Source organism: Polypterus senegalus, chromosome 16, assembly GCF_016835505.1.
Source record: "Polypterus senegalus isolate Bchr_013 chromosome 16, ASM1683550v1, whole genome shotgun sequence".
NCBI classification, from domain to species: domain Eukaryota; kingdom Metazoa; phylum Chordata; class Cladistia; order Polypteriformes; family Polypteridae; genus Polypterus; species Polypterus senegalus.
In genome coordinates this window covers 76,886,641-77,005,881 of record NC_053169.1, presented here as the reverse complement: position 1 = coordinate 77,005,881, position 119,241 = coordinate 76,886,641, and the positions used below count along the sequence as shown (strand labels likewise).

Genomic DNA, 119,241 nt, shown 5'->3' with positions numbered 1-119,241 from the left:
TCCATGTTTCCTATTTTGGGTTATGACTCAAGAACATCTACATACATACATACATACATACATACATACATACATACATACATACATACATACATACATACATACATACATACATCCCAATGTGTATTTATTTTATGCATTATTTTAATGTTGCAGAGCCTTGCTATAATAAATCGAGTACAAAACGGAAGCCTATAGTGAGGAATAGGCACACGCCTTTTTTTTCCAAGAGTGTTGTGTGCCTGAGCGCTGCTGTTTGACATAAACTGAAAGGTCTGGTCTACACCAGGGGCTCTCAAGTTTAGTCCTGGTGTGCTGCTGTGGCGACAGGATTTAATTCCATCCTGTTTCACAAATCAGTGGGTTACTGTAACTGCGTTTTTTTTTCTTTTCTTTTCTTTTCTTATTCCGCATTCAGAAAAGTGCTTAAGTATGATATTTGCATTTAGAAGAAATTCAGAAATGTGTTTTCTTTGTCATAGTTTCAAAAACTTGACTTTCTTTTGCCATTTTTATTTAAATTCACCTTATTTCTGTGCTTTTTAAATTGCATACAAATACTGGCAACTAGTAATGAGCAGTGCCGACACAGGTGCAAATAATACCGAATGTTAACACTGAGTGTCTGCTTCAATGTTACATTCAATAGTGTGCTAATCCTAATCTTAATAAAATGACAAGCACCTGTGTATCTATATGTCTGTCAAGTTGCTATGTCTCTTCTATAATCCATTTGGTATGGAATTTGTGAAAGCAGTGCTAATATTTGTGATGCAATATGACAAATGCTGTGCATTTAATTACTGCAAATATTGTATTTGTGATGTCCCATTGGTTGAAATGATAAAAGCAATGCATTTTATTACTACCAATGGTTTGTCCTCTGCGGTGGGTTGGCACCCTGCCCAGTATTAGTTCCTGCCTTGTGCCCTGCGTTGGCTGGGATTGGCTCCAGCAGACCCCCGTGACCCTGTGTTCGGATTCAGCGGGTTGGAAAATGGATGGATGGATGGTTTGTCCTGCTCCATCTGTTGGAATGACAAATGCAATGTATTTTATTACTACCAATGTTTGTCCTGCTCCATCTGTTGGAATGACAAATGCAATGTATTTTATTACTACCAATGCTTGTGATTAGCCACATTGTATGTGTAGCATTTTATTGCTCCAAATGTTTTCTGATGCTCTATCATTTGGAATGACATATGCAATGTATTTTATCGCTACAAATGTTTGTGATACCCCATTTGTTGCAATGACAAAAGCAATGCATTTTATAACTAACAATATTTATAATGTGTGATCTGTTGGAGTGACAGATGCAATGTATTTTGTTACTGCCAATGTTGTGACACGTCATCTTTTAGAATGACAAATGTTATGCATACTATTATTACAAATGTCTATGATGTGTAATCTGTTGGAATGACAAATGCAATGCATTTTAGCACTACCAATGTTTGTGATGCACCATATGTTTAAATGACAGATGCAGTGCATTTTATTGCTTATAATGTCTGTGATGCTTCATGTGTTGGAATGACTACAAATGTTAGCAATGTGCCATCTGTTGGAATGGCAAATATGATGTGTTTTATTACTACATGCATTACAAAATACATTCCAATAGATGGTGCACTGCAAATATTAATGTTAAAATCTATGTTGATTACTTAGGTTTCAGCCCATCTTAGATGGTAGCACAGCTAGTTGGTAATATAAGGCTTAACAAAGTGGTCCATGAGTTCAGTCTTGCAGATTACAGTACTTTAAATGTAATCACCTTCTGCTTTTAACTGAACTTCTGTCTTTATTAAACAAGCTGCTGTTTACTACTTTCTACCTTGTTTTATGTCAATCCAGAAATTACAAAATGGGTTTGCTAATTTTTAGGGGACTGTAACAAGCATTTGTGCATTTAATATTAATTAATGTTCTTTTTATTGCTTTTTAAGATTGCTCTCTTCTTTATGTTTTGCCCATTTAAGCCCCTTTTTTTTACTAATTAGCTAATAAGTGAATTTTATACTGAAATAGCAGCTTCCCTTTTGTATTCAATGTCATTTGCACCAATTCTGCCGTGGCTGATCCCGAGCCCAGCTGAGAAAGTAGGAGGGTTAGGCGAGTGGCCAGCAACCCCAAAAAAAATATACTGCTACAGAAATGCCAAGAACTACAAATACTATAGTCATGAAAGATGATGGACCTCCAGGTGGAAGGTGCATGATGCCAGAAGGTGAAAGCCAGAGTCATCTGGAAGCTGTCAGGCTGACGACCATCACCTCCAGCAAGACCAAGAACAATGTACTAAACCAGCAAAGCAGCACAAGTGGCTGCAGAGATAAGAAGATCTGGCCTCACCATCCTCAGAATCAGAGATGAACTAGTTCTAGACAGAGACAGCTTACTTCCAGAGAACTGCTGCTGTTTTCATGACACAAGCAGGAGAACGTGCCACACACTCATGGTGTGGCCTTGATGCTGTCCAAGACAGCACAGGGAGCACTCATTAGGTGAAAGACACATGGCCCACGGATCACGATAGCCTCCATCCAAACAAATGGAGAAAAGAAGATGAGGATTAATTTGGAAGTGATTCAGTGCTACACCCCAACAAGCGACAGTGGCGAGGAAGAGATAGATGATTTCTACAACAGACTGCTGACTATCGTCCAAGATTGACCCAATCATCGCTATGGGTGACTTTAATGCCAAGATTAGCATCAACAACAGGGGTTATAAGGAGATCAAGGGACAGCAAGGTTTAGTTGAGATGAATGACAATAGGGAGAGTTTCGCCAACCTATGCACTACGAGCAACCTCATCATCAGAGGGACCTTTTTCCATCACGGAAGAATACACAAGGTGACTTGGGTGTCACCAGATCTGTTGACGGAGAACCAGATCGACCATGTGTGCAACGGTTGGATGTTCCAGAGATATCTTCAGGATGTACACGTCAAGAGAGGAGCAAATGTTACTTCAGACCATTGTCTCCTTGTAGCGTGGTTAAAGCTTAAGTTAAACAAAAACTGGTCTGGAGGTCCCAGCCAATGCCAGCAATACAATACCACCCTGCTGAAGGACAACAACAAGCGAGAAGAATTCAGTATCACCCTCTCCAACAAGTTCCAAGTCCTGCACAAGCTGCTGGAAGAAGAGACGGTTAATGAAAAGTGGCAGAGAATGAAAGGAGCAGTGATATCAACATGCCAAGAAGTGGTTGGCCCAAAACACATAACCACAAGTAGTGGATGTTAACAGAGACACTGAAGAAAATAGAAGAGATGAAAACAAAGAAGGCAGCAGTGAATAATAGTAGAATGAAAGCTACAAAAGCCAAGGCCCAAGAGGAATTTACAGAGGCAAACAGGAAGGTCAAACTCAGTATCAGGTTCGACAAACAAAGCTACATAGAGATGTTGTAAAAATAGGCTGAAGAAGCAGTTCACCATGGCAAAACGCAGGACCTGTAAAACAATATTAAGAAGCGCTAAGGAAAATATACAAAGACAGAGAGAAAGGCAGTGATGGTACAGCAATACCAGATGAGGAGAGGCAGAAGAACAGGTGGGTAGAGCACTTTGAGGAGCTGCTAAACAGACCAGCACCCTCTCCCCCCCAACACACCAGTCACTCTTCCACCAGCTGCTGATCTGCCAGTAGACTGCAGTGCACCCACGAAGGAGGAGATCCGCAGTGTCATCAAGCAGCTAAGTGATTGCAAGGCTGCAGGACCCAACATGTTCTCAGCAAAGGTGCTGAAGGCTGAAATGGAAACCTGTGTGGAGCAAGACATGGGAAGAGGAGAAAGTGCCAACAGAATGGCAATCTCAGTTCTTGCTCAAACTACAGAGGGATAACACTACTGTCCATCCCAGGAAAACTGTTTAACCACATCCTGCCAAACAAGATGAAAGATGCAATAAACCTGCAACTCCAAGATCAGCAGGCTGGTTTTGGCAAGGACAGGTCCTGCATTGACCAGACTAAGCATAATTTTAGAACAGTCATTGGAGTGAAACTCATCTCTCTACATCAGCTTCATTGACTATGACATGGTATTTGACAGCATGGATAGGCAGACCCTCTGAAAGCTACTGAGACACTATGACACTTTGCGGATGACTTAGTCCTTTTTCACATTCCCAACAACAGATGCAGGAAAAGACCAGCATCGTAGCAGACACCTCAGAAAATCTGGGCCTCAGCATCAACAGAGATAAGAGTAAGGTGGTAAAGGTCAAAACAGTCAGTGCAATGCACATCCTGCTGGAAGGAGAGGCACTAGAAGAGGTAGACAACTTTACCTACCTTCACAACATCATCGACAGACAGGGTGGGACAGATGCTAATGTTAGAACCCAAATCAGCAAGGCAAGGGCAGCTTTCCTTCAGCTGAAGAATGTATGGAGATCCTTTGAAATCAACGCCAACATCAAGGTCAGAGTCTTTGACACTATTGTGAAGCCTGTCATACTTTATGGAGCCAAAACCTGGAGAACCACTGTCACCACCACAACGGGAAGTTTTCATCAACACCTGCCTCAAAAGGAACCTCAAGATGCGCTGGCCAGACAAGATCAGCAACAAAGACCTGTGGCAATGAACTAAACGGCAGCCCGCTGAAGAAAACATCCTTCAAAGATGCTAGAGGTGGATTAGACACACCCTCTGCAGGCCTGCAACCAGCATGACAAGAGTAGCCCTCACCTGCAACCCACAAGGGAAGAGGAAGAGGTATTGTCCAAAAAATACTTGTCACCGTGACCTGGAGGCAGACATGAGGAGGACTGGCCACACATGGGGACAGCTGGAGAAACTGGCTCAGGACTGAAAAGGCTGGAGGGAGCTGATTGGCGGCCCATGCAGCACACAGGACCACAGGCAGAAATGAGATGATGAGATGTTATTTGCACCTTTGTCTGCACTACTCATCACTAAATGTTAGTATGTGGATACAGTTATGGGAGTAAACACTGCCAGAAAAGGTGAATTAAAAATATTAACCTTCTTTTACGATATTGTTTAAGAAATGGCAAAAATGCAAATTTCTGAATTTGTTTATATGTGATATACTAACACATATTTCTGAATATAAAATAAGAGAAGAAAAAGACTAACTAAACACTTAATTCATTTGGAAGTAAGACTGAACCATTTATTTAAGAAACTTGATAGAATTGAAATCTGTAGTCACAGTGTTACCCCAGATCTGAACTTGGAATCCCCTGGGTTGGACTATTTAATATAAAAGAATGCATTATAATTAGAACACATCTTACTAGTTCCAGTTGCAAACACAACCATTTCATTGTTCCCTAAATCTAAATGAAGTGCTCATATATGAAGTGTGTTGGCAATGTGTGATGATAAATTTTGCTAATTCTTGACAATAGACACAAATTGTGATTAGAAATGAAAAAAAAAATCTGTAGGCTAAAATGTAACATTAGTTTAACCTTGCTGAAGTTAGACCTCAATGCTATCCCCCTATATGGTTTGAGCATGTGGCGCTGTCACACTCTCAGCCATATCAGCTGTGGCACATTACAATAAATCAACTGCTCTAAAAAAGAATTTATGCAACCCAGGCTGTTAGAAGTGGTGTTAAGTGTGGTAGTGACCCCATTCCTACACTGTAACAGGCTGGCACGTCAAACACAGGGTGTAGGCATGAATGAGCAGGAAAAAAATGGTCTGCTCAAGGCCTGTCTGCATAAAAGCTGCTGCAACAAAACAAACACATTTATATGAGGTGTGGTGCTCCTTTAACAAGAGCAAGGCCAAAGTCACAGAGCAGGCAGACAGACACAGGCTAGTGAATAGAAAGCAGCAGGCTGGCATTAAGAGAATACATCGGTATACAAGTGAAGGAGGCCAGAAATGTGCATACACACAAAAAAATCTAGATGCATAAGTCTGTGCGTTCACCAGCTTCCACGTTCTTCCACTCCATAAATCCCAGAGTGAAAAGTAATGTACATGCGCACATCTGCTGCCCCACCCAAACTCCTCCCAGAATTACGTCTCTTTGAATATGCAAATCAATATAAATACTGTAGCCCTTAAACTCAGCATTCTGTGAAAAGGCAATGGCAAATGCACAGGGGAAAATAAAAGAATTTCAGTGAATACCAAGTGGATGCAAGGAAAAACGTACTATTTGTTGGTTTAAACAGTGGTATAAACAACAAAAGGAAGTTGATCGAGTAACATAGAGTGCCAGAGAAACTCAAAAACTCAAGTTCACAAAGTCGCACAATGCCCGAAATAAAAACGTCGCCGTGAAAAGGCGTGTCGTAGCCCACCGTCAGAGTGTCATATGAAGGCTTATTAAGGTACAGAGAAAAGAAAAAAATAGGGACACAGTGGGAAAAAAGCTTGAAATGTCAACTTTAATCTCGAAATTTGCACTTTAATCGCGTAGTTTATTTTGTCATTAAAGTAGAACATCATAAACTTAATCTTTAAATCGTTTAATTTACTAGTTCCCCAAATCCCATCGTGACTAAAGTAGCACATTAAATGCTTTGTTTTGTATATGATCTTCTATGTGATCTACAGTATGTGTGTGAATCACTACATGCTTCTTAAATGGGCTTTCTCTTCCTCCGACAGGACACAGAATCCATTACATTCGTGATATTACAGCTCTCTGAATAACTAAAATACTGAGATGCATACTTGATATCATTTTCATGATGACAGGAGTTAAAGCATGTTATTAAATGGGAACACGGTGGCGCAGCGATACTGACGAGCTTGCGCCCTGACCATAAATTGTTCATGCCTCCCACAAGATGCTTGTTGCACCGCGCACGACCTTCGATGAAATAATTTATTGCAGCAGTACTGTCTCTTTCAAACGTACTAACTCCCAATTCTTGTCCTTTTTCTTTCTTTAAGTACCCAATCGCCACACAGCCAGCTCTGTAATAGATGTTAAGCCATCTGTGAGCCTAGAACGCAGATTCTGCAAAAGTTTTAAGGAACATTGAAATATCTTCGTAGTACATGTTTAATTATTTTATCCATCTATCCTTCCAGTGTCGCGCCAGCCCCAGCAAGAATACATCGCGAGACAGCAACAATCCCTGAACTAGCTATTGCTGCGTCACTGTGTCCTCACATGTTTAATTATTAACAAGATTATTTAAATGATAAACATATTTTGCTGCATTTCATCTTAAAAATGATATCGTCATCATATGTAAATATAAGCTTTATAAAGTGGCCCAGGTTGTGCAATATTATACCTGTATCGCAAGTTTACAGTGAGGTGATTGTACTAATAAGTACAAACAGTTCTACAAGGAGCACTTGATGGACTGATTGAGGGCGTTTATAGTTTTTGGGATGAAACTGTTTCTGAACCGCGAGGTCCGTACAGGAAAGGCTCTGAAGCGTTTGCCATGAGAGCAGTTCAATAGACAGCATGGCTGAGGCAGCTTGTGCTTGATGCTGTACAGTATACGGATAGTTCTCTTTCCGATCAGCTGCTCAGAGTGGTGCAGTGAGAGTAATATGGAAAAAGATGGTCCGCTGTGGTAACCCCTAACGGGAGCAGCTGAAAGAAGAAGAAGGTGCAGTGAGAGTAACAACGCTAAAGTAGCTATGGTATTTGGAATAGTTTAGTCATTTCGTGGACCATTATATTGTTACAGGTTAATTAATATCAGATGCCTTAAACTAATGAACAATATGCGGTTCATTTCAGTGTATATGATAAAGCCGTGGCAGGGATGTGGATCTAAAAAAGAAAGGGAAACCACACTGGAAGAAAAGCACTGCTGGCCAAAAGCGGCGAACTTGCGTAAGCCAGGGTTTGAGTTATATGTGCATGGCTTTACACCAAATTTAGGTTTTATACATCGCGATTTGAGCGTGGAAACGGGAGTACGCAACATTTTTGTGCGCACGCACCATTTATACATGAGGCCCCAGGAGTGGTAGGAAAATTAATTAACCTGCATATTACCTCACATGTTGTAAATGCATTAAACGTTTTGTGCAAAAATTCAAGAAGTGGTTTGTTGTAATGTCCTTAAATCAACAATATTGCAAAGCTGCCTTTTCCCAGTAGCCATAAAAATGTAACATTACCAACAATTTCATTTTGTCTGACAGCTAGTGATCATGTGACATACAAAAATTACTATGAATATTATTCCTTCTTTGTCAAATCAATATCTTTTTACAAGTTCATTGATGTCTAGCATTTCCAAAACATTCCACCTTTCCCAGAATATGCCTGCTGATCTCTGCCTGAGTGCCATCTTCTTCCAGCCCCTAGCAAGTTAGGGCTGCTCACAAACTCTTCTAAATCCTGGTGTAGTTAGGGGTAGTTGCCTAAAATAGGAAAACTGATAAAATACTGTTACTACTGAGAGCATAGAGCAAATTTACATCACTCTGAGATATTTGAGACGGTTTTGACCGTTATCCTACTCTGAGATGCTTGATAAATATGAGCACTGCTTCTGGTTTTGGAACTTGACTGAGAAGTGACCTGTCCATGTAATTTAAAGTCACCTCAGGCCCAAAAAATTAGGAAATTGTAATCTGGGGAAAAGTTAGTCAGAAGGTTCTCTAGCAGGAGAAGCAGGCCAGGGTTATGAGAGAGATGGGAGGTGAGGTAGGAGAATGTAGTGATCATCTTCATCGGGAGAGGAATTAGATAAGTTGATACTTGATGATACTTGGATTAAGACCTGTACAGGAATTCCCCCTCCTTCTGACTTCAACTCCCCAACTGAGGTGTGGCAGCTTCTTTTATGTTTGACCCGGGAGTACTTTCAGTGCCCCAGCTTTGCACAGCAGAAGAAATAATGGGTCATGTGGAAGCTCCATAAAATAGGTAGGTTTTCTCTTAGCAGCACCCTTTGGTGGTACCCTAGTAGTCCAGCAGGGTTACCCACCTGAAGTACAAGTCCCATGCAACCATGCAGGTGTCCAAACTGGAACCAAGCCAGAGAAACACTTCTACCTGTTATACTTAGGGGTGAACTGTTCCTGATATTCAGCTTCATCCAGTCCATCTATTTTTCTTTCTCCCTGTCTAGGAAAAGGAATGGGAGCCATCCCGGCTGGGCTGTGCCTCCATTCACGCCATCCATCTGTTATGGTCACCGCGCCAGGTAAGGAAATCCTCTCCATCCCTATTCTGAATGCCATTCCATTCACTAGGTTAATTCACATTTCCTGATTGTAATGCAAGACACAGAAAAGTGACTATAGAGAAATAAGAAGCTGTATAAGAAGCTGAAGATTAAGAGGTGACATGATTGAAGTGTTTAAAATTATGAAGGGAATTAGTACAGTGGATCGAGACTTGTATTTTAAAATGATTTCATCAAGAACACAAGAACACAGTTGGAAACTTGTGAACAACAACAACAACAACATTTATTTATATAGCACATTTTCATACAAAAAAATGTAGCTCAAAGTGCTTTACAAAATGAAGAATAGAAAAATAGAAGACACAATAAAAAATAAAAATAAGTCAACATTAATTAACATGTAATAAGTAAGGTCCGATGGCCAGGGTGGACAGAAAAAACAAAAAAAAAAACTCCAGACGGCTGGAGAAAAAAATTTAAATCTGTAGGGATTCCAGACCAAGAGACCGCCCAGTCCCCTCTGGGCAATCTACCTAACATAAATGAAAGTGAAGGGTAAATTTCGCACAAACAGTAGGAAGTTTTTCTTTTCACAAAGAACGATAGACACTTGCAATAAGCTACCAAGTAGTGTGGTAGTCAGTAAGACGTTAGGGACTTTCAAAACTCAGCTTGATGTTTTCTTAGAGGAAATAAGTGGATAGGAATGGCGAGCTTTGTTGGGCTGAATGGCCTGTTCTCGTCTATAGAGTGTTCTAATGTTCTAATATACAGAAGGCTAGCAGGGAATGCCCTCCATCAGATTGTGAATAAACACATTTTTTGCACTATACACCGTAAATCAAATGAAGCAGTTTTTGGAAAGGGTGTTAAGTCAGGAGAGCATATTGTCCCCAACACTTTTCAATGTGTGTGCCAAAGCAATGGTGAAAGAAGCCTGAAGAAGAAGAAGATCTTGATTGGAAGTTGACAACAGCATTCACTAGGACAATGAATTAACAACAAATTGAAGTTAATAGGCTAAATTAAGAATCAAAAGATTTTGGAATAATAGTAAATATACAAAAAGACTAAAGTGATGAAGCTACCTAACAGAGAAGGCAGAAATAACTGTTGAAAGTGAAACATTACAAGAGGTGGAGGAGTTCCACTACTTAGGTAGCTTTATCACATCAGATGGCACTTGTTGTAAAGATTTCAGAACTAGAATTGGAATGGCTAAAGGAGCATTTAGAAGGGACATTGTGTAAAAGAGGCATAAAGAGACGTGAGGCTTTTGAAATTTGGATTTGGTGAAAAGTGATGGAAAGAAAAACAAATGAAGAGGAAAGTCAAGTAGGAGAAGAGCATGAACTCATACTAGCAGTCATGAAGAGGAAAGAGTTATAAGGAAGACAAAGAGGAAGGTAAAAGATGACAATGTTCATAAACAAAGGACATATGGGCAGAAATAAGAAAGCAGCTAAAAAGAGCAAAGTGGAAGAGAAAATTAGCCTCAAACCTGTCTAATAATATCACCTTAATAACACCTTCCATTAATTCACCTGTGAAGTATGTTAAGCTTACTGGCCTATAGCTGCTTGTCTCTGTTCAATCACCCCTTTTATATAATTGGATAATACTCATTGTTTTCCAGTCCTTAGAAATTTCCCCAGTGACTTTCAAAAAACATCCATTTTTACTCCTACTATCCTTGTAACAGATGGCCAGATAGGTTTTAAGAGTATGTCCTCTTTATGTTCATTCTATAAAAAAGATGAAACTATCCATTTATTTTATGGCTGTTCCATATCAAAATAATTTGGTTAGAGGTTGCTGCTCTGTTATTTTTATGTTTCAAAATCTCTAACAGATTTCTGAAATTATGATTTTTGTTTCATATATTGAAACAAATGATGCTTATTTGATAAAAAAAAAAAACTTCACAAAGCCAGAATCCTAAACTGAAAGTCTAATTTCAGACTGTTCCCTCGTGATGTAGAGTCCAACCTTAGGTTTATAACTGTTAAGTATGTGCAATTCTAATCACTTTACACATAAATATGTGCACATTGTTTATTTCTCATTTTTGTTATATTTGTATTTGTGCCTTGTTAGCATCTTAACATTATTATAATTCTTGATGCATGTATATTTGTCTTTTTTATGTCTGTTCCTGTAACACTGCAACTCCCTTTATGATTAATAACATTTTTATCTATCTACCTTAAAAAGGTCAAAGCCAATAAGTAGCAAAGCTGACAAAACTTATTCATTACTTAAATAAGTTACAAAGAAGGCATTTATCAGACTTTTTATATTGTTACTTTTTGCTGGTTATATACGTGTATGTATTTATAATTAATTGCTATTTTATAACTGCTGTTATTGCCATTGGGGATTTGCCTTTGTCACCACAGCTTATCATCAGACTCGTATTTAGAAACTTAAAAAATGAAGTCTACTGTATATTTAAGTACAATACTTTTATTAATTATATATCTATCTTATGTAATTATTCATTATTTGTGTTTTATTTATTCATTATTGTTCTTATCTATTTTAATTGTTTTCTTGGCTCATTACCATTTCTTTGACATCTTGTAAAGTATTTTAACCTTTAATCTTTTAAAAACACAAATAATTTGTTGGTTTATACATGTGGATAAACCACGATAAATCTATTTTCTTAAGTAGAGTACACTGTTTCACTCTTGTTCATTCTCTAGAGCATATGTGTCAAACTCAAGGCCCGCGGGCCACATCCGGCCCGGTGTGTAATTATATCTGGCCCGCGAGATCATTTTATATATTATTGTTATTAATGGCCCGGGGATATGAAGCGCTGGTAACACAATAAACTACAGATCCCATAATGCAGCGCTTCAGCTGCCTTGCCGAACACTTACCGCATTAATCAAGACTAGCTTATGATGCTGCAAGTTATTGCGAAGCTAGCCCACACGATGACAAAGAGAAAAGTTGATTCTGAAAATAGAGCCTTTAAAAACCGATGGGAGGCTGAGTATATGTTTACTGACATTGCCGGTAAACCCGTGTGTCTCATTTGTGGAGCTAATGTGGCTGTAATTACAGAATTTAATCTAAGACGGCACTATGAGACAAAACATCAGGATAACCTGAAAGACCTGAATGCAATGCAGAAGATACAGAAAGCAGAAGAGTTAAAGAAGAATCTGACACTTCAGCAGACGTTTTACCGTGCAAAATCACAAAGTGATTTCAAGTGAAGCTCCTTTTATGGGAGACACAAATGCACCAGTGCAACTTGCCCCACTTTCCCTGTTGCCAAGTAATGTTGAACCAAGTCGGCACAACGGTGTTCCCAAATATGCACTTTGCTGATAAACTGAGCGCACTGCGCACTGAGTTTGCACGGCGCTTTGGTGACTTTGAAGAACAAAAAAAGAATTTTGAGTTGTTTCGCAACCCATTTGCCATCGATGTGGAAACTGCACCTGTGCAGATTCAGATGGAGGTGATTGAGCTGCAGTGTAATGGCACACTGAAGGCAAAGTACGATACTGCACGGCCCGCACAGTTTATTCACTCCATTCACGCAGAAATGCTCCAGCTCCGTCTACATGCGGCTCGAACCTTGTGCATGTTTGGTAGCACATATCTGTGTGAGAAGCTCTTCTCAGTCATGAAGACTAACAAAACAGCACACAGGAGTCGCCTCACTGATGAGCACCTGCAGTCCATCCTGAGAATCTCCACAACACAGAACCTCACAGCAAACAGAAACGAACCTGTGGCCAAAAAAAGATGCCAGGCGTCCAGCTCTAAAATGACATATGAGCAAAGACAACTGAATGATTTGATTTGTTATTGCTGAAAAGAACACATTTTATTTATATTTCCAGGTTTTCTTATGCAGCATGTTCATATTTGAATTTGTATAATTTTGACAGGATATATTTTTATGGAGAGCAAAATCTTTTGGGATATTTAAAATTTAAGTTTATTTTTTATATAAAATTACAAAACAGTAAAGAAATTTGAATGTTTGTTCTTTTAACGTTTACTTTATTTCTAACTTGTATAATTTAGACAGGATATATTTTTATGGAGAGCAAAATATTATAAGTTATTTAAGGTCTGAGTTGATTTATTCCGGAATAATATTCCTGTCTGTTTTTATTCATATTTATGTTCAAAAAAGTTAAGTTTTAAAGTTTTAAAAGTTTAGTTTTAGTGTGTTCAATAAATGTTTATCCTGTTCGGCCCGCGACCTAAAGTGTGTTTTGGATTTTGGCCCCCTGTGCAATTGAGTTTGACACCCCTGCTCTAGAGTGAGTATATAAATAACTCAGACCACTACCATTATGTTTGTAACTCTCTGTTTACTGAACAGCCTTGTTTTCTTCCTTAACAGTGCCACATACTAAAAAAGTCCGTGCTACAACATGAATCAAATAATCACATTGTTACATCCTTCCTTTTTTTTTTTCTCTACTAGTGCAACTTCACACCATATCTCCATACATGAACGCATTTACTGTCTGAACATACTAAAACATTAACAGTCCATATGTAACTTAAGTAACATAGTCTTTCAAATACTGTAGTCTGGCACTAATCCGACCTGATCTGGTAGTAACAGTATGTTTTGTGTCACCAATTGGCCGAGTACAGTGATCCTTTGATCTGCTGTTCTCAGCACACTGTTTTTGTTTTATGACCAGGTCTTGATGGCCAGTGTGCTTTAGGTACCCTCTGTTCCTCCTCAGAACACCACCACTGTCCAGTTCAATCTTATATGACCGTTTGTTGACCGGTTCTATAACTGTTGCTTTCTGCCAGACCTTTTGTGACTGTGTTGGCTGTACTCTTACTTGATCACCTGGTGTCAGTGCGGTCATGTCTTTCGCGTGTCTGTTGTATTTCACATAGCAGTAAGGTTTCTCTACTCTGCAATAATGCTGCACCAAGGCCCGTTTCCGAGGCATCACATTATAGAACTAGCTGTTCCTTGAGGCTGTAGTAGCGCAGTACCGGTGCCTTGGTTATGAGGTCTTTTATGTTCTTGAAGGCTTGTTCATGAACCTCACACCAGTCCCACAAACTGTCCTTGTGTGTCAGTTGTCTGAGCACTTCACAGTGATCAGAAAGGTGTCTGCAAAACTTGGACAGATAATTTACCATGCCCAGAATTCTCTGTACACCTTTCACATCAGCTGGTCTTGGCATTTCTTATAAAGAAACAATATCTCTCAATGGTTTCATTTTTGAGCTTCAATTTTGAGTTGCAGTGTTGATCAAAAGCTTCTATTAATAACTTCACTGTGCTGCCCTCCGTTGATGAGCCCAGTAAGGTTTCACATAACTCACTACCAGGTAGTAAAAAAGTTTTACTTTCGTGCCTTCCGACGCCTCTGCCAAGGTCAAATCCAGAGCCAGCTGAAATTCCTCTTTCCACGCCTTCCATGTCTTTGCCAGATTGCTTGAATCCAGCGTCAATGTCGGCGGTGGTTTTAGTCCAAGTGTGCAATCCATCTTGTCCGACGAGGATCGTATCAGCGCGTCAGGATTCGTATCTTCACTAGCACGTTATTTTCTTTTCCCCCGGCGAACTTCGCGCTGCACGGCTAAGCACTAAAACAAGACACGTACGCGGTCAGGGAGAAAAGAAAAACAAAATCTCGCCGTTGCCACCATGTTTAACTCTTGTTCATTCTCTAGAGTGAATATATAAATAACTCAGACCACTACCATTATGTTTGTAACTCTCTGTTTACTGAACAGCCTTGTTTTCTTCCTTAACAGTGCCACATACTAAAAAAGTCCGTGCTACAACATGAGTCAAATCACATTGTTACATACACCGTTTCTAAACGGTTATATTTGAACTTTTCCATTTTGGCTCAACCATCTAATTTTTTATTCTCCGGTATTACAAAAATTCCAGAGAGTCCAGAATTCTTTGTATGCTAATTAAAAATAAAATTGACGGTGATTTTTTTTTTTTTAAGATATATGCATTTTATTTACAAACGTGTAATTTAGCAACTACTTAACATTGTGGGACGCCAATCTAGAAGTGCGCATGCGAAATTGTGTCGCCGTTGTAAGTCAATGAGCCACGTGACGTGACCACGATCACATGACAGAATCCGGACATGGCGGAATTAGACAGTTCAAAGTCTTTGACTGGTTTATTGAATGGAATTACACAGTCGGTGTACTATAACAACTCGGAGATTACAGAAGAACTCTTGAAAAATGAGCTTTACCCCGGTTTATCGCAAGAAGAGTTTAAAGCACTTCTGGATAAAATGAAGGGAGTGCTTAAGGTGAGTTTCTTTGCAACTCTGTGCCCGTTATGTATCACTTGTAACTTCAATGACATATTCTTATGTTTTTATGCGTTGATGCGTATATTGTACTGAGAAGTAACATATATATAGAACAGATTAACAAGAATAATAAGAGAAAGAGGCAGCCGTATCACGATGATCAAGTTAGTGATCAGATAAATTCCGTTTATTGTTCACAAGTGAAAAATCTGCAGTTTCAGTCGGCGATACACAAACGAATAGAGCACAACTAATTAGTAAATAAAATATGCCCAATCCACAATAACACGTAACACTTTAACTACTAGAATATTGAATCTAATAAGTAGTTGCAAAAACAATTGTAATGTTTCCAGCAGCTGTAAAAGTAATTTCTGAGCAGTGTAGTCGCTGTTGGAGGGAAAGCAGACTCTGCCCCTTGTTTTTTACGAATATTCGAGTTGTTTGTCTTCAGACAGATAAGTCAAGCTTTTCTTGGGTAATATGTATGGTCCCCAAATATCTTGGTCGTGTTCATTTTTGACCACAAATCATATATTCATTGAAGATCATATTTGCAGCTAGCAATATACAGTGCCTTTTAAGTGAAATGATAGTGCTTTAATTGTTTCAAGGTGGATATTTAACATTTTACAAAAGCTTAAGAAATGTTATAATAACACTAACCTCCTTCAAATACAAAGAATTACAAGAAAGAAACCTTCTGATATGACTAAAGGTTAGGGAGCAGTCACAGTGAGGTATTATAACTGCATTTTGCAGTTGGTGTAAAGAAGCCCTAGCAGCAATACTTGACACACTTCTGTTGGAGAAGTTGTCGACTATAAGTACTCAAGAATACCATTTCATGGATTGGAGGTGCAGTATTCTACATAATGGCCATAAATGTTGTCATCTTTCTCAATTCCTCTGCTACCTTGAGAGTTTGTCCTATGAGTGAGTTTGCCTCCTTAATCAGCTTGTTGATTCGGTGGGCATCTCTTTAGGTGATGTTACTGGCCCAGCACAACACAGCATAGAGGATTGCACTTTTTGTCACAGAGTTCTAGAACAAGTAAAGGATTTCTCTGCCCACAATAAATGAATGCAGTCTCCTAAGAAAAAAGTGTGCTGTATCCTTGTGTAGATGTTCTGTGCTACTAGACCTGTCAAGCATATCACTTTTGTTGACCCCCAAGTACTTGTAGCAGTGCACCACTTCTACATCCACACCTAGTATCTATCTATCTATCTATCTATCTATCTATCTATCTATCTATCTATCTATCTATCTATCTATCTATCTAAATACTGACTGGGCATAGAGGCTGTTTGGTGCAGCAAAAATCAATAACTGGTTTCTTTGTTTTGCTAATGTTAAGTTGCAGACAATTCTCGTTGCATCAAGAAACAAAGTTTTCTTCCTGAGTAATAAACTCTCTGTCATTCCCCCCCATATCAATACACCCCATTACTGCAGAATCACCAAAGAACTTCTACAAGAAATATGGCTTGATTTTATATTACTAGTCTGTGGTGTACCGTGTAAACAGAAAGGGAGACAGAACTGTTCCTTGTGGTACTTCAGTGTTGCTTACATCCATATCACATACATACAATATCAGTAGTTCTAACTCACTTGTACACTCATCAGCCCAAACAATGTTTCCGTTTTAACTAAAAAACTAGGGTGTTGTACCGTGTTAGCCATAATGAATGTAGAGAAAAGCCAAGCAAAATGACACTTTTTATTAGCTAACTAAAAAGATTACAATATGCAAGCTTTCGAGGCAACTCAGGGGATTACATCTTGCCTGAAGAAGGGGTCTGAGTTGCCTCAAAAGCTTGCATATTGTAATCTTTTTAGTTAGCTAATAAAAGGTGTCATTTTGTTTGGCTTTTCTCTACAACTAAAAAGCTGAAATTTTGCAGGATGGTACATCTATGGTAGTTGCTGTCCAGTACGATCTGATGTTTTAATCAGGCTTAAAAAATGATACGTTTTTCTGGTTTTTGGTATTGTGTGTGAAAATTTAAATAAAGGAAGTCATGTCCTCTGTTTCTCAAGTGCAACAATGACAGCTGTAATATTGTAAAGGACACTGACAAGCATTGGCATTTTAGGACAGATGTGTGCACAAATTCATTACCTAAATGGAGAAAAAAATTACTAGAACATATTGCAGAAGAGTAACTGAATTATTTAGAAGGGCTGCATTGAGCAGGTTCCCAAATCTTTGAAAAGCTAAATTATTTGATGAAGCTGAGTTTATTCAGTTTCCGTATTATACTTCTTTGCTTTTTGTGGCCTTGTCTTTGTATCCTATTACTTGGTAATTACCAACTTACAGAATGATTTCATATGGAAAGGTGAGTGTTTGATTTAGGTCAACACGCATTTCCTAATGCCTGGCTGTGTTCAGCAGGCATGAGTAGGGAGGTGAGGGTTTGGTCCCCTGTTTCTCCCCTTCCTAGATGAAGGATGTTCATACAGTGGGGAAAATAAGTATTGAATGCGTCAACATTTTCCTCAGTAAATATATTTCTAATGGGGCTATTGACATGAAATTTTCACCAGATGTTGGTAACAACCCAAGTAATCCACACATACAAAGAAATCGAAACAAATAAGTCCATAAATTAAGTTGTGTAATAAAGTGGAGTGACACAGGGAATAAATATTGAACATGCTTGCTGAAATTTACTTAATACTTAGTAGAAAAGCCTTTGTTGGTAATGACAGCTTCAAGACACTTCCTGTATGGAGAAACTAGCTGCATGCATTGCTCAGGTGTGATTTTGGCCCATTCTTCCACACAAACTGTCTTGAAATCTTGGAGGTTCCGGGGGCCTCTTCTATGAACTCTGATCTTCAGTTCTTTCCATAGATTTTCAATTGGATTCAAGTTGGGTGATTGTGTGGGTCATTCTAGCAACTTTATTTTATTTCTCTGAAAGAGTTCTCTGAGAGTTTCCTTGGCTGTGTGTCATTGTCTTACTGAAATGCCCACCCTCGTTTCATCTTCAGCATCCTGGTAGATAGCAAAAGATTCTTATCAAGAATGTCCCAGTACATTTCTCTGTTTATCCTTCCTTCAATTATATGAAGTCTGCCAGTACCATATGGTGAAAAACAGCCGCACACCATGATGTTCCCACCTTCAGCCATCATTGTTGCAATGGTGTTTTTGGGGTGATGTGCAGTGCCATTTCTCCTCCAAACATGGTGTGTGCAATGACATCCAAAGAGTTCAATTTTGGTCTCATCTGACCAGACTATATTCTCCCAGTATTTCATTGGCTTGTCCAAATGTTGTGCAGCAAACTTTAAACGAGCTTCAACATGCTTTTTCTTTGGCAGTGGAGGCCATGGCCGTTGAGTGCATTACTTATTGTTTTCTTTGAAGCAACTGTACCTGCTAATTCCAGGTCTTTCTGAAGCTCTCCGCGAGTGGTCCTTGGCTCTTGGACAACTCTTCTGATTATTCTTTTGACTCCTCTGTCAGAAATCTTGTGAAGAGCACCTGGTCGTGGCCAGTTTATGGTGAAATGATGTTCTTTCCACTTCCGGATTATGGCCCCAATGGTGCTCACTGGAACATTCAGAAGTTTAGAAATATGTCTGTAACCAATGCCATCAGTATGTTTTGCAACAATAAGGTTGCAAAGGTCTTGAGAGAGCTCTTTGCTTTTACCCATCATGAGATGCTTCTTGTGTGACACCTTAGTAATGAGAAACCTTTTTATAGGCCATCAATTAGGACTAAACCAGCTGATATTAATCTGCATTGATAGGGGGCAGGATTGCTTTCTAAATACTGACAGATTTCAGCTGGTTTCTTGGCTTTCCATGCCTTTTTGCACCTCCTTTTCTTCATGTGTTCAATACCGTTTCCCTGTGTCATTCCACTTTATTACACATAACTTAATTTATGGACTTATTTGTTTTGATTTCTTTGTATGTGTGGATTACTTGGGTTGTTACTGACATCTGGTGAAAATTTCATGTCAATAGCCTCATTAGAAATACTGTACATTTACTGAGACAAATGTTGATGCGTTCGATACTTATTTTCCTTACTCTATGTGGCTCTGACAATGAAACTTAACCTGATTGTTTCCATGTTCCACAGCTTGCTCCATGTGATTTTTTTCCATTGCTCTTTGCCATCCCACCTCATCCAGCACTACCTTGTTGGACCTGGGAGACAGCTCTGGCACATCTGGCTGCTTCCTCCTGGAGGAGCACATCCCCCAGCACCAGATGCCAGCGTTCATTTGGTGTATAATTTTGCCATGTGGGTGCTGTTGGCCCCAAACCAAGTCCCTCTCTGCTATGTTGGACTTGTCCCAGTGTCTGAAGGCAGGCTTTGCTTCTGCCACTACCAAAGCTGCATCCCATTTCCTTCCTGTCAGTAAGATTGGCATGGCGTCTTCTATGACTTCTATGGACTCTTTGATTGTCATATCCAGTCTTACTTTGGAGCATTTACACTCTGCCACAAGGCTTGATATAGGTAGAGAGGGGGCTCCTTTCCCATAAAGGCCTAAGCTGCTGAGGCATCTTGGTAGTCCAAGCCACTTCCTCACTTGTGCACTTACCAGTTCCTTCAGCCATTTGGTATGGGGTAGTGTGACCTCGTAGATGATAATTGGCCTAATGAGGCAGGGCAGCAAACCAAATTGGAAGCACCATAGCTTTAGTTTTCTGGGAAGAGCAGTGTTAATTTTCTTAAGGCCAATAATTGTGTCCTGCCTGAGTTGTTCCTCCTGTTTGTGATCTTTGAAGTCTGCGGTGTACCAACATCCAAGGCTTTTGATGGGCTCCTCAAGAATTGTTGTCAATGGCTTGTCATTTATGCAGAACCTCTCGTTGGTGAGCTGGCTTTTAACAATGGAGATGCTGCGGGATTTGGTGGGTTTTATCTCCATTCGTACCCATTTGATGTTTTCCTGGAGTTTATCCAGCAGGTGTTTGGCGCATGCTTTTGTTGTTATAATTGTCGTCATGTTTTCCATGCATGCCCTGATTGGCAGAAGACGTAGCCCATTTTTCAGAGATTTCCCTCCAAACACTCACCATAATGCTTGTATGATAACTCCATTGCCATTGTGAAGGGGAGAGATGGTGCAACCCACAATTATGCCAGTCCCCAGCTGCTGCTATGCAGTGGTGCTGACCTGTGTTGCTATGCAGAACTACATGTCCTGGAATTAGGCTTTGACCAGCTTTGCTGTGCCCTCGGGGACATGGAAGAGGTTGAATGCTGCTCACAGAATCTTCTGTGGAACAAACTTGAAAGCATTGGCAACATCTAGAAAAACCACACAGATATTTATTTTCCTTTATGGCTGTCAGCACCTGATGTTAGTGTGTTCCAAACATCCTGAAAAGCCACCTATCCCTGCCTTTTGCGCTGAGGCAGTGTTGAAGTTGTTATTCTGCAAGAACACTGAGAGTCTTTGGGCTGTAATATTGAATGTCTTTCCACGTTCAGGAGACAGATCTGGCAGAACTGATTAATGGTTGATCAGTTTTTCTCCTTGGGAATCAGGATCCCTTCTGCCCTTCGCCATGCCTTTGGTATGATTCACTTTTTCCACGTCACCTTCATTAGCTTCCTTATGTACTTCAGGATGCCGGGGGTAGTTTTATAAAACCTCTACGGAATGTCATTGTGCCCAGGGGCTGATGCTGATCTAGCCCACTTTACTGTACTCCCAATTTCACTCCTTGTAGGAGACCTTCTGTAATCTGGTGGTTGGGTTGGTGGCTTGTTGCCTGGAATGGCGATTAGTTTGCACATTCTTCTTATGTTGCTTCCTCAGACTCGCTACTATTCATAGTGTTGCAAAACACTGCTTAATGTCACCCAGTAGTGCCTCGACACCTTTCCGTTCCACTTCTGTGGCCTTCTTCCACTGTTTTTTCAGGCTCCTTCTTTCTTTCACGAGTCTTCCAATCTCCTGCTGTCTCCTGGAATTGAACTGGGCTGATGGTTTCTTCTGTGCCCTTGTGTTCTTGATTTTCACCCTGAACCTCTTCACTCCATGAGGTGTAAATGATCTCTCCCATTTTCTTTCAACATCTCCTTTCAACATCAACCTTTCTAGCAAATGGACAAGGTCTGTGTTGATGGTTGCCCACTCTTTTTTCTGGCATGATTTGGGCCATAGGTTTTGAGGCTTTCTTTCATCCATCCTCCTTTCCACTGATGGCTGTGGCTGGATGGGCTCTGGACTCATAACCACTGGCGTATTTGTACCTGGTTAAGCTTTGTCTTGGGTTATGATATCATGTGGGCTGTAGTGCTTATCCTGCCACTGGGCATCATGCAACTGATTTGACCTACCTCTGAGGAAGTAGTGGTTCAGTGCAAGGCCCCCTCGTTCAAGAACATTTGCATTTGAAGATCAATCATTTTTTTTTTGTTTGGGATTAGTGCTACATGTCCACTACCACATTTTAGTGTCCTGTTGTGTCAATGACTGGTGAGATCCTTTTCCATACTTTAACCTATTGTCTAAATTGAATCTACTGGGGTTCAGTAGAGCAGAGTCTTGATAGTGCTATCAAAAAGTGTGCAAATTTGGGCTAGGTCAACTTTTATTCTAGTTAATGCCTGGTTTTGGATTCAGTCTCACTTTTGTTTAGACTTGGTCTCAACCCACCTTTAGACTTGATCTTGACTCAGTCTTGACTAGTTGTGGTATTGGACTTGTCTTGGGCTGCAGTTTTACAGTGCCTTAATGGACTACCATGATTTTTGGGTCTTAAAGCATTTTAGAGATTACACTACAGAGATTTGAACATCTGAAATTAATTTTAGGACATTGTTTTACATTTTAACTTGATTTTCTTTTTTTTTTTGGTATCGGTTTCAAAAATTGCCAGAACTCCATAATAGCATAAAAAAATTATACACTGTTCTGTTGTACATTGTGCATGTAAGCTATTGTTGCTGAATGTTGTAGTGTTTAATGAGAAAAGTTCTACTCCAGGCTTCATTTCTATGTATATGTTAAGGTGTCCTTTTCTGAATATTATTGTGACAATTTAAAAGGACTAGTCATATCAATATTAATATATTTAAATATAAAATTAAGTAGTCAAGTACAAAAACATATTTTCTATGTAATATAACATTATTAATACTAATTTATTAGACTGAACCTTTACATTTCTTTTGCCCATTGCTTTCAAAAATGCTTGCCACATGGGGGCAGTCTTTGCTGGAAATTATTCTGTTATGTGTAAAGTACAGTAATACAATACTGTATTTAATATAAGGATTTGAGAAATTTATAATAGCCTCTGTATGATTGTGTTTAATGTCTAGTGGAATTATTGTTTGAGTAATGGATTCAGGAGGTATTAACAATCAACAGAAAAATCCTTTTTGCAAAAAAAAAACAAAAAAAAAAACATGCAGGGTAGCTGTGAGTTAAGCTAATTTATCTTTTGAAGAGCTGTGTATAACTTTTCAAAGCAAACTTTTATACAGTCCAGTGATTGTTATGTCTTAATGTTAAAACAGCAGTTATTTCCAGTTAAATTATATTATTAGTCTTCTTTCTATGTAGCTCAAATCTGTTTCAGGTTGCATTAATTAGGCATTAGTTCAGAATCTAATGACCGAGGAGCTTGTCGTTTTTTCTTCCACCCTACTATTTTACAGATATTGAAATCAAAGACATGATTGTTTTAGTGAGTAACTGGAATTTCTTGATGCTTGTTATGTCATATAGGTGAATCTTTTTTTGATAGTCATTTTCATGACTAGCAAATATTTCAGGGAAACTGGTGAATTATTATCATGTGTAGACACCAAGATTTTTATCTTATACAGTGCCTATCACAAAAAGCACTCTCTCAGAAATGCAACATAGTTAAAGGGATTGATGTTAAATAACAGCATAATCATGAGATCTGCAGTACAGTCAGGGAGTGTCCTAGCATCAGGCCAGAGTAAAAAATGTTTGTGTATGTGAAAGCTAAATAATAAATGGCACCAGGAATTCATCTTTAGTAGGGAAAGTTAATTATTCATGAATACTATACTTCTACTATACTCGTAATATGCCTATTCATCTATGCTTTTTCTTTAAGTAGAGGAATACATTGTGTAAATACTCAATACAAAATTACTTTAAGATGCAGTTTAGAAATTATGGTGAGTGGGGTTTCACAGAATTATACAGTCTAATATTTTTACAGACTAGGAGGAACATATGAATGGGATTTGCTGAGCTCTTCACATCAAAGCATTTAGGATAACAAGAAGGACACCATTAGAATATATAGGTATTCTTGCAAATCTATATTTGAAAAGCAGTAGAAATAGAAGTCACTTTGACTACTGGGATAAATTTGTTTTAAATATCTTAGTAATTTTTATGATTACATTTTTTCTGACTTAAAAAGCTCACTCCTTGACTTTATGCCTTGTCACACAGTTTTTCCAGTGATTTTTAAGATGCAGACTTCATTTGCACAACATTAGCTGGGCAGGGGCTTATCCACCATCATCCTGTGACTAGGTTGTGTAGTTTGAAATCCTCAGCAACTCAGTTCAATTGGTCTTCTTTCTCCCCCTGACAAAAATCAAGCAGTTTTGATTTCATCTTAAGTTGTAGTGGCAGGCACCGTGTATGGGAGAGCTGAAAGTGCAATGAATGCAGTGTAGCCCTAAATAAACAGGGGAATAGCATGTTTTAGATGTCACATGCTAAAGAGGAGCTCATATAGTCATATGAAAAAGTTTGGGAACACCTCTTAATTCTTTGGATTTTTGTTTATCAGTCGCTGAGCTTTGAAAGTAGCATCTTCCTATTAATATATGACATGCCTCATGGAAACAGTAGTATTTCAGCAGTGACATTAAGTTTATTGGACTAACAGAAAATATACAATATGCATCATAACAAAATTAGATAGGTTCATAAATTTGGGCACCCCAACAGAGATATTACATCAATACTTAGTTGAGCCTCCTTCTGCAAATATAACAGCCTCTAGACGCCTCCTGTAGTCTTTGATGAGTGTCTGGATGGAGGTATTTTTGACCATTCTTCCATACAAAATCTCTCCAGTTCAGTTCAATTTGATGGCTGCTGAGCATGGACAGCCTGCTTCAAATCATCCCATAGATTTTTGATGATATTCAAGTCAGGGGACTGTGACGGCCATTCCAGAACATTGTACTTCTCCCTCTGCTTGAATGCCTTTGTAGATTTTAAGCTGTGTTTTGGGTTATTGTCATGTTGGAATATCCAACCCCTGCGTAACTTCAACTTTGTGACTGATGCTTGAACATTATCCTGAAGAATTTGTTGATATTGGGTTGAATTCATCCGACCCTTGACTTTAACAAGGGCCCCAGTCCCTGAACTAGCCACACAGCCCCACAGCATGATGGAACCTCCACCAAATTTGACAGTAGGTAGCAGGTGTTTTTCTTGAAATACGGTGTTCTTCTTCCGCCATGCAAAGCGCTTTTTGTTATGACCAAATAACTCAATTTTTGTCTCCTCAGTCTAAAGCACTTTGTTCCAAAATGAATTTGGCTTGTCTAAATGAGCATTTGCATACAACAAGTGACTCTGTTTGTGGCGTGAGTGCAGAAAGGGCTTCTTTATCATCACCCTGCAATACGGATGTTCTTTGTGCAAATTGCGCTGAATTGTAGAATGATTTACAGATACACCATCTGCAGCAAGATGTTCTTGCAGGTCTTTGGAGGTGATCTGTGGGTCATCTGTAACCATTCTCGCAATCCTGTGCATATGCCGCTCCTGTATTTTTCTTGGCCTGCCAGACCTGAGGTTTAACAGCAACTGTGCCTGTGGCCTTCCATTTCCTGATTCCATTCCTTACAGTTGAAACTGACAGTTTAAACCTCTGAGATAGCTTTTTGTAGCCTTCCCCTAAACCATGATACTCAACAATCTTTGTTTTCAGATCTTTTGAGAGCTGCTTTGAGGATCCCATGCTGTCGCTCTTCAGAGGAGAGTCAAAGGGAAGCACAACTTGCAATTGACCACCTTAAATACCTTTTCTTATGAGTGGACACACCTGTCTATGAAGTTCAAGGCTTAATGAGCTAATCCAACCAATTTGGTGTTGCAAGTAATCAGTATTGAGCAGTTACACGCGTTCAGATCAGCAGAATTACCCAAATTTTTGCACAGCCAGTTTTTTACATTTGATTTAATTTCATACAACTAAATACTGCTTCACTAAAAATCTTTGTTTGGAAAACACCCCAGTACTTAGATGTTCCGAGGAAATAAAAGATATACCACTGTTATCTTTTTTTGTTGAAAGTAAATTATTATTCAGGCTGAGATCCCAAACTTTTTCATATGACTGTATGTCTGATGTCTCATATTTTATGTACCACAACAAAATGGAAGAAACAAAAAAGGAGGAATGTGATTGTGGCTGAACTCGTTCTACCTGCAAAGCATTTGTACAGCATCAGTGCAGTCAGGCAGCATATATTGGCTGTCAGAAAAAGAGGCAAGCTCTCAGTAGTTTAAAAGTTCCAAATTACTTTGCCATCCCCTGAAGTATCCTCAACTGACAGGATCAGCAGCTGCAGTCATCATGTTTGACATCCCCTTCAACTTGAAGTCATGTGATGTGATGCCAGCTTTATTGGTTAGATAACATTAATAAATAATTTTGAAGCTGGGGCAAGGTAAAGTGGAGTAGCATCTTGCAAGTTATTATAAAGGTCCTTGTTGATTACTGTATAAAAATGTGTACTTTTAAACTTGGGTGTCAAGACTAAAGGAATTTGGTTATAAATTATTTTTTAAGTATTGCTTTTGAACTTACTTGTCATTTACAGCTAGCCAATTTCTGGGCATTTTTAATATCTGTAACCTTTCAAGTTCCATTCTTGCTTTTGAAAACTGTTGGGCAATTCACAGTCTTGGAGACTCAGTCCATTATATATCTATCATTTGGTTAAGTTCCATTAAGACCAGCATATCATAGGTAAAGCTGTCATGTTTTGTCTTTTTTCTGATAAATAAACCAGCTTCTTCAAGAATGTGCCAAAATGATATATTCCCGGGAATCTTACATGGTCTCCATCTACCAATCAGTCTGTTTACCAGAGAAACCTGGTTTTTAAAATGCCATGTAAACCCTTATTCTGTTTAGAGAAACTGGGTTATTGGTGTTTGAGAATCCAGGTTGACATGTGTTGATTTCTGTGTGAGCAACACAGTTATTTAGTCATGTAAACCCTTAATTGGGTTACAGTTAAGAATTTCACTCCTTGCACTGTTTAGCCACTGCATGTTTTAGCTTCACACATTCTTCCAGCAGCCTTGGTGTAGGAGGTGGTGAACGCATTCACAAAGGTAAATTTCCTCAGGTAAATACTGAGGCAATTACATTATTCCTTCTTATGGCTAAAATTATCTATCTCAATATTTCAAAAATTGCTAAATTTATGTTGATGAGCTGAACATACAGTGCTAAGCTCAGCAGTCCAATCTTTGGAGCAGTAAGGTAACATGTTAAAAGTAACATGCATTAAATAATCCGATTAACCTAACTCAATACTTATTTTACTGAAGTAAAAATACCTGTGTGATTATTATCCCAGCAGCACTGGGTTTATGGCAAGAAGCAAACATTTCAGTACACTGTTCCTTTGGAGGGCACAATTGCACAATCAAGCAGAAAAATGTGATGCATGCAGTGTAGTGAGAAGTCAAGCAAAATAACACCTTTTATTGGCTAACTAAAAAGATTACAATATGCAAGCTTTTCAGGCAACTTGGGTCCCTTCTTCAGGCAAGATTTAATCTGCATTCAGTGGTAGCAGAATCATATTAACACTAGAATTACCAGAGCCTACGAAAAAACTCGTAATTCCGTCCCACCTTAAACTGCTTCTTAAATCCCTTCACACCTCTCCGCCAGCGCCCTTTGTTTTCTAAATGTGCTGATAAAGAGAAGCTTGGAGCAGCCGGCTATTCCCCCCCCCTTGGTGGACGTTAGTATGCATCGTGGTACACTGCAGAGCTATAGCGCGTCTTTAGTGAAAACAGCCGTGTCAGATGGGGTTGTATGGATTGATTCTGAAGCGACTGAAAGAATGAAAAGTGAATTAAAAAAAAAGCTAACCTTTACAAGGATCATAAATTGCACCGGCTGTTACAGACTGAAATCAAATGTATGCTTTTATTCTAAAACAGTAAGACTAAGAGCAGTTTACTTCTCAAAACGGAGTGGCGCAGGATCGAACTCATGACCTTTTAATTCCTAAGCGGGAAGTGATTCTATTGAACCACAGAGGCAGTTACAATAAACTGCTGTCAATGTCGCATGTTAAGGCGGCTTTTTGTTTCTGCAGTTATATTTTTGAATAAAAGCGCAATTGTGTTATTCTTGTGAAAATGTTTCTTTGCTATTTGGACTTCAGGTTTCATACATTATATAGTTTATGCCTACATTTTGTCATCTACTACTAGAATATAAAAAACGTTTCTGTTTTAACAATGTGTTGAAACAGATTACTGTAGAAACGGAACAGACATGAAATGCGTGTGTTCCAAATAACGATCTATTATTTCCACTCTAAAACTCCACTTCAGTCCCAGATACTCAATCAAGGCATGAGCTGAGAGAAGTTTATGCACGTTCTAAATTGGTGGGGGGATGGAATAGCCGGCTGCTCCTAGCTTCTCTTTATCAGCACATTTAGAAGACAAAGGATGCTGGCGGAGAGGTGTGAAGGGATTTAAGAAGCAGTTTAAGGTGGGACGGAATTACGAGTTTTTTCGTAGGCTCTGGTAATTCTAGTGTTAAAGTGTCAGTTGAGTGTTCTTCCAGCTATTTGCTATGTATATGTTTAAACAGTGTGATGCAGTGGCTAATTATCACATTTGGCTGTGTTTTTGGTTAGTTTCATGATGGTTCATATATGGGCTTAGTATTTAATAACATGTTGGCCTGTGATATGTATAGTTTTTCATACAAAAGAAGAAAAGATAACACAAAAGAAAAGCAATGTAGTGCATTACATTTTACAATATGTAACTATAGAATATGCTCAGTTAATTTTTTTTTACTCCATGCTTGTTTTCAAATTCACAGCAGTCATTGAAAATCTCCTTTTTTGCTACTGTGGCTACAGGTTTTCATTCTCACACTTTTCATAATTAATGACAAGTTTTTTTTGTTGCTACTTATTTTTCCACTCATTTTAATTGTCTTGTCTTGTAAAATTTCAGTCCTCTGGTTTGCTCCATAGTTTCCTTTAAAGGGCCCCCAAACAGAAATGAGATAAGAAGTGAGCCAACAGATGACCAGCTAAGTCAGCATCCCAAACTACAACCAGTTTCCTCCAACCAGATGCTTAATTAGAAGCCAATTCTTGTTGTTAATTTACCAGTTTAACGGCAACAGTAATTTATTTCTTGTATAACCACCTAAATCACACAAGGAATGTCTCAGTGGGCTTTAACAGGCCCTGTTTTTTGACAACCCCCCATAACCTTGCCTTCCTGTGAAAACAAGAACCCCACCCCCCCAAAGCTTGTAGGGAAAAAGAAAAAAATAAAGTTATTAAATTCCATGGCTTGATGGTGCACTCATTTTACTACAGTAGATGTTTCCAAAACTGTTGATTTTCTTTTTACTGAGAACACCAACAAAATGTTTTGTGAATCTGAGCAGAATAATATTTCTGAGACATTCACCTTTCTTTACTTTCAGATGTTGCATGATGGATGCAGGTTGCTGGTGATGTGTTGGCTTGTTCTGTATCATTGTTAACTGAGTGCTAATTAAGGAAAAAATAAATAATTAAAGGGGTTTGAGTCTTAAACAGCAAGTCAATTAAAATTTAAAGCAAAAACATTAATTATTAGCAAAAACTGGTAACTAATTAAGGAAAGGGTTAAAATGAAATCGCCAGCTACCGCAGTGCTCCAGTATCAGAGTTGTAGACCCCTGCTATAATGGGACGTGCACATGTAAATGGGGGCTTTTAAGAAACTAGGTTTCTGCCTTAACCAGGATACTCGCCATATCCTGGTTTTGTATGGACATTCAGAAGTTTGGACACCCTTTCTTAAAATGTCTGTATTACTGTTAATACTTAAGTGAGCAAAAGATGAAATGATCACCAAAAGGCATACATTTAAAGATGACACGTTTCTTTTCAGCATTTTATGCAAGATTAGTGTATTGTTTTTCTTTTATACAATTGTACTGTGAAAAAAGGAAAGGCGTACCATGCAAAAGTTTGGGCACCGCAATATATTTGTGGTATCAGATAACTTTTCCCAAGGTGTCAGTCCTTAATTAGCTAGTTAGGGCTATGGCTTGTTCACAGTCCTTGTTAGGAAACCCTTGGTGATGTAAATTGCAAAGCTCTATAAATTCTCTGACTCCTCAAACCTTGTCTCAAAAATCAGCAGCCATGGGCTCCACTAAGAAGCTGCATAGCGTTCTGACAATTAAAATAACTGAAGCTCACAAAGCAGAAGGCTACAAGAAGGTAGAAAAGTGTCTTTTAGGTAGTTGTTTCCTCAGTTTGTAATGTTATTAAGAAATGGCAATTAACAAGAATGGTGGAGGTCAAGTTGAAGTCTGGAAGGCCAAGAAAACTTTCTGAAAGAACTGCTCGCTAGATTGCTAGAAAGGCAAATAATCCCCCCACCCCCCCATTTGACTGCTAAAGCCCTTCAGGAAAATTTAGCAAAGTCTTGAGTGGTGGTGCACTGTTCTACTACATACAAATATGACCTTCACGGTAGAGTCAACAGAAGAAAACCTTTCCTGCATCCTAGCCGCAAAATTTAGCACCCGAAGTTTGCAAATGAACATCTAAGCAAGCCTCATGCGTTTTGGAAAGAAGTCCTGTGGACTGAAGAATTCAAAATAAAGCTTTTTTGGCCACAATGTGCAAATGTATGTTTGCCGAAAATAAAGGTACCAAATCCCAGGAAAAGAACACGTCTCTAACTATTAAGCATGAGGGTGGATCTGTCATGCTTTGGGCTTGTGTTTCAGCCAGTTGCACAGGGAACATGTCATTGGCAGAGGGAAGAGTGGGTTCAAATAAATACCAACAAATTCTGGAAACAAACATCACACCATCTGTAAAAAAAAAAAAAAGTTGAAGTTAAACAGAGTACTGGTCTTACAACAAGAAAATTATCCAAAACACACCTCACAATCTACAATGGAATACCTCAAGAGGCGCAAGCTAATGGTTTTGCCATGGCCTTCATAGTCCCCTAACCTAAAGTTCATTGAAAATCTGCAGATAGTTTTCAAAAGAGCAGCGCATGCAAGATGGCCCAAGAATCTTGGAGAATTAGAAGCCTTTTTTTACAAGGAAGAATGGGTAAAAATACCCCAAGTAAGAACTAAAAGACTCTTGGCTGGCTACAAAATGCCATTACAAGCTGTGATTCTTGCCAAAGGGGCTGTTACTAAGTACTGACCATGTTCGGTGCCCAAACTGTTGCTTCATGCCCCTTTTCATTTTTTGTTGCTTTTGTACCTGTGAATGATGAAAAAAAATCTATATCTGAATGGAGTGCCTTATTTAAAGTCTAAACTTGAACAAAGTAGAGATGCTGAGGCAGAATCTGAAACGAGCACTTCACGATACAAACTTACCAATGTGTGTTATGCTTTCAATGTGACTTATGCTTTCTTTAAAACCATGTTCATTTAAACAGTAGCGACCAGGGTAAAGAAGTTAAATCAAGCCAAAGCCTTAGACATGGTAATAAAGGATGCCAACCTTTTTATAACATCGTGTTGATGATATCATGCACAGTGGACTCTCAGTCGACTCTGCAAAAACAAAATAATTAACTTAAAAAAAAAAATCATGGCATGGTGGTCTAATACAATACATTCTTAACATTTTAAATAGCATTTGAATAATTTTATAAATGTTGTTAATGAATTATCCAAGGCAAAAAAATCCCCAGGGAACCAAGAAGGACACAGAGAAAGACAGAAAAATTCTAAAAATAGAATGCAAATCCTAACATCGCTTTCCCCTTAGGGTGTTGTCTCCAAACATGCTCAGCAGGTTTCTAGGGAAAACATGCATGGAATGGGCCAATTGACAAGAAGCATGAATGTTGTTTGTACATACCTAGGGATCGATCTTCTAGACTATAGCCATTCTAGTCAACTAAATATTCAACACCAAATCTCCAACAACCAAATCCACGACAGACTGGATTTCAAACTCCTTATTACCATTAAGAGTCACAGAAGTAGTGAAGTGATGTGAACATGGTAAGGGCTATGGTAAACTCTTTTCAGCCCGAACACGTGAAAATTAGAATTTATTTTCAAAGGAGCCAAAAGGACCAGAATGTATAAGACTTGACCCACCAAAATGCAAAACATAAGGACCGTAAACAGTTTTGCAGAGGTTTCTGTCACCTTCAGGTACTCCCTAACTACCTTCCACATTTACATTTACAACACAATTTACCAAGATACTGGGTCATACTCTGTATTGAAGATAATACAGAAATACATTAGATTAACTGGATACTTAATAGTAATGATGGCTAAAATTTGTCAGAAGATATGATTCATTCGCGTTCTGCAGTGATCAATACAAAATTACAAAATTAAAACAGCTAAAGCATAAAGCCCACCTGACTTGCCTAGTTTTCTGTCTTTTAGTGGTTTTAAGCTGCATCAAATTGTTTTAGTCAATATAAATTATAAATGGAAAGGTGATACCTTCAAGCCAATAATACTGTTTTTCTAGGCTAGGGATCTCTGCCAGCAATCAGAAGGTTGCCGGTTCGAATCCCATAAACGCCAGAAGTGACTCTACTCCATTGGACCCCTGAGCAAGGTCCTTAAACCTACAATTGTTCCATCCTGGGTATGACGTTAATCTGCAAGCAGGTCCTCGAATTTGCAGTGAAATTTTGGAGGTTGGTGGCAGGATTGGCACTCCAGCCACTGTAAAATAAATAAAAAAAAAAACCCTCACACTTTTCAGTGTGGTGCTGAGGTGTCACCTGTTGCATGCCTGCACTCGGATCTCAATCCAGGTGGTTCGCCATGTGGTGGGTGCGGCATTGCGCTGTAATCAGCAAATGCTCCCAACCTCTCTTTCTCTCTCCTCCTTTTTTTTTTATTTGAAAGGTAGGCACACGGATGGATAGACAGTATCGGGAAACATTGGTGGTAAAACTTTGCAGTATTGTCTGGCATTGTTATATGCAGAGTATTTACTATCTCAAAGATATAAGCAGCAGTAGGATCCTGCTGTCTAAGCACAGGTTATGTAGTACACAGGGTTTTAGGTTATTAAAAGCTTCTTGAGCTTCAGTAGTCCAGTGAAATCTTTTTTGATTTAGTCAAAGTATTAAAAGGGAATATATCTACTAAAACTTTTTACGAATTTACAGTAGTAAGTCAAAAAATCTACAAATGCTGCTTTACACTGCTTGAGAATTTATAATTTAAAATATCAGAATTTACACACTCTGAAGGTCTAATAATAAAATATGTTAATATTTTATATTACCAGTGATTAACTGTGAGATAGGGCTCAGGTTGAACGTCGCTATTTGAAAATCATTTGAATTTATTTAAAAAGGGCCTTATTCAAAGGCAAAAGCTGACCTTCAGTTGTAAAAGTATAGTTGTTTGTTTTACCTACCCTAAATTTGGCATTGAGTTGCTCCTGACGCGCTCTGCAAAGCAGCCGCATTTTACAGATTATTTTTGCATTTTACTTCTGCAATCGGTTATATCATAATTTTGAATGATAAGCATCTTAATAGTTTATTAGTTAAACTTACAGCTAGACTTCACAACATAGCTTTCTTTTTCGATACCACAAGTGTACTTGGAGCAGTTTTTCTAAATGCTTTTCCGGTGCCCTGAAAGTATTACTATATTTTGATTTCTGATTCTGTCCCATTCACTCTTAAACCTAAGATCTCTAACTGTTGTTTAATGCTAAGACCTTCTCATTGAAGCAAATGGAAAGGAACTCAATTCTGATTTTTCTTTTTATTAGAACACTTTAAAATCATTGTTTTAAAGTGCTAACTCTCTGTGTCCTACATTTTGTCTGTGTCTTATGTGGCTGGCAGCTTGACATATAAGGTCTTAAACAAAAGTAGCCCACTTATATTAAATTATTGCTGCATCTGTAAGGGAGATAAAAAAAAGTAGTCAGACTGTGCTCATCCTGACTTGATACCATGATGATCCTATAAGCCACACAGGAGTTGCCTTTCCAGGTGAGTCCAGAGGTGCTGACAGGCTTTTATTCTGAATACCATGATATAAGTGTATTGTCCCACTGCACATTGGACACGTCCAGAGTAATGAAACGAGCCTGCCGTTTTACTTCACTCACTATTTTCACCCTGTCAGGGTCTTACTAATGACCCATATTCCTTGTAATCTTTGTCAGGACAACGAGCCATAAAAGCAGCCACGGAAAGGAGCTTAAAACCTTTCAAACCCCACATGCTACTACTGTGCTTTGTTACAAAATTATTATTACTTATTACTTATTTTTATTTGGACTATTCAAACCTTATTTTGTGACTAATTTGACAGCCCTAGTGTGAGGAAGTCAAAACACCACAGATATAATAAATAAGCCACTGATTGGACTATTTATTGAAGCAGTAAACCTGTTTTGTAAGGTTTCCTGTGTATATTCTTCCATTGCGTTGCCCTCAAGTTGCTCTCACACATTTGTCTTTTAGGGAGAGGAGCATCAGAAAGGAGTTACAAGAACAGCACAGTTGTACTTTGTGTGGCAGAGGTCCTAAAGATTTTCTTTATTAAATACATCTTGAAATTCCAGGTAGTCAGTTGGTAACAAGGACACTACAAGATACGGAAACATGGGTAACTGTACAATACTCCAATACACAGTGTGAGATGTGACATAATTGTTGTAAATCCCCCACCCAATCATTTTACCATTAACTGACAGAACACGAGGAGTGTACTTAAGGGCTTTGTTATTAATATTTAATTTGTGTTGCTGAGCTAACGAGATTCTCTGCAGCTCCCAAATCAATTAGTGTCATAGCCTTACTCTCATTTACAGATGCAGCTGTTTACCATAAACCATTTAACAGCACTTGTCTGCAAATACCATTCCAACCAACCCTCAATACATTTAATTTCCCTGCAGCTTAGGACAACTCCCAACCACATGACCAGGATCTCCACAACAAAAGCATAATCTAGGTTTATTTCAAACTAATACTGGTTTTCCCCTGTTCCATTGGTTGTAAGGATGTGAACAAAAAACATTTAACTGTTTAGTCAATTTCAGTTTAAAAACCTTTTAGAAAATTAAAAAAAATAGCACCTAAATCTTTTTTTACCTAGACCAAGTCATATTGTACTTTACAGATAAAACAAGATTTCAACATAGCCTCCTTGACAAATTGGAGGTTGATTTTGTAGATCAATTTTGCACAACTGAATCCAATCGATTGCTATAAAAAATGATCACTGACTCTCCCAGGTAAAACGACTTTTTGGAATCTCACCAGTCCTTGTCGTTTTGTATGCTCTAATGATGCACACAATAAGAACTTGAAAATACAGTAAGTGTTTCCGCAGTGGCAGCTTCACATTTTTGTAACATGGGTATGAAAGCAACATTGAAGTTACAGGCAAGTAGAGAGCAGACATGTAAAGAGGAAGCTTACTTTAGTGAGAGTGCTATACTGTACTGGAGCATGTAGTATGAGCACACAAAGAAAAGAAGTGTTAGAACTTTCTTGGATTCAGGACACAGTATGATGAGCACAATGGGCAGCGTTTGTCATCCAGTGTAACAGCTGTCGATGTCTGGGAGCCCTTACTGCTTTAATCATTATAAAGATTAATGATGTTAATTACAGCTGGGCTGACATTTCTGCTTACAGGTACACAGAGTATTTTGTTGTTTAATATTTTATTTTTTTCTAAAAGTAATGTTAGTTTTTAAAACGTTACTTTTAAAACCTAAGGGTTTTCTTCTTTTAATTTTCTCTTTCTTTGTTCCTACTGGATTGTGGCTTTCCAAATGTAGGTGTTCTTTTTGCATAGTTTTAATGACTTCTTTGTTTCTTTTTTTAATATTTAATATTTTTAATCTGTTTTTATATTCTAGGTACTTAATGTAATTCCAGTAACAACAGTAACTGCTGTTTTAAATGTGTTTTAGTAGTGTGCATGAGGGTCCCTCAGTTTCAGAGTATATAATATTTCTCCTCAAAGGAATAATAATCATTTGTAAATTGACACGTGAATCATTGTCTCACACCTGAGAGAAGATGCTGAGTTCAAAGACTTCACAGAAACCACCTTTATTCCTAACAAAACAAACAGGGTATTTATTTAAACTGGAGCTACCACTTCTATACAGGGTGGTCCACATCTAATTATGCAGATCCAGATCGTCTGGATGACTTTAATTTATGCGGGGATGATTCCAGTTCGTCGCGAAAACGATTCTTCATGTCGTCAGTTCGCACTCTTCTTGATGGTCCGGGATTTTTCGGGTTATAGCGTAATGAAAATTGCATAATTACATCTTGATCACCCTATACACACAGACACAGCAAATAAGCAGTGAGAGGGCCTGGTCAGTGGCTGGGTTAGAAGATTACCTGCATAAACCATTGGGTGACAGATGTGTTATCTTGGGAGATATGAACTTGCAGTTGCCTCTTTGGCGCCGCAGACCTGTAGTTGCCTCGGTGACGGACAAAAAACACTTGACAGATGCGTCAACCACATTAAGGCATGCTGCACAGTTTGGGAGGGTTTCAAAAGAGTTAAAAAGTTTCACAAAGTATAGTCCTTCTGTACATGAGTCACTTTCTTGGTGTTTGCTGTATAGGAGGTATGTATGAGTTAACTATTGACATACTCTGCATTGTGTAAATAGGTCTTATGTAGTTAAAGTTAAATAAAGTTCAACTTGTACACCTGTGGTAAAGTTGGGATGGGGTCCATGGTGGTGCAGAGTATTATACATTACATAGGTAAACCTTAGGATCAGTTATGTACTGCTCCAAGCTGTGCCTTCTCGGGGTGTTCAGTGGTAAATCTGGCTAATTGCTTGTTACCGTGCAAGTGCAATCAGTCCAGCTGTTCCTCATTGATGCTTTGACTCACAGAGTATAAAGGAACCTTAGTAGGTTAGTGAAGGTGATCAAAAAAGAAAACAGATTGACAGAAAGTGGGGCAGTATTTAGGAAGAAGTTTGGTTGGCAAGAGATTGTAAGATTGAGCGAGCTGTCATGCATAAAGGAGAGGAGTCGTGGCTGTCAGGAGTTTGCCTCACAGTGAGCAAGAGGAACAGCACTCGGGGTAAGGTTGCTCCTGCTGAACATTCAGGAATAAGGAGTGTCCAAAGGTGATGGGATGATGGAGCCGACCTTGGGCGCCCCAGTGGTTACTGGCACAGGTGGCTGGGATGTGGGCAATTTTAAATGTTGACCATTCAATGAGTAGGCCTGATGGGTTAGTGGGGGTTGAGAAAAAAAGAATGGCACACAAATTTTATTCCTGTTTTACATTAATTTAGGATTTATTACTTATGATCTAATTTTACCCCCACAAAGAGCACAGGATTTTTATTATTTATTTATTTATTGAAGAGCTGGGAACACACCTAAGTTATTGTTGGACACTACTTCTTTATACAAAACGTTTACCAGATTTCTTTGACTTTAACATCCCTAATCATTTTTACTGCTGCTTGACTTTGTGAAATATGTGCAGTGAGAAGTCATGCAAAATGACACCTTTTATTGGCTAATTAAAGCGATTACAATATGTAAGCTTTCGAGGCAACTCGGGCCCTTTCTTTAGGCAAGATGTAATACAAAAACTGGAGTTCCCTGTGTTTTTTATATATATATATATACACTAGGACAAATAACAACATTGGAAGACCTTTAAGTGAGATATCTTAAATGTAAAAAAAATTAATTGACTTCCTCAGGCTAAGATTCATTTAGCAAGAGAGGAGAACAATGTATAGTCAAGATCATTAGATAAGATAACTGTGCATTAATTGTGTTGCATAATTCCTCCCCTGCCTTGTTTGTATTGTAATTTCCTTTCTAATGTGCCAGATCTACCCACATCTTGGCTAGCCATTTCATCTTTTAGTTCTGTTGCTAAACCCATTTTAAACACTGATATTAATGATACAGATTGTGAATTTAACAAAGACCTCATCTTAGTAACAACAAGTGTCAAACATAGTAGATGCCCATTCCAGTATCATCATCTGTGCTACATATTTTCTGTCAGTGGGGTAAGCCTGTGCTTACAATTAAAAAAAAAAAAATAAATTCTGCATTGATTTAAAAGTCTTTTGACACATTTTAGGATCCTCTGAATAATGGACTGAATGTGGGAATGATGATTTCTTTTGGGGTGCTACTGCTCCTGCTAGTAGAAGCAATGAGATGCAACATCACTTAAATGTTGGGAAATATTATTTAAATATCTGACTGTCTGCTTCAGTGAAGTTATAATCTCTGGCATTTTGTTTTTTTTATCCCTGTAACTTCACCCTAAAGGTGACTTACGTTTTATCTCAGTGCCTCTCATTTTGTTGAATCTATGTTTCTGTACTGCCATCTTGATAATAAGAAAGTTGACAAATGAAAGGAGACCATCCCCTTGGTATTAGACAGTTCATTTAGTTAATAGCTAAGCTGAAGGTAGATATATTTGAACAGTAGTGACCAGAGGACAGAAGTTAAACCATGCCAAGAGTTTGAAACCAGTCATTTCTTCAGCCCTAGAGCAGAACTCTCAAATGAAAGAGCATCAACATGAAGGTTTTGTTTTGAAATATCTGCGACCAGTAATTAAGCAGAGCTGACCCTTTAAAGCTTTATATTGATGGTATCATGCACCGCTCACTTCCATTTGACTCTGTGAAACAAAACCATAGTAACCATAAACAATACAGTTCACTTAATTTCATTTTACGTGAATTAGTAAAATGTAAAAATAGTAAAATGTAAAAATTTTTTATCATTTTTAAATAGCATTCAAATTCTCCACATCAAAAAAGCAAAGGAATTAAGGACATAGATAGTTGCAGAGGAAGGTCAGAAAAAACTTACACAAAAATACCAATCATAAAAATGTGTCTGAGTTAAAGCAGTTCTGCAAAGATGAGTGAACTAAAATTCCTCCACAGTAGTACTGATTAATGACAAATATGCTGTGTTCTCTGGTGATAATGTTCTCTGAATATTTTCCTACAAATCTGCTGTGTGGCCGGCTTAGACAAACACTTTTTTCCCCAGTGCCTCATGATACTTTGCAAAACCAGCATGACATCACAGAGCTGTAGCAGTCACATGTACAACTTTAATGCATGCACTTTAAGATCACTGCACAATCTTTTTCAGGTATGCATGATGCCACAACCTAATCCCAGATCTGCTCCCCACTTGCATAAAAATACTGCAGTATTTTCATATTAATGATTGATTAGCTGACCATAATGATGATATTTTTTTTGACACCATATATATAACACTGATCCCTGTCTGCTGGCTCAGTCTCTGAGCACTGCATGGGTAATTATGCATGCAAAATTAGCCTTGTGCTGCAGCTAAGATTCAAAACAAGATTTAAAGGAGACCTCCCCCCTCCTGAGACAGAAAACACGAGACACTATGACTTAATAATAATAATAATAACAAAAGATTTATTACTATTTATAATGTATTTCTATCTTCTTGATGATGATAGATCACGAACAAAAAAAGCATACCAGCTGCATTCAGAGACCTGATTTAAAACAATGGAACAAACCAGCCCAATGCTGCTGCTTCGAGGCACAATTATTGTGTTCCCTAAGACTGGAACTCTGTGAGCACAATAATATATTATTTCCTTTTTACTTATTGCTAGTTTGTGGCCATTTCTTCTATTTTGTTTAAGGTTATAATTCCAAATGTGTATTTGGTTGTTTGAGACACAGTGGCTCAGTCGTTAACACTTCTACTTCACAACTCCGACCACATTTTTGGCAACACTCAGTCCTCTGAGTCACTTAAAAGATCTATGCTCCATTATAATCCATTGTAAACTAGCTCAGTTCTTCCTTGATTTCAGTGAATTTTGTCAAGCTTGTCCAAGATCATAATCATTTCGCTAAACTCACAGCAAAGCAAACCCCATTGGTTTGCTCATCGCTACTCAACAGAAATGTAAAAAATTGATATCAAATTAAAAGAAGTTTTTAGTTGCAGTTATTGCTGGTGAAGGTTCTGCAACCAAATATTGAGACATGGGTAATTACTTTTTCACATGGGTGATACAGATGTCCAATAACTTTATTTCTTATGTGTTCACTCATGTTTCCTTAGGAAAAGACTAAACACTGTTTCATAGTCTACATAAAACCAAAAATAAATAAATAAAATAATCTGATACTGCAGCATTTAATTAAAAAAAAGGTAATGATATTTGAATATTTCATTTCAAGGAACCATCAGCATCATTGAAGGTCATGGAAAGCTAGAGAATAGAAATGTCTTCAATCTAGTTTTAAACAGTTCAGTTGAGGGCGACTCTTTAATATAATTAGGTATAGAATTTGCAGCAGCTGCAAAACCCCTGTCCCCTTAGTTTTGCACTTGGTACAAGGGACAACAAGTTTCAACTAACTGGTAGATCTAAGCTCTAAGGATGGCTAGTGTATAGCACACAATTCAGATAAATAAGAAGGAGCATCCAAGTACTAAATTAAAAACTAGCAGCAACATTTTAAAATCAGTTCTGAAACAGGTAACCAGTTAGAGAGGCTAAAATTGGACAAACAGCATCAAACAGTCTTGCCCTGACCAAAAAACCAGGCAACTGCAACCTGTGTATCAATGATTTGCTGATTCCAGAATACAACAAGTTGCAGTAATCAAAAAGAGAAAAGATAAAAGTAACTTTCTCAAGATCACTAGGAGATAAAAAAAAGGTTTAACTATGGCTAAAAAATGAAGCTGGAAAAACAACTCTTGACCACAGAATTTATTTATTTCTCAAAAGAGAGGTTACTATCAATACTAATAAAAGGCAACGCCCTCACTGACTCACTCACTCACTCACTACTAATTCTCCAACTTCCCGTGTAGGTAGAAGGCTGAAATTTGGCAGGCTCATTCCTTACAGCTTACTTACAAAAGTTGGGCAGGTTTCATTTCGAAATTCTACGCGTAATGGTCATAACTGGAACCTATTTTTTCGTCCATATACTATAATAGACGTCTGCTCGATGGCCGGAGTTACGCCTCCCACGTAATTTAGTGCCTGCCTATATAAGGCCGTCCGTCAGCGGCAATCCAATAGAAACACTGCTGCTAAATATTCACGGGTGAAGGACTGTGCTTATGCAGACGAAGATGAGATAGTCAGGGTGGGGTTTGGCACAAACTCAGCGAAACTGCGAGAGAAACTTTTAAGTGCCGGGTCTTAGCTAACATTAAATACAGCCATGGACATCGCGAGATGGCACCAGCACAGCTGGGAGCCGCCGATGCATGTACACCGAGCGGCTCATGTGAACTAACGCAGTGCACAGACAAAAAGCAACAGTTCCAAAGAGTGCTGACCAAAAACCGAATTACACAATTGAGAAGGCAGCAAAAAAAATATGAAGCGCCTGACACATACAAGCATATTCATAAGTGCAACTACTGCGGAAACAAAGCACACGGTGGAAAAAGTCAATGTCCCGCTAAAGGAAGACAGTGTAAATCAAAACCCGTGCATGCAGTGTGTCACGTCTCAGATAAAGAGGAAGACGAGCTGTTTATTGATGCAGTAAGAAATGAATCGATGAATGAAACCTGTTATCTTTACAGCGATTGACAAACCACGGAATGTAACTTGAACACAATACATCCTACAAATATGAACCTGATTGAAAGAAATAATGATAATCAAATCCTTGATGGCAGCAACACTCATAACACTCACAAAACAATTACTGTATATTGACAATCATGTTATGTTATTTTTAAAAATTTCCCTTTTCTTTTTCATAACTTCTTTAACACACTACTTCTCCGCTGCGAAGCGCAAGTGTATATATATATATATATATATATATATATATATATATATATATATATATATATATATATATATATATATATATATATATATATATATATATATATATATATATACACACCCGATCTACATACTCTCAAATAGACAAACCACACGCTGTGGCGCAATGGAAGAGGCTTCGCCTCTAGTGCCGACGTCCGAGGTTCGATTCCCGAGAGGGGGTACACTGAGTATGTACGCCTGATGACCCCAAAATTGGGGTGAAACACGTGTTGTGTACTCTTTGCATTATTTCACAGTAAAACTATTTCAATATATATAAATATACATACATATATATACACACACATACATATATATCAGTGCTTCCCGATTCATTTTACCTTCGCATCCCCTTATGCGGTTAATGCAGAAAGACAGATCACCAATTGAAGCTTTATGATTAATGGATACTTTATTCGCCATCAATGATTGTTTTGGTAAAGCCATACTCAGTGTAATCATTAGATGAACGGTAAAAAAGTAAGAGCGAGGGCAGGGTGACTTATTGAGGCACGCAGGTGAAACCACAATAGCACACGGGCTCGGTGTAGTGCGCGTCAACTCAATCTGAATTGCGCGAACACATTCGAAAAAATATCTTTTCAAGTTCTATTTAGTCGACACAAATATCTTTGGTTGGAATGTAAGGCGGATTTACTATTTACATTTCTATGGTGAAGAAAAATTTATGCAATGATGCCTACATTTAACTTACATTCCTACCAAAGACATTTCTGTCGACTAAATAAAATTCCTTTTATTTAAAATTTAAATAGAACTTGAACAGATCGATAGTTCATAATATCCACGCAGACTTGCACTTAAGAGCGGGAGTCATCCGTTTTAACAAGCACCGTATTGCACTGATACGAAATAGCCTGCCCATTTAATTATTTAGGAATGGATAAATAAATTAAGATTTTGTACAAATAATGTTTTTCATTTTTCTTCCTTGATGGATTCTGGCACCCCCAGCAACAGTTGCTCGCACCCCAAAGAGTGTATATATGTATAAGTATATATATGTATATGTGTGTATATATATATATATATATATATATATATACTCTATATATATATATATAGATAGATATTGTAAGATATGGCGGCCATGTACCCGCCAATACCCCCAAGCCGCCAGGTGGAGCCCTCCTTGCAGCATGGAGGTCCCCAGAAGACCAGCAGGGCATTATGGACCATGTAGTTTTTGTGCACCGCCCTGCTGGATGCCATGGGGCCACGAGAGGGAGCTGCAGGGAGGACGAAGAATTCTTCATGCCCTATGACCCGGAAGTTCGTCATAGGAAGAGCGGCGGGCTTCGGGTGAGAAACATTATTTACCCTGACCGGAAGGAATAAGGACTTGTGGACTGTTGGGAAGGAACACCTCCGGGTCAGGGAATATAAAAGGACTGTGGGGCTCCCAGACGATGAGCTGAGTTGGGAGGCAGGGTGGCTAAGCGTCTGGGAGTGGAGGATTTGTTATTGTTCATTGGAGTATTTGGGAGTAGAGGGTGCTTTGTGCACTTTATTATAAAATAAATATAATTATTGGACTTTTACCTAGTGTCTGCCGTGGTGTCTGAGGGTGCAAGGGTGCGAGAAGCATCTTAATCTGTTACAGTTAGCTCGGCAGGATTCTCTGGCCGTCAGTTTGGCAGAGGACCTGAAAAATTTATTGTGGACAGAATACCCGGGAAGACAGCGTCACAACACACACAGGAAAATCGCCAGAAACCTCATCTTTATCAAGTCCGTCATGGGAAGAAGAAGACAAAGCAGGCGCCAGCAACAGCGGAGGTCTAGCGCTCGGCATTGCCTGCGCTCAAGAGGAGCTATGGAGCGGCTACGCATTTCGGGAGAGATTTCCGGAGGAGGACGTCACCGCGAGGTATGTACGGGAATGTACTGAATAATCTTTTAAATTAACACATGATGTCCCATGTACATACCTCCCAGATGTCCATCCGAAGGCTCTGCGGAGGCAGAAGACCGACCGAAGGCGATGGCGCGCTCTCATTCAGGCAAGCGAGTAACCCGAAGCACTTCCGCATTACGGGTGCGGCGAGGACACGTGACCTACCACAAGGGATTCCAGGAAGGGGCGTTCCGTATCCAGCTGTTTGTGGCCGCCCAAGAAAAGACGGACTTGAGTTTTTGAAGGGAAAGGGAGGCGATCAAGTACCGCTATCATACAAAAAGGGTAAGGAGGTCCGGGAAATGATTGATCGGTCCGTCGATAAATTGATACAGACGGATCACAGTCAGCCAAAAGCGGCACCGCGGTCCTCCGAAAAGAACTCCAAATCCCAGGCTCCCTTGCGGGACCTGTCTGAGCATGCCAGGAGCGGCCGTGTTTATTGGCTCCCACCGGAGGGTAAGGCTAATGATGGCTCGAGCATGCCTCCGGGTGAATTAAGTAACTTTTGGGCGTGCACGAGCTGGAAAAGTTGCTTCAGCCCGTGCACAAATTTTACAGGTGGTGGAGACAATAAAGAAGATCACTGGGGATCTGGGAGCAGCGGCCGAAGCGCCTTTAAGGAGGGTGGATGAATTCCTACGGCGATTTGGTCAGGAGTCTCCCATTATGATTGATTTGGCGGTACAGGTGAGTTTTACGGTACCGTACAGAATAAGGGACACAGAGTGGCGCGGGCCCTTGGTTAATTAGTAGCGGGTGCCAAGTCACACGAGCCCTAAGCGAGTGTGGTGTGATGACAGAAGGGCGGTGGAAGCACTGATCGTACCAGAGCAGCTGAAAAGTGCTGTCTCTCGGGCGATGCGGTGCTGAAGACGCCGCCTCTGGTTTCTTTAAAGTCAGCGGGCATGCAAACAGCAAAGAGGCTCTCTTTCTCTAATAGAGACTCAAGCTGTCGCCGACAAGTAAGCAGGAGATCCCGAAATACACCGTGGGTCTCCTGACAAGGTGGGAAAAAGGGCGGAGAGCAGCGAGGCGACCAGAAAACCCTCCTTGGCGGGGGAAAGGGTGGAGCTGACCGAGTTCCGAGATGTTTCAGGTCTCGAAAAGAGCCAACCAGGAGGACTTGTCGGTGCTACAATTGCCAGCGACCGGGTCACGAGTGGCGCCAATGTCCCGGGGAGACAGGAGGTACACCGTCCCCAAGGTTTGCTCGAGGACAGGGCAAGCGCAGTCAGAGCCCGGATGGCGCGTCCTCTTGGAGGAAGACTTCCCTCTCGGGGCAGGCGCTCCGAATCTTTATAATTCATCGCTGGGGAGTACTGTAAGATATGGCGGCCATGTACCCGGCCAATACCCCAAGCCGCCAGGTGGAGCCCTCCTTGCAGCATGGAGGTCCCCAGAAGACCAGCAGGGCATTATGGACCATGTAGTTTTGTGCACCGCCCTGCTGGATGCCATGGGGCCACGAGGGAGCTGCAGGGAGGACCGAAGAATTCTTCATGCCCTATGACCCGGAAGTTCGTCATAGGAAGAGCGGCGGCTTCGGGGTGAGAAACATTATTTACCCTGACCCGGAAGGAATAAGGACTTGTGGACTGTTGGGAAGGAACACCTCCGGGTCAGGGAATATAAAAGGACTGTGGGGCTCCCAGGCGATGAGCTGAGTTGGGAGGCAGGGTGGCTAAGCGTCTGGGAGTGGAGGATTTGTTATATTGGAGTATTTGGGAGTAGAGGGTGCTTTGTGCACTTTATTATAAAATAAATATAATTATTGGACTTTTACCTAGTGTCTGACGTGGTGTCTGAGGGTGCAAGGGTAGCATCTTATTCTGTTACAATATATATATATATAGATATATATATATATATATATATATATATAGATATATATATATATATATATATATATATATAGATATATATATATATATATAGATATATATATATATATATATATATATATATATATATAGATGTGTATATAGATGTATGTATGTTTATGTGTGTATATATATATATGTATGTGTGTGTGTGTGTGTATATATATATATATACAGTATATATATATATGTATATATATATATATATGACAGCAACACTCATCACTCACAACAATGACAAAACAATTACATTGACAATCATGTTACGTTATTTTCAAAATGTTTCCTTTTCTTTTTCATTACTTCTTTAACACACTACTTCTCCGCTGCGAACCGCAGGTATTTTGCTTGTCAAAAATAACCCCAAGGCTCTAAACATGAGGTCTGCAAAAGTCCACGAAAGTGGCTATCAGCACTTCAGTTTTATTTTGATTAAGATCGAGAAAAGTATATAGACCTGCATGTCATCAGCATAACAATGAAAAAAAAAAACACTGAAGTTCTTAAAATTAGCATCTATAGGATGGAGATATATAGAAAATAAAATAGGACCAAGAATGGATCCCTAAGGAACACCACATTTAATGGAAGACAAAAAAGAAATTAATTAAAAATTTTGTGTTTATGTTCACTGTCTACAAGCAGCTTTTTTGACTTGCAGGCCAGATATTTAGAGGAGATTAACAGCAACACATAAGCATGTCTTTTTATGTGGATGATGCATGCTTCAGTACTCTACAGTGAAAGAAAATTAATATTTTTGTGAAAAATCGTGGAGATGGAAGAAAAGATTCTATTATTTTTTTATATGCTATTCAGATTATTAGTTCCAAAGTTATGCACAGACTTCATGCCTTTAGTACTCTGAATTGATGGAACTAGTGTTATGGAAATTGGAAAATTTATAGACTTGCTGGTCAAAGATAAAGAAAGCATAAATCAACATTCACTTTTTGTTTGGCAGAGGAACCCACTTTCCCTAAGTTATAGTAGCTCTAAGGTAGACTTTAAAAAGCTGCATGCATACTAACAAGTTGGGTGTGAATACATAAGACAACAGTCCAATGGTATTATTTTGGTAAAGTTATGACCTGCTGCATTTAAATCCATTTCTTTGATTTCTAACACATTACAACTAATTCGTAAGAAGAACTCAGATTATGTTGTTTATTAGAATATGGATTTAGTATATGTTGTTAAAACTGATACAATGTGTCTGATACAATGTGTTGTATGGAAGTTGTTCTATAATTAGATATTATATGGTATATAGTTCGCTAATATTGGAGCTTATTTGTCCATTTCCTGAATCTGCCTAATCCTGGTTAAGGGACAATTTTGCTGTTTTCATGTGCTATCAGAGTATTTGGACCTCCAAGTTGTGACATTTCAGCTTTGCACCTTCAGTGTGTTCACGCACATTTCCAATTGGATTATTCAGAGAAATTAGAGGTTGCTGTTGATTTGTTACTTAGCCTGCAAAAAATGCAATCAAAGATAAATTGTAGTTTTTTTCATGGTAATAAAGCACAAGCTAAATTTATTAAATTTGTTTCAATCTGATCCAAATGCTGTTTCACCACATAAATGGAATTTCAGGCAAACTAGCATATTCTTTTTATTTTATACAGTAGATTAAGGTGAAAGGTCAGCATTACGTCATAACTTAATCAATATAGGTAGCTTTGTTTTCTCTGAATTGTTTAACTTGTAACTCCAAGTTTGTAGTGTTTTCACGTGGAAGTTTGTATTTACCTTCTGCCTGTTAGCACATTTACACAGCATTAGAGGCAGGACTATGACATTTTTAAGTGCAATCAGTAGAGATGTTTAAGAGGTAATTTGCAGACTTTCTTAAATAAACTAAAAATTTAATTTGATCAAAATAAACAAGTATCTTTATATATAATACACTAGCGTGGCTGTTCGTTTGTCTGTCCAGAATTTTAAATCACCTGTAGCTCACAAACCATTTGACCTATTGACCTGAAATTTGGTACACATATACTACGTGATGCAGCCAGCAGTGTAAAACTTTATTCTAGTAAAGACAAACGAATAGATAAAATAATAAATGAATAGAGATAAATGGAGTAAAAGAGGGGAGAGAACCTGCTTCCTCAATTTAAATGCTTATTCTAAAATGTTATTGATTACATCCTACCTGGTTTTGAAAAAGTTTTGTATAGATCCTCTTAAGTGCGAATTTGATTTTTTCCAGTTTCAAATACTATATAACATCAGTTACCTACTGACTTAGAATAGGAGAGTTAGGATTCATCCAGTAGAGCAAGATAAGTCTGCGCCAGTAGTTTAGCAAAGGCAATTAAAGTTTGTTTGTCCTTCTGCACTTTAAGCCCATCTGGAAGTACACCAAACACAGCTATTAGTGGATTAGTAGGGATTGTGACACGAGGGCTGTCTGACACATGCAGAAATCTAATTGGGTTCCATGGGGGCCGTCAGGGGGAGGTGCAGCGCCATTCACTGAATTTCTACCACACCTGGAAGTCATTCTAGGTAATCCTGATGAACCACCTGGAGCACTCCCATATGCTGAATAAAAGGGGCCACCTCTCTCCATTCGGAGAGCCAGAGTCGGGAGGGGGTGGATGAAGCTTGCCGGGAGAAGAGTGGAGGCAGAGGAAGAAGGAAAGGAAAAGGACTGTGTTTGATTATCGGTGCTTTGGACTATATTATGCTGAGGGGAGCGAAAGAAAAGAACTTCCTGACAGTAAATAAAACGTGTGCTGTATGGCAAAGTCATGTCCTGTCTGTCTGTGTCGTGTTTGGGCGGCTGTACATGCCCCTGGGCTTCATAACACGTTGAACTACAGACACATGGAATATGCTCCCAAAATAGTACAGCAGGCATTAGTACTTTGCTGTCTTTCAAAACATCTTAATTTCATTTTGGAGCAATTAAGTGAATAGGATTATTATAGTGGATGGTCTGTTGCTATCAAAATTGTTCTAATATTCTTTTGTCACATGATTTTCACCTGGTATGTTGGACTCTTCCATTGAGTCAGCAGCCTTGTCTACTTTTCTGCCATCCTGTCTTCTTTTTTTTTTCCCGCTCTGAGATTGTTTAAGAATTTTAGAGTGTCACAGGAAGCAAAGGTCTTTCTAATTCTCTGGTACTGAAAGTGTTTTTTTTTTTATTATTATTTATTTTATTTATTTATTTTGACTATCATTTTTGTGGTATGGCAGTTTATTTGCCAAGGGCAAGATATTACTACAGTGAATGGTATACGCTACTTCTAAAATCATTGGATGCCATGTTCCCTTTAAGATCATACTAATACACTAAAATGTAGACCATCTATTTACTGTAAATACTCTACTTCTAGTAAGAGCTGTCAGATGCCCGTAACCATTAATATTCTCACCTTTAAAAATCAGATTTTTGTTTATTTGGCTATTTGAGGGATGTTGGTATTAGCTATTACTTTTGTTGTTATGTTGTTTAGGGGAAAAAAACGTAAAGGTCTTTTCAAGAAACAATGAATGTTAAGAGACACAAAATTCTGGTGGTATAGCCTACATCAGGTGTGCGACTGAAAAGGAAAAAGCAGGTTACATACGGGATATACTGTAGGAGGGGACTTAAAGAACAAGCCAGATGAGATGAAGGACATGAAAGATGAGAGATAGTACAAAAAGCCGCCATTCAGGAAAATTAAGGGAAAGAATAAAATGTTACTTATGTAAGCTTCACTTCCGTTTTTCTTTGAGAGGTGTCTTTAAAACCTTATAAAAGAACACAAAACATTAAGGGAGAGAAGGGGAGAGAGATCAGTGTGACTATGATCAAGATATGTTAAATATTCCACAATAAAATTAATCTTTTTTTAGTGTGATATAAGTGAAAACTTTCTTTTGTTTCCTATACATTTTTCCCTTTACCTCTACCACTTTGAACCAGGTAGAACCAGGCTAATTCTATGCCTGTGTTATGTATTTTCCAAAGCTTATTGGAGCTAGCTAGCTATGAAACTCTGCAGTACAATTTTTCAGTACTTCTGTACATCCATCCATCTGTTATCCAACCCCCTAACACAGGGTCACGGGGCTCTGCTGGGGCCAACACAGGGCGCAAGGCAGGAACAAACCCCAGGCAGGGCGCCAGCCCAGTGCAGGGCACACACACATACACCCACACACTAGGGACAAATTAGGATTGCCAGTGCACCTAACCTGCATATCTTCTGTACATTGCAGCAACGAATGATATACTGTGTACTGTAAAACAAGAGAGAAGGCAGAAAAAATAGTTGGGGATTCATCCTGTATATTATACATGATTGCAAGCAAAAGTAGCTCCAGAGTGATGTCTGGGTCAGCGTCTAAATAGGGACAGGATAGGAAGGGAGGTTGCAGGGGAGGAAGAGGCGGGTCCGTGAGGGTTCAAGCCAGAAGTGAGGTCAGAAGGAAGCATGGCTAGAAAGGGAGTGCAGGAATTGGTGAAGTTTTATGCGGGTTTCTGTTCAGGTGATCTGCAGAAGAGAGAGAAGGAAGGTTAGTGTTCTTTATCAACCCATTCCCTCATTTTTTTTCCCTCGGTTAAGCCCTTAGCCTGCCTCCCAAGCACATGTGTGTGACAATACTTTACAAGTTTATAAATAAAGACTTAAGATGTGGTTTATAAATGTATGTATCTTGCCAAGGACTCGCAAGTTAATATAAAAGTTACAGTTAAATTGATATTCCTAATAACATAATATGCTAAAGCCAACTTAATCTAATTTAGGGTCACAAAGGGCCGGTAATAAATATCCATTCTGTATCACTTGCATTTGGCTTTGGTGTAAACAATCTGTAGGTATAATCTGTTTATAGATTATCATAGAAATTTTCATGTAGCACTTCAGCAAAGAAGGCTGCAGATGGACTAATTGCCTTTTGACCTGGAATTACACACAGTGTGCATTCGGAATCAGTTTTCTCAGGTTGCCAGTCTCTTAATTAAGAGATTTATTTAGTACAGTTAAATTATAGGACAGCAATTCAGGAGTTTCCTCCATGTTGTCAGTTGAAATTGCAGCATTTGTCATGCTTAACAATACAATGAGTTAGAGAACCTTCAGCATTCCCATTTTTGTACTTTGACCTGTAATGTCTTGTATTTATGTAGTTTAAATAAGAGTATTTTTTTGTCCTTCTGAGTCCTCTTTTTGAAATATACCAGTTTCACCTCGACATTTTAGATTTTGATAGATTTTTTAGATCTTTTTTCTTGAAAATGATCCATTGATATTTTAGGTAAAATGGTCTAATATGATCTAATATGATTTGTCTTTATTTCCGCCTAAACTTTCAATAAGGGTATATAGAGTTTTAATATGCTGCATATCAACTATGTGTATTTAAACGGATGTACATGTATGTAAAAACTGTTATATATTTGTCAAAGATTGTTTTATGTTTTCTTTTATCTACAGCACTGGTGTCGAACTCCAGTCCTGGAGGGCCGCAGTGGCTTCAAATTTTCATTCTAATCATCTTCTTCATTAGTGACAAGTTTTTGCTGCCAATTAACTAATTTTCCATCCATTTTAATAACCCTGTTTTTAAGGATTCAGTCCAATTAACTTCTTTTGCCTTAGTTTTAATTAACTTGATTCAGGCCTCTTAGTTGTCTCTTTTTCCTTAATTAGCAGCCAAATAATAGTGAGACACAAAACAAGCCACCACATGACCACCTCACCTGTGTCCATTACACAGTATCTGAAAATAAAGAAAAGTGATGGTTTTGGGAAGGTTGATCTCTCAGGACACTAAAACATTAGAAAAATGTTCTTAGAAAAAAACAGAAAAATCAATGGTTTTCAAAATGTCTGCTGTGGCAGAATGAGAACAGCAACAAGCCATGGATTTAAATAACGGGTTTAATTAACAGCAAGAATCAGCTTCTCATTAAGAGATTGGTTGAAGTCAAATTGGTTGGAGTGTGAAATCCCAGTTTAGCTGGTCATCTGTTGGCTCGTTTCACATCTCATTTCTAATTTGGCTGTCATTAAATGAAGAAAGGAATAAATTTAAAGGACTGAATCCTTAAAACAGGGTTATTAAAATGAAGAGGAAAGGAGTTAATTAACAGTAAAAACTGGTCACTGATTAGGAAAAGGGTTAGAATGAAAACCTGCAGCCACTGCGGCCCTCCAGTCCCGGAGTTTGACACCCTTGATCTACAGTATACAATGGAATCTCGGTTTGCAAATAACTTGGTTTATGAGTGTTTTGCAAGACAAGCTAAATTTTTTAATAAATTTTGACTTGATAAACTAGCGATGTCTTGCAATACGAGTAGTATGGATACACTTTGTCTGCTGAGCGTCATGTGATCACAACTGAGCTGATGGTTCTTCTCTCTCTCTCTCGCTCGCCGCGTCTCTCTCTCTCTCCTTATCTTGCTCGCTCGGGCGCATCTCTCTCTCTCTCTCTCTCTCTCTCTTCTCTTCTCTTGAGGGCAATCGTCTCCTATTCTCCATCTGAGTCTGCGTGCCTCACTCATATAGTCAAAATCCGTACGAGCATATACTGTTTACTATAGCATTGTGACTGGTGTGTGTGTGTGCGCGCACGTGTGTGCTGTGAAGTGCGAGTCCCCGTCTTGCGCCCCAAAACACGAAGCTGAATCTCAGTACTTTAACAACACCAGCTTTATTCAGCTTGAAACAGCAACAGCGCGGTTATTTGTTGTATCCGGATCTTTATAATGTTCCTTGTATCACCCATCGACGGCAGGTGCTTATAGCATGTCCGCGATCTTTTTGGATACGCTTTTACAGCAAACAGCTACGGCACTGGGAGACTGCAATTGCTTTGGGATGCTCTTCCGCGTGTCGTCCCGTTGGGTGGAATCCCACAAGAGTTTAGAAACTCACTCACACCAGCCATGATTCTTTCTAAAGGTAAACTGCAGGTTAATTTGTTTTATGTATTTTTACTTTATATTTTGTAGTAATCCTTTTTATTTGAATAGTTTTAGGGTGTGGAACGAATCATCTGAGTTTCCATTATTTCTTATGGGGAAATTCACTTTGATATACGAGTGCTTTGGACTGCGAGCACGTTTCTGGAACGAATTATGCTCGCAAACCGAGGTTCCACTGTATATAAAATTGGTGAATTAAGCTGGTTTATACGTATTGATAAAATTAATGAAATGACATTAAATATAGGTGCATTTTTGTAGTAATACACATTGCTTAGCTCAAAGTTGTATCAGACTGTCCCATATTCCCGTGTTGATTTTTGATGTTCATGGCTTCTACTGTTTTGCTTTTTTTCAGTCTGTTGCATCTGCAGACATGGACTTGAACCAGCTAGAAGTATTCCTTACAGCCCAAACTAAAAAGCAGGGTGGGTTAAGTCTTGAGCAGGCTGCAGTCCTTTCCAAATTCTGGAAGAATCACAAAAGTAAGATCAGAGACAGTGTCATCAACCAAAACAGATGGGAAAATGGCTTGTGTAACATCAGCTGGAGGGTAGACCTGAAAACACAGTCAAGGAATATGGATCAGATTAATATTCCTGTTGCTGTGGTAGAGCTGGAACTTGCCAAAAGTGGAAAGGTAGGATAATGTTTAACTTAGCTAGGGAAAAATGTTATTAATTAATTGCCACTAATCACATTGCAAAATTGACAATTGAAAGGAGCTTTACTATCCAGCAGTTGTTTTAAAAATGTAAATAACATTGTCTTGCAATTGCAGTAGTGAAGGGAAGGGATGTCACAAGAACCAGTACAGTACTTTTTATATCAAGTTGATACCAATGTTCCAAACTAACAGTACAAACGTTTTTACAGTATTAGTAGTACTGAGTGTGATCCAGTTTTGCACTCATGTGTGACTGCAAGTGAACAGATTCCTTTGGAAGGCACAAAAATGTGAGAAAACCAAAAACTGTATATCAAAATGGCTCCAGACTTTCCTGAAAATTCTTGGTGTTCAAGGCCGAATCTCAGCATGGGTAGGCATTGTGTTTATTATTTAAAAAAAATCTAAAACATACACACACACACAAGCATTTGTTATTGATACTTTCAATTTATAACAACAAATGGGTGGACTTTTATAATCTTGGTGGATTTCCTCATAGGGTTAATGAAGCATAATATCACCAAGGACTACCTGGTTTCCTACCATGCCCATATTACAAATTTACTCCTTGACATTTACTCCAGTGACTGAAAAATAGTGCTTAAAGTCAATACTAAAAATAAAAATTCAAACATTATATATGTAGTGTTGAATTAGTTAATTCCAAGGTCATTTCAGATATTTTAATTTAAAAGCACTCTTTAAAGCTGTTTTTGTAACAAAATGCTTTTAAAATCTGATTTGTCAGTGAATCACTCTGTTAGGTTTGTACCATTATCTGTTTTAAGATTTATATTTGCATCATTAGCTGGTTAAAAAACTTAAAAAGAGCAACATTTAATGGGTGAGTTAAATTGATTTCATTTTCAGATTTCAACAAAATCCTCGAGCTTTAATTTTACTCATTTGCCCCCCCCCCCAACATTTGTTTAAACTTTCATTTCTTGCAAGAAATCAATTTGTCAGCTTTATGTTAATCCATTATTTTAGAACTCCTTTTAAAGCACCCTTTGTTGAGCTGTTTTCATAGTATCTTACGGTATATGAGTGATTAGACTTTACTATTGCTTAGCCTTTGTACTATTCCGGAAGTGGATCCTAAATGTAACTGTTAGACAGCATTACTCTCACCAACATACTTTTCTGATATATTATATGTACTTTCACTACATTTGTCATGTTTCAGGGATTATACGAATGAACATTAATTAGGCTTCAAACGCCAAATGACACAAATTTAGTGTTTGCATATCTGTATTTAGCCATTGTGGGGCATACCAGCATCCCAAACCCAACACAGACAGACACCAAGCACAAGTTCAGTAACACATATTGGCTTTATTCAGTCGGAAATATTGAAATTGTTTCCCACCAATGCATAGTACAATGAGTATAATATTTATAGCCCATAGCAGTTCTCATCTTTCACTTCCTCTGTCTGTCTCCTTTCACTTACACTCCTCCTCCAGAAAGCTTTGTTGCCCTCCCCACAACTCTGGCTCCCTGAATTAAGGGAGGGAGGTCCCTTTTATGCTGCACCCGGAAGCACTTCAGGTGGCCCATCAACATAATTCGGAAGTACTTCCAAGTGTGGTGAAAGCCTGAGGTGTAGGGCTCTGTCGCTCCTGCAGCACTCTTGGTAGTACTCATGGAACCCAACAGGGCTGTGCTGAACTCCAACTGCTTTGCAGCCCTGTGGGAATCTGTGGGGGGCTGCAATCTACCACTCTGGAAGAGGTAGTGCCCTGTGCATGTCCGCTCCCCGGCCTTTCTACTAAAGAGCCCAAGTCATTTGTCACACCATGAAGTATATTGTTTTGCTCAACCTGCTAACTGACATAATTGCAGTGTTTTTTTTCATGCAATACAATTTATTTTGGTATTAACAAATGGAGCATCTCATTTCATTGCCAGTGTGGGCAAACCATTGCACCTTGTCTGAAATTTGCCTCCATTTTTACTTGATCCAGCCGTTGTTGGCACTGCCAGTGGACAAAGTTCTGTAAACATAACAATGCATGGTGTATGCAAAATTTTCCCATACTCCCCCAGCCACCCCCCATGGCAGGTCAAAAAATCAATGGACGTTTGACAAAATGAAATAAATTTTGCGAAACGTTACTTTTTTAAGGGTTGCTGTAGGGCATAGTATTGAAAAGCATTCATCCTCTTTCAACTTCATGACACTACAAGTTGAACAAATAAAACTTGCATATGATCAGTCACATTATTGCATTCACAAAGCCAGTGTAAAGATGGTTTTAGATCTATGTAATAGGGCAATTGTGGCAATAATGAAAGCCTTTGTGTATCCTTTTTTTTTAATAATAATAATAATAATAAGCATGATTCCCATAGTCACTTACTGAAATTCATCAATTAAAGAATGCTGTGGAGAGCTCTCAGGATCTTCTGTCAGCGTTTCAGTTGTTCCCTTAAAAATCACATAATGGAGAACTCTGAAGTCCAGCCAATTACAAAAAATAACTGTCCAGTTGAATTAAATGATTATTGTCCAGTAGCCCTTACATCACTCTTGGCAAAATGTCTGGAGTAACTGGTTCTTGCTCACCTTACTTTACAGGTTGGTTCCTCTTTTGATCTGTTGCAGGTTGACAGAACCATTCAGTGGAGGATGTGGTCACAACTGTTCTTCATACCAGTTATACATTTGGAGAAACCACACTTCTTTGTGAGAATACTATGTATTGACTGTACTTCAGCCTTTAAGTGTATGACACCTAATATCCTCTTCAGTAAACTTTACTATTTATAGGTGGACCCCTGCTGTGCCCTATAGACTATGGACTTTCTCCTTAACAGGAAGTAGTTTGTTAAGGTTCAAAATTATGTTTCTGCAGTCCATCAAACATTAATAGGAGTTCCACAAGGCACAGTGATCACCACTATACTCTTCTCTATCTATACTAACAGCTTGAGAGGATCTGGCAGAAAATGTTTAGATGTCAAGTTTGCAGATGCTACTGTATTGATTGACACCATATGGCACATTTTGAGTAAGAGGCGAAGAGGATACAGAAATAGTGCCGGGAGCAGAACCTCTAACTAAATCTGAGTAATACAAAAGAGCTGCTCATTGATTTTAGGAAGGATGCTGAGCTAGTGCAACCTTAAGGGAGAACAAGTTGAGCAAGTTAGTAGCCTTAAGTACTTGGGAACCATATTGGATAATAGGTTGAACTTTAATGAAAACACGCAATGTATTTACAAAAAATGGCAACAGCACAGTTATTTGAGTACGTTGAGGAAAATTAACAAGTTAAGTTGCGAGCCATGTGGCACGATTACGCGAGATTGATCCAGCTCACAGGATCCTCATTGTTGAGGACCAGAGCAATTGGACCAGGCCAAGAGAACACCCATGTAACACCTGGCTTTGGCAGATAGATGGTCATTTCTGGAGGGTGGGATTGGACTGTGTGTATGCCTGGAGGATTGCCAACCAGGACTCCTAGCTGTTTCCTCATGTGGTGGGGGTGGCAATGTACTGTACCAATGCATGCTACCCAACCTGACCTGATCTGCCTTTCTGTGAGCAATCATAATTGTTGAAAAAATTGCTCAACAGAAGGTAAAAAAGAAAATCAGGTTAGATTATAAAGGATCAGAAACACTACTTGAATAGTTGTTTCGAAATTTTACCTCCTGGGAGGTGGTGCTTGCTGCCAAAATTTGAAACAAATTTAAAGAACACTGTACAGTATTTATAATTTATATGTGCCAAAATTGGATATATTTGATTGGATCAAAGGAAATTTCCACCTGTGGACAATAAAAGTATAGTAAACTAAACTCAATTGGAGAGAGTTCCACTGGTTTGTAGTCATTCAGACAGTCCACTTCTGTTTCCTGAGGCAAAGGGGTAATGATTGTCCTTTTGAAACTGGGGTAGGGCAACAGTTTCTCTCAGTGAAATATCAAAATGTCAGGTAGTTGGTCGCTTCTAGCTCCAGCCCCGAGTTAAGTCTAAGTCGGTACTTTCCAGTTGAACTTTGTACATTTGAATTTAATATTTGCCCATTCATCTTTTCTAGTTTCCCCAAACTCAGTCATGTTGTGCAGGATGCATTTGTGGTGGTGTTGCTGTAATTTTATTATTAAAAATGTAAGGAAAAATCTGGACCGTCTCCATACTTTCCTAGTATGTGCTTATCAATTACTTTGCCCAGTAATCTGTATACTAACCAATCTGTAGGTGAAGAATAAGAAACATTTATGTGACTAATGAACCTCATGTGAAGGCTTTTACGAAAGGTACATTTTTTGATTCCTGTGTGCATTCTGAAGAGAGAGTTAAAATATAACTGGAGGTGTGAGTCCTTGGCCCCCCCCAACCCCCCACAGGTGAAACCATAAGGCCACCCATTAGAATATTTTATTAGAATAATTGGGGGTTAGTGGAAGGAAAAAGTTGAGAGGTTGTAATCATCTCTTCTATTTTCTCATTAAATATATTGGCTGGAAGGACATACAGTATCAGAATGAAAACATGTTCATTGAGCAGAATTTTTGACTACATAACATGTACTTTCATAAATCAGCTATGAGTACCATTGCCTTTTATCACCGTGATTGCCCACTCCTAGTCTAAACAGTATCCTCTTCACTTAAATAGAGGACCTTCTGAGTGGTAGACCTTAGGCTTGAAAGCTACACTTCTTACCAGTCTTACTCTGAGCTCCAGAATTGGCCAGAACTGTGTACTCAGCCCATTTATTTTTTCCCCTTTTCACATGCAGTTGGATTGCTAACCCTGACACAAACTCTTATTTTCACATTTATTGACTGCTGAACAGTAGTGGCACTGATTACTTGCCCAGATAAAACAGCCTTGATAGAGAAGTTAAACTCTTTACTGAGTGGTACAGTGATAACAATCTGTTACTCAGTGTAAATAAAGGAGCTTATTGTAAACCTTATGTAATTTGAAGAGTGTCATGCTCCTATTGGCAATAATGGGACTAGTGTGAAAAGAGTGAGTAGCTTCAAGTTCTTAGGCAGACACATTAGTAAGGAGCTGTAAAAGTTCCACAGCATCAATACTGTTTACAAGCTTTACCTTTTGAAGAGGGTAAGGAAAATCCTTCTGTCCCCTCATGTCTTCAGTTACCTTTTATAATACTGTTTTATTGTATTTTCAAAAGCAAGAGCAATGCAATGGCATTCTAATCCATCAAACATAATAATAATATAATATATACAACCAAAAGAAAGAGGCAAAAAGAACAGAGAAACTGACAAAAAGAAGAAAACATCTTTTGGATTAAACAATAAATCGTTTACAGGACAGATATACATATTCTAAAGTGATATTAATAAATTCTTGCCAAGTTTCATATCCTCTAAATGAGAATTTTATTTTTTCTGTTTTGAGATACTATAGAACGCTGTCAACTTTGATGAGTGAAAGTGACCATTTTATTTCAAGTCGTATTGCATGATGTATTTGGAGGAACATTACAGGCAAAGTTAAATAAATAAATAAGAAAGAAAAAAAGATACTTTATGATGCATTTATTTATTTCTGCTCACATTTCATTCGTACATTTATTTGCTCATTTATTTATAAAATTTTGTCCAAAATATTTCTCCATACTTATGCACACATTAAAAAGTAAGCCAGCTTGAAAATTATTAGAAAAGTTAAATGATCATTAAATATAGGGGATGCTGAGAAATTAACTGATTTTATTTGCAAGTAGTAGGGTTGACTACCATGATGAGTTATTCACAGTCTGTTCAAAATGTTCTTTATTCGCCTTTCAATTTCTTCAAAATACTGCTGCAAGAATCATCGCAAGAGCAAACAAGCATAACCATAAAACATCTGTTGTTACACACCCTTCCAATTAAATCTAGGACTGATTTAAAAATCCTCTGCCATAGATATAAATCCATAAATGGTCCTAAGCCTTGCTAAGGTATCTGAACTAATCATTACTTAAAATAAGGGGAATTTAAGATGCGAGCCTACTTAAGACCTGCCCACCGACTCACTTGAACTGATCTACGACTTGCTCTGAATAAATCAGGCAGGTTTGATTTTGTCTTTAGTCATGGGGCAGATTCTATGTGCATGAGACCTGACAATCAATGAATGCTCATCCAGAAGTGCAGTACTTATTGTATAATGCAGTGGTTAGCAAGGAATGCATTTGTCATGGGCCTCACAAACAGAAGAGATACTCATCTGTGTGATGTCATATGTCAGTGTTGCTAGGTCTGGGGTTTTCCTACCAAGTTATTATTGATTGCCGTAAAAAATGGTCTTTTGTGGGTTGTCGTTTTTTAGACTACTTATCTAAGTTCAATGCATTATTATTATTATTATTTTTTCTTTTCAGTCCTCTACTTCAGTTTATTACTATTTTTTATCCGCCCCTTTCCTATTTGCACTTGTATACCTAGTCTATCTTTGTAAAATTTCTGAAGGGGGATATGTTGTATCATTGTATACAACCCTACCCCACTGGGCTTCGATGGTGTGTATTTAATCTGTCACTTTCGATGCTGCCCCCCACTTTCTGGTGTTTCAGTTTAGCTACATCAGGTATTAGGCTATTTTTGGGGCAACTATGCTATTTTTAAGATAACCTTGGGCTATCAATTTTTCAAGGACCAAGCCACTCTGTTATGTATTTTACATGATTTTGTAATTTATAAAGTTGAAGTTGCATTTTTCCTCTGAATCAGTTACACCTCTCTAAACTGGCACTAAGTAAAGAATAATACACAAATATAATTTGAATTGGACTGAAGATTTATATTTGTAATTTGATACTGTTGCATTTTGTTGATGTTGCTGTGTTTAAGTAATGTCTTATTAATGATTTGTGTCTGCTTCATTTTATTATTGTACCATATGGAATACTGCATTATCATTTTGTTTTTGCTGTCTCTACTACAGCAGGGCTACCAACAAGCACTTTGCATTGCGCAGTTAAATAACAATAGAACGAAGTAAATGGCAGTTTTGTTTTGTATGGATTTGCTAAAGAGAAGCTGGGTAATACTAATTTTAATTAGGCATTGAGGGTTTCACAAATTCTAAATAAACTCATTTACTCTGTGGATCTCTTTGAAGCCACAAACGTTTAGTCATCAAAATTGATTTAATCATTGTTTTTTTATATGTTATTTACATTTCTTCTACACTGGAGGTGATCTTTCTCACCTCTGTTAATATTAAAAGTTTTCATTAAAATGCTGAATTTCTGGTGTGTGCCATTTTAGATTCATAAACATTTTCACTGCCAGTTATACAATTTTATTAAAAGAGCAACAACCACATTAAAAGCACAGGTTATTGTTTTGGGTGTGTTTTAACCAATTGTTTAATAGTATTCTCAAAATTACCAATGATATGCAAGCAGGTTAATCTGCTAACCAGTCATCAGCCTTCCGTTGCCATGAACTTACATTGCTGACAACTTGCAGCCTCCGCCCAAAAAGTGCTTAGACAGAGGAAAAGACCTTCAAATGACTCCTTGACACTTGGTTTCACAAATAAAACTAACGTGCTGTTTGTTTCTGCACTGGCTGCTCTAAGGAGTTATAATGCAGTACAAGTGGAATGAAGATACTTTTACTGTATTATGAAGATCAAACGCATTAACATTGCCACTGCGTCTATGCCAGACTTGTCATTCACAATAATTCAGCCACTCATTGACTCGTGTTGAAGGACAAATAGTGCCTCCTTCTGAGGAAATGGCACCATTTTCCTCTTCATTTAATCAGAAAAGAGGCCTGGAAAAACTGTGGCTTAAATCAACTGCAGGATTTTATATATAATCTAACAAAAATAGTGAAATAGACTGTTCACTTTACTTGATTAAGGGTGTGGCCACCAGGGAGCGCTCCTGCTCCCCAAACACTTGACACACACAGACCCTAGACACAAGTTGCCAATAAACAATACGATTTTTATACCCTGGGAAACTCTTCACTGGAATCGTTTCCCTCCCCACAATCACAGTTACAAAGCACACCGTAATAAAGCACTCTGCATCCTCCTCTACTCCCAACAAGCTTCTTCCTCATCCTCCCGACTCTGGCCCCCAGAATTGAGGCAGGCAGCTCTGTTTATGTAATCCCCAGAAGTATTTCCTGTGTCCCAAACCTGTTGCTCAGAACAACATATGGGTGATGCTGAAACCCGACCAAGTAGGACTCGCCAGTCCCTTTTGAGCTCCCTGGTGGTACCCACAAAACCCAGCAGGGCTAAGTCAAGGAACTCCTGTTCTCCTGGTGAATCTGAGGTACTGTTGTTATATGGTGTGGGGCTGCCATCTACTGATCCAGGGGAGACAATGTTCTGTGCAGGCTGTCTCCCCGTTGAGGCTGAGGGTGTTCTGACTGGACCAGATACCTGGCCACCCCACACAAGGTAATAAATGTTACTTCATTGTACAGTTATTTTTATTCCTTGATTAAATTATTATTCATGTGTCATCAATCAGTGTTGTAATTATTTTCTCTGTTTTACTGATTTCTTTTATTTGTTTTTTTATAGCTGTGAAGGCAAAAGCACTTTATTGTTGTTTATTGTTTGTAAATTAACATGAAAATGTTTTTCTTTTTTATTTCAGTTATTGCACAAATTAAATATTCTTTAGATCTAGTAAAAAGTACCTCTTAAAATATGCCCATTGAATGTGTCCATTGTTTACATTATAATCAAGTTTGACACAAGTGTAGCAAAATACATAACAAGTATGCCAAAAATCAATATTTCTTTTTCCATTCATTGTAAATTGAATTTTATTAGAGGAAATGGATTTGTAACAAGGTTTCCATAAAAATCTGGATGACTAAACAAGGGCAAATGGTATTACCTTTATTCAGGAAGACACCATTCAGTTTAATAACAGCATAATTCCCAAAGGAAGCCACACAACTTTTATCTCCATGGAGACAATACAACCGTCTTTCTTCATCTCATAGGAACTAATTAGAAAAAGTGTCATGTGTCAATATTTTAGACCTTTACTCAGCTAGGTCTGTCCAGTGATCACTTAGGATAGCTGGCTTATTAATTTTAATGTATAATATTCAAATAAAAACATATTTTGAACAAATGCACATAACCGTTTCAAATGTAATGAAATAGCAAGATAACCATTCTATAATGTAAAGTTAAAAGGTATTGTGGAAGAATAATTGTAGGGTAGCGGCATTCATCTTAAAGTAATAGTATAAAGGGTTAATGAATGTTGGAAACCAAATATGGGTCAAGTGAACAACAAAATGTACACTGAAATATAAGATTTGGTTTAGGAAAAACACTGAGCTGGTCAAGTAAATAATGTACCAGAAGAAAGGCTGATGTAATGTAAAAAAATGTACTGAAGGATGACTAAGAGATCAGCAGATGTCCTATAAACTAAAATGGACAGTTGTTATAAGCACAGAAATTTCAAGGGTGGTGTCTAATCTCAAAAGGCATAAAAAGAACCAGAATATAATATAATAGACTTTTATTTTATATAAATCATTTGGGTGTAAACCAACGATCCAACCAGAGTAAAATGTAAGCATTGATTGACACTGGATGTAAATTCAACAGTTTATAAAATGAACCTTTAGTCTTTGTTTCTCTGACCATTCTGATCATTTTGACCAAACTTTAACTGCTTTTGAAGCATGCTCCCTTCCAAGGCATTTTGCCGAGGAGTCATTAAAAGATACAATGAACAGCTTTTCTCCAACCTGATTACTGAATTGTTCTGTTAGAGAACGTTTATTTCTTTATTAAGATGTTAAATTTTGACCACAGTACTGTATATTATTATAGTGCAGTAGATTACTTAACTACACCGAATAGCTAAGAGGAAAACCCCTTAAATTGAGTATGTCTTTTACATTATAAATTTGTATAGCTGTGACAACCTTTTCTTTCACCTGAATGTACTGTTTACAGTTGGCATGACATATAAATAAGGCATTCACAATGACTAATGAAAGAAATACCAGCTCCAGATACATTTCAAATGAGACTTAAGCTATGAATAGGAAATTAATAATGCAGTAGTATCTTACCTTCTAATTTGTAGGTGTAGTTCAATAGACTTTCACAAAAGTTAATTACTGCTACTTTAAACAGCATAGCTATTTCTTTCCTAATATGTAGAATTATTTTCTTGCTAAGAAAGAGTTTATTTCAAGTTTTATTCTTACTATCTTGAACAGCTCTACCTTGTTAAATAAATCATGATTTCTGGGGGAATCAATATCTTACTTTTGTCAAAGCTCGACATTTTAACTTATCAAAGAGGTTTTAGTAAAAATAATTTTTTATGTCAAGAAAAATAAATATATCTAAATAATGGGAAGTTAAAAACTAATAATATGTATTATTGCAAGGTTTTTTTGTATTTCCAAGCATAATGTTACAAATAATGAATAGTTTGTATTAGTGTTGGGAGGTATACAGGTTCATACCGAAAACTGTTTATTTTTGATATGATATGGATTTTTCTTATACTGCAACACCAGTTTAAATAGCCTAAACAACATTTGGAATGTGGCGCAGCGGGAAACTGTTTAGAAGGAGACCTTTTTCACTGCTACACCACTAAACACGCATGCAACGGAGTACATGCGTTAGTGGAGGTATTGAGCGGTGAAAATAGACAAACAACATTCAGAAACTAAAGTTGTAGCAGACTATGAAGTTGAACATGAGGACACAGAAGAACTTTTGCCGAAAAAAGTTGTCTGTTGTCTGAGATACTTTGGTTTTAAAAGGTTGGATGTAGAGCAAACAACAATTTACTGCAAATTCTGTAAAGCTAAAGTTATCGCTGGAGGCGGCAACATGAGCAATTTGCTGCACCACCTTAGCCGCAAACATGCTCTGGTGTACCATGAATGTATAGAACTAAGATTGGCACCTTTCATGTCCTCGGGTAAATCTAAAAAATCTAGCGGACGCTCGAGTCAAACGTCACTTGTAGATGCGTTTGCTAGAGGTACTGCCTACGACAAAAAAAGCAAGCTGTGGATCAAGATAACCAACGCCATTACAATCCATTTAGCCAAAGAAATGTATATAGCTTAGCTTGAAGCAAGGTCCATATTAATGCAATTTGCCTTAATGATGGTTCAGTTGGATGTCATGACCAAGTCGCACTTGTTTTATTTTATTTTTATTTGGTGAATACTGTGTAATGTACCTGGGCTTTGGGCTTTAAGCCTTGAAGTAATAGTATTATTACTGGAAGTTGCACTATTATTTATTTTATTGTTATTATTAATTAGTTTAAATATTATGCAGTTTAATGATAGTAAAGTTGTTTAAAAAGTCACTTTAACGTGTCAGTGGACAGAGATTGTTAACATTAACAGAAAGTACAGTTGGTTTACAAAAAGTATTTACTATTTATTCCTTTTCTAAGACATGTTTAGTGCAATACAACTTTTGACAAGCACCTCTAGATATTTTACTAAGTCTAAATGCCTCTTTGGATGGTTGAAAATATGTTGTCAAAATTAAAGTTTAAGTTTTTTGCAAAATTTGTTCAATAAACATTTCTCATGACAGTGGAACAGATTATTCTTAGCCAGTCTACTGCAGTAATTGCAGTGGAAAATGTGGTTAAATTCCACTCCTGCATGGGGAAAAAAATACCGTTGAATACCGTGAAACCAGTATAATTTTGAAAAATACCATGATGTAAAATTTTGGTCATACCGTCCAGCACTAGTTTGTATTTTATTAAAATATTTAATCTGTCTTGGACCCAAATATCTTATCTGACATTCTAACATATTCATGCTTTAAATATATTGGAGCTTTCAATATAGTACATCTTCCTATATGTTTATGAGCACACCCAGTCCCCTCTCACATAAAACTTATTTTTTTATACAGATTTTTAACTCTGTTGCACTTTAACAAACGCATTTGTGCATTCTTAAGAAAAATGTTTAGCAGGTAAGCATGCTTTAATGTTCATGTGTGTTTATGTTCTTTGCTCCAGACATACAGAACTAAGCCTGAATAAATACTTTTCATTTTAAAAAAACACATATTTGTGTATGTAACGTTGAGATGCAAGCTTTACATTTTATTTTGTTTGTTGTGTTCAGCTTAGTAACTTTAGTTGCTATCAAAGAAAGAAAACCAGTGATTCATGTATTATGTTTCCAAATACAGTATCACAGTGTAGCAATGAACATAGCCCTAAACCACATCAGGTTTATCACATGATGCATTTGAGCACCACCACACTAACTGATTTTAGAAATAGCAACAAATCTGGCAGAAACACTAGCCTAGAATAATATTTGAGTCCCAAACATGGGGTGAAAGTGACTATATCTTCTATGACTCCCAAGTTAGGTTTGTAGTGTAATTAGAACATTTTTAAGTTAAGAAAATAGCCCTTTCATTTCATCCATCCATCCTCTCGGGTCGTGGGGGCAGCAGCTTGAGCAGAGATGCCCAGACTTCCCTCTCCCCGGCCTCTTCTTTTAGCTCTACCGGGAGAATCCCAAGGCGTTCCCAGGCCAGCCGAGAGACATAGTCCCTCCAGCATGTCCTGGGTCTTCCCCGGGGCCTCCTCCCAGTTAGACATTTCCGGAACACCTCACCAGGGAGGCGTCCAGGAGGCATCCTGATCAGATGCCCGAGCCATCTCATCTGACTCTTCTCGATGCGGAGGAGCAGCGGCTCTACTCTGAGTCCCTCCCGGATGACTGAGCTTCTCACCTTATCTTTAAGGGAAAGCCCAGACACCCTATGGAGGAAACCCATTTCAGCCGCTTGTATTCGTGATCTCTTTCTTTTGGTCACTACCCATAGCTCATGACCATAGGTGAGGGTAAGAACATAGATCGACCCGTAAATTGAGAGCTTTGCCTTGTGGCTCAGCTTCTTTTTCACCACGACAGACCAATGCAGAACCCGCATCACTGCGGATGCTGCACCGATCTGCCTGTTGATCTCACACTCCATTCTTCCGTCACTCATGAACAAGATCCCAAGATACTTGAACTCCTCCACTTGGGGCAGGATCTCACTCCCAAACCTGAGAGGGCATTCCACCCTTTTTCGGCTGAGGACCATGGTCTCGGATTTGGAGGTGCTGATTCCCATCCCAGCCACTTCACACTCAGCTGCGAACCGATCCAGAGAGAGCTGAAGATCACGGCCTGATGAAGCAAACAGGACAACATCATCAGGAAAAAGCAGTAACCCAATTCTAAATCCACCAAACCTTTTAGGGTCTGCAGCATTATGTGTAGTTACCCTGTGCAGTGAGCTGGAAAAGGTGAATACTTGGTCATCAAAAAGAAAAGGTGACAGAGGTACAGTGGTTGGCTCAAAGTTCTCCTTATTGAAAACATTATAAAGTTATTTAGCTCTTCAGGGATGGTGGCATCACTGTTTAGAAGGCAGATGCTTACGCTTTTATAGTCGGTGGATGCATGTATTCCTTGCCTCATGCATCAAGGATCTGATAGAAGGCAAGACAGTCGCACCATTTCCTAAAAAAATGCAAATTTATTAAAAATAAATTACAGCAATTACAGCCTCAAGTCATTTTGAATATGATGCCACAAGCTTGGCACACCTATCCTTGGCCAGTTTCGCCCATTCCTCTTTGCAGTACCTCTCAAGCTCCATCAGGTTGGGTGGGAAGTGTCGGTGCACAGCCATTTTAAGATCTCTCCAGAGATGTTCAATGGGATTGAAGTCTGGGCTCTGGCCGGGCCACTCAAGGACATTCACAGAGTTGTCCTGAAGCCACTCCTTTGATATTTTGGCTGTGTGCTTAGGGTTGTTGTCCTGCTGAAAGATGAACCGTCGCCCCAGTCTGAGGTCAAGAGCACTCTGGAGCAGGTTTTCATCCAGGATGTCTCTGTACATTGCTGCAGTCATCTTTCTCTTTATCCTGACTAGTCTCCCAGTTCCTGACACTGAAAAACATCCCCACAGCATGATGCTGCCACCACCATGCTTCCCTGTAGGGATGGTGTTGGTCTGATGATGAGCAGTGCCTGGTTTCCTCCAAACGTGATGCCTGGCATTCACACCAAAGAGTTCAATGTTTGTCTCATCAGACCAGAGAATTTTGTTTCTCATGGTCTGAGAGTCTTTCAGGTGCCTTTGGGCAAACTCCAGGCGGGCTGCCATGTGCCTTTTACTAAGGAGTGGCTTCCGTCTGGCCTCTCTACCATACAGGCCTGATTGGTGGATTGCTGCAGAGATGGTTGTCCTTCTGGAAGGTTCTCCTCTCTCCACAGAGGACCTCTGGAGCTCTGACAGAGTGACCATCGGGTTCTTGGTCACCTCCCTGACTAAGGCCCTTCTCCCTCGATTGCTCAGTTTAGATGGCCAGCCAGCTCTAGGAAGAGTCCTGGTGGTTTCGAACTTCTTCCACATACGGATGATGGAGGCCACTTTGCTCATTGGGACCTTCAAAGCAACAGAAATTTTTCTGTAACCTTCCCCAGATTTGTGCCTCGAGACAATCCTGTCTCTGAGGTCTACAGACAATTCCTTTGACTTCATGCTTGGTTTGTGCTCTGACATAAACTGTCAACTGTGGGACCTTATATAGACGGGTGTGTGCCTTTCCAAATCATGTACAATCAACTGAATTTACCACAGATGGACTCCAATTAAGCTGCAGAAACATCTCAAAGATGATCAGGAGAAACAGGATGCACCTGAGCTCAATTTTGAGCTTCATGGCAAAGGCTGTGAATACTTATGTACATGTGATTTCTCAGTTTTTTTATTTTTAATAAATTTGCAAAAATCTCAAGTAAACTTTTTTCACGTTGTCATTATGGGGGTTGTGTGTAGAATTCTGAGGAAAAAAATGAATTTAATCCATTTTGGAATAAGGCTGTAAGATAACAAAATGTGGAAAAAGTGATGCACTGTGAATACTTTCCAGATGCACTGTAGATATAGAGATATAGATATACAGATATAGATAGATAGATAGATAGATATAGATTGCAAATGAACTTCCAAGCAGTATTGTAATGAAAATTAAATTTAGCATTGTCTCTTTGTGCTAATAAAAAGAGGCAGAGGGCATCATCCATAAGAGAGAGAGAGAGAAAAGGTATTAAAGTGGACTCAGAGTCAAGTATTTTTTTTTTAAAAGATTTATCTTTGCATTTGGATTATAGTTTGAATTAATCTTTGTTATATTATGAGTTATAAAGTTTTTGATAAAAGAAGCTTAAAGGAAGTAATGGTAAAATTGTTAAGGTTCTTTTGTTTCAGTTCTCTCTGATGAAATATAGATGCCTCAGATCCTGAAGAGACAAACAGGGAAAAATGAATGATATTATAGAGGAAGTAAAACAAGAAAGGCAGATGTGCAAATATGTGAAAGGAATTCAAAGGTTACAGAAACTTCATATTCTTTCAATCTGAAGTTTTTAGTTAGCATCCTAAACATGATGGTAACACATTTAATGCATGCTTAAACAAAACATGTTTTGTCTCTGTAATCTTTCTTGTTGCCAGAAAATCTATTCTTCATAATCCATATGTATGAGTAAAAAAATCCAGCAAACTGTGGGAGCCGTTACAGATTCCTGTGCCCAATGACCCTTAAATGAATTTATTAAATTAAATAATGAGTGGATGAATTAATGGTTGCAGAGCGCCCTTAAAAGACATGATGTTCATTTATCCAGATTCCAACATTAAATTTCAAGCATGTCAGCTTTTGAAAGTTTGTACATCATTAGGTTACATGTTAGTTTCAATTTATGATGGTTATATTGGCTGCCCTAATGAACCCAGTGCACTACAACTGAGCGAAAACTACCTCATAAACTGATTGGTTATAAACACTTTTACAGCCTGCCAACATTGCGTAACTCTGGCAGTAATCTGAATAAATTTGAATTTATTGTCATGTCCTTTCCTTTTAGTGATACTTAACATTTTATTCCTTATTCATGCCCCTCTCTCCGTTTTTTAAATAGATAATTGCATTTTTAAAAAGTTAAGTGCCAATGTAGCTAAATGAGTGCTGCCAGCACTGAGAAGAATCTTTGATATAAATGTTTTAAAGCTGTTATATTAATTATAGGAAAATCAAAATATGACAGCTGTTTTCTTTCTCTTTAATGACAATACAAAATCGACTTTTGCTTGCTGTGATGGGTGCTTTACAGTTCTGTCATTAAACAGCAGTGAGTCAGAAATCTCAAGTGCAGGAGTGAACAGAATCAGGAGCAGAATTATCCTTTCTAGGTGCTAGAGAAGTTTAAAAAAAAAACAAAGCAAAACAACTTCTGTTCCTAATACAACTGTTGAATGAAAAGCACACCAAGCTGTGTGAAAAAATATGTCCCAAAATGCATTGTGAAGGGGTGTGTTTAAAAAGCGGAGCATTGTCCATTTTTACTAATGAAGATAGGAGCTAATATTAAAAATTATGAAGACTGATTATGGAAGTGATGAACAGAAACAGATTTGTAAAACAACTTAGTATTTTATTAAATGTCTGGCATAATACAATGTTAACATTCATGTGAAGTACAGAATAAAATCATTCTTTTACATTCAAATATCATATATAAATATATATTTTTTTGCCTTCTAATAATCTTTTATATTTTGGTACTGTAATAACCCAGGGTGCTTGAGATGGAGCAATAGAATTACCCTCTTAACCCTAATTGCTGGTGAGTGACCCTAAAAATATTGTTGGTATCTTCTGGGCTATTTCTGCCTAGCACTCAGGTGTTCAGTGACAACATGTGCTCCCAGCCATTTGTCCCTTTATCCCTTCATGCATGCTGCCCAGTTCTTCCTCACCTGGGGTCTGAGGCAACCCATATGCTACACTGTTCCGCAGCTCTCTACAAGCCAACCCAAGTGCCAGATCCAATATGAGTCTTGCCAACTGCAAAACCTTTGAGCCTTTTGTCTTCAGCAGCCATGAGACTCATTGGACTGAAGTGCTCTTCTAAGTGCTGTCTCCACGCCTCTCTTACTTGCTGCTCACAGGCTGCTTTATAGCCAGCTTTTTCAAGCATTCTTTCCCATTCAGATAGTACGCTACCTGCTGAGGAGTATATCCCTCGAAGGTTTGGAACCAGAGCTTGTTGCTCTATTTAAGTGAAACATAGCTGATGAGGCAGTGTGGTGTAGTTGTTAAGGCTTTAGACATCAAACCCTGAGGTTGTGGGTTTAGTCCTGCTGCTGACACTGTGGGTGTCATTAGACCTGCCTGTGCTCTAATTGGAAAACTAAAAGAAATATAACCAATTGTGTCATAAATGTTGTAAGCCGCCTTGGATAAAGGCGTCAGGTAATTGTAAATGTTTAAAGTGAAGCAGAGCTGAAATGAAAGGAGATGAGAATGATCAGATGGATATGTAGTGTAAGAGCCATTTGCTAGTTATTTAAGTTATATTGAATGTTTGCCTATATACTAGTGCTTGATCCTGCCTTATGCACCAGCAACTATGTAGTGTGTAACAGAGTGAGAAGATAAATGCTGAGTTGGGAGAAAGTAGGTGATAGGCACTGTACTAAGAAAATGACTCTTGGGCCTTTGGACCAAAAGGCAGAGGACTGATTTGCTGAAGAAGTGCGTATAAATGAAAGTTGAGGGATAAGGTCAAGCGGCAGGCTAAAGAAAACATGTTAAGAAGTGGTATTAGATAATATGAAAAGATTGGGTCTCACAACTGAAAGTTACCCAAGTCCAGATAGGAAAAAGACAAGGGGTGGTGGTTGAAGTTCACAAACCCACAGAAAAATCATTACCATAATGGTGATACTCTGTTTATAATTTAAATTAGATTAGATAAACTACCTAATATTTTTTTTTTATTATTTGTTACTTTAGTGATTAGATTAGATTAACTTTATTAATCTCAAAAGGTAATTCAGACGCATTCAGCAGCAGAAACATAAAAAACAAGGATACAGGCTCACAGAACAAATAATGCAGCCAATCAATTGATCAGTCAATCAACCTGTAAATAAATAATTTAAAATAAATTTAGATTGTGCAAACATTTCAAAATTAGTATGTGTGAACTTGTATGCTTTTTTTGTTTGTATCCAATGTTTCTTTTAATTTATTTGAATAAGTTTTGTATTTGAGTTTGTCTTGCTGCATAGAATTGTGGTTCAGTATTCTTTTTAAAGGTGTTTGTGGCAGTCCCACTGATGAAACTAGTAATAAAAAAATGTAGTTTTATAGTTCACTATTAATTAAATGATATGGAAAATACTTGATAATGTGTACTAAGGTGAAATGTTTCTATATGGTACGCTATTTTTAAAGAGAACTCAGAGCTTGCGTTATAGCGAGGCATACAGTATTGACATGTGTAGGAACAAAAAGATTTTATATCTACCATTGGAAAAATAAGTCAGCATTGAAGACCGTGTGACAGATGAATTAAGACACTGAACCATAAAAGAAATAAGGAAAGGGGATGACATTCATGAAGAATCCATTACAGAAAAAGAGTGTCTATGGCAATTTACAATGTGAAAAGGAGATGTTTGAGATGGTGAAGTTTATTAAATCAGAAGATGTTAGCTAACAAGATGTTAACAGTTTCTAAGGAAGGCAATGGGCAAATTCTAGCCAAGTTTTTAATGGTTTTCCATATAATTTCTGTAAAAACAAGCAATACCTCAAAAACAACTGTGAACACATTTGAAAGTTCCTTGGAGATAATCTTATCTAGTAGAAAATTGCCGTATTTCATTAGATGTGTTATGTTTTGTTGCAGAATTGTAGATTATTGTTATTTCAGTTCAAGAGATAGTAGATGGGCTTTAGAAGTCCTGGAAGAATTTCAAGAAATGGATGAAGACAGCAAATTATGTCACCTGGCCCTGTTTCAAAATTAGGAAGGTCACAGTTACAGATCATCCAGGAAAGAGAGCTAGACAGTGAAACTGTGTTAAGTTCAAGTGTGACTCATGAATGAAATTTGTAGAAAGAAGACATCTGGTAAATTCAAGGCTAGTTGCTATTATAATGTAGGGGTGTCAAATTCAAGTACACAGTGGGTCAAAATTAAAAACTTAAACAAAGTCGCGGGCCAACCTTGATATTTATTGAAAAAATGTCTACAATTGAGGAAGTTTTTCCTTCTCATCAGATATAACGATGAACCTTTTCATATGGAAACAAACTTAAGTTTTGCTTAAACATTGAATCTGGAACAAGCAAAGCTTAATATTATAAACATATGTGAAATCAAATGTCAAATAAAAGACACATCTGTGGCATTCATTTCTTAAATAAAATTAAAAGAAAAATCTTATGCCTCTTTCTCTATTTGCCTTTGGAGTTAAATTTCAATGGTAAACTTTTTTTGACAGGCTAACAATAATAATAATAATAATAGTTTCCTTCAATGAAAATCTAACCATTCAAGTCCATGCCTTGGAGTAGCCAGGGAAAGTGCATAAAGAAAATATTCATTCAAGCTCAGTTTGCTATACTCTGATCTACTCTGATGCACACTGGTCCAATCCAGATACCTGGCATCTCTTCTTGGATGCTAGTTCATCAATGTTTGGGGTCAGGCTCTGAGCTGAGGAAATCCTCAGGATTCAGTGAAGGTGAGATGGCTCCTGTGTGATGTTTTGTTCATCTTCATCAAGGGGAATAGTTGCTCATACAGATATGTGCTGCCGAACATAGAGAGCATTTGAGCAGCTTGGGTATGGAGCAGAGGCATTGTGTCATGGATGTAACGTGGAAAATGTGAACCGCCCACAGCATCATACTTTGACTTCAGCTTGTCACTACACTGGAGTTCAATCAGCTCCATTTGGAGGTTAGTTGGTGCGCTTTCCACGTCAACTGCAAACCGATTACTAAGCAGTTCAAACCTACATTTCTGGGCATCAAAGTCGGCAAATCGGCGTGTAAATTGGTGCTGAGTAAGCCAAGGTTTTCAGCAAACTGTGCACTTGGGAACACGGTGGTAGAGATCTGCATTTTTATGGTTTGGCAGTGAGGAAAATGGCCCTGGTTTCCTTGCAGCATCTGAGTCTCCCACAAGCACAATTTTGTTTAAAAGCCCTCACTGCAGCGTACATGTCTGTGATGACACGACCCTGCCCCTGAAGCTGCAGGTTCAGCACATCGAGATGACTCATGCTGTCACAGAGAAATGCCAAGTCAGACAAACTCTTTATCCTGGAGCTTTGCTGTGTCTTTCGCTTTCTAGAAACTGACAAATTTCCTCATGCAGCTCAAAACATCTGTTCAGTACTTTTCCTATGCTTAACCATCTCACCTCTGTGTGATATGGCACATCTGCGTATTCCAAATAACACTCCTCCAGAAAAGACTTGAACTGGCGGTGATTCAGACATTTAGCTCTTATAAAGTTAACTACTTGTGTTATGGTGCTCATAACATGTTCCCTCTTCAGGGCTTTGCCACACAACTATTCCTGATGTATGATGCAGTAATAAACAGTTAGCTCGTCTGCACAGTTCTGCCCCTGCATCTTCTCCCGAATCCTGGCCACCAATCCAGTCTTTTGACCGCACATCGTGGGCGCATCACCTTTCGTTAGTTCCACAAGTTTATCCCAAGGTAGCATCATTTGAGTTACACATTTGGAAACCTCTTCAAAGATTTCTTTTGCTGTGGTTGTGCCATGCATTGAATTTAATCCCAAACATTTCTCTGTAACGCACAGATTTAAGTCCACTCCAAAGATGAAGATTGACAGCTGGGCAGTATCAGATATGTCGCTGCTCTCATCCACAGCAAGGGAGAATGCAATGAAATCTTTTCCTTTTTCCATCAGCTGTTCATGTAGATTTGTGGCAAGATCACACGCACGATCAGCTACTGTGTTTCTGCTAAGGCTCACATTTAAAAATGCTTGCCTTTTATCTTGGCACACGACGTTGCAAACTTTGATCATGCACTTTTTGACAAACACTCCCTCATTAAAGGGCCGGGCTGATTTTGCAGTCTCTGTTGCCACAATAAAACTAGCCTTTACAGCAGGCTCACTTTGTGATATTGCTTTTGTGAACATAGTCTGTCGTGAAACCAAACTTCTTTTCATCTCCTCTACTTTCTGGCGCTTTTGTGCTATGTCCAGGTCCTTGTACTTGTTGTGGTGTTTCGTTTCATAGTGTCTCCTTATTTTATATTATCTGTTTACACAAGACAAACAGGGCTGTCTTTTACATTTGTGAACAGATATTCTGTTTTCCACCTTTCATTTGGCCATTTTTGGGAGGGGTGGCCCGATGTGACTGGTAGCGTGAGGTCGCTAATGAATGCCAAAAGAGGAGGGGGTGCTTGTGGGTCCTGATTAACGTGCCAACGCACCAGTATAGCATTCTGGGATTTGTATTATTAGCAGTGCATGTGCTGTCTACTGGCAGGCCAGCTCTAGTAGACATTTGCTGTTTTCTCACGGGCCAAATATAATTACACTGCTGGCCTGAGTTTGACATCTATGAAAAAGATGGCGTATTTTCAATTAAAACAAGAATCTAAGCAATGTGCTGTAAGCAAGGCATAAAAAAGCCACTTTTAAACTGTTTATATTTTCAGGGGTGTTGAAGAATGTCATATGTTTAGTAATTTGATATGTAAAACTATTTATGTTATCTCTCATTATTTTTCTTGTCACATTTGGAAATGCCTGAGGACAAGAAAATAAAAATACTCTGTTTAGATAGATACACTTTATTTGTCCCCATGGGGAAATATAAACTTTACAGAAGGTCAACAGAGAGATGAAAAAAGTATTTGTATAAATAAACAAACAACAAAACAACACACATAATATCTTCGGGCTTTAACAGAGTAATCTGAAAGGTCAAACATGTAACAGATGGATTTTCTATGGAAGCATGATTCCATAGAAACATTTTCAAACAAGACCATGGTCCTCTCAACTCTCATTCGTGTGAATGCTTTTGTCAGACAAACAAACCCTGCGCTCTCAGCTCTTATACATTTAACATTTTCCTCACTTTAAGTTCCCAGTTAAAGAAGACATATCATCTCCAAATCTTATTAAAGAATTTCATCACGAAGCGTTATCAACAGAAAAATTGAGTACATGTGCAATCCTAGCACAGAGAAACGAGGAAGTCAAACGAATTAATGGCAAAAATGTCGATCAGTTACATATCAAAGTGGCTAAATGCGTACAAAAATGTCGAACGCTTACACTGCAAATTGGTTAAATGCATATCAAGAGACTATGCTGAAACAGTTGTGGTGATTTGTGTGGAAGATGAAAACAGCAACTTATAGTATATCGAAGAATATCTACAGCCATTAATGCCGTCCGGTCTTACAATGTACAAATTACTGTAGAAAGAAGGATGTATGCAAGAAAGGTAATGTAGTACATCTTCCGCGGATAACGTTACACAACAAAGGAGATCTTGATATGTCATTTGTATTAAAACATTAACAGTTTCCAGTTAGAATAGCTTTTGCAAAGACGATTAACAAATCTCAGAGCCAAACATTTGAAAAATTTGTTTTATTTAATAGAGAGAAAGAAACGAAATTCAATCACGGGCAGTTACACATTGCGTTGATGCATATGTAACAATTCCCATGAAAATAAAAATCTGTTTAAATTGTACATCCGCATCCCCATACGCGAGCAGCAGAACCACAAACAGGCTAGCGTGTAGTGCAGGCCAGGGGGCAAAATTCCCCCTAATTAAAATTTAATTGTAAAGTTCAAGGTGTGTTTTAAGCACTTTGAGCATGGGAAAGATTTTGCATAAATGTATTATTTTCTTTTAGAGATTTTACTCACCCTTGGGATTCTCAGTGACCACTATGATGTCCAAAGGCCACAGCTTATGACCAAGTAGCGAACTAGCAGACTTTTAAATGATGGTATATTATGCATTTTAGAATGTCTGACTTGTAATGTGGCTATGCTGAATTTTCCATTTTCAGATAACTCTTTGGAAATGGGATAATGTAAGCATTGCGTTCTGTGAGCATTCACCCAGTTATGGATAGTTATTGCAGAGTACCACACTTACTGGAATGGTTAGCTTTTTAATTAATAAGTTGCAGTGTAAGTTATATATACTGCAGTAGAATAACTTAATTTGACATTAACCTTTTTTGATAGCATGGAACATAAATGAGTGCAATTACAGAGCCCACCATAATGTTTGGTACAAAGATGCATTTTTCTTAGATTTACCCCTCTGCTCCACAGTTTAAAATTACAAATCAAACAATTCAGATGTTATTAAAGTGCACAATGCAGACTTTAATTTAAGGGGATTTGTATACATTTCAGTCACACCATGTAGAAATGACAATACTTTTTCTACATGGACGACTCCCCCAGCCCCCATTTAAAGACACCATAACATTTGGGACATAGCAGTGGCAGGTCTATTAAAGCAGCCATATTTAGTTCTTTGTTGTGCATCCCTTGCATGTAATGACTGCTTAAAGTCTGTGATTCACAGACATCACAAGGTGCTGAGGATTGTCTCTAGTGATGCTCTGTCAAGTCTCTAATGCTGCCATTATGGAGGGCACTGTATGTAGTGCAGTCAGAGAGGAACCTAGAAGCAGCAGAACAATATGAAGACTGCAGGGCAATGGGTAAAAACGATAGTGATAGCAAAATGAAGTGTTTGTATTTATCTATTTATTTTTAATACTGAAAATTACTGACATTTTTATTAATTTTGTTGTAATCATTCCATATAAATCAATCAATTTTTATAAAAAAGTAGGATTGAGAACAAGTCGACCCCCACCCCTGAGAGAGAGAGAGCATGGCCAATGGGGTAAAACTTAAGGCTTCTAAACATACCTAAATTGATGAGTTTGATAAGCCAATAGAGATGAATTTAGAAGAAAAAGAAATGCAGAAATAATTGCTTCCTCTGTGCTTTAAGAGCTTATTCTAAAATATTACTGATTAGATCCTGCCATGTTTTGAAAAAAATCTGTACAGATCCTCTAACTGAGTATTTGATTTTTTCCAATTTCAAATAATATAAAATGTCAGTTTCCCACTGACTTAAAAGAGGAGAGTTAGGATTCTTCCAGTTTAGCAGAATAAGTCTGCGTGCCAAAAGTGTAGTAAATGCAATCACAGTTTGTTTGTCCTTCTCCACTTTAAACCCATCTGGGAGAACACCAAACACAGCTGTTAATGGGTTAGGAGGGATTGTGACACCAAGGCTGTCTGAAAGGCACTTAAAAATTTTGGTCCAGAATGATGTTAATTTGGTGCAGGACCAAAACATGTGACCCAGTGAGGGTGGGACTTGATTGCAGCGTTCGCAGGTTGGATCTTGCTCTGGAAACATTTTGGAGAGTTTTAGGCGAGACAGATGTGCTCGATATATAATTCTGAGTTGAATAATTGTATGCTTTGTGCATATGGAGCTCGAGTGAATTCTCTGCATTGCTATTTTCCACTCCTTTTCTGATACATTGATTAAGAGATCTTTTTCCTAGTGTCCTTTTGGATCTTTGAAAAGGAGGGACTGTAAAATTATTTTATATATTGCAGAGATGGTGTCTAAGTCCTTGAAATTGAGCAATATTTTTTCTAGCATGGACGAAGGTGCAAGATGAGGAAAATCGGGCAGGTTCTGTTTAACAAAGTTTCTAATTTGAAGATAGTGAAAGAAATGTGTAGCTGGAATGTTAAATTTGGAATGTAATTGTTCATAGGATGCAAAGATGTTGTCTATATAAAGATCTCTAAGCAAGTTAATCCCAAATTTTTTTCAGATATTAAAAATTGCATATGTTTACGAAGGTTGAAAGAGGTGGCTCTCTTGCAGAGGTGCCACAGATAAAAGCTTCTCCATCTTAAAATGCTTTCTACATTGGTTCCATATTCTGAGTGAGTGAAGCACAATTGGGTTGTTAGTATATTGTAGATAACTTGCATTTATTGGGGCACAAAGCAGGGAATATAAAGAAGTACTGCAGGATTTTACTTCTGTTGTGGACCAGGGGCCTTATGTATAAACGGTGCATACACACAGAAATGTTGCGTAAGAATTTTTCCACGTTCAAATCGCGATGTATAAAACCTACGCTTGGCGTAAAGCCACGCACTTTTCCACGGTACCTCATACCTTGTCGTACGCAAGTTCTCCACTTGGTTTTGCAGACTGGTGGCACCCAGCGTCAAAGCAATGCTTCTGTTCCTGTGTGGTTACACCTTATTTTCCTGACGCGGCTTTATAATTACACTGAAACTAACCGCATATTGTTTATTAGTGTAACGCATCTGATTGTAATTAACTTGTAACAATATAATGGTCCAGGGAATAGCCATAGTATTCTAAATACCATAACTGCTTTAGCGTTGTTACTCTCACTGCACCTTCTTCTTCTTTCAGCTCCTCCCGTTAGTGTTGCCACAGCGGATCATCTTTTTCCATATTACTCTCACTGCACCACTCGGAGTATTTATATCACTGTATCTGAGTGTGAATCACAGCAGCAGCTGATCGGAAAGAGAATTATCGGTATACAGCTTCAAGGACACGCTGCCTCAGCCACGGCAAAACGTTTCAAAGCCTTTCCTGACCTCGCGGTTTAGAAACAGTTTCATCCCAAGAACTATAAACACACTCAATCAATTGCTCCTTGTAGAACTGTTTGTACTTATAAGTACAATCACCTCACTGTAAACTTACACTACAGTTATAATATCGCACAACCTGAGCCACTTTATAAAGCGCGTATTTACATATGATGACGATATCATTTTTAAGGTGAAATGCAGCAAAATATGTTTATTATATTATACAGATAAAACTTTAACTTCATTTAAATAATCTATATTCTTCACTGGGAGTGTCGTGAAGGATAGAATAATTAAACATGTACTACGAAGATATTTCAATGTTCCTTAAACGTTTTGAAGAATTGGTGCTAAGCTTACAGATGGCTTAACTTCTATTACAGAGCTGATTGTGTGGTGATTGGGTATTTGGGGAAAGAAAAGCAAGGACTGCAGTGGCGGCTACGCCAATATATATTGAATATGAAACAGAAAGAGCAAATAACAAAACAACTAAAAACGCAGTGACAAATTTCGGCAAAAGTTAAATGCTTGCATCATGAGCACGAGGCGGCTATGCAGTGTCTGCAACGGACGTGGCCATCCACCGTGCATAAGCTACCTTACTGACATTGGCGGGCAAAGGAGCCACCGATTCTTCCTCTGCCCAGTGCCACCACAAGCCTAGAGCCGCCCCTGAGTACTGCTGCAATAAATTATTTCATCGAAGGTCGCACACAATCACTGCGCCGTGAAACTCATGCTTAATAATGTGCTTTAACTCCTATCATCATAAAAATTATATCACATATACATCTCAATAGTTATTCAGAGAGCTGTAATATCACGAATGTAATGGATTTTGTGTCCAGTTGGAGGAAGAGAGCCGGTTTAAGAAGCAAGTAGTGATTCACACACATAGAGTACATAGAAGATCAAATACAAAACAAAGCATTTAACGTGCTACTTTGATTACGATGTGATTTGAGAAACTGGTTAATTAAACGATTTTAAGATGAAGTTTATGATGTTCTACTTTAATGACAAAATAAACTACGTGATTAAAGTGGAAATGTCGAGATTGAAGTTGACATTTCGTGCTTTTTCTCCACAGTGTGCCTTTTTTTCTCTGTACCCTAATAAGCTTTAATATGACACTCAGACAGTGGGCTACAACTCGCCATTTCACGGCGACTTTGATATTTGACTTTTTTTTATTTCCGGCACTGTGCGATTTTGTGAACGTGAGCTTTCAAGATTCTCCAACACGCTATGTCACTCGATCAACTTCCTTTTGTTGATTATACCACGGTTTATTTGAATAAATAGTATGTTTTTCCTTTGCCTCCACTTGGTATTCGCTGAAATTCTTATATTTTCCCCCGTGCTTTTCCCATTGTCTTTTCACAGAAGGCTGAGCTTAAGGGCGATTTATATTGATTTGCATATTCAAAGAGGCGTAATTCTGGGAGGAGTTGGGGCGTTACATAAAGCGAGTGCATGAGCGTTACTTTTCACGCTGATCGGGATTTATGTAGTGGAAGAACGTGGAAGTTGATGCACAGATTCCTGCATCTGGATTTTTCTGTGTGTAAGCACATTTCGGCTTTTGTGCTTATGCCATGTTATAGTGCGAGTTCTACGCACGGCGTTATACATGAGGCCCCAGGCCTGTGTATGTTCATCTCTTTGTGTCCAGGTTTTTATAGCTTGTATGTTTGCTGCCCAGTAATAAAACTGAAAGTTAGGTAGAGCCATGCCGCCTTCTGTCTTTGGTCTTTGTATGGTCGCTCTTTGGATACGTGGATGTTTTGAGTTCCAAATAAATAAGGTTATTGTTGAATCTAATTGCTTAAAAAATGATTTCTTGATGTACAGTATATTGGAATGTTTTGAAATAAAAAAAGAAGCTTAGGAAGAATATTCATCTTAATAATGTTAATTCTTCCATCTAGAGTGAGATGAAAGGATGACCATCTATGCAAGTCTTGCTTAATGTTTTCCATGCAGACGGCAACATTTTGTTGATAAAGAGCTTTATGTTTACTTGTGATGTTTACCCCTAGGTATTTAAACTGTTCTGCAATGATAAAAGCGTGGGTGTCTAATATTATATGCTTGAGAATTCACTGGAAAAAGTGCACTTTTTTATTCAGATTAATTTTGAGATCAGAGATCTTTTGAAATTCTGTGAGTGCTGTTAAGACTACATGCACAGAATTCTGTGGGTCTCATATATACAGTGCCATATTATCTGCATATAGAGAAATTTTCTGTTCCAGTCCTTCTCTGATAATCCCCTTTATCTGATCAGCATTTCAACAGTGAACCGCCAGTGGTTCAATGAGGATTGCAAATAGCAGCGGTGACAAGGGGCATCCCTGTCTGGTACCTCGTTCTAGTTTAAAGTAGTCTGAACAAATGTTGCTGATACAAACTGAAGCTTCTGGATTAGTATACAGTAGTTTGTTCCATGCACAAATGTTCGGGCCAAACCCAAAATTCTCCAATGTTGTGAAAAGGTATTTCCATTCAATCCTGTCAAATGTTTTTTTTCTGCATCCAATGATAATAATATTTCTGGGGTGTTTGTTGGTGAGTATATTACATTAAACAGGCATTGAAGATTGGAAGATAAGTGTCGACCCTTGATAAATCCAGGTTGATCTTGTGATATTACCGAAGGGAATACTTTCTCCATCCTTCTAGGTATGATTTTTGAGAGTATCTTAACGTCATTATTCAGAAGTGAAATTGGTCTGTATGATGCACATTGTAATAAGTCTTTATTTTGCTTAGGAAAGACAATGATTAATGCTTGGTGAAAAGTTTGAGGTAGAATTTGATTGTCTCTACCTTTTGTAATTGTTGCTAATAGGAGGGGAGCTAGCTGAGCTGAGAATTTCTTATAAAATTCTGCAGGGTAGCCATCAGGGCCTGCTGCTTTCCCGACCTTGAAGTGACTTTATACTATGCATCTAGTAATTCTGAGTTCCTCAGTTCCTCCGCACTAAAAGTATCTATTTGTGGTATCTGTAATGTTTCTAGAAATGTATTGGATTGTGTGCTGTCTTTAAACTCAGTAGAGTTTGAAGTTTTGTATTGGCTAGTAGCTGAAAGGAAAAATATGATTTGCAAACAAGTGTCCTGTTCATATTATTGTGAACCTTAAGTGTTCCTTCGATAATCTTTTCTGAAAAGTAAAACAACTAACATGATATATTTTGAGATACAATTTTTGCTGTGTCAAATGGACTTCATTGTATCCCCTATAGCCAGTGAATACTCTTTAGTTAGGTATCCTCCTTGTTTGAGTTTTCTGTATTTTCTCTTTCATCTAAGGAAGATTTAAGTGTCTTTGGCTCAATCCATGGTATACTAAAGAACAGAAGAAAGGAGGAGAGCTCACAGTATGAGGCAGGCATGGATAGGACCAGTTACTATATATCTGTGTGCTTCTTAAATGTTTTAGATATTGTAAAGGCCTGGGTGTGACAGGACCTAAGGAGCTAAAATAGTTGCTTCAGCAGAGACTTTCTTATGTGTGTGTTTCTTTTTGCAAAAGGTTTTACAAAAATTGTGTTGACAGGAGTATTTCAACTAGCTGTGAGGAACTGCTTGCTGTGCTGTATAATATTGGTGACATTATATTTACACATATATATTTGTAATAACTAACCAGGTTCTTTCGTTGTTCTTTATGATTTACTGTGAAAAGGTTATAAATTATATTTTTATAGTTTGCTTGGCCTTATAGTTTAGATTGATAGATAATGGGTTTCTTTGTTCCCGTATTATGTGGTTTTTCTACATTGATGGTAAGATTTACCAATTAATATATGCTGAACCATCTGTTCTGCGACAGTGATGCAAAAACAAGAACCAAGACCTCACATGAAAGTTAGATTGGCAAAATAGTCTGTATTTACATACTAACAAGTATGTACAGTGATAAGTTCTAGAAAGTGAATGAAAGAAGGAGCTCGCCACTACTGTAAGGTTTTTGTTTAGAATTGCTAAGCTCACCAATTGTGTCTGAGTATGAATTTCATCAGCACAGGGACATCTCACAGTAGAACAGCCACTTCTTCAGATTGAGACAAGCCAATTGAGATACGTCGGGCTTGGAGAATATTTTCTAGGTATCTCTCACCTGACTGATGGATATCTATCGGAACAAGCCCATATGACATACATAAGTTATTTAGGTATATGGTTTATCTCAGTTCTGGCCTGAGAGCACTGAGGAATTCCCCAGAAGTACCAGAAGAACGATGCTAAGATGTCTCCAACTCATAAGTTGAAATAGTTAAGTGAGTTAAAGTTTGAGGAGCACAACTTGTCTTTAGTTTTTGAAACTTGATTCACTTAAGGTTGTGGAAGAGGTCTTTTCTGTAATTGAGTGATTTATACTTTTTCTTTGTATATCTACTGTATATTTACAATGTGTGAGATTAAGCAGAAGCATACAACAATTTCTCAAATACTCTTCCAAGTAAATGATTTGTTTAGCTGACGGTGCAAAGTGATTGTTTCATTATGATGATAATGGAAAAAGCAACACAGACCTTTGCAGTTGAATAGGCACCTAAACCTATGAAGGCTACAACAAAGAACTTCTGCAGTATTGATGTTGATTTTTTGTAAAAATCATAGCTTACATTCTGTGAGAGATTTTATGTCCATTTACTTTGTTTGATACTTTCGTATACATTTTAGTTTGTTTAGAGAAAAAAACATTTATTGTGAGCAAGTGTGATGTGACACCAGGAAGGTTATCATAATTCAAAAGCAGAGTTTATCTTTTTGTCACATGGACACTTTGCTACATGGCAAACAGAGCAGAGCACATGACATGGAGAGAGCTCAATAGTCTAAATGAAATGACCCATGGTAGGATCATTGTTGTCTCTGTGACATATTGGCTGTCGAGCGTGTTAACAGAGTAAATAAAGATCTGGGCTGGAAAATCATCAGGCTGCTTCAGGATCACTGCAAGAATTGACACGCAGAACATACTGCAGATAAACACTTCTGTCTTTTCCTTTCACATTTCCCAACAGTTTACTTGCACACACAGGTAACACAAATTACTAAACAAATGACACAAATCTGCAAAGGAATATGAATAGTGGCAGACTTAGCCTTTATTTTCTTATTATTTTGTTCAATATGAAGGTCATATTCAGTGCCACCCTGTAGCCAAAGCCAGCTAGCAAATTGTTCCCCAAGCACCAGCTTTCTGACTTTCTCCAGCTAGTAACCTTTAGAAATTCTTTTAGGCCTTATTTTATAGCATGGATAGAAATACAGGTGATGTGTGTTACCAGTTTACAAAGTACTCCAGATAAAGGCATGTTGGTTTCTAAGTATGTTTTCTTAAAATAAAAAAGTATTAAAAATGTTTTAATGGATGATCATAGTCAGATAAGCAGATGGCAGGCAAATATACAGTATATTGTATGCATGAGTATATGTATGTGTGTGCCGACAAATAAAACATTTTGTGGAGTATATACGTCTATATCTGCCTATCTGTCCATCTCATTATCTGCAGCTCTTTTTTTTTATTCTTTATTTCACCTTATACAATCTGTCTGTCTGTCTGTCTGTCTGTCTCTCTCTCTCTCTCTCTCTCTCTCTCTCTCACTCATATATAAACTATATCTATCTACATATATGTGCAATGACCTAAAATGGTGAAAAGGTAAGCAGTAAACTGCCAGAATTTTGAATTTTATGTTTAGATTAGCAAAAACTGAAAAAAGGAAGTTTCACAATATTACAAATTGCCTTATTCAGGGAACAACTAATAGGTTACAGCATACAGATGTTCTGTAGCAATTAAAATAAGCCTTGCAAGCTGAAGCAAAACATTTGCACAGGTCTCCCAAATTCTGTGGATAACTTAAAAACCCTCTGTCTGTCTTAAAGCAGAGTTGGAACAGACTTTGTTACTACACCATCTGAAGTAGTACTTGGACAATGTTACACTGTAGAAAGTTGTAAATTCCAGTGGTAATGGCAAGAAAACTGCAATTAACAAATTAAATAAGAGAACATTATTACCCTTTGAAGTATATATAGGCCTTTTGTTTACAGAAATTGCAAAGAAAATCCAAGTGTCAGTGAATACAATGTCCTACATAATCCAAAGGCAATTAGAAACTGGAAGAGGCTCTGATAGGAAGAGATTTGACAGACCCAAAGACACAACCCAATCAGAAGACAAGTTTCTAAGGGTCACCAGTTTGAGTAATAGGTGCCTCACAGCATGACAGTTTCAAGCACAACTTAACAGTGGTTGAAAAAAAGCAAGTCTCAGTTTCTACTGTTTGATTTTGAGCTGCAGATTCGACAGGGTGAGTGGCAGTAAAAAAGCCATTCCATAAAAGACAAAATAGGGCCTTGAAATTCCAGCTGTGGACTACTGCAGACTGGAAGAAAGTCTTATGGACCAAATCAAAATTTGAAATATTTGATTCATCACACAGGATGTTTGTGTGCTGTCAAGTTGGTTAAAGGATGATTCCTCAGTGTGTTACACCAACACAGAGGAGGAAGTGTGATGGTCTGGGGTTTTTTTGCTGCAGGTAGAGTTGGTGACTTGCACAGAGTGACTGACATTCTGAATCAAAAGGGTTCCACCTTGTGCCGCCAAAACAGCTGTGAGGCATGAACTCCACAAGACCTTTGAAGGTGTCCTGTGGTGTCTGGCACTAAGACATTAGCAGCAGATCCTTTAAGTTGTGTAAGATGAGAGAGGGCACCTCCATGGATCGGAGTCCAAGTCAACAGTTTGAACTCTTTGTCATGTTCCTCAAATCATTTCTGAACAATTGTTTTTTTAGTGTGCCAGGGTACATTATCCTGCAGGAGGAAGCCATTGAAATAGGGCAATACCGTTGCCATGAAGATGTGTATGTAGTTTGCAGTAATCTTTAGATAGGTGATACGTGTAGAAGTATTATCCACTTGAATGCCAGGCCCTATCGTGATACTGCCTCCATCAGCTTGCCTTCTTTCCATAATGCATCATTTCTGCCATCTCTTCCCCAAGTAAACAACACATACATAACCCACTGTGCACATGATCTAAATGAAAACATAATTCCTCAGACCAGGCAAGTTTCTTCCATTGGTCCATGGTCCAGTTCTGACACTTTCATGACCAGTGTTGGTGCTTTAGGCAATGGATAGGGTACAGAATGGGCACTTTGACAGGTCTCTAGCTATGTAGCAAACTACAATTCACTGTGTATTCTGACACCTTTCTGTCATGGCCAGCATTGTTTTTTAACAATGCGTGCTTCAGTAGCTCTTTTCTTTGATTGATCTGGACAAGCTAGCCTTCTCTCCCCTCATGGATCAATGAGTCTTAAGTACCCATGACCCTGTCACCAGCTCACTGGTTGTCCTTCCTTGGAACACTTTTTGATAGGTACTACCACTGCATACCAGTAACACCCCACAATACCTTTTTCTCCATTTTAGAAATGCTTTGACCCATTCATCTAGCCTTCACATTCTGGTCCTTGTCATCATCACTCAGATCCTTATACTTGCCATTTTTTCAGATTCTAACATATCACCTTCAAAAACTGAGAGTTCACTTGCTGCCTAGTAAATCCCATCCCTTGACAAGTGTCTTTGTGACGAGATAACCAAATATTCTCAATGTTATTCACTTCATCTATCGGGGTTTTTATGTTGTGGCATATTGGTATATTTATGGTGTTGGAGGGTGGCCAAAGAACATGACAGTATGTCTTTCCCAACTTTATGCTGTTAAAAATAAATATGTACATTCCTTCTATATTAAATCTAGATCCTATAATGAATTTTATATAATGAACTAAAGTACAGTGATCCCCCGCTATAACGTGGTTCAGCTATCTCGCCCCCACTATATTGTGGATTTTTCCTGTGGAACATATCTAATTTTCTATCGCGGAAATCTGCGGTTTTAAAGTGATCGTTTTTTTTATGCGTTTTTGACAACTTTTTACGTTGAAATAAGCATTTTACTATGCTAAACTATTAATAACAATTTATTACTGTAATTATATATTTATACTATATATATATATATATATATATATATATATATATATATATATATATATAACATGTCACGTCTGACACTGTGATAAGCCAGAATTTATTATAATACAAAATTTCATTCTAATTCATAGAAAACACTTTATTACTATAGCCGACTCCATGTTTCCAGTTTCTCTGCTCACATTACCCAAAACCTTGTTTGGGGGGAAAAATCTTGACCTTGCCATTTGAAGCAACATGTATCAGCAGAATTATGTAAGTATGTAGAGCCATTTCTAAAGCTCATCTCACCATAGTGAGAACTACTATCTCCAAGTAGAAAACATTTGGAGAAGTAGTGATCTTTTTAGGAAAGGCTGGTTTGAGAAATTGACCAAAGAACACAGCAAGAACTCATTCAAGAAGTCACAAAGAAACCCAGAATATCTGAAGAACTATAAGCTCATAACTCGACCAAGTTAAAACAGGATTCATGGGCGAGTACCAAGAAAGAAAGAAACAAGTAACAAGCTCTGTACAAGTAGCATCAAAGTCTCACATTTGCAAGGAAGCACCTGGCGCCCCAAGACTTTTAGAATGATATTCTATAGACAGATGAGCCAAAAGTTGAACTGCTGAATGGCACTTTTGACTTTGTGTCTTGTATTAAATTAATACTTTGGTTATCTATACTAATAAAAGGCAAAGCCCTCACTCACTCACTCACTCACTCACTCACTCACTCACTCACTCACTCACTCACTCACTCACTCACTCACTCACTCCCACTCACTCACCCACTCACTCTCCCACTCACTCACCCACTCACTCACCCACTCACTCTCCAACTCACTCACTCACTCACTCTCCAACTCACTCTCCAACTTCCCGTGTGGGTGGAAGGCTGAAATCTGGCAGGTTCATTCCTTACAGCTTCCTTACAAAAGTTGGGTAGGTTTTATATCGAAATTCTATGCGTAATGGTCATAACTGGAAGCAGTTTTTCTCCATTTACTGTAATGGAGATGAGCTTCAACGCCGTGGGGGCGGAGTTTCGTGTGACATCATCACGCCTCCCACGTAATCACGCAGTACATAGAAAACCAGGAAGAACTCAAAAAAGCGCTCAAGAAAACATGCATTATATAATTGAGAAGACAGCGAAACAATAAGAAGCGAGCGAGTGACATATACAACCATATTCATGAGTTCTGCTACTTCGGAAACAAAGCACGATGTAAACCTACACTTTAAATTAAGTTCATAGACAGGCTGCCAATCCAATAGCAAACTGCCACGGGTAAATATTCACGGGTGAAGGACTGTGCTTATGGAGAGGAAGATGAGATGGTCAGGCTGGTGTTTGACACAAACTCAGCGAAACTGCGAGAGATAAAAAGCAACAGTTCCAAAGAGCGCTGAACAAAAACCGAATTACACAATTGAAAAGGCAGCAAAAAATATGAAGCGTCTGATAAGCATATTCATAAATGCAGCTACTGTGGAAACAAAGCACACGGTGGAAAAAGTCAATGTCCCGCTAAAGGAAGACAGTGTAAAAAAAAAACGTGCATGCAGTGTGTGAGGTCTCAGATAAAGAGGACGACGAGCTGTTTATTGATGCAGTAAGAAACGAATCGATGAATGAAACCTGTCATCTTTACAACGATTGACAAACACGGAATGTAACTTGAACACAACACATCCTGATTGAAAGAAATAATGATAATCAAATCCTTGATGACAACAACACTCAGTAACACTCACAAAACAATTACTGTATATTGACAGTCATGTTACGTTATTTTTAAAATGTTTCCTTTTCTTTTTCTACCTTTTTAACACACTACTTCTCGCTGCGATACGCGGGTATATATATATGTATATATATATATATCCCGCTCTACATCTCGAATAATGGATACTTTATTCGCCATCAATGATTGTTTTGGTAAAGCCATACTCAGTGTATTCATTAGATGAGCGGTAAAAAGTAAGAGCGAGGGAGGATGACTCATTGAGGCATGCAGGCTGTAGTCTGGCGTCAACTCTATCTGAATTGCGATCACATTTGAAAAAATATATCTTTTCAAGTTCTATTTAGTCCATATGTGTCATTATTGACATTGACATTACATTGCGTGTAATTATATCCGGCCCGCGAGATCATTTTATATACTGTATTATTGTTATTAAAGCCCGGGTATATGAAGCGCTGGTAACACAATAAACTACAGATCCCATAATGCAGCGCTTCAACTGCCTTGCCGAACACTTACCGCTTACTACAGTTATTGCGCACTGAGTTTGCACGCGCTTTGGTGACTTTGAAGAACAAAAAGTCCGTCTACATGCGGCTCAAACCTTGTGCATGTTTGGTAGCACATATCTGTGTGAGAAGCTCTTCTCAGTGATAAAGACTAACAAAACAGCACACAGGAGTCGCCTCACTGATGAGCACCTGCAATCCATCCTGAGAATCTCCACAACACAGAACCTCACACCAAACAGAAACGAACTTGTGGCCAAAAAAAGATGCCAGGCGTCCAGCTCTAAAATGACATATGAGCAAAGACAACTGAATGATTTGATTTGTTATTGCACGTAAGAGCGGAGTCAACCGTTTTAACAAACAGCGTATTGCACTGATCTGAAATAGCTGTGTGTGTATATATGTAGATATGTATGTATATGTATATATATATTTATATATGTGTGTGTGTATGTATGTATATATATATATATATATAGATATGTATATATATATATATATATGTTTATGTGTGTGTGTAAATATATATATATATATATATATATATATATATATATATATATATATATATATGACAACAACACTCATCACTCACAACAGTGACAAAACAATTACATTGACAATCAGGTTACGTTATTTTCAAAATGTTTTCTTTTCTTTTCATTACTTCTTTAACACACTACTTCTCCGCTGCGAAGCGCGGGTATTTGCTAGTACCTACTATAAAACAGCGGTAGTATGATGATGTGGGGATGCTTTGCTGCCTCAGGACTCTGGATACTTGCCGTTATTGAAGGAACCATGAATACTACACTTAACAGTGTAACTTAATGAGACTGTCCAGTCATTTACAGTATCTGTAACCTGATGCTAAAGTGTAATTAGGTTATGCAGCAGGACAATGACTCAAAACACACAAACAAGTCTAAATGGCTCAGAAGAAATAAAATTAAAGTATTGGAGTGGGCCTGTCAGATTCCTATCTTGTACCCGATAGAGATGCCGTGGAAGGCCCTGAAATGAGCAGTTCATGCTTGCAAACCTACAAATTAGGTCTGAATTAGAACATAAGAAATTTGAGAAATGAGTATGCCCACAGTACTCCGAAACCAGTCTTACTAGTGCATTGTGTAGTCCGAGCATAATGTCCCCTTTATATTCAATGGTTTTTATAATATAACTTAACATTTTATTTGCCTTTTTAATTGCTTCTGCAGATTTCTTAGATAATGAAAATGTGTCAACATAAACCCCTAAATCTTATTCAGATGTTGTTTCCTGTACAACAATGTCTCCCCTCTTGTATTTATATTGAAATTCCTTTTGCTCACATGTAACACTTTCCAGTTTTCTATGTTAAACTGTGTTTTCCAAGTGTTTGTCTAATTCTGGTTTGTCCAAACCGTATTGAATTGGTTTTGCTGCCTCCCTAGTGTCTGCTATTTGTTTGATTTTAATATCATATGTGAATTTCATATGTTTACAAGCTCTACCACAATCTACGTCATTAATATAAATCCGCAAAAGTAACAGTCCCAGGACAGACCCCTGATGGACTCCAATGATGATTTCATTTGAAGTGGAACATTCTCCTCTTACCTGTGTTTTGTTTCTGCTGCTGGTTAACCAACTTGAAATCCAGTTTTATAAGTTACCTCTGATGCTAACTGCTTCTAGTATCAGAATTAAACTTCTGAATTTATGTGACTTTTTTTTAAAGGCTTTTTGTAAGTCTAAGTAAATGATGTTGTATGCTTTGCTTTTGTCAACTACTGCAATATCCTGAAAAAATGTAAAAGATTGGTCTGGTGAGAACTTCATGTAATAAAGCCCTGATGGCTGTTATATAGTCTGTTTTTTCATAGTCATTAATTATTTAGTATGTTTTTTTATATTTATTGTTCTGAAAAGAACAGTAGGCTTAGATTCCTAAACATCAATGTGAAGACTAATAATCAAATTATAAAAAGCATTTAGTTTTGATTATTGCTGCCAAAGGTGCTGTAACCAAGCATTGAAATCATGGAGGCTGTTACTTTTTCACATGAGTGATTGGGGTATTGAATAACTTTGTTGCTTGAATAAAGAAAATAATTCTTTAAAAATTGTATTATGTGTTCCCTCATGGTCACTTTCTTTACATGCGTGTTTTGTCTAAAGATCTGGGGACATTCATCGTATAAAATGTGCAAAAACAGTATGTTAGGAAGGGAATAAGTACTTTTTTATAGCACTATACTTCTATACATTTCCTTTTGATTTTGTAAGGCTGGCAAAGAATACTGGTCCTGTTTTTTATATTGTTTGAGGAAGTAAACCAATACTATAGAAAGCACAAAATCATTAATAAGAATAAAGCCATACTGTATCAACTGATTAAGATGAACATTCTTTGAATCTGGTTAACTCATAGCTTATTTTGGTACTGGTATTTTTTATCTTTAAAAAATAATTAAGACAAGCAGTAACAACAGTGAAAAGTTCAGAGATTTGGTGGGATAATGGATGTGGAATTGGAAGAGGATTTTTTTTCTCACAATGTCACAATCGAAGTGCGTTTGTCTGATCTGTCAATCTATCATTGCTATTTTCCAAAGAAGGAAATGTGGAAAGGCACTTTCGAACTGTTCATAAAAACTACGAAACTGACTTCCTTCCGAAAAGCGATCTGAGAAAGAAAAAAGAGAGGGAACTAAAATTGCAGTAAATCGGACAGCCGTCATTTTTCACTCGGCTGATTTCAAAAGCTCCTTGACTGCATTATTCGGCCTTTTCCCACATGAAGAATATTAAATCCAAATACTGTAGTGACCATAAATGAATTGAATTGTAATTGTGCCCTAAAGGTTATTCAGTTATGCAAGGAACGACAACATATATTTTATGTATAAAGTATACTCCGTGTATGTATCATTTTAATGTAGGTAGATCATTTCGACCTGGTCATTTTAAAAGTAGCTCGCAAGCCGAAAAACTGTGTGCACCCCTTGCTCTAAATAAACAATTTTTTATAATTTTTATAAAACGTGACTTGGAAAGATATTCAATTATAGCAAATACAGTATTGGGGAATAAAAGAAGTCGAAGGCAAACTTTATTACAGCGACTGACCATTATAGATACCAGGCGAATGTTGCATTCTAATGACAAATTATAGAGTGACAAGATTTTCAAAGTCCCAGACCTGGACCCTTGTGTAGCATATACAGTATGCCCACACAAAGTCTAATTAGTTTAATGCCTCTCATCATGAACATCAGAGAGAGATCAGGGCACAGGAGGAAAAGAAACAAAACACTTTTACATGTAAACACATATAATTGCACACAGTGTTTGAAAATAGAAACAAATAAATGGCAATATACTGTCTTTTTGTCTGTTTTTATGTGCTTCTTGGTCCTCTTCATGATGCCATTTCCCTAGTCAAGCAAGGTTCCTCCTTAAAGTTCTTGTGCATCATTGTAAATGTGATGACATTTTCAGCACTGCAAAACTTTATTAGATGGGTAACCCACCATGTTGGTACATAACCGGTAATGGTATAATCATAGCTTCTTCTTGAAACCTTAATGGGTAAATCTTGGTCCTTGGAGTTCTAGTGACCTTCCTGGGTAGAGCCTTTTGTGACATTCATTTGGTCTTTACATGTGAATCGCAAAGAACCTATTTTGAGGTATCTAGAACCCCTGAACCTGGAGGTTTCCTGTATGCCTGGGCTCGATCTTACAAGAAGGAGTGACAGTACGTGCAGTAATAAGTGATAGTCTATGAGCTGTGAACTATGCTTGTTATTACAAAGAAAACAATTCTGAAGCTGCAGGGTCATTGTTTGACTTGTCCACCTGGAATTTAAGAGGTTTAGGACAATCTAGTAAAACTTTAGGTGGCACTGCTTCCTCATAGCTACTAGAAGACTGCATTTGAGCCATGGATTTTCTTCCAAATCCTTTTGTGTTAGAAAAACTAATTAGAAGCTGATTTATTTTGTCATTTATTAATTACTCAGATTGTGGAAATCCAACAACTAAAAACTTAAGAAGTCATGATACTTTTGAATTGCACAATACACTTCAAACAGCCATTTGCATGCAGTGCTAAGTCAAACTGCACTCTCATTGTGACTATCTACTGACATCTCAAAATCCTCATCTGACAGTGCAGAATCCAAGTCAACAACAATACACAAAATCTATTCTGCTGAGGACCTTTTTATGAGAGATACTGCTAGGTTATGATGCTTTGCTGTAATATTAATTAATGGCTAATGTTTGCATGAGTCAGATCACATTATGGTCTTCACTGTCATGTAACAGATAAAAAGTAAGTAAAGAATTCTAGGCCACATTTCTCCAAGTTTAGCCTTGTAGCCCTTATTGTTGACACCTGACTTCAAAGAGTTAAGGAATTGGAGAACAGATAATAAGGATGCTTTGTTTCAGGAGAATTTTTCACAATATAGGAAGTTCAGAGTGATAACATTTAAATTAAAAGTTGACATTTCTGAACCTTGGTTTCATTCCTTCTAATTTCTAAATGAGTGATACACATATTGATACCCACACTTGTGCCCATAAAAGTAAAATAAAAATATTTGTATTTAGGCTTTGCACAGAGGTTAGTAATACTGCCTGTCAGCTGTTGGTCCTAGTTTTGATTGTGGACACTGTCAGTGTCTGTGTGGAGTTTAGAAATTCTCCCAACATTTGGGTGGAGATTCTGTCATGTTCAAAAATGACAGAATTTTCATTTTAGTAATACTACAGTAATAATAAAGAAAGCAAAATTAATGATGACAGTTACAGCAAATTGTTATTTTGTAAATATATTAACCTGTCATTTGGATTCACTAACTATTACTCCTAATCAGGACTGATAAACATGAATTGCTATTAATAGCCCCTTACATAACAAATTGTATCAAAGAGCAAACAAGGGTAATAAAAGTAAGCAGCATTATGACTTTGCACAGCTGAATCCTACTTGTGTAAATATTAAACAATGAGCATGCTGTGTTTACCGAGCTGAAATATAGAATAATGTTTGTTCCTCCTTGCTGGGTTTGATCCATTGCAAGGTACAATTACCTTGGAATACCCTGGTATTCCATCACCCTTAAAACTGTTAAAATGTCTGTAGACTGTCATATAAATTTCAAGATTGGCAGTCTTCCTGGATTTTTCTGTACTGTTGTGGATGCTGGCAACTCTCTCTCTCTTAAGTCAGTGATAATTAAAGAATGCACATATGGGCCGCTTTGTAAAAAGAAGCCCAGAATTGTAAATTCTGTTTTGGAATAACACCAAAACTGTTTCTTTAATATGAACTCAAAACTTTAAACCCAAGTATAGCACAGGTTTTAGATATTCAGATGATGAGCATGTAATATAACAGGGAATTTTTGTAAAAATTAGCAAGCAGTAAGTTTCAAAGTTGAAAACACTGCAAGAATGATCTAATTGGCTGTTTATAAATTTGGCTTTACAAAATTTTAGACTCTTCTGTCAGTGATGTTCTTGGCCCTTTGTATGTGTAGGCACCCTCTATGTTTCAGTGTGCAATATCAACATTTTGGATGACAGTGTTGGTGATTCTGTGATGCATATATACAGTCAAAGTAAAAAGTATGTGAACTCCTAGGAATTATCTATATTTATGTCTAATTCCCATATAAAACATGGTTGTATCTTCATGTCAGTCACAATAATGAACAAACACAGTCTCCTATAACTAAAGATACACAGATTTTCAGAGAATTTTAATCATATTGAATAAATCATTCAAACTGTGAAACTGAAGGTTGGAAAATGTTAGTGAACCCTAAGCTAATGACTTTTTAAAAAGCTCATTGCAGTCAGAATTTAGCACAACTGGAGTCCACTTAATGAAACCAGTTTAGAGGTGTGGCCTAGAATTACTTTGATTGATAAAAAAACACTATAAAGTTTAAGTTTGAGCTTTTGACAAGAAGCATATCCAGATAGGAATCATGCCTCGCACAAAAGAGCTGTCTGAAGAGCTACGATCGAGAATTGTTAATCTACATAAGGCTGGAAAGGGTTACAAAGTCATCTCAAAGATTTTAGATATTCATCAGTCTACTGTTAGGCAAGCTGTCTATAAATGGAGACAATTTGGTATTGTGGCTACTCTGCCTAGAAATGGGCAGAGCACAACGCAAAGTCAGCAATGAGGTAAAGAAGAACTCTAGAGTGACAGCAAAGGACTTGAAGAAGTCATTAGAACTGGCTAACATCTCTGCTAATGAGTCAACTATACGCAAAACATTGAACAAGATAGAAGGAAGCCACTGCTATCAAAAAAGAACATTGCTGAAAGCCTGAAGTTTGCGAAAGAGCACTTGGACACTCCACAACGGTACTGGGAAAATGTTTTGTGGAGTGATGAAACCAAAACTGAACTACTTGGGAGGAACACTCAGAACTTTATTTGGCATAAAAACAGGGCACTGCATATCAACATCAAAACATCATCCCTACAATAAAGTATGGTGAAGGGAACATCATGATTTGGGCCTGCTTTGCTGCATCAGGGCCTGGACAGCTTGCCATCATTGAGGGGAATATGAATTCACAAGTTTATCAACAAATTCTCCAGGATAATGTGAGGGTTTTTGTCCGTCAACTTAAACTCAGAAGAGGCTGGGTGATGGAACAGGACAATGACCCCAAACATCACAGCAAATCCATAGCACAATAGCTTCAGGAGAACAAACTCCACCTTTTGGAGTGGCCCAGTCAGAGCCTATTGAGATGCTGTGGAATGACTTGAAGAGAGCCATACACAGAAGACAACCAAAGCATATGGAAGAGGTAAGGCAGTTCTGCAGGGAAGAATGGGATAAAGTGCCCCTCGCATGATGTGCAGGTCTGATCTGCAGTTACAGGGAGCACCTGGTTGAGGTGAATAACCGTATGCAGTTACTGTATCTTCACGGCTACACACTTCTTCTGTTTAGAGACAAGCATCCCTATGGATGTAGGACTGAGTGCAGTGTTAATACATACATGCGCAGTATGTATTGTTCCTCTACCACAGCGTATCTGGCACCATTCAGTAAGGCTTAACTTCCCATAACTTTTGCCAGTGACAACATCCTGTCAGTCTTCCTGCAGAGATAAACATCCTGAACATAAGAATCATCCAACCCGCTATATCCTAACTGCAGGGTCACGAGGGGGCTGGGGGGGGCGCAACACAGGGCGCAAGGCAGGAAACAAACCCCAGGCAGGGTGCCAGCCCACCGCAGGGCGCGCACACACTAGGGACAATTTAGAATTGCACATTCTCAATTCCTTACATTGCTTTTCTGGTCATGATTTTTTTTTTCTTAATTTACCAGTTTTTGTGGTTGTTTCACTCTGATTTATGTGTCAATGTTTGTCTGAATACAGTATCTGGTTTACTTCTTTGCTCAGTTCCCTATCACCAAATATGCATCTTTGAAATCTTGTTGTTATTGAATCTCATTCACAGTGACATTCACTAAAAGTCCAGACAGCTGCTTTGTACCCAGTGGTGCCTGAACCACTCTCCTTGGCAGAAAATAACCTCTCTGGATGTGACAAATATGGCATTCAGGTGTGGGCTTGGTCATAATTCCAGATAAAAAGATTCCATGGTTTGGTATAAACATCATCAAACATAACATATATTTAAGGTATGGAAAGTTGCATACAGTGCTTAGTTTTAAGGAAATTGTCAGTCTTGTGTATATGCTGTTACTAAGTACAGAAATTTTAAAAGCTTCACAAAGAAAAAAGTGGGTCTTGGACAATTCTACTTTTATAATTTCTGTATAACCTAATAGAACATTAGTCAAGACTGGAGCCAACTTTTTTTTTCAGAGACGAAACATGTCTGCAGGAAATTGATAGCGTACAGAGACTTCAGGTGGCTAGGGTGCTTCCTTCCTTCCTTCCCAGATACTGTAGGCTTGTGATTCCTCAGCCAATTAATTTAAACTCCACAACCCTTTGTTTTGCCTAATAATTTCCTTAATCTCTGTCAGGTATGATGATAATCAAATGTGGAAACTTTAAGTTGACATTGATGGAATACAGTTATTAGATTTCTATGGCCTCTATTTTGTGTTTTGCCCATGTTGAATTGTGAGCTTACTAGCCATTTATATCTCACCAAGATAAAATACTGTATGTATTCATGATTTTTTTGCTGTTACATATGTGTACTATTCACAAGGCTTCCATCTCTGTTTTACTGTAATTTTCTAGTCTGTTTTATTTAGTTTTGTTTCATATTTTATTATTTAGTTTATTAAAGCAGCAGTTAATTGTCTTTGCTGGGAAAGGCTACTTTTAAAAGAAACACTGATCTTTTTGCTAGATTAAGATTTTTTGTTGACAGAATATCTATTTTGGTTATTTTTCTTGTTTGTTTGCGTCACTCACTCAGTAGAATTTTTTTTTACTATGAACACATTTTACTATTCTTATTGCACTCTTTAATCTTTTTCTGTTGACTGAATCAAATTTTTAACCAATACCTTTAGTATTTCTAATGACTTTTTCAATACAAGTAGTTTAACAGCCAAGTAAGGATGTTCTTTATAAAAGGCTACAAAGTGCATTGAAAATGTTATTGTAATGATTCCACTCGTCCATCCATTATAGCACAAATGTTATCAAGTCCATTTGTCCCAATCCAAAATGTAACTGTGAGAAAGGGGGCCCAGTACATAACTTTGAAACTATTTACTCTGATTATTGTTTTGCAATGAGTTGATGGCATCAGTCTTTTCTGGAAATAGGAGAATTGGTGCTCTTGTTTTTTTTCCTTCCTCCAATTTATTTAGCTGATTATTTATATTTCATAATGTGATCCCACCTAGTTTTTATTTTATGTCCGCAAATATTTCAGTAATCTGCCTATGTCAAATCCATTCTAGTCGTGAGGTGTTATGTCTATTGCAAACTGCAACATCTATTGGTTGCTTCCAGTAGGTATCACTGTTTCCAAAGTAAACATGAAAAGTTTTCATTTAATCTCGTCAGTTTCAGTTTGATTTTAGGAAGTTGTTTGTAATTATACTTTTGTACAGTTTGGTGTTCTACATCAGGAGCAAGGCAGAAACCACCAGTACAATTTTGTGCACTGTAATAAATAAATGCTATATGCTACAATGTGCTGACTTCTCCCCAGAATTGGTTTCCATTTAGCATGTGATGCTTCCTGGGCAGCTTGTGGCCCCCGGTGACCTACGGGTAGATTAAGCAGGTATCAGAATGTTATGTTATGATGTAAATTCTGCATATTAGCCTTCAAGTTTGCAAGTAAACCTTTCAAATTCATTAATTGAGCTCTACATGAAGTACAAATATTCGGTTCGTTCGATAGTAGTGTAATCATTTTTTTTCCCAAATACCAAATTTTAAAGAGAAATTTTACATGAAGATTGAGCCTTTTGCCTTCAGATGTACCCATTCAATAGAGCTATTGGCATGTCATTAAAGCCATAAAACATTTACTTTTTGTTTGTGAGTAAATTTACCTTTGTGCCCAGTTGAGCGATCCTTGATATCCATCTCTCAACCCTTGTGTGAGTCATACTGTTTCATGTTGTCTTTTGGGTAATTAATGGTTGTCATTTTTTTGTATGTCTTGCACATATTGTAACTTAAGAATGCGATTTGTGACAAACCCTAATGTTTTAGTGCTCCACACTGAGTTACTGATTGTCTTTCATTATGTGTTTTTTTTATCAGGTTTTTCAATGTTAGGAGCACCACGGTCCTTTTTATAACCAGTAATTTAAAAAAATGATTATTCTTATTTACAACTTTAGACGGCATGGACTATGATATAGTGGATAGCACTGCCGCTTCAAGGGTCCCACGTGTGGTCATTGTCACTGTGGAGTTTGCATGTTGCTTGTTCTTCCTGTTTCTGGGTGGGTTTTTCTCTGGGTACTCCAGGTTCCTCTCACATCCCTGTAGACATGCTGGGTAGTTTGATTTGCAATTCCAGACTGGCCCGGTTTGAGTATGTGGTTAAGTAATATACAGTATTGTTGCCTGTGACCTTTAAATTGGATGAAATTGGTTTTTGATTTGTTGTATTTCATTTTGTGCTATTTTAAGATTTTGAGACTTTAGAAGTGATGCAGTGCTGTAGAACCCATGATCTGCCACTCGTTTCTGGTTGAATTTAATTATATCCTTTGAACCCTCAGCTGCTTTATGGACTTCCATTTTGACGAAATTAACTGTTGGGTGCTTGGCAGTCTATGGGGCTCTCAGTGGTCTGCCTGCTACTATAAAAGATACCCCTTTGGTCTTGGCTTTTAAATCCCGGCTGAAGACTCACTACTTCAGTTTAGCATATCCTGTCTAGAGCTGCTGATTAACTGTACATACTGCATCTCTGTTGTTAGTCATTAGCACTAAAACATAAGTAACATGATAGTTATAATTTGTTACTAACCCTCACCTATTCTGTTTCTCTTCTCGGTACTCAAATGTGGCACTTGGTGCCACAGCCCACCTGCCAAGTTGTTTTGCCTGCCTAAGGTATAGTCATCCCTGATGGAGGATCGCCGGAATCGTGGGATAGAGGGGTCCTTTCATCAGATTGGCTGGCCCAGCACTGTTTCAGCTGTGGATTGGCCAAATATAGGAGGCAGCTTGATGGCTGAGGTCTCCAGGACTCTAAACAAATTCCAATTCATATTATGTGATTATCTACTGTTAAATTCTCTGTACTTGTAAAAGTTTTACTTTTATACTGTACTAGCAAAATACCCACGCTTCGCAGCAGAGAAGTAGTGTGTTAAAGAAGTTATGAAAAAGAAAAGGAAACATTTTAAAAATAACATAACCTGATTGTCAATGTAATTATTTTGTCACTGTTATGAGTGCTGCTGTCATCAAGGATTTGATTATCATTATTTCTTTCAATCAGGTTCGTATTTGGAGGACGTGTTGTTATGAAGTTACATTCTGTGTTTGTCAACCGTTGTAAAGATAACAGGTTTCATTCATCGAAGTGTTCACTGCGCAAATCGCTACTCGTGAAAGTAAGATGTTTAACAGGCATTCCCGGTATTAACTTGTGCTAAATGTACCACGGTGTGATGTAAGGGGAGCTGACTGTAAAAAGGCAAGGAGGCGTGTATTTTGAACGAAAAGGGAGAAGACAGCGAAGGAGCCGAAAAGTGAGAAGGAAAACTGTTTAAATAAAGAGCTAGGAAGGTGAATGGAAAGAAGCAGCCAGCGGTAAAGCAAGGAAGACTTCGCAATAAGGATGGTTCGGTGCACATAGAAGGCGTAACAATGAGATTGTTAAGCCTTATGATAATGTTCCTGCACGGAGGATTTAGAGAGACGCACTGGGAGAAGTATAATCTAAACCTCTCTACAGTTTTGTTTATTTTCGGGTTGTAATGTTCATCAAATTTACGTATCATCTGGTCCAGTGGCGGACCGTGCATTTCACACCTAGGCCTTCAGTAGTGCTTCGTCTGAATCAACCCGCCCCTCAAAAACTAATTTATGGTTATAAAAACCATCTTAATATGCAGAAATACAGTATAAAGAGCCGCTGCATCGCAGATAGATAATTCCTGTAGCCACAATAAATGCCTTTATTGAATAGACAAAACAGGGGTGAACAAGTTCCTTTCTACTGCAGCTACAGCCGCGACTCACATAAAAAACATCAATAATAACTCATAAACTAGCAATATTATTTAGGAAAATCGCAACTTTTTACTCACCAAAAATTCGGATTATTTGTAAACAAAATCCATCCTCCTCTCTTTCCTCAAAAACAGTTCAATTACTCTGTCGTACAGATTATCCGTGCGCTTCAGTTCCATCAAAAGGTCCCGTTCTATTGCCATCTAAGCTAATGCTGAAAGTCGAACCTGCCCTGTTGTATTTCTGGCATAAGTTTTAATTCGCTTTAGGGCTGAAAATGTCCGCTCGACAGAAGCGGTGCACACGGGAATGGTCACTGCCAAATATACCAATGTGAACAGCTGCCCAATGCTCTCATTCAGATTTTTCTGATGAAGGAAGTCAAGGAGATCAGTGGGAGATTTTTCTGCAAAATCATCCATGGCATACATTACAGTCAGTTCTGTTTTTAGCCGAGACAGATCAAAAACTGCTCCATGGCTCTTCTGTTAAACTGGAGAAGGCTGCATTTGGGAAATTTTTCTTGTATTCCCGAAACTTCTCAGGGTCGAGGAGTGTGACAAACATCAGTTTTTCGTGGTCTTGAAATCTGGTCTGTGTCTGGCAAATAATATTGTCCAGAATCCTGCCATGGAGTTGGCGGTAGTGCGCGCAAGGATCTTGCGTTCAGTGGCCTCGTAGAATTCCTCATATTGGCTTCTATCCAATCAATGGGTCTGAATACGGTGAAATTGCCGTATGCCTGCTAGAGGGCCCTACTGACACCAACTCAAAATCTGATAGGTTGAAGCAACAGTTTAATCGACATTTATTCTGTGTTAGAGGGCCTGCAGAACGGATTGTGAAGGCCTCTTTGCCTGGCAACAAATGATGGCTGAAATGTGATTGGTTAAATGCTTTAATACGAAAATGCATGTTTGGAAGCAGTGACGAAAGTAGGTTCTAGTTATGACCGTTACGCGTAGAATTTCAAAATGAAACCGGCCTAACTTTTGTAAGTAAGCTGTAAGGAATGAGCCTGCCAAATTTTAGCCTTCCACCTACACAGGAAGTTGGAGAATTAGTGATGATTGAGTGAGTGAGTCAGTGAGGGCTTTGCCTTTTATTAGTATAGATTGAGGATTACTTGTGTTCTGTGTATTGTATTGTATTGATCCCCTTCTTGTTGACACCCACTACACGCCCAACCTACCTGGAAAGGGGTCTCTTTTTGAATTGCCTTTTCCAAGGTTTCTTCCATTTTTTTTCCCTACAAGGGAGTTTTTCCTTGTCTTTTTAGAGTGTCAAGGCTGGGGGGCTGTCAATAGGCAGGGCCTGTTAAAGCCCATTGTGCCACTTCTTGTGTGATTTTGGGCTATACAAAAATAAAATGTATTGTATTGTAAATGACCCGCGTCTAGGCGAGGGAAAACGCCGTCCAAATTTTTTATTCGTCATAGACGGTCTATTGAACTGCTCTTTGTCTCATCCCTCACCTAGGACCAGTTTGCCTTGGGTGACACAACCAGGGGCATAAAGCCCCGGACAACAGAGCTCATAGGATCATTGGGACATGCAAACCCCTCCGCCACGATAAGGTAGCAGTTCGAGGAGGAGAAATTACGAGATCACAAAAGAACGAGATCACAAATACAAGCGGCTGAAATGAGTTTCCTCCGCAGGGTGTCTGGGCGTTCCCTTAAAGTTAGGGTGTCCTGCGCATTGAGAGGAGGCAGATGAGATGGCTCGGGGCATCTGTCAGGATGCCTCCTGGAAGCCTCCCTGGTGAGGTGTTCTCGGCACATCCAACCAGGAGGAGGCCCGGGGAAGACCCAAGACACGCTGAAGGGACTATGTCTCCCGGCTGGCCTGGGAACGCCTTGGGTTTCTCCCAGAAGAGCTAGAAGAAGTGGCCGGGGAGAGGGAAGTCTGGGCATCTCTGCTCAAGCTGCTGCCCCCGCGACCTGACCTCAGATAAGCAGAAGAGGATGGATGGATGGATGTATTGTAAGTACATTTGTACTTCTGGCCTTGCCGAGCTGCTGTTTGTATTGCACTCTCCTTGTGTGGTCTTTGCCAATTTGTAAACTTGAGATGCTACAAATAAGGTACACTTTTGGTCCTGTTCATATACAGAAACTTTATTTGTTGAGTATTTGTATGTGAGCCTCAGTTGTTACATTAAGTGCAGCCGTTGTGGAATTTGTAGATAGTTTATATAGGGTTTTTTTTCCCATCCTACTTGCATATTGGAAATGGTTGTGTTCTTAACAGATATTCTGGCGAGCACTGCTGCTCATCTTTCTAATCTTTGACCACTTACTAAATCTGATTTCTGTTGTAATAATTGTGTTTACCATTGGCTGTTGTTTTGTTGAAAACTAATTCTGTCAACCTCATGTATGGCTTTGTCTATAACTAAGCAAAAAAAAGTGTGCCAACAATTTTATTAATATCACATGGAATTGAACTACTGGTTGAGCAGATATTGGCAGATTATTAACATCATTTTAATAATCAGCTCTGAGACTTTCTGGCTTCAGTATTGATTTTGCTGATCTTTTTCCTGCTACTCCCAGTCACTGAGTCCCACTCAGAATTATTCTGAATATGTCTGAGTTTCCTAGATTGTTTGGCATTGGTTGATGTTTGTTTTCTTCCTGCTTTACAGATCTAATTGTTCATTTTGATTGTAATATAGCATAACATACCTAACGTAATATTCTCAGATCCACTTTAATTCTGTTTATTCCCACAGGGGGCTAGAGCCTATAAGTGTTAAGTGCAAGGCTGGGATCAACCCTGGATGGTATACCCCACCATTGCATCGTCCCTTCATGCACACTCATACTTATACAGAATCAATTTAGAATAACCAATGCCACACACATCTTTATTGATGTAAAAGAAAAACTTTTGTACCTTGTGGAAACATTAAACACACAGGCACAAGAAAAAATTGCAAATGTCATATAAACAACTACCAGGCTTTCAGCTCGAATTCAGTGAAGCCAACCAATGCACTATTTTGACACCAAGTCAGGTTGGGAAGCATGCACTGGTACAGTGCGTTTCCGCACCCACTACACGACGAAACAGCTCTGCATCCCGGTTGGTGACCCCCCAGACAGACACGTGGTCCAGTCCAACCCTCCGGAAATAACCCTCTATCTGCCGCAGCCAGGTGTTATGTGAGTGACCCCTTGGCCTGGTCCAGCCACTTGGGTCCCTAACAATGATGATCTTTTGAGCTGGATCACCCTGGGAGAAACGCGCCACATAGCCATAGTGCCGTAACTGACACTTCCTCACAATGCAGGTAATGTGCCTCATTCGACACAAAGTCAAAACAGTGGTACCCAAGGATTTTCTGGAAAGACACAGTATCAAAGGAGTCCAGTCTTCGTCTCAGGTCACTGGAGAGCATCCATGTCTCACAACAACAAGACAGGAAGCACCAGGACTCTAAAGACTTGGACCTTCATCCTTTAGCATAGATATCGGGAGTGCCACACACCCCTTTCCAGCAACCTCATCACTCCCCATGCTCTCCCAATCCGTCTACTGACTTCATAGGAAGAGTCACCAGAGACATGAATGTCACTGCCAAGGTAAGTAAACCTCTCGACAAGGTCAACACTCTCTCCGCAGACAGACACACTGCTAATGGCTGTGCCCAAGAGGTCATTAAAGGCCTGGATCTTGTTTTTTTATCCGGGACACTCGCAAGCCCAGACACTCAGACTCCTCACTCAGTCTCTCGAGTGCCCCGATCAGAGCCTCAATTGACTCTGCAAAGATCACAGCAACGTCAGCAAAGTCAAGATCCGTGAATCTTTCTTCACCAACAGATGGCCCACGGCCGCTGGACCCCACAACCTTGCCAGTCCATACAAGCATTGAACAGAGTAGGAGCAAAAACACACCCCTGACGAACCTCAGAATCAACTAGGAAAAACGCAGAGGTTCTACCTCCACTCTGCACAGCACTCACAGTACCAGTGTAGAAGCCAGCCATGATATCCAGCAACCTCGAGGGGATCCCGCGAACCCAGGCGTGTCCCACAAGGCAACTCGATCAACTGAGTTGAACGCTTTGCAAAAATTGACAAAGGTTGCAAAGAAACTGTGCCAATATTCGCGTTTGCACTCCATGAAACCCTCAGTGCCAGGATGCGGTCGATGGTGGACTTCTTAGGCATAAAACCAGACTGTTCCAGTCGCTGGTAGGTGAGCAAGTTATCACTGATCCTATTGAGTACGACCCTAGCAAGGACCTTACCCAGCACTGAGAGCAGTGTTATCTCCCTGTAGTTGCTCCAATCTTGGCAATCACCCTTCCTTTTCCAGATACATGACACCACATGATTCTAAATTTTTCTTCAATTGTCTGTATTGTTGATCTGGTGTGCTCAAATAACATTTCACTGTAAAAAAAAAAATATTCTATTTTTGTTTAAGCATTGGTTTTATTATGAAGTGTCTGGTATTTTTAAATAATTTTACTGAAAACTGCATATTAATCTGTATCACTTTAAGAGAAATATGATGTCTTCAGGATGACTTGGTTCCTTCTTCCCTCATACATACGAGAGCTGTCTCAGTACTTTCAATTCAGCATCTAAATTCTTTATTGAAGTCATTTGTTTTTCTCTGCTTATTCAACATCTGTCTGGCAGCCATATGCTTGATTCTTTAAAGTTGGGTTTCTGAGAGCAGCATAAACTTACATTTTAATAAATTTGAAATCCCACCTGAATACCAGCTTTGTCTAAAATTGACTCTACTGTGCTTTCTGCTCAAATGATGACTGTACTCTGGTGTGTCTCTGACCTTCCTGTTAATTAACTTAATAGCACATTGTACACTGACAGTCACTACTTCCATGTGATTTACATTAACTTTGAATAATAAAAATGATTTAATAATAATTTATTACTTTTATATAGCACTTTTCTTACCTAAACAAAGGGCTTTAGATAGATAGACAGTGGGGAGCCACTTCAGCAACGTGTAGCATCCACTTGGATGATGTGACGGCAGGCATTTTTGCTCTTGAACATTTACCACACATTAGCTATTAGGTGGTGAAGGGGTAAGAGAGAGAGAGAGAGCCAGTTGGAGACAAGGAATGAATAGGAGTCAAAACAGACAAGCCCGGGGTAAACAGTTTAGCCAGGACATCAGGAAACACCCTACTGTTTTTGAAAGATACCCACAGAGAATTAGGACTTTGGATTTATGTCTCATGTGAAGGACATTCCTCATCACTGCACTTCAGCATTAGGATCCACCACAGTGTAAGCACCCCCTCATGGCCACCTCTTCCAACAGCAACCCAAGCTGTTTCTAGATGGTCTCCCATCCATATAGTGGCCTGGACCAAAAAGCTTCAGGTAGATTTCCTATTATAAAACATTATTACTTTTTTTTCTTTACTTTGAATCTTCTTTTCCTGTTTTGTTTCCATGTAAGGGGCTTCATGATGAACAGTGATGGTGGTTTTCAATTTCCCATCCTTTAACATTTCTACACGTCCTTGGGACAGATGGTGACTTCTGCTTATTGCAGGAAGTTACCCTCAACTATGTGTCATTTTGCAACTACAGATGACTATGCAAACTTATTTCAGTATGGAGAGCTGTATATATATTTTGTAAAGATTTTGCAATTTGTTTTTTTTGTGACTATAGACATTTCATTGTAGTTATGCAAAAAGAAAAGCTGATTTTATTTTGTTACCATAGTTTTTGCATTACACTGTTCAATGGATATCATCTACATAAAGTCACAATATTAAACAAAAATGAAAAGAAAATGTAATTTTTTTCACTTTCAACAAAGCATAACAAACATTCAAAAAACACAGAAATGTGAATAAGTTATTTTTAAAAATATTTACTTGTTTTATTTCTGCACATCTCTGATTATAGTAATAACACAAAAATAACTTGATTAATATTAACATTGAGTATAAACAGTTTTCTGTGAAAAGAACAGTTTAGATAAAGGTTTGCCTCTTGAAATGTGGCACACCTGTTCATATGATGCTTTTCGAAAGTATTTGTATACAGTAGGCTTGTGCACAAAGACAACATGATAGTAATGCAAATACAAGTTAAGTAAATATTTATAAAAATCCAGCTTAATGATTCAGTGCTTCTAAGCACAAAGCATACTGGCCTTAATAAAAAATTTCCACTTTTTATACTGCTGTAACCTGGCCAACCAAACACTGTTGATGTCGGAGATTGCCACAAAAATGTATGGGGATACCACCCCATGTTACCATTGGTGGTCCTAATCTACATGACAGTCCACCTAGCCTTATAAAATTAAAGGGCTTGTGTTGAATTCCTTGTCCCATTTTGTAAGAAGAAGAATTTAAACATAAACACAGGTCTGCAAAATTAAACTTAATACAATTTTTTTTTAAATTCTGAATAGCTAATTTTATTTCAATTAGCAATTTTCAATTGTGTCACATTTAAGTAAAAGCTGAAAACAAATGTTAAATAAAAATTTAACAAATGTATGCATACAGTATTGTTCTACACCAATTTAATTTGAAAATATTTAGTCAGTGTAATATTTTTAAACATTTTTAAACAATTCATAAACAGTATATGTAAAGAAAAGGACAACACATATTAATTGATTTGCATATAACCTCCCTAGTTTTTATCATTTCTTTGTTATTTTGATCCAAAACTTGGTTTGAATCATCCAGCAGTAATCTGCCATCACCCCAGCATCCCTATACCTTCTTTACATGTCCTTGATATCCTAATGAAATCTTTCACCCTGCTCTTCACTCATCGCTGTAAGATTTTCAGAAAAAAATGCAAATCCAAAAAGAGAACTTTGACACTTGTGTTGCAAACCAATTCTTTTACACTTAAGTATTACAATTTTCACAATTTCTTTGTTATTTTGGTCTTTGTTACCAAAAAGCTTAGCTATTTCTTCTTCAAATGATACCCAAGCATCTTGTTCCAGGTCATTCATCACACCATCAAATTCTGCATACGAAACCAGTTTTCTAGCATCGGATTCATCAAAAATGCCTTCTTGCAATGTAGCCCCAGACAAACTCAAACATTTGGCACAAATACAAAAAACAAGTTCTGTCTTTCGATAGGGTTAAACTGATAAACTCCTTTATTAAACCAAACTTAATATGGGGCATTGGTAAGCAGCAATTTATCTGGATCCAGCAAGCTAAACCGATGATGGTTTTGGCTCTAAGCTGTAGCTTTCTTCTAGCTGTGCATTCCTTCAGAACCCAATGTCCGTTCTTGGCTCTGCTGTCCCACTCACAGCAAAAACTTTGGGATTCGTGTATGCCCTGATCCAGTAAGATGCACAGAACTTTCAGGCCCCCACATATGAATCAACTGTGCTCACTGTAGTTAATAGGCGTTAAAATAACTGTTTTGAATGAAATTTAGCTTTTCATATTATAAAATATTGCATTCATACAAATTATCAATAAAATATTTAATTAATTATAGTGTGAAAATAATAAAAAAAATGCCTATAATTAAAAGGAAACAAATGTGTTTTCTGAAAATGTTGCATGATGGAGAAAAGTGCCTTTCATTATTGAATTCATTCCCAAAAAATAAATCACTTGAAACAAAACAATTTTTCAATCTATGCATACATGTGAATCTGCCTGAATGACTCACCAATGTAGTCCCAATATTGAGGATCATCCTAGTGGCATTCCTGGTTTTCCTTTTCTTTTTAAGTACAACTGCCCAGGGAATGTTGTAAGTGTTGTAGTTTTCCCTGAGACGATGGAAGTTCCATGCCCTCCCATGTAAATTCAGGGTTTTCTTCTAAATCCATTACAGGAACACCTTACAGTGTATACAGTTATGAACAGCGTTAAAACCATTTTATTAGGTATAGCTTGCAGCCATTTATCAGGGTAGTATAGTTTTAGATTTAGGACCATAACTTGTTTTTAACTCAAAATGCACTTAGCAGAAGGTCCAGGCTCTGCCAAAATGAGCTGAAACCTGAAACATTGCTAATACAGGTTAATCATCAAGTGCATATCTGTTGAGAATAGAGTAACAATGAGCCTTTAGTTTAAACTGATGAAAACACATAGCAGTCTAATTGTGAAGATATCACACTAGAACAGTGCTGTATAATTTTTGTAATTTCTTTGGTCCATTCAGTTATTTTTATTAGTTGTTTCCCCATCTATCCCTTCATCCATTTTCCAAGCTAGCTTATCATGAGCAGCATAGTGGTGAAACTCTTGCATATTCTAGCAATCATCAGGTGCAAGGCAGGAACAATCCCTGCATAGTGTACCAGTCCATCACATGGTGAACATATACACACGCTAGGGCTAAAGCAGCATCACCTTTCCACCTAACCTGCTTGTCTTTGGACAGAAGGAGGAAACCAGAATACCCAGGGGAAACTCGAATGGACACACAGAGAACACGCAAATTCCATGCAGTAAGCACCTGAGAGGTGAACTACGGTCTCCTCGTTAGGAGGTGCCAGTGCTAACACTACACCACTGTGCCACCCATTAGTTGTTTACAAATTTCTGAATTGGTCCTTGTGTGAAACTAACCACTCATTGAAACTGAATGGGAAGAAGCTGTTGACCCTTTGAGATGGGACTTCTGGTTTCTGTTAAGACTTCCCACTTTCCTTGTTGATGTTTGTTATACTTTGCCATCTTGACATCACTTGCAGCCACAGCTTTTTAATGACTACTATCGGTGCAGAGGAAATTCAACATCCAGATCATGATAGTTCTGCAGAACCTTTACTGGGAAAATACTTGACATAGGTTGGGCCTCAGACTAGTGAGATAGATTTGTTTTTTATGGTTCATTTATATTGGGATATCACCATCATTTCAGTCATTTTTTTTGCATTCACTTTACTTCATATATTTAAGCTGTCTTCATCATTTAACAAAATCTTGTCAATTACTGTTCCATTTTGCACTTTGTGTGTGTTTGGTTTACGATATTTTTTGTATGTGTTGAGTATAATGTGTATTTAGTGGAGATTTTCTTTATGTATGGTGTATAATGTTTATCTCATGAAAACACTTTCTAGTATATGTAAATGCATTTTTGACTAGACTAGAATACAGCAATTGCACAGCTTGGACTCCATAGTTGCTATCACTGAATATATTGTATTAATATTTGTTTTTCACTGGTACATAGGCAGCGCATAATGTGATTTTTTTTTTTTCTTCAAAATTCTCTGCTGGATTAGTACTCAAGTGTAATATGTTTTTTTGATGTTGTGGGAACAACAACAACAACAACAACATTTATTTATATAGCACATTTTCATACAAACAGTAGCTCAAAGTGCTTTACATATTAAAGAATAGAAAAATGAAAGACATAATTATAAAAAAATAAATCAACATTAACATCGAATAAGAGTAAGGTTCAATGGCCAGGGGGGACAGAAAAAACAAAAAAAACTCCAGACGGCTGGAGAAAAAATAAAATCTGTAGGGATTCCAGACCATGAGACCGCCCAGTCCCCTCTGGGCATTCTACCTAACATAAATGAAACAGTCCTCTTTGGATTTAGGGTTCTCACGGAAGGGCTTGATGATGATGATGGTCACGTAGACTTCTTCCTTTTAATCCGTCCATCATTGTTGGAGCATCATGAAGCTTTGAGTAGGTGGAGGTGGCGCAGGCCACCACCACAAAGAAACCCGAAAAAGAAACAGAAAAGAGAGTAGGGGTCAGTACCGATTTTAGAGCCACCATGAATAGTTGTTATGATGAATTGAACATACAGAGTATCAGGATTAAGTTAAATTACGATTAAAATGAAGTTATAAAAGGCCATGTTAAAGTAATGCGTTTTCAGCAGTGTTTTAAAGTGCTCTACTGTATCAGCCTGGCGAATTCCTATTGGCAGGCTATTCCAGATTTTAGGTGCATAACAGCAGAAGGCCGCCTCACCACTTCTTTTAAGTTTTGTTCTTGGAATTCTAAGGAGACACTCATTTGAGGATCTGAGGTTACGATTTGGAATATAAGGTGTCAGACATTCCGATATATAAGATGGGGCGAGATTATTCAAGGCTTTATAAACCATAAGCAGAATTTTAAAGTCAATTCTGAATGACACAGGTAACCAGTGTAGTGACATCAAAACTGGAGAAATGTGTTCGGATTTTCTTTTCCTAGTTAGGATTCTAGCAGCTGCATTCTGCACTAGTTGCAAACGATTTATATCTTTTTTGGGTAGTCCTGAGAGGAGTGCGTTACAGTAATCTAGTCGACTGAAAACAAACGCGTGAACTAATTTCTCAGCATCTTTCAGTGATAAAAGAGGTCTAACTTTACTTATGTTTCTTAAGTGAAAAAATGCTGTCCTAATGATCTGATTAATATGTGATTTAAAATTCAGATTACAGTCAACAATCACCCCTAAGCTTTTTACCTCCGTCTTGACTTTTAATCCTAATGTATCCAGTTTATTTCTAATAGCTTCATTGTATCCATTATTGCTGATCACTAAAATTTCAGTTTTCTCTTTATTTAACTTGAGAAAATTACTATTCATCCATTCTGAGATACAAGTCAGACATTGTGTTAGTGAATCAATAGAATCAGGGTCATCAGGTGCTATTGATAAGTACAGCTGTGTGTCAGAAAACAGACAGAACACGGTTGCATTCTTTTATTTGGTCAGTACTCATTTTTGGCTTTAGAATGATTACCCGTCCCAACAGAATTTAGCATTTTGTGCTGTGTAATTTGTCAGTTATTGTGGGCTCTGGAATGAACTTTTCCTTTAAGAGTAAACATTTTGAAATCTGCTTGGCCATGCACTAATATAAAAACTTATCTTGTATGGGTACTTTTTTTTTTTTCTTTTATAATTGAAGCATGGCATTAGAATGAAACTGAAAACTGTGAAAGCTAGTTAATGTTTGTCGGATCATAGTGATAGATTATAGTCTTCATATAACTTTTTTGTTTTTGTTTTCAATTTTAGGAGTCGGAGTTTGTGTGCTTGGAGGTTGATGAAGCAAAGGTGAACTACATTTTACAAAATATGGCTGAAATTGAAGATGGCATCAATGGCATTGTGCATGGCAACTGAAAAGATTTGAAAGAGAATGTTGCTGTGGTAATCCTGTTTATAAACATCATTCATTATAATATAGTTAAAAAAATAAAATAAAATGGACAATTTTGGAAACTTTTTTGTACTTCTTTGTGTATAGTCAATCAATAATAAATGTGTAAAAATATAATAAGGCTTTTGTAAGAGGTCATGAGAGCTATTCCTTACAGCTGTGTTTGACTGGTCTTGTTCTGCTATTCAATTCAACAGATAATACCCATTAAATAGGCAGTTATTGGAACAACCCGATTTCTTTCCCAAATTTACAGTAAGCGTTATTTGTTGTAATAACAACATTCACTAGAGAAAAACATGTATGTACTGAATCAGAGGTTTATTACTGAAGTGTTTAAAATAAGAACAACTGGAGTGGTATTCCACAAAATGTTTTGGTGAGTTTTGTTTTTAATATAAAAAAAAAACCTGTATTAACAAATTTGGACCCTAGCTCGCCACAATTATAATATGGAAAGCCGGTTCAGTCAATGGATAGCTTAACCCTTTAGCTCATTATTACAATGTATTACTTTTGTAACATTCTGCTGCCTGAAATATGCAATCACATCATTAAAGGGTAATCTGCAGCCTTCAGTATGGACAGTAATGGAAATTACTGGATGTTGGTAGTGTCAGATGCTTTAATGGACTATTTGCCGCTACTGCAATCATTTTACTTTTGAATTTTTCATAAAAACATAATCACATAGTATATGGGAGAAGATAACATGATCTAGTAACTAACTTGGACAAAACACTAGACGGTACTGCTTTTCAAGGATGACTCCCAACAGTTAAGGATTTCTGTGAGCTGAAGAATTTAAATTCCATTTTGTCAATAAATGTCAAGTGCTGATGTTACTCATGGATAGTAGAGGTTTCTGCCTTGCTACTCTCCCATGAATCTGAATTTCTACTTGGTCTCTTTGTTATTGTGGAGTCATAAACCCTGAACCTCAGCTGAGACTGTTCTTTGGGGACCTTAGGACTTTTTGAATAACTCGTTGCTGTGCCCCGGGATAATTTTAGCAGGCTAGCCTTTCTTGAAAAGTTCACCACTTTTCCAAATGATGTCCATTTGGAAATAACTCACTATGGCCATGATGGGGTATTAAGACAACTTATGCCATTTTTGCTCATCTCTTTATTGTAATGAAAAAATACTGGGACGAGACATCACTTTTTCAGAGAGACGCTTTCACCCCCCACGAGACGAGACTTTGTGCCAAGAGATTTAACCACGCCTAGAGCCGGAAAGAAAAGACAAAGAGTAGATGACAAAGTAGAAGGTCGTAAAGAATTTAAAAATGTTGGCGCAATAAACATGCAGAGCAGGTTAGAAGTAATGAAAGTACTAAAATTCAAAAGTCTCAAAAAAATGATAATAAAGATCACATTAACACAAACAAATGGAATTTATTCTCGGTGAAATAACGGAACAGTGAAAAGAGATTGAATATATTGTACGGATTTAAACTTTTAGTCGGAGACTTGTAGATCGTCTAGTTCGGGTTGCCATCAGGGGAAAGTAGTGTTTCTTCTCAATGAAGAGGCGTATCTGCGAGAATTAAAAGATTTGTTGTTTGGTGAAATTCACATACGCTGTCACGTTTGGGTCACAGATTTGCACAGATACACAGGAGATTTTATGACAGAAACGTTATTCAGACACTTCAAACAAACATAAGTCTCTTTCAGGAGTGAATCGAGGTCTGTGTGTAGTTGGTGGGGACTGTTCCATCTCTCAATTAAAAGAATAGAAAATCTTCCTCTTCATAGGGGCGCGCCTTGGAAGCGGGACCCCCAATAAGAGCAGGGGATGTCTGGGGGAGAAGAGAGACAAGGCAGTGAAACAAAAGGACAGCTGCTGTACTGGCTTTTAAATGTTTGAAGTGCTATGCGAAATGCTGCTTGCCAGCTGTCCAGCAGTTGATAGAGCAAAGAGGAGGTAAAAAAAAAAACTTTGTTTCCCATTGTATCTCTGTTTAAGAGGGGGTTTCAGAGGAGTGAACTCATCTCCTTGGGGTGCGTTCAGCCCCCCTCTTCAAAATGCAAGCAGCAGAGATGTGAAGTGCCTGGTGCGTAGCACAGGGTAGGGGTTGGCGGAGAAGTGAGCAGGGGGCAAAGACCCCTAGCTTTAAAAAAAATAATGAAGTGGGTTGTTAAAGTTAAACTTTACAAAAATATCAGAATTAAAAGTTATTTAAAAAGGTGAAAAGCATTAGCACTATTTTGTTTCATTAGCCTTTAGGTATTGAATGATTCTAAATTGTGAATTATGAAGTGCAGTGAATTTTTGTGAATTTCCCCTTGGGATTAATGAAAGTGTCTGTCTGTCCTGTCCTGTCTATCTATCTATCACCATGGTGTAGGTGTCTGTTCTATCATCTTGGTAAATTCAAATTTAGTTTTTCCTTATATAATTCTTTTCTGAGGAGATGGCTCAAAAATGTTAAAAATATTTGCAAAAACAGATTTATAGCTAGAAAACACAAGTCCATGCAGTATTTGCCTACACATTTATTTAAATATGCCGTAATAGATGAATAAAACATATCTGTACACTTTAAACAAGAACTCGGTAAACATACATTTAGTAAATATATTTATGAAAAAAAATACAATTTTCAGAATGAGAAAATTTTATTTATATTTTGTGTACTTTCACAAAAAGTTGTTAGTTGTCAGTTTAGACCTCTGACCAACAATCCAGCTCACACAATGAGGCACTGCACCTTGCCAAACACGCAGAAGTGCATTTGGTGTACTTGTATCCAAAGAGGCCCAGGTGGAGCAATGTCTGATCAAGTCACCTTGAAAAAGGCCCTAATTTCAAAATTAGTTCACAGCAAGAGAAATTCCACAGTTGATTTTTTCTGCATTCCATAAAGTTCAAGTATGTCGTACTCTGATAGGGTCAGTGAATTAAACTTGTTTAGTCTCTCGAGTACAGGAGACTGGTGGGGGGTCCTAATCTAGGTCTTTAAAATTTTCAAATCGGTAAAGGAGATTATCATAATTCTTTTGACTAAATGACAAGCACACCAGTGGAAACAAAGGGGAAGTGCATATAAGCTGAAGCCAGGAAGCACTTCTTTGCTGAAAGAGTTGTTGGAGTCTCTGACAAATTACCGAGACATGTAGTTGAAGCAAAAACCTTGACGAGTTTTAAGAAGTATCTAGGCGAGATATTGGGACAGTTTAGCTTATTAATTAAACAAACGAGCTTGATGGACTAAGTGGTCCCTTCTTGTTTGTTCAATGTCTTATGTTCATTTGAGTGTCAGCAGAAACAGGAGAAAGGGCCATTGGCATGCTTTAGGTAGAAATGTCATAAGCCAGCATTGCCACACTATTGTTTAAGTCAGTCCACTGTGTCTCGACTGCAGGTTTCATTAGGAAAGGAGGATTTATCCCAATGAATTAAACAACAGTTTAAATGAAATGATGAGCATCTCTTGGTTGAGGAGTATACTGTGTTTAATGGTCTCTTATCATTGTTGGCTGAGTGCCCTTTAGGGGTCACACAAGTGATGTCTCCAGGACAACACATGGAAATGCAGCATTTTCAAATAGAGCACAATGTTAAACCAATGTTCACGTGCAATCTTTCCACCACATGGTTATGCTTTGTATCATGCTTTGTCTTTAAGAAAACTGAAATGTCCATCCACCAAGGACCATTAGTGGTGTATAAGAGGGCTTTACTTCCACCCATGTGTGTTGCTGGGACACACTTGGTGAAGGTAGAGTAAGGGAGAGAGCTGGCAAACCTTGTGAAGCTCTTCAAGATATGTTAGACACCAAGCTTGATGCCAATGGATGTGGTTGTTTTTTACAAATTGTTTGCATGTTCTCCCTGTGTCTGCGTGGGTTTCCTCCGGGCGCTCCGGTTTCCTCCCACAGTCCAAAGACATGCCGGTTAGGTGAATTGGTGATTCTAAATTGGCCGTAGTGTGTGTTTGGTGTGTGGGTGTGTTTGTGTGTGTCCTGCGGTGGGTTGGCACCCTGCCCAGGATTGGTTCCTGCCTTGCGCCCTGTGTTGGCTGGGATTGGCTCCAGCAGACCCTCGTGACCCTGTGTCCGGATTCAGCGGGTTGGAAAATGGATGGATGGATGTTTATACTTGCATGTCTTTCATTAACATCTGCCTATTTCCTGCCATTCAATTCTCTACATTTCAAGTAAAATCCATGTCTTATTTCAGATAAAAAGGTCACATTTTATCTGGGCTTGAAGGATTTAATTTATTGTTTCAGCTATATTTGTCCCCCACAAATAAAGGGATCTCTTCTAAAAATTCAAGGAAATATACTATTATTGTAGGTGGACTCATACACTCTCAAATATGTGTCCAGAATTTCTAATATAGATTTACTATATAATTATCCATTTTTCTAACCCACATATTCAGTACATGCTAGCCATATTTGCTTGCACTGAGTGGTTCTCTCTGGTTGGAGGAGTGATCATGCAGAAGGTGTCCTCAGTTTATGTTTCTGTCAAAAGCAGGAGGAGTGCATGGGCAGAGGCTTATGAAGTGTTGAGATGAGATGCCAATGTCTGCTCTTCTGGAGTTTATTTTAAGGTTCAGGACTGCTAAGACTATAAGCGAGCCGCCGGACACAAATGAGCTATTGCATTAAGCTGCCATTGTAGTCTTGCAGGGCCAGACGCGATTCTCAAATGACAATACACGTCTGGGGACAACCCAGTAAAATGTTTGTTGTGAGTAGCGGTGAAATCTTGCGCTGCAAAGGCTACAACCACTCTCAGTGGCTTATTAGGCACATTGTAATGAGTGGATAGTGAATAGAAGAGATGCACACATGTAAACCACCATGGCTGCTTGGCTCCATGCCCCTAAGATGGGCTTCTGTCTGCTATTATATCTTTCTGTAATTTTGACTGCTGCATCACTATATTGCGTAACGACAGAGTTTATATAAGCAGTGTGGTCTATGGATTTGCAACGTGTTCAAATGCTGCAGCTGTATTCCAGCATGGCATGTTTGCATTTCCAAGTAGACAGTAATGTTAACTTACTTTAGTTGATCGTTTAGACATGCAGTCAGAAGGTGGATGTTGTGCAGTCTTGTCTGTGGGTCTACTGGCGTTCTTAGGCAGATTTCTTAATTTGTGTTTTTTTGAATACTGAAATCTGCCTTTCCTATGGTTCTTCACTATCCGCTCTCTTAACAGCAGTCTTTTTGATGAGTGTCACACACCGTTTACTTCAAATGGCATATTTTGAGGTTCATATTTTCATGAATATAGCTGCCAGTCCTTTCAAGCTTTCATTGACCCCTACACCGTCATCGTAACGTTGAACAGCAGAGAGCACATATTACCTGCAAGAATGGATCGTTCTCATTTACCACTTGTCTTCAAATGGCAATGTATAATCTGATGCTACAGAAAGGGTTTTTCACTTGCATCAGGTTATATTTATTGTTAACATGTGCATGTGTGACACACGTTTATATGTGTAAAAAAGGCTTTTTTAGGAGACTTTTTGATGGTAGACAGTTTGTCGTACTTGGAAGCTTGCTGTCTGGCAGAACAGGTTAACGAGGGCAGCTCTGAACTGTGCAATTCAAAATCACCAACCCACCGCCTTCATGAGGGGGTGGATTGGTTTAGAAATGTGGGACTCAGAGAGACGTCTAATTGATCCCACCCAGATTTAAGAAAAATTTGCTCTTGGTTGTCTCCAGTCGTATATATTATACATCTGGCTTGTGAGACTAATGGCACTGTAACATTTGTACCATATTCTTATTCATATATACAGTAACTAAATCCTCCCTGATCCTCACCTACAACAACAACAGCAACATTTATTTATATAGCACATTTTCATACAAAAAAATGTAGCTCAAAGTGCTTTACAAAATGAATAGAAAAATAAAAGACACAGTAAGAAAATAAAATAAGTCAACATTAATTAACATAGAATAACAGTAAGGTCTGATGGCCAGGGTGGACAGAAAAAACAAAAAAAAAACTCCAGACTGGAGAAAAAAAATAAAATCTACAGGGATTCCAGGCCATGAGACCGCCCAGTCCCCTCTGGGCAATCTACCTAACATAAATGAAACAGTCCTCTTTGTATTTAGGGTTCTTACGGAAGGACTTGATGATGATGGTCACGTAGACTTCTGGCTTTTAGTCCATCAATGTTGGAGCATCATGATGCTTTGAGTAGGTGGTGGTGGTGCAGGCCGCCGCCACAGAGAAACCGGAAAAAGAAACAGAAGAGAGAGTAGGGGTCAGTACGGATTTTAGAGCAACCATGAATAGTTATTATAATGAGTTGGAGATATAGAGTATCAGGATTTTGATTACAGTGAAATTATGAGAAATCCATGTTAAAGTAATGTGTTTTCAGCAGTGTTTTAAAGTGCTCCACCGCATCAGCCCGGCAAATTCCTATTGGCAGGCTATTCCAGATTTTAGGTGCATAACAGCAGAAGGCCGCCTCACCACTTTTAAGTTTTGTTCTTGGAATTCTAAGGAGATACTCATTTGAGGATCTGAGGTTATGATTTGGAATATAACGTGTCAGGCATCCGATATATAAGATGGGGCGAGATTATTTAAGGCTTTATAAACCATGAGCAGAATTTTAAACTCAATCCTGAATGACACATGTAACCAGTGTAGTGACATCAAAACTGGAGAGATGTGCTCAGATTTTCTTTTCCTAGTTAGGATTCTAGCAGGCTGCATTCTGCACTTGTTGCAAACGATTGATGTCTTTTTTGGGTATTCCTGAGAGGAGTGCATTACAGTAATCTAGTCGACTGAAAACAAACGCGTGAACTAATTTCTCAGCATCTTTCAGTGATATAAGAGGTCTAACTTTTGCTATGTTTCTTAAGTGAAAAAATGCTGTCCTAGTGATCTGATTAATATGCGATTTAAAAGTCAGATTACAGTCAACAATTACCTCTAAGCTTTTTACCTTTTAATCCTAATGTATCCCATTTATTTCTAATAGCCTCATTGTATCCATTATTGCCAATCACTAAGATTTCAGTTTTCTCTTTATTTAACTTGAGAAAGTTACTATTCATCCATTCTGAGATACAAGTCAGACACCTATAGCCTTGGTAGGGGGTATAGGGTACTGTTTGGAGACCCAGGAGCAATAACCACTACACAAATGTCTGCAGCATTAACTAAGTTTAAAACATGCGTATGGAATTTTATTTGAACATACTGTACCTTGGTGGCATGCTTGGAATGAAAGAAGAAATGTGAAGTATGTAACGTGGTCTCAATTATTTCTTGGACAAACAATAAATGTTTTGCTGTCTAACATTCAAACCTTGTATCGGCAAATATAGGTAAATTGAGAGCAGAGCATATCAAAAACAATTTAGTCTCTCTCTGCTCTTTTTTGCAGCCTTCTTTTTATTTTATTGTAGAAGTGAGTATGGCCTGTGATGTCCGAATCGCTACTAATGTCCCTAAACTTGTATTGGAATGAACTTTTGGAATTAATAAGTTCATAAAATGGATGGGTGAATTGATTTTTAAGATGTACTATCACATTTTTTTCTTGGCATGGTGGCAATGTATTAGCACAGATACCTCATGCATC

At 38.2% G+C, this 119,241-nt stretch overlaps 1 protein-coding gene and 1 pseudogene across 1 annotated transcript; both read left to right on the top strand.

Annotated features, from left to right (window-relative positions):
• The first annotated feature begins 2,190 nt into the window (after positions 1-2,190).
• LOC120516411 lies at positions 2,191-4,898 on the top strand (annotated as a pseudogene).
• A 10,289-nt stretch (positions 4,899-15,187) lies between these two features.
• Positions 15,188-111,710, top strand: commd1 (copper metabolism (Murr1) domain containing 1). The gene is made up of 3 exons (XM_039738720.1): positions 15,188-15,422; positions 52,653-52,934; positions 111,504-111,710. The coding sequence occupies exons 1-3, from the start codon at positions 15,249-15,251 to the stop codon at positions 111,609-111,611; spliced, it is 564 nt and encodes a 187-aa protein (XP_039594654.1). The 5' UTR covers positions 15,188-15,248; the 3' UTR covers positions 111,612-111,710.
• The last annotated feature ends 7,531 nt before the right edge of the window (positions 111,711-119,241 follow it).

Coding starts and splice junctions, on each gene's coding strand:
- commd1 (XM_039738720.1), top strand. CDS start 15,249: ATGGCGGAATTAGACAGTTCAAAGTCTTTGACTGGTTTATTGAATGGA. Junction 15,423..52,652: donor AAATGAAGGGAGTGCTTAAG/GTGAGTTTCTTT, acceptor GCTTTTTTTCAG/TCTGTTGCATCTGCAGACAT. Junction 52,935..111,503: donor AACTTGCCAAAAGTGGAAAG/GTAGGATAATGT, acceptor TTTCAATTTTAG/GAGTCGGAGTTTGTGTGCTT.